This window comes from Crotalus tigris, unplaced genomic scaffold, assembly GCF_016545835.1.
Source record: "Crotalus tigris isolate CLP2741 ecotype Arizona unplaced genomic scaffold, ASM1654583v1 scf7180000018965.556698, whole genome shotgun sequence".
Classification (NCBI taxonomy): Eukaryota; Metazoa; Chordata; class Lepidosauria; order Squamata; family Viperidae; genus Crotalus; species Crotalus tigris.
In genome coordinates this window covers 324,317-446,212 of record NW_024097301.1, presented here as the reverse complement: position 1 = coordinate 446,212, position 121,896 = coordinate 324,317, and the positions used below count along the sequence as shown (strand labels likewise).

At 43.0% G+C, this 121,896-nt stretch overlaps 2 protein-coding genes across 6 annotated transcripts in view; both read right to left on the bottom strand.

The window, feature by feature from the left end:
* Positions 1-5,988: 5,988 nt before the first annotated feature.
* Positions 5,989-67,590, bottom strand: LOC120314633 (solute carrier family 2, facilitated glucose transporter member 11-like). Of its 5 annotated transcripts, none has more exons than XM_039357925.1 (12): positions 67,452-67,590; positions 50,941-51,039; positions 50,555-50,715; positions 48,837-48,961; positions 48,420-48,549; positions 47,243-47,391; positions 41,294-41,481; positions 40,866-40,976; positions 40,239-40,340; positions 39,900-39,975; positions 6,478-6,605; positions 5,989-6,261 (listed from the first exon to the last, which is right to left on the bottom strand). In XM_039357925.1, exons 1-12 carry the CDS (start codon positions 67,473-67,475, stop codon positions 6,055-6,057), a joined length of 1,500 nt encoding a protein of 499 aa, XP_039213859.1. In that variant the 5' UTR covers positions 67,476-67,590; the 3' UTR covers positions 5,989-6,054. The 5 variants fall into 5 exon arrangements, with proteins under 5 accessions (XP_039213859.1, XP_039213856.1, XP_039213860.1 ...); XM_039357922.1 differs by lacking the exon at positions 67,452-67,590 and adding an exon at positions 51,122-51,286; XM_039357926.1 differs by lacking the exon at positions 50,555-50,715 and having other exon boundaries at positions 50,783-51,039.
* Positions 67,591-110,876: 43,286 nt separating this feature from the next.
* The window catches only part of LOC120314625 (solute carrier family 2, facilitated glucose transporter member 11-like), a 21,962-nt gene continuing 10,942 nt past the window's right edge, over positions 110,877-121,896 (bottom strand). Inside the window, exons 11-12 of the mRNA XM_039357905.1 lie at positions 115,025-115,152; positions 110,877-111,080 (exon numbers count right to left, since the gene is read on the bottom strand). Coding sequence (XP_039213839.1) covers positions 110,877-111,080; positions 115,025-115,152 — 332 coding nt within the window. The remainder of the gene's footprint in view (positions 111,081-115,024; positions 115,153-121,896) is intronic.

Sequence of the window (121,896 nt, the reverse complement as noted above, 5' to 3'; positions counted from 1 at the left end):
GAATTTTACTGAACCTGTCCTAGCCATGGTGGAGTGTCTCCTTGATTTAGAAGAAGGGGTTCAACCAACCAGCCTAGATGAGACACCCCAACCAGCTGGCCAAGGAGAAATGCTGCAACCAGCTAACCTTGACCTGTACACAGAAGCTGATGTCCAAGCTCCAGTGAAGCCAAAGACATCCCAAGTGCACTATGATCTGAGGCAACAAAGAAAGCCTACAGAGGTCATGCAGTCAAGCCTCATGGAAAAATGGAATGAATTCTATAGATGTCATGAAAGATAGTGGGAGAAGGTACAGAAACTCTACCAAGCGCCTACAGAGGAGCTATCCCCAGAGCGCATGTTCTCATTAGAAGTGGATAGGGAAGACGCTTTCCTACAATGGACAGACTTCGAACGCCATCTCAAAAGGATCCAGTCACAACTAGGAGACCCAACAGTCGATAGCACGATGCAAAACCTCAAGCTAAAAAACAAGGAATGTAAAAAGTTTCTAGAGAGCTTCAAACACCTCCCAGAAACCGAGCCTTACATGAGAGACAGACCAGTCAACGAGAGGGCTGAGTCTGAAATTTCCCACCATTCACATGCACCATTCCAGTGATCACATGTGGCAACCTCTCACACCTCTGGAAAAGCTTCACCCTTTTGCCATATCTCATCATGATCCCAGACGTATTCCAGCATGTCACAACAATCTCTTACAGGCGCCCCCGCCATTTAAAAGCATCTTCTTGTCATAGCCAAGTGTCCCGAGTTTCAAGGGCAGAAAGCTCTGCCATTCAAGCAAACATCAAAGCTGAAGCTGCCAACACAGTCTTTCGTGTGCTAGAAGCAGAGCAGCGGAAAAAGAAAGAATTGGTGGTGATAGAGGCTGAAGCAGCTCAAATGGAGGCCAAATGAAAGGCGGAAGCAGCAAAATGGGAAGCTGAAGCAGCTCAAATGGAGGCCAAATGAAAGGCTACTCAAGATGAGCTTGAGCTTATACAAAGCCGATGAGAAGTGGCAGATAAAACAGCAAGAGCGAGAGCCCTTCAGAAAACACTCCAATGCGCCACCTTCTCGCCCAATGTGGAACGTCTGGAGATTGAAGACCAACATAGCCGTGTGCAGACCTACGTTGACAACCAGAGCGCCTTTCAACATGAGCAGGTAGGAGGCTACGGCTATCCACAAGCCCCCCAAGACCACATAGACAAGAAGAATTTCAACAACCAGATGTGACGATCAGCCAGAGAGTCGACATCGCAACATCTGGATCGCGAGATCCTCCCACCGGCACTACACTGTTGGCTCCAATGAACCAAACCACAGATGGTAACCAAATGGGTTCACCTGCAATGGTGACGGCCTACAGCAGGAAGAGCTGCCGCTAGGGGATGAGATTGCAAGAACTCGAGCCAGACTAGAGTCCCTGCTGTGTCAACAGGAAATAGCATCCCAAGGAACTGCTCCCAGACCTGACTACGGAGGAAAATCTCGACCACCAGTCATGCCAACTGACCTGGGAGCTGGCAATGCACCATCTGACTGACAAGACCCCCCCGACAAGTAAGCACACAAGAAGTCAGGCCCCCTCAGCTCAATGTAAGGGCAGAGGAATTCAGGCCAAACCCACAAGGTCCCTCGTATGCACCACGGCAAGATACCCTCAGCAGACAACACGCTGAAGAAAGTTACAGCCAGACCTGGCAAACGCCCACACTCTCTGAAGCAACATACCACCTCGGTTACAGCCCATACACAGGATCGATATATCCTCTAACATTTGGCAGAAAAAGGTTGGACATGGCATCCAGAGGCATGCAAAAATTCTCCGACAAACCAGGGAAGGTTTATTGTGGAAGCAATTTTTCAAACAAGCTCTCCACGATGAGAAGTTACACCCAGGGGAAGAGATCGGGCTTATGTCGGCATGGCTGGGACCAGAATCCTCAAAGGTAGTGGATGAGATCTTCGTATCACAATTAAATAACCCACCCGTCGCCCTTCAGAAAGCCTGGGAAACACTTGGCAAGCACTATGGGGCACCTTCTTTGACACAGTCCTAATTCCTAAAGGATCTCTACGATTTCCCTGTCATCAATATCAACGATTCTAGTCAGATTTGGAGATTCTCCAACTTACTAAAACAGCTCCTGGCAGCATAACAAAGTCTCACCATGTTGGGACTTGTCTGCCTTGACCAGTTCGACACGCAGCAGATTATCATCCAAAACTACCAAGGCAGTTGAAAGACAAATGGTTCGACAAATCCCAGTCCTACAGGAAAAAAGACCCCAGCAAACCCTTTGCTGTTCTTGCAGATTTTATTTCCAGTCAATCAGAACTGTACAATGACCCTAATTACCTTGATGTCGATGAAAAACATTTTACGATGCCTAAATGGACTACTTTGGCACTAACAAGGGTTCTTTTCAAGCCACAAAGGACAAAACTCTTAGTATACAAGACAGAGGTCACGACCCGGCCAAAGAAGACTTCAGACGCATAACTGCTGAGGAGTATTCATTCCAAACTTTGCCCATCCGATAAAAGCCTGACTTGTCCAATTCATAAATCTTCACACACTCTAAACAATTGCAGAGAATTTGGAAAGAAGTCCCTGGACGATCGAAAGGCCCTGCTCAAGGAGCACAGGATATGCTACAAGTGCTGTGATTCTATGGATCACATGGCCAAAGATTGCGCAGTTAGGGTGAAATGCCACCTGTGTAACAGTGACAAGCATCTGGCAGCCTTGCATCTGGACTCTCAGAAGCCCTCTTGAGGAGCCACAACAAGCATCCTCCACTCCTCCCACGGTGACGGAGCCTCAACATGGCTCCAAAGAGCACCCAGAAACATTCGGGGTATACTGCACAGAAATATGTGGCGACTCACCGCACCCTCCTTCATGCTCTCCCATCCATCTAGCTAAAGTTTACCCCGATGGGCCACCAGAAAAGGCTGTAAAGATGTACGTCATACTAGATGCACATAGCAAGGCCACAATAGCTAAGCCTGTGTTTTTCTATCTCTTCGATCTCCCAAGTGAACTAATGCAGTTCACAATAAACACGTGCACAGTACCAATGAGCACGGCAGAGAGGAAAATCTCTGGTCTACGCATAGAATCGATAGACAGGAGTTCACAGTTCCTGTTGCCATCACTGCTGGAATGGGAGACCTTACCAGATGTGCGCAGCGAAATTTCAACACCAGAGGTGGCAAGAAACATACCTCACCTAGCGCACATAGCCAATCTAATCCCTCCCCTAGATCCTGAAGTCGAAATCCTACTTATGGTGGGACGAGACACCCTGGAGTCCATTGGTTCCGATGAAAGTATCAAAGGTCCACCAGGCACCCAGTAGCCATTAAGATGGAATTCGGATGAGCCATTGGAGGGCCAGTCTGTATCGATAAAATGCAAACTCCAACCCAGGTGAATATCTCAAAAACCTCCATTCTCAGCAATGGAAGAGATTCCCACCTAAAACCACACCAAGAACACTTCACGCTTGTGACAACCAAACCTGTTTTGGAAGCAACAGTGTTCCAGATCAGTGAAAGTCAGAATGACTCAGCCTTGTCCATAGTGGACAAACAATCTCTGCAGCTACGTGCATCCTCCCAAAGCACTACACATTGGGACCAGCCGCATCTGCCAGAACAGAAACAAGACTGGGAGTCATGGAGTACACTCCTAAGTTGTCTCCAGAGCAGGCAAGTGCAGCACACGTATATCTCCAGCTCATCCGCCACCATACAAAAGAAAGAATTGTACGCTTTCTCAGATGTGTCAACGAAGGTGAATGCAGCCATAAGATACATCTCAGTCTATAGCGGGGAGAGCCACATTTACGTCATTTTCACCACTGGAAAAACAAAACTGACAATACAACAAGGCCACACCGTACCAAGGTTAGAATTCTGTGGTACCATATTGGCAGTAAAATTCACCAGCCTGACAATGAAGATGTTAGGCCTTGAGCTACAGTCCACCGCCTTCTACACAGACAGCAAGGTGATATCAAGCTACATCTGCAACCAAAGCAGATGCTTCTACGTCTATGTAGACAATAGAGCAGAAAAGATTGAAACATCTTTAAGCCCCAAACAATGGCAACATGTGCCAACAGATAAGAACCTTGTGTACCAAGCTAAGTGGCCCACCCTTGCCACACAATTGACAGAATTGATCTGGCTAAAAGGTCCTGAGTCCTTGGCTTGTCCAGACAGCCTGATGCCACACAGACCAAAATGCTATATGCTTCTAGCTCCAGATCAGCATGCCAACATTCAATCTCAGGCACCCAATAAATTTCTCAGACAGGATGAGAAAAAGACTGTCCAGACCATCTGCTTGTCCTCAATGGGCAAAGAGACAGAGAAACTGCTTCCTAGAACCAGTCAGCTTCAAACCCTCCTCTAAGTGGAGACACCTGAGATTGGGCATAGTATTGATCGTCCTGATCACTTGTCTTAGCATCCCAAGAACTAGCTTTGTAGGAGCCTGCAAGGACTTACAGACTATTGAAGATATTTGTGATTGACAAAAGTCTGAAGGGCAAAAATTACCCTCCCCATGGGCGAAGCGTCGGAGCGCATGATTGGCATACCCCACAAAATCATGGACCCTATGTTGACAAAGACACCCATGCCCACGCATGAGGTCCTCACTATCCTCATGACAACAGTAGCAGCCATCACCAACGCTCCACTCATGGTTCCAGCTCCTGCTGTTCCTGAGTTTCCTGTGGTTCCAGCTCCTGCTGTTCCTGAGTTTCCTGTGGTTCCAGCTCCTGCTGTTCCTGAATTTCCTGTGGATCCAGGTTTCTTTGTTCCTGTAAATTTTTGGGTTCCAGTTTTTCTGATCCAGAAATTCCTTTGGTTCCAGTTTCTCCTACAGGAAGAAGACCTTGTCTTGCTGAGAGACAAGGATGCATACCAGAACTCCTGGCTCATGGGACTCGTGCACTGGGCCCCACCCAGTTCTGATGGACTAATTCATCAAGTTGAGGTCCAGATCGTGAAGCCACATGAGTCAGATCGTGACTCAGACTCTTGCACCAGACTGATCACCGACCTGGTCCTGTTGCTGATAAAGACCGAACTGGAAGTTTGGTCTTCAAACTATGTATATTGTGTACCTCATGATTGCATTGTTTGATGTAACACCTTGTTTATTTTTGTTATAGTTGTGCATGTTTTGTATTTACCTTATAGTTATGCATGTTTGATACCATGTTTTACCTATTTTAGTTAATAGTCAGTTAGCAATGAGAATTGCATGCTTTAATGCTACGTTTTTTGCTTATTTTAGTTAGTTAGTAGTGGAAATTTATATTTCCAAGTGGGGAGTGTGCTGGACTAGGGTAACCCTGGCCAGAGCATATATTGGCTTGAGATCTGTATGTTAGAATGTTTGGCATTTAAAGGGTTAAGTGCTGTCTTCTTAAGAGATGGCTTATGGGTAATGTAGTTTTAGCTGTTCAGTGAATCCTATGTTAACAAGGCAGTGGGAGGGGCTACTAAGTTCATCACAGGATATCCTGGCTATGTGCCAGCTCATAAAGAAGTCTTTGTATCATCCAGCCACATGGCTTCTAGCCCGTTGGTTGGAAGCTCTATCTCCAACATGTGAGGTTACCCAGAAGAGGGCAAATCCATTGTCAATTTACCTGTGGAATGAGTAATAATGCTGAATATGTTTCTGGATGCATCACCACATAACCGTGAGTTATTGTTTTAAGGATTCCTGGAAATAAAGCGATATTCCTTTTACTTATTTCACCGAGTGAACTGCCTGTCTCAATGAAATTAAAGGAGCCTATTCTGTCTGGGACAGATCAGTTAATATGTTTATGTTCTCTGGACACTGGAATGGAGAAGACAGACTTTGCAGGGCAGGGTGCAATAGGACACATCAAATGTTTTTCAAATGTAAAGGAGTGGATTTTGCTCTTTGTGAAGCTATGCAAAATTTCAGAACAAATACTATAGTGTTGTGAATGGTAATTTTTATGTGCTGCATAGTTCTCAAAATACAGAGATTTTGCAGTTCAAGAGTTAAAGTTTGGTACAAAGCACAGTTTCCTTTGGAGAATTATTTTCTGTGAGAAAAACTTGTTTCTTTCCATAATTTAGCTTATTAAACTCCACTGTAATTTCAAGAATAGATTTTCCCTTTGTTTCTGGAAGATATAAGTAGATGATTATACTTGAAATGGCCAGGATCCCCATAAAAATCAGAAAGCAGAAGGGACCAAGATATTCCTGAAAGCAGAGAGAAAGAAAATTAAAACTTAAAAAAGGCACACAGTGTTGCATTCTTCTTTGAGGACAAGGCTGGATCTGGTTCATTAAATAAGCCCTGTCCTTTTCTATTTCATATTGTTATCAGTTAAGCCATGACAGAAATATGCTTAATGTGTATATAACACCTGGTCCTTTTGTGACTCAGGCACATTGGCTAAATCAAGTTACTCTTACCACAATGAATGGGAAGATCATCCCAAGCAGAAAGAGCCCCATCCAGTTGATAAATCCCACAATTACAAAGGCAGATGGACGGTATGTTTGATTGAAGATTTCCACCATAACTGATATTGTGGCACCAGCTAGCAAAGAGGGAGAGAAAGAAACTGTAATATGACAGAGTCAGTGCTCATGTGAGGCCCCCAGCTATGGGAAGAGCAAAGAGAAAGGTTTTCTTGTAGCCATGGATGGACTGGTCATCCTGAGCAAGGTTAGATGCGTTTCTGAGGGCAGCAAGAATAAGTCATCTTGGGCTCCTTCTCTTCATTCCTAAAATCAGGTGAGCAGCCTTATTACATTTTCTGAATAGGAACTCATCATTCCAGGAACCATTATTGTGTCTGGGGAGGATTAAGGGATGCACCTCAGCTCAGGTGTTGAGTGCCCAACAACAGAAAGGCAGATTGCTTAGAGCAGAGCTATAAGGTCCTTGATTATAAATTCCATTTATTTATTTGTCAAACTTGTATGCCAGCTAAGTTTCAGTAGTATGCAATACATGTTCCATGTATGTGCTTATGCCCAAGAACACCCAAATTATACATGCATTAGATGTAAACTATGTGAACTATTAGAGGAAAAAGTAATGCACTTAGAGGCAACTCTAGCCAAACCCCAATCTACGAAAAAAAGCTATACCCAAACCGAACCAAATAATGAACAAATAACTCCCAGAGGATTTGACCCTACTGATAAACCCTTGGAAGAAGACAAATGGAGGAATGTCACACATAGAGGGAAACACAATACTCAAAGAAAGAAGCAGCACAATGAGAGAAGGTGCAGAAAAAGCAAAGCGATAAGGAGACAGGCACAGCGGCAACTGAATTGGAATAGAGCGGAGAAAGGAACAATAGAGCAGAACCAGAGCAGCGTGAAGAAGCAGAGAGCTCACAGTAAAGTTTATAAAGCATGAAAGACTGGAATTTAAGAGCTGCAAGAAGTAGAGATTAAAACTAGAGAAAGGACTGGAGAAAGGACGGCTGGAGGCAACAAAGGGTGATCAAGAAGGACTTTGAAAAATTAACATAAGGATTAAAAGGTGAAGTGAGACAACGGAGAAATTTAATACTACTTAGTGGAACTTATTTCTAAAGAACAAATAGCATTGAAATTTGGACTTTAACTGACATATATCTGGGTAAAGTGATGAGTGGACGTTTTGGAAATATTGGATATATAGAAGAAGAAATAAGAGGTGACATTTGGTGGATCAGTGGATACATTAAATTGAGACAGAGAGAAAAAAGGCTGATGCAATATTGTAGCGCTCATATACAAGCAGTGACTAAGCTACAAGTAGAAAAGGGGTGTCAGGCAATGTATTAAAAGTAATGAAGTAAATGAATTGTATTAACGAATAGAAATAAGCATAATTGAGTAATTGAACTAAATAGAAGTGAGAAAGTAATTATAGTATAGTAAAGAAATATAGACAGGTGATTATTCAAATAAGAGCGATAGTGAATGAAATTAAGTGGTGATAATACTTAGAGAATAGTATATGTATATCTATTGTGTGTAGTATTATAGAAATATATATAAGAGGTGTTAAGAGTATTATACATTATACCAGATAATAGTGGGATAAGGAAAGGTACAACTCTATTTGTAATTTTATTTTTTAACGTTAACTCTAAGAATATAACTTCTATAAAGGTATTATAGTCATATATATTGATACATAATTAGAAATGCACTGCTTGTCCCAACACATATATCGGACAAACCAACAGAAGAATAAGTTCACGCATTGAAGAACATAAGAACTCAGTCAAAAAAGAGGAACCAACATCTTCCCTGGTCCAACACCTTAAAGCCACAGGACATGAAATTGACTTTAAAAATACCAGAACCATTGCTAAAAGTGAACATTTTAATAACAGAATAATCAGAGAAGCCATCGAGATAGAAAAACGCCCACACAGCATGAACAAGCGAGATGATACCTCCCGCCTACCAGCCATTTGGAAACCTGCCCTTATAGACAAACGACTCCCTAACACAAAAAATGATACCAGACCCACACTCACAAAAACCACACATCCACGCAAAAAGCAAACCCAAAGCCACACCGATGATGAGGCATGACCACAAACCAGAAGCCAGACCACGGCTGCATCATTAGCCACTTTAAACCCATCCAATCCATACATGAAGCAAACTGACACCCTCCATGAAGATGAGGCACGACCACGAACGCGAAGCCCAAAAATAGCAAGGCAGCCCAAAATCTTAAACCCGCCTGCAACTCAGACTAACCTGAGCACAACCAAACAGAACACTCCCCCAGCCAATCAGAGCACAGCCAACCCCCCAGCCAATCAGAGCACAGCCAACCCCCCCAGCCAATCAGAGCACAGCCAAGCCCCTAAACAATCAGAACACACCTCCACCCAATTAGAACACAGCCAAGCTCCCACCCAATCAGTTCATACCCCCACTGGCAGTTAAAAGGAAGAAACAGCTAAGACCACACATTCCTCCTCGAAGCACGAAGCTGAAAACACCAGCCTGAAGATGACGAATGGGACTTCGTCGAAACTTCGCCAAGACACTTCCAATTTTACGCGGGAGAAAACCCGAACAACCAAAGACCTACATACAAACACCCACGAAAACCTCATATATATATAAGTAAAACAAATAAAACACGATCACCGGGAGGGTTTGAAGTAAGAATACTTTACTGAAAATATACTTTACTTATGCTAAAAAGTTGCCAAGCTTTCGTTGGGGGAAACTCCCCAACATCGTCAGGGCTAAAAAGGCCGTTTCAACAAAGGTGGTTTAAGTAGGTTCAAGTAACGTCTGTGCACGGCTTTTAGAGCGTGTCACTGGCCCTAATTGATCAGCTAATGATCGCCCATAACGATGAGGACAGGGGAGAGAAAACATGGAATGACAACCCGCTCGATTAGTAAAAGAACAAGCAACAGGAGCGGAGAACATGCCCAAACATTAGCAACCCTCCACCGACAGGAATGGGACGGATCCGGTTTGAATATTAAACAACGAAAGGGCATGGACACAAAGAAGACTGGGGTGGGAGATAAAGACACGGACGTTGAAATACACTATACCCAGATAAGAACTGTTGATATGGCAAAAGAGGAGAGAAGTATGCAACAAGAAAGGGGCATTAACCTACAGTTGGTGGAGCCCCGATATGACAGGTATCAGCACCATCGGAAGAGGAGGAGATGCAAGGTTACTAACGCCTCCGGAAACCAACAGCAGAAGGATAGGGAAGGGAATCCGAAGAAAAGAACAAAACGTTACAGACACATCACCTTTGCTGAAATGGCCTTTTTAGCCCTGACGATGTTGGGGAGTTTCCCCCAACAAAAGCTTGGCAACTTTTTAGCATAAGTAAAGTATATTTTTAGTAAAGTATTCTTACTTCAAACCCTCCCGGTGATCGTGTTTTATTTGTTTTAGTTGTTCGGGTTTTCTCCCACGTAAAATTGGAAGTGTCTTGGCGACGTTTCGACGAAGTCCCATTCGTCATCTTCAGGCTGGTGCTTTCAGCTTCGTACTTTGAGGAGCAATGTGTGCTCTTAGCTGTTTATTCCTTTTAACTGCCAGTGGGGGTATGAACTGATTGGGTGGGAGCTTGGCGTGTTCTGATTGGGTGGAGGTGTGTTCTGAATGGTTAGGGGCTTGGCTGTGCTCTGATTGGCTGGGGGAGTGTTCTGTTTGGTTGTGCTCAGGTTAGTCTGAGTTGCAGAGGGGTTTAAGATTTTGGGCTGCCTTGCTATTTTCTGGCTTCACGTTCGTGGTCGTGCCTCCTCTTCATGGAGGGTGTCAGTTTGCTTCATGTATGGATTGGAGGGGTTTAAAGTGGCTAATGATGCAGCTGTGGTCTGGCTTCTGGTTTGTGGTCGTGCCTCATCATCGGTGTGGCTTTGGGTTTGCTTTTTGCGTGGATGTGTGGTGGTGACATCCTGTGTGGTTTTTGTGAGTGTGGGTCTGGTATCATTTTTTGTGTTAGGGAGTCATTTGTCAATAAGGGCGGGTTTCCAAATGGCTGGTAGGCGGGAGGTATCATCTCGCTTGTTCATGCTGTGTGGGCGTTTTTCTATCTCGATGGCTTCTCTGATTATTCTGTTATTAAAATGTTCACTTTTGGCAATGGTTCTGGTATTTTTAAAGTCAATTTCATGTCCTTCGTGCTCAAAGCACGAAGCTGAAAGCACCAGCCTGAAGATGACGAATGGGACTTCGTCGAAACGTCGCCAAGACACTTCCAATTTTACGTGGGAGAAAACCCGAACAACCAAAGACCTATATACAAATACCCATCACCGGGAGAGTTAAAATAAGAATACTTTACTAAAAATATACTAAAAAGTTGCCAAGCTTTCGCTCGGGGAACTCCCCAGCATCGTCAGGGCTAAAAGACCATTACAATAAAGGTGGTTTAAGTGGGTTCAAGTAACGTTTGCGCACGGCTCCTAGACCGTGTTACTGGCCCTGATTGGCCAGCTGATAACCAAGATGTGTCTATAATGTTCTTTTCTTCGGATGCCCTTCCCTATCCCTCCACTATTGGTCTTTGGAGGCGTTAGTAACCTTGCATCCCCTCCTCTTCCGATAATACCAACGCCTGCCGTATCGGGGGGAGGATTCAATCTGATGTTTTCTTGTATCTTATGATGGGGATAGGGTTCCACTAACTGTGGGTTAATATCCCTTCCCAATTGTATACCTCTCTCCTCCTTTGTTGTGTCAACAGCTCTTATCTGAGTATGGTATGCCTCAGCAATCATGTCTTTATTCCCCACCCCAGTCCTCCTTACATCCGTTCCCTCCCGTTGTTTGGCACTCAAACCGCTCTCATTACTCCTCCCCTTACTGATCGAGCGTGTTGTCATTCTATGCTTTCTCTCCCCTCTCCATGTGGGATGCTCCTCCTCGTTACTATGGGCAACCGCACACTCCAAGATTTTAACAAGTCTTTTAGGTGTTCCGGCTCCACTGGTATTGCTTCCTCCCTCCTGGGGGTGTGTGAGCCTCACATGGGGTTGTTGGGCGGTGCGTAGATCATCCATATCGGGTGCCCCCTCCCTTTCTTTTTCCATGCGCGGGGAGTCCGTAGCCTCTATTCCAGCGTCCACATGTTGGGGTGGGAGACTCTCTTGCTGCACGGTCCAGCGCCGGTAACCTGGCAAGCGGGTGTTGATGGTATAGTTATTTACGTCTGTATGCAGGCGTTCCCGGCGGTGGAGGGATGCAGCTTCCTGTCCATAACGCCGCAAGTGTTGGTATGATCGCTTGCGATGTAATGAGTGGTAATTTGAGTCCCATTTCTGCAGCGCTTGTTGCGCCGGATGCAAGTCAATGTGACAATTAATTGAGCTGTCATTTGAGAACCAGGCCTCTTTCAGTAGCCGGCCTCCGTGGCATCACTAGCTACGATACAGGTATTAGCAAAGTCAAATCGGTGGCCCTCTTGCGCCATATGCATCCAAAGTTGTGAATGCTGCTCGCCCCGTTTTATAGCCAATTGGTGTTCATGGAGACGAGTCTTCAGGCTGTTTCCCCCACATAGTTGCCTTGGCAATTCCTGCAATTGATCTTATAGACAACAGATGATTTCTCCATAGGAGGTAGGGGGTCTTTTGGGCGCATGACTTTAGACCGTAGAGTTTGGTTTGGCTTGTGAGCCACCTCTATTCCATGGGGGGCCAGCAATCTGGCCGTGGCCTCTGAGATATTGTTAATGTATGGGAGGGAGATGCGTGTTCTCTGAAAGGAGGGTTCTTCTCTACGTTGGTTGGCCCGAAGATGGGTTGTTACGCTATGCCGATGAATCTTAATGGGTAACCGTTATAATGACATATACGAAAGAGGTATCTCCTCTCTTCATTCCTATACTCATCCGTGCTGCAGTGGGAGTCAACGTGCTTAAATAACGTTTTAATGCAGCTGATTTTATGGGAAACTGGATGATTACTCTGGAACGGATGTAAGAAGGACTGGGGTGGGGAATAAAGACATGATTGCTGAGGCATACCATACTCAGATAAGAGCTGTTGACACGACAAAGGAGGAGAGAGGTATACAATTGGGAAGGGATATTAACCCACAGTTACGGCCAAAAAACTGCCGGCGTCATCAGAGTTAGAATAGCAGGAGATTGGGAAGGCAGCTCATATAGCCTCCTGCCTCTGCGCCTGGCTCCTTGAGCGCGTCATCGGCCCGTTGATTGTGTTAATCCTTATCACACCGAGTTGTTCTGCATCAGGCAAACTGTCTTTGACTCCACTGGTTGTTTTACGATCCTCAAGTGCTCTTTTTGAGCATGTGCAAGCACTTGAAGGGTGGCTGTCAATCTGTCCCTGTGCCCAGTCCCCCTCCCTCCCAGGTCCATTATCCTCCTCCACCCCCAAGGCCATTGTCGTAGTTCCTCCACCTCAGTCCTGCAACAAGCAGCTGTTCTGGCATTCCTGCTCTCTGTCTTCCCCCTCCCTCCCCCTACTTCCAGATCACCTCAGTGCTTCCATCCCTTGCTTAAGGCCATTTGGTCCATCATCTCGGTCCATGTGAGTCGTGGTCGTCCCATCTATAGAGCCATCATCCCAATTATATAAAACACTGTCATCTTCTTCCTTGGAGATCGTGCCTGTCTCATCCATCATTCTACCACCCCAATCCTGCCAAGAAAGAGTTAAATGTCTTCTCAGTAGGCTGTGGTGCTATTGTTCCTGTCTCCTAAGCGTCTGGTAGGCCGGCACAAGGTCTATATGCCGGTTGATGGAATTTTCATTAGAGAGCCAGGCTTTCTTAAGTTGGCAGCCACCCTTGGTAGTCTGAGGACCAGGGTTCATGAGCATGAACTGGCTATTAGAAGGCAGGAGCAATGCTCACAAGTGTGGGCCCATATGTTCAGCTCTGGCCACACTTTCGATCTAGCTAACGCAGAGGTTATAGCTCGCGAGACTACCAAGGGTGGCCACCTACTTAGTGTGATAAGGATTAACACAATCGGAGCTTCCGGTAGGCAGCGGCGATGATGGCGGCTACCTTGTAGCCGTCCTCCTGGGACGGCGTCAGATCCGCGGAGCGCAGTGTTCACCAGCTGGCCTGCGGTTCGCAATCCCCTTCCCGGGCAAAGGGAAGGGGTAGAGACTGCAGGAGTAGAGGTAGAACCTCCGAACCCCCTCTGGATTTTTTCTTTGAGGGGGGAGACGGAGCGCTCCCTCGGAGCTCCTGCCTATCTCCGCCTCCCAGCTGTTTTTGCTTCTTCGGAAGCAAAAGGAAACGTCGCTTCCACCTCTGCGGTTAAAGAGTTTCGGTGAGTTACTTTTGAAGCAGACAGGGTGGTTTAAAGGATGTTCTTTTAGAGTTTAGTATTTTACTTTTCCTTTTTAATTAATTTTGGTCTTTTTTCCCTTTGTTCCTTTTTGCTGGTACGGAGAGAGCAATTAAGATGGCGTTTTGAAAGTGCTCAGTTTTTTTCTTTTCTCTTTGTTCTTATTTCTCTGGAAGGAAATGGACTTAAATGATTGTTTTTGACTTTCTCTTTCTACTTTCCTTTTTCTTTCTTCTTGAGTGAGCTTTGGACTCCTTTTTTGATTTTTTTTTCTTTTTGGAACTTTAAGGATTACAGTATTTTTGTTTTTTTTAATTATTATTTCCCTTTTCTTTTTTTTTGGAAAGAAGGAAAGAGATAATTTTGTTTTGAAAAATGGCTTCAAAGAGACAACCTCCTTCTATACTATCCAAGGTGGTTTCCTCTCCCACAACTTTAACTGTGCAACAACAACTTAAACCTGTACCACCAGTGCAGCCCCCACCCTCCCCTCCTTTGCCAGGCCTGTCTGCACAAGAGATTAAAGACATAATGGGAAATGCTGTATCCCAAATTAGGGATGAAATGAAGCAGCTTTTTCTACAGATCAAATCTGAAAGCAAAGAGGAAATGAAGGAAATGAAGGAGTTATTAGAGGATAATAATACTATTTTGAGGCAAGATATAGTTACAGCCTTATCAGGCCTGGCTTCCGTGGTGGTGAAGTTGGACTCGAGGGTGGAGGAAGTCGCAGATAAAGTTGATTTTTTTGAGGATAAATTTCAAGATATGGAAAGGAAGATGGAGATTTCACAAGAGGATATTCTTATGTCCCAGTATAGAGAAATGGAATATGCTTTGAGAATCAGAGGTCTGAAGGAGGACATGAATCAAGATTTGACAGAGATGGTGCTTAATGACCTCGCTGTTGCTTTGAATATGGATAAAGATGAATTACACAGAGAAGTGGAAAAAGTTTATAGAGTTAATTCTTGGATTGCAAAGCAGAAGAATTTGCCCAGAGATGTGGTGATTTATTTTACAAAGAGATCCCTGTGTAATGAAGTCATACAAGCTTTTTATAACAAGAGATTCCAGATTGCTGCTCAAGATGTTATTATTTTAAAGGAAATTCCATCTAAAATTTTAAGAAACAGGAAAGACTTTGCTTTCTTAGCTAATGAGCTTAAAGCAAGATTGATGCCATTCAGATGGGAGATTCCGATGGGTATCGCTCTGAGCCATGCGGGGATGCGTTATAGGTTGAATATGGTTGCTAAAGCTAAAGAGTTTTATAATACGGTCCTGGGTGCAGGCTCAGCGTCATCTGCTCAGAAACCTTTGAGTGGTAAAGAGCTGGAACAGCAATCTGAAGCATTAGGTCTGATCTCTGCCGGGAAGTTACAACTGGAATGGCAACGTCAAACAGAGGTTAAAGAGCAGAGGATGACCCGTGCAGCACATAGACGTAAGGAAAAGGAGCAACAAAAGAAAGAAACTAAAGAATCTTCTTTGGAAAGTGCCTCATTGCCGGTGGGAGGAGCAAGACCCAAGAGTTCTGCAACACATAAAGCAATGGCAGATCTTCAGGCAGTCTTCTCCAGGCTCCTGGTTAAGGGAGATGGCAAAGTTTCTGACCTGGAATGTTAACGGTCTTAATTCCCCTCAGAAAAGAAAGAAAATCTTTCACTACTTAAAACAACATAACAACGATGTTATTTGCTTGCAGGAAACTCATATCCTACTTAAAGATCAAAAATATTTAGCTAATGCCCGTCTGGGATCTCATTTTGTATCTCCTGCTCCTGGGAAGAAAAGGGGAGTGGTTATTTATGTTAAGCAAAACTTACCAGTTTGTCTGGTAGAATCAGACCCCCAAGGAAGATATGTAATGATTGAACTTGGTTTATATAGTAAGAAAATACTCATAGTGGGACTTTACGCACCAAATCAACAACAGGAATAATTTTATAGACTGTTACATCAGAAAATAATCTCGCTGGATTATAGATCCGTGATATTAATGGGGGATTGGAATGGTGTCTTAGACACACAAAGGGACAAGAAAGGTTCTTCTCCTCTTTTTAAACAGGCTAAATTACCTAAAGCCTTTTTTGATGAAAGAAGACTGGGAATTGAGAGACTATTGGCGGGAACGTAATCAAGAGGAGAGAGACTTCACCTTTTTTTCAGATAGACATCAATCCTTTTCAAGGATTGATTTTTTTTTGATTACAACGGATTTATATAATAAGGTAAAGAATGTAAAGATTTTTCCTAGGTCGTTGACGGATCATAGTCCAGTTTGGATGGAGCTGATTCAAGAAACAGAGGAGAGAAGATCCTGGAGGGTGAATGAAAATTTATTTAGACAAGAAAAGAATGTTCAAAAGTTAAAGGAGTGTTTAAAGGACTATTTTGCTTTGAATATGTATAAGGGGACATCAATGTCAATGGTATGGGATGCAGGTAAAGCATTTATGCGTGGGATCTTGATAAAAATGAATAATTTTCATAGACAAAAGCAGATTCAGAAACGTAAAGAATTGGAAGATGAGATTAAATTAAAAGAAAAGGCTTTGATTTTAACTCCTTTAGATGAAAAGATTAAAGAATCTATAAAGTTGCTAAGAACACAATTTAATATGTTGATGGCGGATCAATCTGCAACTAACTTATTGTTTATGAAACAAAATACATTTTGCAATGCCAATAAACCAGGGAGATGGTTGGTTTACCAATTAAGAAAGAAACAGAGACAGAGAATAATAGATAAAATAAATTATAAGGGTAAATTAGTGTACCAGAAGGAATTGATTAAGAAATCTTTTTTAGATTACTATCAAAAACTATATAAATCTACTAATGTACAAACTCTAGAAACAAATATTTAAGTGAGGCTAATTTCCCTAAATTGACAGAAGATCAGAAACATGAAATTAATGGTTTAATTACTAATGAGGAAATTGCGATAGTAATTAAACAATTGAAATTAGGGAAAGCACCGGGTACGGATGGCTTGACATCTGTTTATTATAAAACTTTAATGGAAGAGATGATACAACCATTAGCTGACCTTTTTAATAGTATTTTACAGGGTTCAGAGATCCCTCCATCATGGCGCAGTGCTTTTATATCCTTGATTCCAAAAGAGGATCAAGACCTTACTTTACCAAAGAATTACAGACCTATATCTCTCTTAAATGTTGATTATAAGATTTTTGCAAAAATTTTAGCTAATAGGCTCATGAGGGTTGTGCACCACCTCATACAAAGGGACCAATCTGGTTTTATAACTGGTAGATATATGAAAAATAATGCCAGACAAATTATTAACTTACTAGAATATTTGGACAAGAATAACCAAATTCCTGCAGGGTTGATATTTTTAGACGCTGAAAAAGCTTTTGATCAACTGAATTGGTATTTTATGTTACGAGTAATTGAAGAGATGAATTTTGGTGAAAAAATATTACAAGCTTTTACTGCGATATATCAAAAACAAACGGCACAACTTATGTCCATTGTCGCCGTTATTGTTTGTTTTAACATTGGAAATTTTGTTGATCAAGATTCGAGGGTCGCAGGAAATAAAAGCAATAGAAGTTAACAAAAAAGAATATAAGTTGAGAGCCTTTGCAGATGATTTGGTGGTTACTTTGTCTCAACCTATTTATTCTGTAGTAATGTTATTGCAGATCAATATGGACTGGTTTCGGGTTTCAAGATCAATGTTAATAAGACTAAGATATTACCTAAAAATATGACTACTCGGGATAAACAAATTTTGGCTAATCTGACTGGTTTTGAAATTGTTAATAAGGTAAAATACCTGGGGGTTATTTTATCTGTTTCTAATGCAAAACTGTTTAAGAATAATTATGAAAAGTTGTGGGTTAGGATACAGAAAGACTTGAGGAATTGGGAGAAGTTGCAGCTATCTCTCATGGGAAGAATTGCAGTGATTAAAATGAATGTCCTACCCAAGTTTCTCTTTTTGTTTCAAATGTTACCGATTTTGAAGAATGAGGTTAATTTAAACGAATGGCAGAAAGGTATTAATAAATTTATTTGGGCAGGGAAAAAACCAAGGGTAAAGTTTAAAATCATGCAAGATTCCCGTGAGAGAGGTGGACTCAAGGTACCGAATTTGAAATTATACCACGATGCGGTGGCTTTAACATTAATTAGTGATTGGGTAAATTTAACAAATTTGGAGATACTCCATCTGGAGGGATGAGATTTACTTTTCGGTTGGCATGCCTATTTAATATTTAATAAGAAAGTGGATCGGGTTTTTAAATCTCATATTATAAGAACTTCTTTACTTAGGGTTTGGAGAAAATATTATAAAAGTGATTTTAAAATACCACTATGGGCTATACCTTGGCATGCAATAGAGGGCATAAGGAGAGGTGTTAAAATGGATACGGTGTCTTATACACAATTACTTAGATGGGATGGACATAACTGGCAGTTAAAATTATTGGAAGAGTTAGTACATGAAAATATTACTTATTCTTGGTTTCAATATAGACAATTAGCAGATAGATGGAAGTTGGATCGTAAGGTGGGTTTTCTTAGAGAAGATGAAAATCTTTTCAAGCAAGTAAAGGATCAAAGACAAACCCATATTAAGAGAATTTATGGGGTTCTAGTGGAACTGGATTCAGAATCAGAATTAATTAAAGATTGTAAATGGGCGCAGAATTTTGGAGAACCAGTTCCATTGGATATCTGGGAAATTATCTTGGTGAGGAATGTTAAATTTACACAAGCCCAGAATTTAAGGGAGAATTTTTATAAAATGTTTTATAGATGGCACCTTGATCCACAAAAAATGTCTCTCATGTATCCTGACCTACAGCCTAAATGTTGGAGATGTGGTTGTTTGGATGCCACCTATTATCATATTTGGTGGTCGTGTAAAAATATAAAAGCTTTTTGGATTAAGATATTGTGGAATATTCAGAGAATCTTTAGAAAGAGGGTAAAATTTACTCCACAATTATTTTTGTTAGGTATAGTTACTGATTGCGATGCAAAGGAGGTTATATTGATGTTGAATCTGATCACAGCCGCAAGGTTGTTAGTAGGACAATACTGGAAGAAGGAATCTTTGCCTACCTTGCAGGAGTGGTTTTTTAAAGTATCTTACCTGGCGGAAATGGCAAAGATTTCGGCTTTCTTAAAAGAACAATTGCAAGAGAAATTTTTTGCTATTTGGGACAAATGGATAAAGTTTATACAATTTAAATTGGATATAAAAAATATTATTTAGCTTTTTTATAATTTTTATTTTTATATATATATATATTCTATTGTTAATCTTTCTTTTTTCTTTTTTTTCTTTTTATATAATTTTTTTAACTTTTTAAATTAAGCCTATATTCTGCTCTGGGAAGCTCCGGGGGGGGGGTGTGTGGGTGGTTTGGGGAGGGTTGGGGGAGGTTTGTTTTGCTTTGTTTAATCCTGTTCTTTTTTGTTGTTGTATTGTTGTTTTCTGTTTTTTGTAAAAACTTTTAAAAAATTTTCAATAAAAAAAAAAAGGATTAACACAATCAATGGGCCTATGACGCGCTCAAGGAGCCAGGCGCAGAGGCAGGAGGCTATATGAGCTGCCTTCCCAATCTCCTGCTATTCTAACTCTGATTACGCTGGCAGTTTTTTGGTTGGACGAAAGTTTAGTAACTCTTTTTAACCACAGGCTTGTTTATATTAAACAGGCTGGTTTATTATATCCTGGTGTTCATTTTTTCTTTTATTTGTTAGCATTCTTTACTATCTATATTATATATATACTTGCATATTTAAGCTTAGACTATATAGATTGAAAACCAATGATCAACAAAAACAACTTGCCATAAATTGGTATACGCAAAAGTGCAGAAATATTATTCAAGTAATAAAAATGACAAGTACCGCAACAACAACTAAAGTAAGCAAAAAACGGTTACAAATCCCACACCTACAATGGCCTCTCCTACAGGTCAAAGAATGATAGTGACCATGTTGGGGAAAGAAAAAGAAAAAGCAGAATTGTCAATGAACCCACAGAGCATGCAGATAACACTACAAACTATTCAAGAAACAATGATGATGACCCAAGAGGCAATAGCAAACAATCATGAAGAAACGAAAATATATCACAAAGAAATTTTGGAGAAATGAGAGATGAAATTAAAAACATGAATGATAAGATAGGCAATATACAACAAACAATGATGGAAAATGAGCAAAGAATTCAAAAAGTTGAAACAAAAATGGAGTATGTTGATAGCAAAATAGAAAGGATGGTACAGAAATCTGAGCAGGTAAATAGGGAGTTGACTGAATCTATTGCTTTTTTGGAAATGGATAAAGCTTCGTTCTTTCTAAGATTCCAAAATATTGTAGAGGAAAAGGAAGAAGATTTGGGAGAGAAGATGGCGGAGATGTTGGCAGAGATAATAGACAAGGACAAACAGGAAATAAGAAGAGACATAGACAAAATATATAGAGTATACACAAATTATGCACAAAGGCAAGAGAGGTCCATATAAAGTTTACTAGAAGATCAATAAGGGATGAAATATATAAAAAAACAAGAGACGAACCAATAATATATAAGGGTAAAGAAATAATTGTATTAAAACAAATACCATGTAGAATACGAAAACAGAGACGAGAATATCAATTTCTAATGACCCAATTAACTAAATATAAAGTTATGTTTCAATGGTTAATACCTGAAGGCATATTTCTAACTTGGCAAGAAAAAAAAAAGATAGATACACTTGAGAAAGCGCAGGACTTTTATGAACGTTACTTTACGTAGGGAGAACAAGAAAATAGGGAAGAGCCAGAGAGTAAAAGTTAGGATGAAGATTTATTAGAGGAAGTCGAACGAGAAAGAGAAATACAAAAGATACAAGAAAAAGAAAGGTTAGAAAGAGAAGGAGCAAAGGGATGGGAAATAGAGACAAGAAGCATAAAAAAAATAAATCAAGTAAAAAAATGGGAGACGCAATTAAGCTCTTCTCTGTAAACATTAATGGATTAAATATACCAAGAAAAAGAGCACAAACGTTTAACAAATTAAGGAAATTGGATGCAGATATGATATGTCTTCAGGAAATTCATATAAAAAGGATTATAGAAAACTACTAGAGAATGTAAAATTAGGAACACTATACACAACATTAGCACAAAACAAGAAAGAAGGAATTACTATATATGTCAAAGAAAAAATAAAATCAAAATTAATATATTCGGATGAAGAGGGGAGAATTTTAATGTTGGAAATAGAATTAGAGCAAAAACAAATCTTATTAATGGCAGTATATGCACCAAATAATAATCAACATGAATTTTTTAATACCTTTGTACATAAGAAACTAGTGGATCTGGATTACGAAAGTATTTGTATGATTGGGGATTTAAATGCAATAGTTGATGTTAAGAAAGATTATAAGAGTAGTAAAAAGAATAAAAAGAAGAAAAATATATTACCAAAATTTTTCTTTGACATGGTAACAGAACTCAACCTTCAGGATATATATAGAGAGACACCCAGGTCAGATAAACAATATACGTTCTATTCATATCTGCATCAATCTTGGTCTAGGATCGATATGGCCTGGGCAACAACAGAAGTACAAAACAGGATAGAGGAAATTGAAATAGGGCTTAATGATTGGTTGGATCACAACCCAATAATAATAAAATGGAAAGGCCAGAAACAGAGAAAAAGATGGTCAATGAATCAAAGACTGTGTAAAGATAAACAATATATTCAGATGCTAGAAAAGGAGTTGACATTATTTTTTCAGGCAAATAAAAAGGAAGAGATATCAACACAAAATTTGTGAGATACTACAAAAGCTTACATTTGGGGATTGACAATTGCATACAACTCTAAGAAAAACAAAGATAGGAGACTTCAACAAGGAAAATTACAAGAAGAATTAAAAAAATAGAAGGTGATCTACAGAAGGACCCACAAAATAAAAAGATAAAAGAAAAATGGAATATTATAAAACACAAGATTAACCTGACAACACAAAAAGAAATGGCACAGAAAATTAGGATGACGAAACAAAATTACTTTGAAAATGCGAATAAAACTGGTCGATGGCTGGCCTATAAATTAAAAAAAGAAAAAGGCAAAAGAACAATACATCAACTACAAGACGAAAATGGAACAGTACTGTTGAGTCCCTCGCGGAAGGCAAGACACGAGAAGCAGTTGTAGTTCTCAGTTTTCTTTATTCTGTGTTCAGCTCACAAGTAGATGGCTTCAGCAGCTCCCAAAACCTCCCAGCTTCTTATATAGACATTTCCCGGGTAAATGCGATACTTTTCCCGCGCCAGCACCCGCGCATGTGCACGGCGCTGGCGACAGCCTGTCTGGTCCCGGGCAGCTTTGCACCTGCCCGGGACTGCCTGCAAACGCCCCGAGCTGTTTGCAAGGCTCGGGACATAACACCCCTTTCCCCCGGGCTAAAACTACTACCAACATATAATCATTTATTTTATGCAGTGTTCTGCTTCTCAGTGCTCCTATCGTTACCTGGCTTTTGTTTAGCCAGCAATGTTATGTAATCTTCTAAGTATTTAGGAGATTTCCTTGCTCTCTGTGACATTCTCAGCTCTGGGTTTCTGACAGGTGTTCCCTGACTGAGGGGTGACAAGAGCCTGTTCCCCTTATCATGCCTTGGTGCCTTCCAAGGACTTTGCCCCGATGCCTGGCCTGCTTGCTCGCCCACCGGGCTCGTCAGGCCAGGGCTTCTGTCACTTTGTGACCTGGTTGACCTGCCTAGCTGTAGGCCCTCGGGCCCCTTGAAGTGATAGCCACTGCTGGGCGTCTCTATAGAACCTCCTAGGTCCGTCCAAGACCTGTCAGGAGGCTGTCCAATCCCTAAGCCCCGTTCTGTGTCCGGGCTCGTGTGGGTCTCTGTACCTTCCCAAAACTCAGTTACTCCCTGATTTGGGCTAGAGGTGTTGCGGTGGGGACTTGGTTCCTCGACCACCTCCCTGTAAGTTTGACCCCCTGTAGGATTAGGGGTAAGGTCAGGCCAACTCTGGGGATTGTGTGCCAGCTCTCTTGCGGGGAATGATTTGTTGGGATGCTCCCGGGTATCCTCCGTGACTGGAGTGCTGTGTGATGTGTGTGGAAAGTGAGTATGCCCCCGGGGTGACTCCCTGGCTGGAGTAGGCGTGAGTGCCTGTTGTGTGGGTAAGCTCCATGAATTCCTTTTCGGAGCACTTGTGGAAGCTTGAAATGGGCCGTCAGTGGCTCCATCAGTGGAGATGGGCAGCAACTCGTGCCCTTCCCTTTGCTCCAAAGGGTCCCCCTCCCCCCCGGAAAAGACCCAGGAGTCTCAGCTGGAAGATGCCGCCTAGGGCGGAGTTGGTCGATGTGCCTGCACAGGACACGACCGTTGTCCAGGGCTACCTCGTAGGATAGAGGACCCGTGACCCTGGAAACAGAAGTGGGGACCCATGTATGACCAGGCCCGTAATTGCGAGTCCAGACCGGGGCACCCTCAAGTAGTTGTCTAGGTGCCCTAGGATGTGAGGTAGATGAAGGCAATCTGTCCGGATGCAACCGGTCAAGTTTAGTAGTAAGTTGACGCCCCCAACGAAGTTCAGCTGGACTTCTCCCTGTAGAAGTGGACGGTGTGGTGCGATAAGAAAGGAGAAAGTCAGCCAACCTGTGATGCCAGTCCCCGTAGGTGAGTCTCTTCAAGGCGTCCTTTGATGCGCACCATACGTTCAGCCATACCGTTGGTGGACGGGTGGAAGGGTGCAGATGTGGCATGACGAATCATGTTTGCCTGTAAGAAAGCTTGGAATTCGGAGGAGGTGAATTGAGGGCCGTTGTCGGACACAGTGACATCTGGCAGCCCGTGTGCAGCAAAAATCCCCCTCAGTACCTGAATAGTCTTTGCAGTGGTGGTGGATGAGACAGGTCCAACCTCAAGCCATTTCGAATGGCTGTCAACAAGGACCAAGAAGAACTGGCCCTGAAAGGGCCCAGCGTAGTCAATGTGCACCCTAGACCATGGGGACTGTGTTTCCTCCCATCTAGGCACGGGAGCTTGGGGCATCTCTGGGCGAGATCGTTGGCACAGGTGGCATGCATGCACCTTAGCCTCAATATCTTTATCTAAACCAGGCCACCACAAGTGGCTGCGCGCAAGAGCCTTCATACGAACAATGCCAGGATGACCCTCGTGGAGGATTCTAAGACCCTAGTCCTCATTGAGGTGGGAATGACAACTCTGTTTCCCCAAAGCAGACAACCCTGAGAAATGGACAGCTCGTTCCTTTTGGACCAGAAACTCTGAAACTCAGGACTAGGGCAGTGCTCAGGCCAACCAGACAAAACCCAGGAACGGACACGTGAAAGTGTGTGATCTGTACCTGTTTCAGCGGCAACATCCCTGGCACTAAGAGGAAGCTCGGGCAAGGCTTGGATTGATAGAATGTTGACAGCTGGCGCAGGGTCAGCTTCTACTACTGGCAGGGGCAATCTACTGAGGCCATCAGCATGGCCCATTTCTTTCCCAGGCTTGTGGAGTAGAGAAAAATCATATGCAGACAAAAAAATAGACCACCTAAGAATTCTAGGGGAAATGATTTGGGGAGTCTGCCTACGTGTGGTAAACAGTCCCAGCAGAGGCTTATGGTCAGTGAAGACCGTGAAATGCCTGCCATATAGAAAATCATGGAATTTTTTAATTCCAGCAACAACAGCCAGAGCCTCCCTGTCTATCTGAGTGTAGTTGCGCTCAGCAGAAGACAATGTTCTGGAGTAATATGCAAAGGAACCTGAGTTCCATCAGACCTGAGGTGGCTCAGGACAGCTCCTACCCCGTAAGGGGACGCATCATAAGCGATGCACACAGGAAGGGACTCGTTGAAATGTGCAAGTACACTGTTAGAAGTGAGCAAGGCCTTGACTTTGTTAAAACAAGCCTCATGTGTTTGTGACCAGTGCCACACTGCATGCTTGTCTAGTAGCCTGTGAAGAGGCTCAGCTACACTGGCTTTATGTGGAAGGAAGGAATTGTAGAAATTCAGGAGGCCCAGGAAGGCCTGAAGTTCGGCCTTAGACTTTGGCCTAGGTGCTTCTAAAATGGCAGTTAGTTTGGATTCAGCAGGGTGAATCCCAGCAGCATCAATTTTGAACCCCAGAAATTCAGTAGAAGGCACCCCTATTTTGCATTTGTCCTTTTGAGCTTGAGGCCTGTTTTCCTGAATCTTAACAGAACAGCCCTTAGCCTTTCAGCTAGAATGTGTGTGGAGTCTCCTGCAATCAAGACATCATCAAAGTAGGGGCAAACCCCCGGTATGCCCCGTAGTGTGTTTTCCATTACGCTTTGGAAAATCCCAGGAGCGACATTCACTCCAAACTGTAGCCTTTTTACCTTAAAGGCTCCCCTGTGGGTCACAATAATCTGAGCTATAGCAGCATCATCATCAACAGGCAGCTGTTGATACGCTTGAGCTAGGTCAAGCTTTGCAAAAACGTGCCCCCCCTTGAGGGAGGCCAGAATATGACTGACCACAGGAACAGGATAGGCATGTTGCTGCAATGCCTTATTAAGAGTGCATTTGTAGTCAGCACAAATGCGAATGTCCCCATTTGCCTTTAGAGGCGTGACAATGGGGGTCTCCCAAGGGCTGGAATCAACAGGTTCTAGGATTCCCTGTTGGATCAGTTTGTCTAACTCAGTGTCAATTTTACTCTTTAAAGCAAAAGGGACCCTTCTTGCTTTAATTCTAATGGGAGTAACAGTGGGGTCTAGCTTTAAGGACACAGGGGGTCCTTTGAATGTGCCCAGCTGGGGGCTGAAAACATCTGCAAATTCTTTGCAGACTTCCTGTAGGTCGAGTGTTTGTAAGCTGTTGAGTCCTGTGATGTGTATCCCCAGGGCCTCAAACCAATCGAGTCCTATGAGACTCGTTCGTTCACCCCTACTACTAATAAGTCTAGTGGACCTTCAAAATTCTTGTATTGCACGTTAAGGGTGGCCTCCCCCTTAACACACACTCTTGAATTTTGAAAATCTGTTAACACAATGTCAGAAGGCCTTAACTTGGCCTGAGTTCCACTACCGGAACAAATCTTCCTAAATGTATGCAAGGAGATAATTGAAAGGCAGACCCTGTGTCTAGTTCCATAGTTAATGGAACCCCTTGTAGCTTCACCTTGAGTGACAGCTTTTTCTTAATGGGCTTGTGTGTGCCTGTCCTGAGGATGCTCCTTCGCGAAGCGCAAAAACCTACCCTATTCTGGCTGGGGACCCTGGTACCTTTCAGGCGCAGTTCTTCCTGAGGTTGTACCTTTCGTCGGCCCAGACACACAGCTGCAATGTGTCCTTGTTTGCCGCATGCCCGGCAGGTAGTGGAGCGGAACTTGCAGTCGGTTCTCCTGTGGTGACCTCCACAACCGATGCACTTGAGTGGAGCTGAAGAGCTTCCCTTCTGATTTCCTTCCTTCGTGGGGTGGAGACGGTCGACTTCCTCGTCCGGATCCTCCTCGGAGCTTCCTTGGACGTCTTCCTGGTGCACGGATGCAACTTCTGGACTGTTTCTGATCAGCCGCATGTTTTTGATGGCGCCGCCTGCTGCTTCTTCTGCGGTGACCTCTCTTAAGGCATCTTGGAAGAACAGTTCTTCTTTGGCGAAAAGCCTCTGTTGTAGATCTCGATGCCTTAAGCCGCACACGAATCGGTCCCTCAGTCGTTCTTCGAGGTCCTTGAACTCGCAGTGCTTGGCGGCCTTCCTCAATGCGGCGATGTATTCTTTGGCCGACTCTCCGGATCGTTGATCCCTCTGCTCGAAGGTGTGGCGCCATGCGATGACGGACATCTTAGGCTGGAAGTGCTCCTTCAGTAGCTTCTTTAGATCTGCGTAGCTAACAGACTCTACTGGAACAGGTGCTACAAGGTTTTCTGCGATTTTGAAGGCGTCTTGACCGCAAACACAAAGCAGGGTGGCAGCCTTCAAGCTCTCTTCCCTCACTTGGTTTGCCTTGAAGTAGTTCTCCACCCTGGCTACGTAGGACTCCCACCGCTCTGGATGTGAGACGTCGAACTCCGAAAGCCTTCCAACCTTTGCCATCTTCAGGAGATGGGTCTATCAGCCAGCCTACCCCCGAATGCGCACTGGATTGGCGAGTAGCTGCCGAGTCAACGCCGTTCTGCCGCTCAGGACTCACTTGGGTAAGCTTACACTTCTTCCTTTCCAGGTGATGTAAGGCATCCCACCTTCGTCGCCAGTGTTGAGTCCTTCGCGGAAGGCAAGACACGAGAAGCAGTTGTAGTTCTCAGTTTTCTTTATTCTGTGTTCAGCTCACAAGTAGATGGCTTCAGCAGCTCCCAAAACCTCCCAGCTTCTTATATAGGCATTTCCCGGGTCAATGCAATACTTTTCCCGCACCAGCACCCGCGCATACACACGGCGCTGGCGACAGCCTGTCTGGTCCCGGGCAGCTTTGCACCTGCCCGGGACTGCCTGCAAACGCCCCGAGCCATTTGCAAGGCTCGGGACATAACAAGTACAATATAGACGGGAAGAAAAAAAGAAAATAATACAAAATTTCTTTTCAAAGCTATACCATCAGGAAGATATAGCAGATGATAAAGTCAAACAATATATAGAGGCAGCAAAAATGAGCAAAATTACTGAAGAACAAGAGGAAATGTTGAATAGACCAATAACCGCAATAGAATTAGAAACAGCATTGAAAAAACAAAAAAACAACAAATCACCAGGCCCAGATGGAATTCCGGTTGAGTTTTATAAAAATACACAAGAGTCACTACAATGGATAATGTTGGAGATTTACAATGAGGTGCTGGAGGAGGCGAAGATACCGACAACTTGGACTGAAGCAATCATCACCCTCATTCCTAAGGAAGACTCAGACCTATAACAAATTCAAAATTATAGGCCGATTTCTCTACTGAATACAGACTATAAGATATTTGCATCAATAATAGCAGAAAGGATTTAAAAAAATTTGAATAATTACATCCACCCAGATCAAAATGGATTTCTACCCGGATGACAGATAAAAAATAATATGAGGATAATAATGAATACTTTAGAATTTTACGAAGTCCATCCTGAAAGACAAGCTACACTGGTTTTTCTTGATGCCAGAAGGCATTTGATAATCTGAATTGGAATTTTATTATAACACAATTGTACTATATGGATTTTGGGACAAAATTTGGAAAGATGGTTGTGAAAATATATACTAAACAAACAGCTATAAATGAGGAAATGACAGAAAAAATTGATATAACCAAAGGAGTAAGACAAGGATGCCCACTTTCCCCTCTTTTATTTATTTTATGATTAGAAACACTCCTGAGAAAAATCAGAGAGGACCAAGAAATAAAGGGTTTAAAAATTAAGAAGGAAGAATATAAGGTCCAGGCCTTCGCTGATGATTTGGTATTTATTTTGGAAGATCCATTAGAAACTGGCTTTAAATTGATTCAAAAAATAGAAGAATTTGGTGAGGTAGCCAAACTTAAGATTAATAAGAATAAATCCAAATTAATAACCAAAAATCTTACAAAGGCATAGAAAAGTGAACTGGAAGATAAAACAAAGATAAGTATAATCAAGAAAATAAAATATTTAGGGATCTGGCTTACAGCGAAATGTTCCTCGATTAAGGAGGACAATTATGATAAAATATTACACCAGATAAAAAAAGATTTAGAAAAATTGGGAAAATTTGCAAATTGCATTTTTAGGGAGGACTGCTGTGGTCAAAATGAACATATTGCCAAAAATATTATTTCTGTTCCAAGTTATTCCAATAAAATTAGGGAAAACATTCTTTCAAGAATTAAATAAATTGGTAACTAAATTTATATGGCAAAGGAAAAAAACCAGGATTAAATTAAAACTCTTGCAAGATATGAAAGATAAAGGGGGATTGGCGTTACCAGAGTGGGAAATATACTACCAAGCATCGAGCTTAACTTGGCTAAAAGATTGGATGGATTTGAAAAATACTAGAGTTTTAACAATAGAAGGACATGACTTGCAAGCAGGGTGGCATGCATTCCTATGGGACAAAAAATATAAAATACACAGATACTTTCAAAGACACATAGTTAGGAATGCATTGCTACAGACTTGGGAAAAAATAAAACAAAAACATTATATAAGAATTCCAATGTGGTTATCCCCAACAGAAGCTCTGAAATACCCAGACCTACTGGATATAAACAAGATAATTAGATACAAGGAATTAGTAAATGAACAGGGAAATCTGAAAACAAAACAAGAATTGGAACAAGATATAGGCAGAGAGATTGACTGGTGGACATTTACACAAATTCAATCTAAATATACAGAGGACAAAAAATTATATGAAATAGTAGTAATAGTAGTAAAGTTGGAAGGGACCTTGGAGGTCATCTAGTCCAACCCCCTGCTCAGGCAGGAAACCCTACACCATTTCGGACAAATGGCTGTCCAGTCTCTTCTTAAAAACTTCCAGTTTCTAATACAAAAAGAGTCGCAAGAATTGGATAAAATTATACATGGAACAGAAATAAAATTAATTAGCAATTTATACAAATACCTACTGAGATATAAAATGGAAGACGAGGTTGTCAAAGACACAATGATTAGATGGGCAAATTTTTTTGGATATAATATAGAATTGGAGAAATGGGAAAAAATATGGGAAATAAACATAAAATTGACTATGTCAGCAGCAGTCAAGGAAAACTAGTTGAAGATGTTTTACAGATGGCATCTTCCACCAGCAAAGCTTGCCAAGATGTTCCAGAATAATTCATCAACATGTTGGAAATGTATAAAAGTACATGGAACATATTATCATTTATGGTGGACATGCCCAGTTGTGAAAAAATACTGGACTACAATAAGAAGATGGATCGAAGAAATAATAGACCAACCCATAGATTGGAAATCAGAGATCTTTTTGCTGGGTATTTTAAACAGAAAATATAGTAAAGAAATACGGTACTTAATTTTACATATAACAACGGCAGCAAGAATAGTATATGCACAGTTCTGGAAAAATGAGAATATACTATCAGAGGAAGAAGTGATAGAAAAATCCTGGACTGTACTGAGATGGACAAATTAACAAAAGAGATAAAAGAAAAGGAAGACACAGAGTACTATCTAATATGGAACAAGTGGTATGATTGGTTGGAGACTTGAAATAATAGAGGAGAATAAATGTGGAAAGGTCAAAAGTGGAAAATGTGTGTATAATAATGTATAGTAATAATAATATGTATTAATCTTATTATGAAGTATAGTATGAAGGAAGAAAAATGCAAATAAGAAACAACGGGGCAACAAGGACAAATATTCTAAAGAATAAGGGGGGGGGAATGTAAATAATAGAAGATTACCATTACGAAATCGCTGTTAAAAAAAGGGGAGGAGTATATACTGTGTGGGCACAGGCTGATAGAATTTTGTCAAGAGAATACGATGGTCATAACAAACACTCTTTTCCAACAACCCAAGAGACGGCTCTACACATGGACATCACCAGACGGTCAACATAGAAATCAGATTGACTATGTGCTGTGCAGCCAAAGATGCTCTATACAGTCAGTAAAAACAAGACCAGGAGCTGACTGTGGCTCAGATCATGAGCTTCTTGTTGCAAAATTTAGGCTTAAATTGAAAAAAGTAGGGAAAAGCACTAGGCCACTCAGGTATGAACTAAATCACATTCCTGATGAATATACAGTAGAGGTGACAAATAGATTTAAGGAATTAGATCTGACAGACAGAGTGCCTGAAGAACTATGGATGGAAGTTTGCAACATTGTACAAGAGGTAGCAACTAAAACCATCCCAAAGAAAAAGAAATGCAAGAAAGCAAAATGGCTGTCTGAGGAAGCTTTGCAAATAGCTGAGGAAAGAAGAGAAGCGAAAGGCAAAGGAGAAAGAGAAAGATACACCCAATTGAATGCAGAATTCCAGAGAGTAGCTAGAAGAGATAAGAATGCCTTCTTAAATGAACAGTGCAAAGAAATAGAAGAAAACAACAGAATAGGGAGGACCAGAGATCTCTTCAAGAAAATTGGAGATATGAAGGGAACGTTTCATGCAAAGATGGACATGATAAAGGACCAAAATGGCAGGGATCTAACAGAGGCAGAAGAGATTAAGAAGAGATGGCAAAACTACACAGAAGAACTATACAAGAATGAGCTTAACGTCCCAGATAACCACAATGAGATGGTCACTGACCTCGAACCAGACATCCTAGAATGTGAAGTGAAGTGGGCCTTAGGAAATCTGAGCAACAACAAAGCTAGTGGAGGTGACAGTATTCCAGCTGAGCTATTCAAAATCTTAAAAGATGATGCAGTAAAAGTGCTACACTCAAATTGCCAGCAAATTTGGAAAACTCAACAGTGGCCACAGGATTGGAAAAGGTCAGTTTACATTCCAATTCCAAAGAAAGGCAATGCCAAAGAATGTTCAAACTATCACACCATTGCACTCATTTCACATGCTAGTAAAGTTATGCTTAAAATCCTACAAGCTAGACTCCAGCAGTATGTGGATCGAGAACTACCAGAAGTACAGGCAGGATTTCGAAGAGGCAGAGGAACTAGAGATCAAATTGCCAACATACGCTGGATCATGGAGAAAGCTAGGGAGTTCCAGAAAAACATCTACTTCTGCTTCAATGACTATGCTAAAGCCTTTGATTGTGTGGATCACAACAAATTGTGAAAAGTTCTTAAAGAGATGGGAATACCAGACCATCTTATTTGTCTCTTGAGAAACCTAAATGTGGGTCAAGAAGCAACAGTGAGAACCGAACACGGAACCACTGATTGGTTCAAAATTGGAAAAGGAGTCCGGCAAGGCTGTATACTGTCTCCCTGCCTATTTAACTTATATGCAGAGCACATCATGAGAAAGGCAGGGCTAGATGAAACAAAAGTTGGAATTTAGATTGCCGGGAGAAATATCAACAACCTAAGATATGCAGATGATACCACTCTAATAGCAGAAAGTGAAGAGGAACTAAAGAGCCTCTTGATGCGGGTGAAGAAGGAGAGTGCAAAAGTAGGCTTGAAACTCAACATTAAGAAAACCAAAATCATGGCATCCGGCCCTCTCAATTCCTGGCAAATAGATGGGGAAGAAATGGAAGTAGTGACAGATTTTATTTTTCTGGGCTCCAAGATCACCTCAGATGGGGACTGCAGCCAAGAAATTAAAAGACGCTTGCTCCTGGGGAGGAAAGCTATGGCACATCTAGACAGCATTCTAAAAAGCAGAGACATCACCCTGCCAACAAAAGTACGCATAGTCCAGGCCATGGTTTTCCCAGTTGCAATGTATGGCTGTGAAAGTTGGACCATAAGAAAGGCTGAGCGCAAAAGAATTGAGGCCTTTGAACTGTGGTGCTGGAGAAGAATCCTGCGAGTCCCTTGGACTGCAAGGCGTTCAAACCGGTCGGTCCTAGAAGAGATCAACCCCGACTGCTCTTTAGAAGGCCAGATCCTGAAGTTGAAACTCAAGTACTTTGGCCACCTAATGAGAAGGAAGGACTCACTGGAGAAGGGCCTAATGCTGGGAAAGATTGAGGGCAATAGAAGAAGGGGACGACAGAGAATGAGATGGCTGGATGGAGTCACTGAAGCAGTAGGTGTGAACTTAAATGGACTCCAGAAAATGGTAGAGGACAGGAAGACCTGGAGGAATGTTGTCCATGGGGTCGCGATGGGTCGGACACGACTTCGCAATTAACAACAACAACATATACTGTGTGTGTATGTGTATTATGTTTTGTTTTGTTGGTTTAAAAATAAAAAATTAATAAAAAAAAGAAAGAAGCAGCACACAAGTAACAAACCCCTTCTGCCTAATACAACCCAATCAGAAGCAGCCCCATTAAAACTGAGCAATCGATTTCTCCCCTTATATGAAACATGCAGGCCCACAACCTCCTCCTCAAAGAAAACATGCAGACACCTAGCAAAGAAACAACTTCAAATATCCCTTAAAAAGTCACATCAACAAACACACCTGAGATAAACAGAAAAGCACTCCAGACTGCAGCCCCCCTCAAAGGAAGGCGAGTGTTGGTAATAGTAGATTCTATCCTCAAAGGAACAAGAATCATCCATCTGCAGACAGGATATATCAATGGTGGCGAACCTATGGCACGCGTGCCAGAGGCGGCATTCAGAGCCCTCTCTGGTGGCACACGCAGGTGCATCAGGCCGCCACTGCTGCCTGGAGCAGGAGCCCCGCCCAGCACAAAGGAGACGAAGCGGCCAACTAGCAAGCTCGAGTAGAAGAGGTAGAGCAGAGGTCACCAACCACTGTTGATTGGTGGCCTGGAAGAAAAGGAAGAGGGAAGCATTTTACATGCGTGCATGCATGCATGGGGCAGCGAGCACACATGTGCTGCAAATGGAGTGGGGCTAGTGCCTGCATGATACTCACTAGCTCTGCCCTGTTCTTGCATGGTGCAGTGCCTTGCATCTGCATCCACGGCACGGCCGCTTTTGTGCCTTGCAGCACGGTGGCCCATTTTTGCATCCCTGGGTTTTGCGTGCCAGAGGCAGCACTCAGAGGTGCCTCCCTGCCCCCCCATGAGGGCACCACAATGCTGATGCAGCCCTGGCACTTTGCGATAAATAAATGGGTTTTGGGTTGCAGTTTGGGCACTCGGTCTCTAAAAAGTTCGCCATCACTGGGATATACAAACCAGGGAGGTATGTTGTCTCCCTGGAGCAAAAATCAAAAATGTGGCTGAGAACCTAACCAAAATAATTAGGCTTACAGATTACTACTCTTTCCTACTCCTCCACATTGGGACAAATGACACAACTAAGAACCTCAGTACAAACAACTAGGGCTAGGCAACTGTTGGACAGACAATGACAGGTAGGGGCTCCACAGCTGTAGGGGGGCCTGCAACAGCTGGGAATGCCACCACCGCAGTCTGTATATGTGCTTAAGAAACATTTTAGTTAGTCTGTGGGCTGATGGAAATCCTTTGCAGGGTTGGTGTCGCTGCTAACATTGGATGTTCCAGCTCTGACAACTAGTGGAAATTGCAGCCATTTTCTCTGCTTTGCTTTTTACATGATCTTTCTTCTATTTAGAATCAGGTATAGAATGGGGTAGGGGGTTGGATGAATGCTTTTGCTCAGCTAGCTATAATAATAAACACTGCTTTGTGGGAACCCAAGGACGACTTGTTAACGTTTTGGCGGGCTGAGGAGCTGGAGGAAAGCCCGTTTCAGGCTAATTGGAGAATGTGATTTATGACTGCTTATTAGGGGTGGGAATTGCAACTTGTTACTTTGTATCCAGGGGGAAGGTAAACTAGTTTTGGGTTCAACTATGTAGTTCCGATACTTTATCTCCTGAATAAAATGTTCTTTAAGGAAGAATCCTTGCCTTGAAATTCTTTATTGGGTTTCATCTATCAGAACCATGATACAATTGGCTAAAGGGTTGGTGTCGCCAAGAAAACTTTGGTTTCCTGGATCATGGACTGCATTTTCTATGTGAAGGACTCTTGGCAAGGAATGGGCTGCACCTCACAAAAACAGGCAAAAATGTACTCAGAAAAACACTGGCACAACTCATCAGTAGAGCTTTAAACTAAAACTGAGGAGGAAGGGTGACCAATCTTTAGAATCTCTAGAACCCAATCATAAATCCCAAGAAAACAAATCAAACAATGAGGTAGGCAATGATGAGAAAAAAAGAAAAACTCCAACAACAACCAGGAGATGCAGGAAGCACACCCACGGACAGGCATAAAAGTCTCAAATGTTTATATACAAATGCTCAAAGCTTGGGGAATGAACAGGACAAACTAGAAGCAATAGAACATGAGGGGGGTATGACATAGTTGGCATTACAGAAACCTGGTGGGACGAAATCCATGAATGGAATGGACTGATGGATGGATACAAATTGTTCAAAAGAAACAGGTCTACAAAAAGAGGGGGAGTACATATCACTACATATCTACAGAAATGCACATGATCAAAGATAAAATCTCTCTGGAATGTATATGGGTCAATATGAAAGAGAAAAAAAGTGACATTGTCATAGGTGTATATTACAGGCCACCCAACCAATCAGAAGAAATAGATGACCTAGTTAACAAATGTATGTAGGAAGCATACCATAGTAATAATGGGAGACTTCAACTATCCAGCAACTGGGAGACAAACTCTACAGCAAGTGGAAGATCAAACAGATTCCTAACCAACCTAGCTGACAGCTTTGTCACCCAAAAGGTGAGGAGGGAGCTATACATAAAGCTATACTGAACTTAATTCTTACTTATAGAGAAGAAGTGATAGAAGGAGTTGAAGTTGCTGGAACCTTGGGTGAAAGTGACCATGTCATACTGGAATTTAATGCAAACACTAGCAATATAAAACAATCCAACCAGTGTCTTAAACTTCAAAAGAGCTGATTTTAACAAACTCAGAGAGAACCTAGGAAAGATCCCATGGATGAAAATCCTAAAGGGGAAAACAACCCAAGAAGCATGGGGAACTCTGAAAAATGCGATCATAAAAGCCCAGAACATCACAATACCACTGAAAAAGAAAAACAAAAATTCAAGAAGAACCCAGCATGGCTGCACAAAGATCTCTCTGACAAGCTGAAAGACAAGAAGGACAAATACAAAAAATGGAAAGTGGGGCACATAACTAAGGCCGATTATCAGCAGACAGCCAGAAGTCAGAAAAGCAAAGGCTCAGAACAAAGACTCACAACAGATATCAAGGATAATAAAAAAAGTTTCTTCCAACATATTAACAAGAAAAAAGTCACGGAAACTGTAGGTCCACTAAAGAGAGAAGATGGCAAGGAAATAAGAGGCAATAGGGAGAAAGCAGAGCTGTTTAACTCATACTTTGCATCAGTCTTCACACAAAAAGAAACTATAGCCCAACATACCAAAAAAAAAAAAACCACTGCAAAAGATAAACTAGAAACAAAAATTAAAATAAGCAAGAAAATGGTAAGAGAACATCTATCTGACCTTGATGAATATAAATCACCGGGGCCTGACAGATTACACCCCAGAGTTCTGAAGGAGCTGGCAGATGTTATCTCAGAACCATTGCACCACATCCTTCATAAATCCTGGAGCACTGGGGATTGGAAAAGGGCTGGTATGGTTCCCATCTTCAAGAAAGGGAAAAATCGGACCCAGGAAACTACAGACCAATCAGCTTAACATCAATACTTGGGAAGATCCTAGAAAAGATAATCAAAAAACAGATCTGCGAACAACTAGAAGCAAACAAAGTTATAACTAGTAGTCAGCACGGGTTTGTTAAAAACAGATCATGCCAAACCAATCTTATTTAATTCTTTGATAAAGTGATTAAACTATAGACCAGCGAAATGCTGTGGACATAGTATACTTAAATTTCAATAAGGCATTTGATAAAGTAGACCACAACTTACTCCTTGGTAAGCTAGAAAAAGGTGGAATAGACAACTTTACCAACAGATGGATCTGTAGCTGGCTGGCAAACCGTACTCAATAAGTAGTCCTCAATGACTCTGCATCCACATGGAGAGAAGTAAGCAGTGGGGTACCACAAGGTTTGGTTTTAGGCCCAGTACTCTTCAATCAATGACTTAGATGAGGGAATTGAAAGGGAACTCATCAAATTGGCAGATGACACCAAATTGGCAGGAGTAGCCAACACCGCAGAAAACAAACTCAGGATCCAAAAAGATCTTGACAAACTTGAACAATGGGCCCTATCCAACAAAATGAATTTCAGTGTGGAGAAAAGCAAAATTTTACATTTAGGCAGGAAAAATCAAAGGCACAAGTACAGACTGGGTGAACCCTGGCTTAAAAACAGCAACTGTGAGAGGGACCTTGGAGTCCTAGTGGATGATCACTTGACCATGAACCAGCAGAGTGCAGCAGCAGCCAAAAAAGCGAATACAATCCTGGTGTCAACGCTGCTAACCTCAGATGTTCTTCATTGACAACAGATGGAAATGCAGCCATTTTCTCTATTGCTTTTAGAATTAGTTGATGCTGGGAGGGGGGAATAAGGATGAGAATCCAGCTAGTCATAACAATAATAACTTAGCCACGGGAACCCAAGGACATTGGGCCCAGAGCTTATAGTGTTTTGGCGGGCTGGAGAGTTGGTGAAAAGCTCGCGCATCAAGCTAATTGGGGAATGTGATTTATGACTGTTTATTGGAGGAGTTTATTGGAGTGTCTGACTAATGAAATACTTCAAAGAACTTTCAGGCATTGTTTAACCTAAAAAGCCTTTATTAGCGTAAAGGAGTGTCAGCACGGCATGGAGAATACCAAGATCTGAATTTCCCTTCCTTCGCACATAACATTCCAGGCATTTCCCCTCCCTTATTTTGGGGTCATGATTCACATCTTCCAATTAGCCTGGAGGGCAAAGATTCACTTCCATTCCCTTCCGCATGCTTTTCTCTCCTCTCTCATTCTCATCTGAATTAACTCTAAAAGTGCCAGACAGTTCTTCATATTTTGTCAAAGCAAGAATATTCAATATTAGCAGTGTTGACATGTACTTTGTTACTTTGTATCCAGGGGAGGGGAATTTAGTTTCTGGTTTCAACTATGTAGTGCCGATACTTTGTTTCTCGAATAAAAGATTCTTTAAGGTAAACAATGCCTCGAAGTTCTTTTGAAGAGTTTCATCTGTCGGAACCATGACACCTGGTTTGTATAAACCAGTGGTTCTCAACCTTTTTAATGCTGCAACCCCCCAATCGGTCGTAAGTCGAGGACTACTCAACCGGTCGTAAGTCGAGGACTACTCATCTGGTGCAGCATCGTTTGCAGGATGGGACTTTTGGTGGGGTCAGCAGGGCAGAGACAGCCTGGACAATTCCTATTGGCTTTTGAAAGCCAATAGAATTAGACTCTATTCAAGAGAGTCTATTCTATTGGCTTTCAAAAGCCAATAGAATAAAAGGGAGTACCACAGCTAAGGAAAAGGGGTAAAAAAATGGTGGACTGTGTTGTTTGGCAACCCCAGTGAAATGGTCGTTCGACTCCAAATGGGGTCCCGACCCACAGGTTGAGAACCACTGGTATAAACAGAGGCATAGAATCAAGATCATGCAAAGTATTAGTACCGCTTTATAAAACCCTAGTACCACACCTGGAATACTGCAGCCAATTTTGGTCACCATATCACAAAAAAGATGTTGAGAGTTTGGAAAAAATTCAGAGATGAGCAACTAAGACGATTAAAGGCCTGGAGACTGAAACTTATGAAGAACAGCTGCAGGACTTGGGTTTGGCTAATCTAAAGAAAAGAAGAAACAGGGGCAAATGATAGAAGTATTCTGGTACTTGAGGGGCTCTCACAAAGAAGAGAGGGGTCACGTTATTCATCAAAGCACCAGAGGGCAGGACAAGAAACAATGGTTGGAAACTGATCAAAGAGAGAAGCAACCTGGAATTAAGGAGAAACTTCCTGACAGTGAGGACAATTAACCTCCAGAAATCATGGGCACTCCATCACTGGAGATTTTTAAGAGGAGGCTGGACAGTCATTTGTCTGAGATGGTATGGGCGCTCCTGCTTGGGCTGGACTAGAAGACCTCCAAGGTCCCTTCCAGCTGTATTCTATTCTATTAAGCGGCTCAAAACATTCAAAGGAAAGAAATTACAATAAAATCAAAGGAGGAAAAAAAGAAAGAAATAAAAGATGGCAAGAATGATAGACTGGAAATGAAGCAAAGGACCCCACTTTTCCTTGCCAAAGACCTCATTCTAGAGGGCCAGGATTGAATAGAATAGAACAAGAGTTGGAAAGGATTTTGTAGGTCATCTAGACCAGGGGTGTCAAACTGCCGGCCCGTGGGCTGGATGCGTCACATGGAAGCCATGCCCACTCCATTGCTGTCAATGGCAAAACAGTCCCGATATGTCACGCAACATCATGTGATGTCACGAGTTTGACATGTCTGATGTAGTCCAACCCCCTGCCTAAGCAGGAGTCCCTACACCATATCTGACAGATGGCAGTCCAGTCTCTTCTTGAAAGCCTCCAGTGATGAAGTATCAACAACATCTGAAGGCAGTCTGTTCCGTTGGTTGATTGTTCTCACTGTCAGAACATTTCTCCTTATTTCCTGGTTGAATCGCTCCTTGATCAGTTTCCATCCGTTATTCCTTGCCTGCCCTTCAGGTGCTTTGGAAAATAGGTTGACCCCCTCCTCTCTGTGACAGCCCCTCAAATATTAGAAGACTGCTAACATGTCTCCCCTGGTCCTTCTCTTCCCTAGACTAGCCATGCCCAGTTGCTGCAACTGTTCCTTACATGGTTTAGCCTCCAGTCCCCTAATCATTTTTGTTGCTCTTCTATGCACTTTTTCTAGAGTCTCAACATCTTTTTTTTATAGATTGCTACAAAGAAGGTATGATTCTATGGTCCTAATAAATGATGTTGTTTAATCAAAGGAACCCGGAGTGTGCCAACCCTGCCAGATCAAAATAGCTGTACAAATACTGTGGGAGATAGACGGTCCCTCAAGTAACCAAGCCCTAAGCTGTGAAGTAGTGAATTGCACTGGGAAGCAAGCTGGCCCTCAGTAAAGCTCACGAGGCAGAGATGTTACATGGGTGTATTGAAGCATGCTTGTCACTCTCTGTGCCATTGTATTCTGGACCAGTTGGAACTTCCAGGTGGCCTTCAAGGGCAGCCCATGCAGACTGCATTGCAATAATCAAGCTGAAAGGTGACCAAGGCATGAATGACTATCTGAAGCACCCCAGGCACAACTGGCACATTAGATGAAACTGTAAAGGTCTTTCTGGCTACAGTTGCCACCTTTCTTTGAGCTGGAACTGCGAGTCCAGGAAGATCCCCAGATTGTGTACCATCCCTGAAAGGGGAGTGCAATCCCATCCAAGATCAAAGATGGAATATCCTCAGATCTGGGTGGCCCAAACCCCAAAGCCATTTGGCCTTGGGCTGGAGATGGTTCTTCCCCATCCAAGCCCGTACAACAATCTGTCCAGGGTGGAGATACTCACAAGGTCCAATTCCATAGAAGATAACAAAGAGGAAGATGAAAATGACACTCAAGTAGTGCATCCAGAAGAAGCGATGCTAGAATGAAAAAAGGCTCCTTTAAACATAACAGCAACCACACACTGATTCCTAAGGCAATTGGAGATTTGAGGTGTCAAATTGAGTTAAAGGGACATTTGGCCCTCCTGATCTAGAACGGGGCTCCAGAAATATGCCCACAAAATATATCTGAATGGTCTTCATTTTGCCATCCATCCCATTTTCATTTTGCTTTACCTCACCATTGCCAGAAGCAGATACTTCTGCTTTTGTCAGAAAAAACACTAAAATATCTCTCTTACTTGGAATGAAAGGGTTACTGTGAGTGCAGCCAGCACCAGCACCATCGCAGCATATCCTCCCCATAGTAGAAGTTTCCGCCCAAAACGCTCAATCAGAGAACTCTGAAATGCAGGAAAAGGAAATACAGAGAAAATATATTTTGATGGGCTAATTGTGAGAATGCTAACAATTATTCTCCAAAATCTATTAACAGAATAACAGAGTTGGAAGGGACCTTGGAGGTCTTCTAGTCCACCCCCCTGCTCAAACAGGAGACCCTAGACCAGGGTTGTCAAACTTGCCACATCATGTGATGTGTCGCAACGTATTGCAAGTTTTATCCCATTGCCGGAGCTGGGGTGGGTAAAGCTTCTGCATGATGTATCCAGCCCACAGGCCGGCAGTTTGACACCCCTGCCCTAGACCATTTCAGACAAATGGCTGTCCAATCTCTTTAAAAAGTGCATAATTGCACCCACACAGATGATGCAAATCACATATCTGTCTCACAGAAAACCAGCTGTCAGCAAAGACTAATGGGGCCAGCACCACCTACCATCTTCAACCTGACTCTTGAGAAAAAGGAACACATGGTTCTCCCCATCTTTAATAAGGTCCCCCCTTCTTGCCTGTCTTCTTAAACTTACACACAGGATGGATGAGAGGCACTCGCAGATGCCAACACCCAGTGCAATGTATGGAATGAGGGATTCTTCAAACTGGGCTGTGCGAAAAACTTCAAATGAGTAGAAGTAGATCTAGAAAACAATAAAAAAATGAGAAGATAGACAGTTTTTTTAGAAGAGAAGGAAAAGAAAAGAAGAGAAAGGTTATTATTTTTTTTTAGGAAAAAGGCCTTGGATCCAGTTAATAACACATTTTAAGTAGGGGAGACTAATGTTCAAATCAGCCTGCAGCAAATAAAAAGGCCCAGAAACATATTTTTTTCTTAAATGGTTCTATGATCTTGTAAACCTGGGTTTTGTGATGGGCTGAGCCACAGGTTGCGTTACTCTCTGCCAATAGTGACAGAGGATTGCAGCCATTGTGGGATTTCTTTGAGCAAAGACTCAACTGCATTGATGCCACACAGCTGCAGAGTGCTCATGACAGTGATCATCACATACAGTTGCCAGCGCAGTGATTGGGCCTTTAGCACTTCCAGGACTCGGAGACTTTTCGTGCAAGACATGGCTGCCTTTTCCCTCTTGATGTCATCAATCTCAGCTTGATGGTCACCCTCACCCCAGAGCTGTTTGATGGCTGTGGAAAGAAAGACACACATGATGGCACCCTTGTGTCCCTTTGCCCACTTGGGTGATCCTAGGTCAATGTACACTTTAGGAGATTGATTTATGGATAATAAATCCATGAATCTTGTTGTGCATTAACCCAATTTCATAGGGCTGTTAAAACGGCTAACTAAAGATGTTCAATTCAAATCCTTAACTAACTGTATGTATGTATGTATGTATGTATGTATGTATGTATGTATGTAGAGAGAGAGAGAGAGAGAGAGAGAGAGAGAGAGAGAGAGAGAGAGAGAGAGCGCCTGTGTTTTAGGCAGGAATGTATGCTTTAAACTCATTGGCTGCCACCTAGTGGCGGTCCATATAAATAAGAGTCAAGCGGCTGTTAGAGCCACTTCTGTGTGGATTGAATAAACGAGCTGTTACTTTCACTATGGTCTCTTCAATGCCTCACTGGTCACAGTATATAACAGTGGCGATGAGGATGGGATATGCTGCTAAGGAAGAAAGAGCTGGAGGTCTAAGAGCTAAGAGTCCCTAAGGGATAAGACCAGGCATCAGCGCCCTGGTAGGAACAGTGTTCCCCCCTTCTGCCTGCTAGCAAGCCACGCTAGAGGCACCACTATCCTAAGGGATCCATCCCTAAGATTCGCACAGAAGGCATTGAGAGACTGTAAGGACCCACTTCAATCCACATTTTAAGAAAGCAGAACTCTTGGAAATGGTCTTTTTCAACAGGAACTTTTATTAAAAGAAACTGATAGCGGGCATGATAGACAGGATCTGAGGGATTCCCTTACAATTCAATGTTTTAAAGCAGCCCCACCTCACAGTTCTTCTGGGCGATTCAAATCGGCAGATTTCTAGGTATTAACTCCAGGAGAGATAACATCCATCCACTCCGTTGGCACGATCATTCAACATCTCCTCACACAGATCCCAGATGTTGCATCTTCCACCCCCCCTTTCTCTCACTGGCCAGTAAGGGTGGAGAAGTTCAGAGGAGCATAGGATGAAAGGCAAATGGCTACATTGTTATGGTTAGCATCTGCTAACCATAACAATGGTTATGGTTAGATCCAAAGCGAATAAACAAAAGGTTACTTTGTAGTGAATAGAGGAAGTGAAAGTCATAAAACCCCCATGCATACCCCCCTCTCCCTTAGTAGTATGACAGGATCCAGGAGAGAGTAAAATTGGGTTTATATCAGAGAAGATAGATAGAAATGAAATATAACTGGATTCTGACAGAGACTCAGTAACAGACAGCTATGGCCAAGGTAGGCAAGCTATCTGAATTTGACCTATCGCATCCAGAGCAATGGAGCTCTTATGTTTCCCGGGTCGAAAATTACCTGAGAGCAAACCAGGTCAGGGAAGATGGACTAAAGGCTGCAACATTACTATGTGTATGCGGTCAGGCAACTTTTGACATAGCCAAAAATCTAATTGCCCCAGCCAGCTTGGAGTCAGTTACCTATGTTGACTTGAAAAGAAGACTCAAAGAACACTTTGAACCAAGACTGTCTATCATTGCATGGAGACACACGTTTGAGCAGAGAGAACAGCAGCCAGAAGAGTCAGCTGCTGAATTCCTGGCTGCCCTGAGACAGGTGTCCAGATTCTGTGAATTTCCAGATTTAGAAGATCGGCTCAGGGATCGACTGGTTTGTGGCCTAAGAAACAGAGACTTACAGCAGAGGCTGTTTGCAAAGGAGACCTTGTTGTTCCAGGATGCCTTGAAAGAAGCAATGGCAGAAGAGGTCACCAGAGGAGCAGTCAAGACTTTACGACCCTCAAAGAATTCCCCCAGCCAGATTGCTGTTCATCATGAAGATTCAGAGAGAGTAGACGACCCGGACAAGGACACTGAGATCGACCAGGTACAGAAGCCTCCAGGAAGAAGGCAGCGGCCACTTGACAAGGCAGCCTTCTTCCCTAGCTGTGCTGGCTGTGGAGGACGGCATCAGCACTCAGAGTGCAGGTTTCGTACGGCTGTGTGCTGAGCATGTGGCAAACAGGGCCACATTGCTATCGTCTGTAAAAGTCGCCAGAGGGAATCTCCACCCGAAGACTTCCCCAGGAGAGGTAAAGAGGCCCCAGGGCTTTTTCAGAGTGTGATGGAGCGCACGCTCAAAAATATTTCAGGTGTGTGTCCTTATTTTGACGACGTGCTAATTGCTGGAGAGTCAGCAGAAATATTACCAGAGCTGTTCTTCAGTGCTTCCACAAAGCAGGGTTGAAGCTCAAGAGAGACAAATGTCAAATACAGTAGATGTGAACTCCACAGAGTTCCTGGGATTCCAGACAGACGCTGCCTGAATCCACCCCGCTGACTCAAAGTTTAAGGCTTTTCAGCAGGCTCCCAGACCTAAGTTAAAGGGGGAGCTGAAAACACGAAGCTGAAAACACCAGCCTGAAGATGACGAATGGGACTTCGTCGAAATGTCGCCAAGACACTTCCAATTTTACGCGGGAGAAAACCCACGTAACCAAAACCCGAATAACCAAAGACTGAAGAACAGCTCGCGAAAACCTCAGAATATATATATATATATATATATATATATATATATATATATATATATATATATATATATATATATATATATATATATATATATTGAAGCCTGTGTTTTAGGCAGGAATATATGCTTTAAACTCATTGGCTGCCACTTAGTGGCGGTCCATATAAATAAGAGTCAAGCGGCTGTTAGAGCCGCTGCTATATGGATTGAATAAATGAGCTGTTACTTTCACTACGGTCTCTTCAATGCCTCACTGGTCCCAGTATATAAAAATCTATTATGAAGATGGGGCAAAGTTATGAGTTAATATTTATGTATTATTGATAAGCTATTGCCAGCTGTTCTAAGTGTATACAAAATCAGAATACAATACTGTAATAAATTCTTACAATACTGTAAAAACAGTAAAACAGTAAAGAGTATGAAACATAGCTCTTTCTTAACTGATTAATTAATCAAAGTCCTGCCAGAAAAGTATTTCTTGAGGTAGGGACCCTTTTTTCTCTTGCCTGATCCTAATCTGACCTTGAATCTGACCAAATGGTGCAAAAATTGTTTGAAGCTATATAATTCTTTTGCCTCTGAACTGAACCTTTGCCACTAGGATCCTTTGAGAAGTTTCCTATAGAGACAGGATGCTATTGTTGGAGCTGTTCTTCAGGCTTACTGTTCTCTTGTGCCTGTTTCTCAAGAAAAGCCCAGCTAAACATAACTATTGTATACTACTTAGGGTAAGGAGCTTTAGCTATCAAAGTAGCTTTCAAAAGACAGTATTATCATATTGAGGGAGCCTGGCATATGTAGAATTGCAAACTCACCATCAGAATTTGGAGTACCTGCAGTCCACTCATAAACCTAACAAATGAAGCTTAGATGATCCCTGTTTTTCTCTCCATTTGATTCCAAGTGTTTTACGTTCTAAGTAACCATAATAAGCAAGCTGACACTTGTCCTGGAAACCTGAATATAATTAAGTAAATCATGTTGCTTCCCTTCAAAGGGCCATTCTATTGGAAATGTTTGCAGCCATCAAAATATCTGATGACTGGTTGAAGGATTTACAAGAACAGTGATCCTTATGCTTAAGTCTGCATAACATCTGAATGGTATTTTAGAACAACATCTACCTTGTTTTCTAAATTTCCAGCAAGATAATTGGGTGGAACATTTGCCAGTTGCAGAATATGCATATGTGCATATCAGAAAACAATTCATGCTGTATGTCTCTTTTCCCTACTAAGTATGGTGCCTTGATTCTCATTTGTACAAGACCCTTCTTTAAATTCAGCAGTGGAGAATTTTTGAGAATTAGTAAAATTAGTTAAAATCAGATCATGCCAAACCAATCTTATTTCACTCTTCGACAAAGTGACTAAACCAGTAGACCAGAGAAACTCAGTGGACGTAGTATACTTAGATTTCAGTAAGGCATTTGACTAAGTAGATTACAACCTACTAATTGACAAGCTAGAAAAAGCTGGAATAGACAACATCACCACCAGATGGATCTGTAGCTGGCTGACAAACCACACTCAATGAGTAGTCCTCAACGGCACTACATCCACATGGAGAGAAGTAAGCACTGGGGCAACACAAGGATCCATCTTAGACCCAGTACTCTTCAATATCTTCATAAAGGACTTAGATGAGGGAATTGAAGGGGAACTCATCAAATTTGCAGATGACACCAAACTGTCAGGAATAGCCAACATGCCAGAAGACAAATTCAGGATCCAAAAAGATCTTGACAAACTCAAACAATGGGCCCTATCCAACAAAATGAGTTTCAATATGGAGAAAAGCAAAGCCCTACACTTAGGCGGGAAAAAACCAAAAGCACAAATACAGATTGGGCAAGACCCAGCTTAAAAACAGTAACTGTGAGAGTGACCTTGGAGTCTTAGTGGACGATCACTTGACTATGAGCCAGCAGTGTGCAGCAGCAACCAAAAAAGCTAATACAATCCTGGGTTGTATAAACAGAGGCATAGAATCAAGATCACACGAAGTACTACCCTTCTGCTTCCCTTCTTGCTTGGGCAAGTTCCTTTCATTCTTCCATTTCACTTCTGCCTCCCATTTCAGTTAATGACAAACCTGAATATGAAGTTGCTTCCTTCCTGGACTCTCAGTTGAATTGCACTCAAGAAGAAACTGGTAAGCAGTGCAGCCTTTGTAGCCATGGTATTGTTAAATATGTGCAAGTGCTGGATTTGTCATAGCTGCTTGGTCTTACTTACTTTCTTGGTTTCATTACTTTTTAATGCTTCTTCCTTTATTAGGTCATTCCATATATTTTTGGCTATCCTTAGTGTATTTAGCCAGAGTATTTTGCCTTCACAGTGGGAAACAATAAAGAGGAAGTCAATCTATTTTTCCAAAGCCTTGAGAGGTAGGACATCAAGTAATGAATGGAAATTATCAAGGAGAGATCCAGCCTAGAACTTTCCTGACAGTGAGAACTATTAACCAGTGAATGGCTTCCCTCCAGAAGTTGTGGATGCGCTCTCACTGGAGGTTTTAAAGAAGAGACTGGACAGCCATTTGTTCAGAACAGTATACGGTCTCCTGCTTGTGCAGAGGATTGGACTAGAAGATCTCCAAAGTCTCTTCCAACTCTGTTATTATGTATTCTGTATCTATCAAGGTCACTACATGACTCTAGTGCCTGGTTGATGGTTGATTTGCCAAGCATTTGATCTAGTGCTTCTAGTTCACTTTGTATCTGGTATATGATTACTGCAAAGGATTGAAGAAGTGGCTAATCCAAGTGTTGATGGTTTTAATAGTATTTCCACCATTAAGCATGGATTTCAAGACTTTCCTTATGCTTTCTGTATATTCTTTGGTTATACCGTATTGACCTCCAACTGTCTAATGCTATCTGATTGTTGGAGTCCCAGATGTTTATAAATATCCTCTGTGGCGAGACTTAGTTTGTTTTCAACTGGCATTTTAATTCCATCACTTTTTACCCAATTTTCAGTTCAGGAGATGGCATGGCGATGGAAAAACATAAATCTCTCAGGTTTCCTTGGTGGCAGCTCTCTCTCTCAGGCAGGACAGGTTGATATTCTCTTCCCACTTCCTCTCTTTGTAAGAGCAGATCCCCAGCCCCTCTCTCCACAGCTGCATTATTGGTCCTGCTTGCCTCCAAGGCAGAGGACTGCTTGACCTGACAAGCTTCCGAGTGTCAGAGTATATCCCTGCCCTGTTCTCCTTTGGGCTGGAGAAGAAGGATCCTACCTTTCAGGAAAGCCTCTTCATTGTCTTTCTGTATCAGAAGGTATGGTGGGGAGTCAGGAAAGCATGGGAGCATCACCAACTGTATTGTGGCTGTGAGCCCACTAAAAGCCAGCAGCAGGGGCCACAAGGACTCGGAGCCCAAAATTTCCCTGCAGAAAAAGGAAGAACATAAGGGAAGGCTTTGGTTTTTCTCCACCAGACCTTATTTGCTCACTACATTATTCACCATACTCTGTAAATCTCTGCAGCGTCAAGGACTCTTGGCCTGAATACTGGACTCCACCTGCGGATTTTACTTTGCTAGTCTGAAGACTGCAGGGACCGGAGCTCATCTCCATTTCAAGGCCATTGAGCCAGCGCTGTCTGAAGACATTTCACGGTTATGTTGCCAACAGGACGTCACAGAGCACTGCTATCTCCCCACCAAAGTGGAACCTATTTATTTATCCTATCACATGGAGCTTGGGTCTTGAATCTGGGCTGCCGGCTTTCCAGCCAATCAGCTCGGTGTCTTAACCACTGAGCCAATGCACCACCCAGCATGGGGGGGGGGGGGAAATTATGCAATCTTCTTCCCTACCCTTGGAAGAAAATTCCTCCTCCAAGACTCTTGGGACTGAATGGCATTTAAAATTTAAATTAAAATAGATAATACAGATTTGTTTAAACAGCGAATAATCTGTCTAATTATCAGCCAATGTGAAGGTAATATTTTTATTATGCTATTTTAAAAAGTGGGAATAGGATTTGAGGTTTTCCACTGGAAAGTCACTCTTATTGTAAGCAATGCAAGACCACACTGTTTGGCCTATTTGAAATTCTGTAGAATGAAATTGCATCCCAAAAGGTGGGAAACTTGAGATTCTACAGTTTATGTTTACCATAACATTTTATGTGAGTTTACCATAACATTTTCAAAATATTTTTGCCTCATCTGTATCTGGATCATTTATTTTTAGAGGAAAAAAGAGATGGCTGATCCAATTTCAATTGTACAACAATTATTAAGATAATGAATAATCCAGTTCATGTCATAATATTTTCACATCTTCAGGTTTAATGCTCCAGTTTCAACTGAAATGAAAAATTGTGAAATTGAAGCTTAAATTAAATGTTTACTTCAGACATCTGGTGATTTAAATGGCTTTCACTGAGTGTGTTTTGGAAAGGGACTTACCCAAGACCAATGATTTGTCCTGCAACTTTGCCGAGTGTCAGAAAAACGGCGACTGTGGCATTTGTAAATCCCCGCAACTTCTTTGGTGAAATCTCTCCCACATATTGAGGATGTATATTGAAAGAAAACCCTTCAGAAAGGAAAAGGATGGCAAAGAAGAGTATTGAAAATTGGCTAGCATGTCATCTAAGAGGTCATGTCATTAAAACCATCTTACATTGCAGAGAGGCATTACTGAGTTATGGGCAATTGAGCAAGAAGGATTACAATGACACCAAATGAATCAGAAGGGAAGAAAGAGAGAGGGAGCGGCCTGTGTCAAGAAGGACGCTGAGTTAACCACTCTTGAATCAGTCTCTCCTCTAAAATATTGTATCACAGCAGAATTTTGCCCATATACCAATCCCATATAGCTACCAATGCCAATCCCATATAGAAGGCGTCCAAGGAGGATCATCTCAAAAGATTTGGCCATCTTGCTGAACCCCATGAATAGGGCAGCGGTCAGCATGATCAGGTTGGTGAGCATCTGGCACTTCTTTCTGCAACAGAAGGGGGGGATGTGAGAGACAGGCATTTTCAGAGTTTTCCCAGCAAAGCACAACATTGAATTGTTTTCGGTTTCTATTGAAATATGAACTTTTATAATTTTCAGAGCAATTCGTCAGGGCAGCACACTGTATCCATGCAAGGGAATGTGCTTGCCTTAAGTACAGCTGACTCCTGCACTCCCAAATGAAGGAGGAGAATGCTGACCACCAGCAAAGGAAAAACAGTGCTATTCAAGTTCTGTTTCGATTTAATCAAAACCAAGTCTTTCCCTAGGAAGCTGTTGAAGAGCAGGATGGAGGGGCAAGATGGAAGAATAATCGATGTCACCATATACAGGTAGTCTTGGGTTAATGACCGTAACTGGGACTCGATTTTCTATCACTGAGCAATGTAGTCATAAAATGCAATGGCAATCCCAGCACCCCCCCTTACCATTATTAAGTGAGGATCGAGTGGTTAAGTGAGGATCTCCTGACAACTTCCTGCTGGCTTGCAATGAGCAAGGTCAGTGGGGAAGCTGGCAGGAAGAGGCAGATCCCAGGTAGCTCAGAAGCAGATGGGGGGAAGGCTGCTGCCAGGTGCAAGAGAGGGTATGAGGGCTGGCAAGGTGTCATCTGAGTGGTTTGAGGCTTGGGGTGGCTGCTGCAGGGTACAGGAGGGAGCTTGAGGAGGGGCCAGTGAGGAGAGGCAGCCTGAGTGCTGCTGGGGCGGTGGGAGGCTGCTGCAGAGGGAGGGGGAAATTGAGTGACTTGTGAAATGTGAGTGCTGGGGGCTGTAACTGTTCTAAGTACGAGCCAGTTGCCAAGCACCCTGTGTGGCTGCTGGGGAGGCCAGAATTTTGAGGACCCCTTGTAAGTACCACTCATGCAGCAGTATCGTAACTTTGGTGGCTGAATAAATGGTTGTTAATCAAGGAGGGTTCAGATGCACAGAGTCCTGACTGAAAATAACAAATGAGCCCCAAATCTCCATTACTAAGCAAGATACTCACTAAGTGAGTTGCACCTCATTTTACAACCTTGTTCTGCCATAGCTGTTTAGTGAATCACCATAGTTGTTCAATAAATCATGCAGTCATTAAGCAAATCTGGCTTCCCCCATTGACTTTCCTTGTTGGAAGCCAGCTGGGAAGGTTACAAACGGTGGTCACGTGACCCCGGGACATGCAGCCAACATAAATACCTGCCAGTTGCCAAAGTTTTGATCCTGCGACCATGGGAATACTGCAACAGTTGTAAGTGTGAAAACCAGTTATAAGTCACTTTTTTCAGGGTAACTTGGAATGGTCACTAAAATGTCTGTAAGCCGAGGACTATCTGTAATCTCAGGTTTACAGAAGGACAAGAAGGAAAATCAAGAGAGATTGAAGGCCCTGGAAATATTTAACATCAAGGAAGGAGTATTGCAGGGCAGCACTGTGACCACCATCTTGACTTTTAGTTTTACCGTACCATGTGAACACCCTGAATAGGGCGCCAAATGGCTACAACCAAGGTACAGTTTCAAACATTTTGAATATTTGGTACTTGGAGATAAGAAGTAAGGGCTACACTGTACACAGATCTAACTAGAGAAGAAGTTACTTTCTATATTTTGTGGTGAGGTATCCACAACAGATACTCCCTACGAGTCCTCCAATCCCGTAACTGGATACTATGAAGGACCACAACAAGATAACATTCTCTTGAGGCAGTGGTGAGCCATGTCGTTCCAGCCAGGTCTCATTAATGAATTTTTTAATATGCTGTGGATAAAGAAAATGCATTCATTTTATAGTTAATAAGTTTCTTCACTTTTTCACATGAGTTTACCTCTCAGCCACCCCAGCACAAAGCCCCAGCCATGCCACCACTCTGGGCATCCCAGGTCCTGGAACTCCCGGATGAGCGGCCTTCTCTGCCCCTGGCTGAAGCGCCAATGTTTGGACTGAAGAAAAAGCCCATAGAAAGGAAGGGGCACTATCACTTACCTTGGAAGGATAGTTTATTACAGAAATGTGAAACCCATAAGGGAAGCTGCCCCCTATTCCCAGCACGAGGATCATTTGGAATAGTCCCCGGTATTGAATCTGGAAAGAGAAAACACATTAAGGGAACACCAGTTTCCTACCAAAGCTGCATCCTCAAAGTCACCTCCTCCCTTTCTCACACCTGTGCACACAACTCAAGAGAGGGGAAGGACATCCATAAGGCTGGATTGCAGCATAGAATAATGTGCAGCTTCTCTGAGCAACTCTTCCTTTAGGGGGTCCCCAGGGGAAGGTGCCAAGTCAGCTGCCTCCCCCCCAATCAGACTGAATCTCCTTACAACCTCTGTCCAGCTGGAGAGTTCTCAGGCCTTCCACCAATGAAATCTCCCCTCTGGAACAAAAAGAAAAGTGTTCTGGGATCTTCCCACTGAGAGCTCAGAAATACAGAACTGAACCATCACAAGCCAATGTCAAAGTTCCGGCTGAAAAGCCCAACAAAGCAAAACACCAGAGACATGGCGGTCTCTAATGTAAACTATATTAGGCATATCACACCGGCAAGTTAAAAGGAATACCAGCACTGGCAATATGGCGGGAAACAGATAATTAAAAGTGTAAAACTTTCCCTCCCCTCTGTGACAGTTCAGGTCACATTGTCCAATTAATCTTCCAGCAATTGTTATGGGAAGAAATTTCGGTTCGGAAAACATCTCCTCAGTGGCTTCAGCTCTCATGCTGATAAGAAACACCTGTGAATCCCAAGCTCTTCCCTCTCCCCCCCTTAACTGTAGGCAAGCTAGAAGCACAACAGCAGTCCTAAAGACAGTAAATTTTGTAGCTTGACAGGCTGGCCCCCTAGAAAGGAGGGGGAACCTGGAAAACAAAAGGAATACACATCATTGCTTATTAATCCTTCCTTTGTACTGGTCCCGGCTTCTGGGGGTACTTAGCATGGGATCATTTTATCAAACAATCTGCTCTTACATGCTGGACTTTTACCCATCTAGCTTCTGACATCAGATAACCCTCCCACTGGATTAAGTACTGAAATTTCTCTTTGTGGATTCTAGAATCGAGGATTTGCTTAACCTCATAATGCGTTTCCCCTTCTACCATTATTGAAACTGGGGCTGCCTCCCCCACTGGTCTCATTGTGGATCCCCTGTATGGCTTCAGCAAACTGCAATGGAATACTGGGTGCACTTTTCTCAACAATCTTAGTTGTTTTAGCTCTACTGTCACTGGGTTAATGATTTTATGAAGGAGAATTTTGGCCCTAACTTCTTGCAATTTTGTCTCAACTTAAGATACTTAGTAGACAGATACACTTTATCTCCTACATAGAATGTTTCCTGGGGAGCCCATTTTTTATCTGCTTTCCCCCCCTGGTTTTCGGCTGCCTTAAAACTGTCTTAGCATCGCTCCAGACCCATTGGAACGAACCCACCCAGTCACTTAGGGTGCTCAAGGAGGGGGGCTTCTGTGGGCACTCTACTATTGGCACAAATTCCACCCTGGTGGCTAACTTAAATGGGGTGAAACTGACGCTGCTGTGTACTGCATTGTTATATATTACCTCTGCAAAAGGCAAAAGCTCTACCCAGTTTGTTTGCTGGTAGTTGACATAGCAACACAAGTACTGCTCTTCTATTGCATTAGCACATTCTGCAGATCCATTCGTACTCAGATGGAAAGCAGAACTGAGCCCCTGGGAGGACCCAACCATCCTTACAAACTCCCTCCAGAAGTTAGCAGTGAACTGGACCCCACAATCTGAAATGATGTGCTTAGGTGTTCCATGTAGCTGGTAGATGTGTTGCAAAAACATCTTCACTAGCTTCTGGGCTGAGGGGAGTCCAGCACATGTGATGAAGGGGGCTTGCTTGGAAAACAAATCTACCATAGTCCAGATCATGGTGCTTCCCCAACTCTCCGGTAGCTCCACTACAAAGTCCATAGCTATTTCCTCCCAGGGTCTGGTCAGATCAACCTCAACGATCTGGGCTGCTGCTCACAATTTCTCCTTCCCCTTCTTTGGAGGCTTCTTTGGCTTTGAGGGTGCAATGGGAGCCATCCGGGATTGGTACTGGGCACATCACTGCCCTGTTGCCTTCCTGGCCACAGTGAAAGCACATGAGGGAGATGCAACCAGATGACACTGCCACTGGCTGCTTTCTTCCCAAGGCATGCTTCTCTTGTCTTTTCTTTGGTCATGGTCCGAAACCCCCATGGCCCTTGTACACCAGGAAGTCTAGCTCCACAATAGTGACCAACTGGTACCAATCACTGAGCTGGTTTGGGATCTCTCAGGCCAGGTACCAATGAAACAGGTCATGGCTCAGTCTCTCTCAGAAGTATTGAGTCAAGAGCTGCTCTGGCTAGTGCCTCAACTTCCTAGCAAACTTCCTGAAGTCTCTGATGTACTCAACCATGGGTCTATTCCCTGTCTGACATTGTGGACCTCTGCCTCCACTCATCGGGTTTGTGTGTGGTCCCCAAATTGGGCTCTGAGACTACAGAGAAACATGTTCAGGTCTGCCAGCTCAGGGGCACCTTCACTGTGGAGATCTGTCATCCATTCCACTGCCTCTCCTTTAAGGTTGGCCGCCACAACATCCATTCAGACCTCGTTGTCAGGGTAATCCTCTCCATGCTGGTCAAAATGGGTCCAGACTTGGTTGAGGAAGAAGGCCAACTTCTAGGGCAGTGGTGGCAAACCTATGGTATGCATGCCAGAGGCGGCACTCAGAGCCCTGTGGGCATGCGCACCATCGCCCCAGCCCCACCTCCCCCCATAGCCCCATCAGCAGTCCCCCGTGAGGAGTCACCCCCCCGAGCACACCCCACATGGAGCAGCATAGCCAAGGACATGGCAGCTGGGCAGCAGGGACAAGACTCCGCCCTCGCACCCTATTATGCACAGTTGATGCTGCAGGGTGCAGGCAGAAGGCATGGCTACCATGGTGCTGCTGGGCCACCTGGGCAATCTGCGGCAGGCTGTGAAGGTAGTAGGTGGCCCTGCAGGCAGGGGGCGGGTGGGCTGGGACAGGGGTGGGCAGAGCAGGGGTGGAGCTGGGACAGGATGGCAGCAGGGCCAGTTTTTGGGCACTCAGTCTCTAAAAGGTTCACCATCACTGTTCTAGGGGTTCCTGTCAATAGTAGCCCTCAGTTGCAGAGTTGGAGGTGGCCTTGGCGCGGGCCAGGGTCTTGACATCCAAACCCCGTGTCAATGCTGCTAACATCTGAAGTTCTTGCTTGACAATATATGAAGATACAGACATTTTCTATTTAACCTGTGTATTACTTTTAGAGTTAAAATTAGATAGTGCTGGAAGGGAGAGGGGAAGAATGTACTTGGGGACTAGTTAGCCATAACAATATTTCAGTAGGGTATTTTTCAAGGTTAGTTGTAATAAGAGGAGATAATGGGAAGGAAAGTTCACACTTCAAACTAATTGGAGAATGTGATTAATGACTGTTAAATGAAGGAGTGAGTTATGCTTTGTTACGGTGTGTTGGGGGAGGAGAATTCAGATTTTGGCTTCTCTATGTAAGTGCCAAAACTATGTTGCAATTAAAAGATTCTTTAAGGTAAACAATGCTTCAAAGTTCTTTGAAGAGCTTCTTCTTTCGGAACCATGACATCAAACCAAAATCCACAAACTTTTCAAACCATTAGGGGTCCCGGGCCCCAGTCGCTGTTCCTAAACTAAAGGAATAGACTGACAAAGATTCAGGGAAGATCTCATCATGGAAGAAGAAAAATTGCCTGAGGCCAGCACCCCGGCAGCCGCAGCTTTCCCATGGGGAGGGAGCGACAGCAGCAGCAGCTTCCCCGTGGGGGGGGGGGAGCGACAGCCAGCAAGCCGGTGGAGAAGGGATTCTTGCAGATCTCCCAGCTGGGAGCAAGACCAAAGCAATTAGGAGAGCTGATTTGGTCGTCAGACTGGGATAAGCCCAGCAAATGCTCCAGACGCTTCAAAACAGCCCTGTTGCCCTCCAAAACTTCGAAAGCAGATGAGCTGGAGCCACAACAAAGGGATTCTTACATATTGCATCCCCCACACCCATGGAGAGCTGCCAGGCTGTCTGAAGACTCTGGTGAGTGGAAATACCCATCTGTAACTCGTAGTGGGTCAATAGAATATTTGGCAGAAAGATTTGAAGAACTAGAAGTGAGAGGTGGAGAGCAGCTCCTGTTGAGAGAGGCCTCCAACCCCTCCCTCGCAGATCAAACAGCCTTCCAGACCCTGGGGTCCTCTGTCAGGGCCTCCAGCCCCACACACAGAGAGAGAACTCTAGCCTGGGCCCCTGAAAGCAATGGGGAATTTGGCAGCCTCCACAGATGGGCGGTCAGCCACCTCTGAGCTTACATCAACTAATAGAGGCCTTGCAACAGCTTGGGGTGCTGCAGAAGCCAGGAGAGCAACAGCTGGTGGGCCTGCAAATGAGGGAGGGCCAGCAACAACCCCCACTCATCCAGCAACCATTGAGGGGCCTGCAGCAGCAGAGGGTGCCACCAGCCCCTGCAGTCCAACAGCAGAGAAGTCCACTGCAACCCCCACTTGCACAGCCACCATTGAGAAGCCTACAGCAGCAGGGGGCACCACCAGCCCCCACTGGCCAACAACAGAGAAGACAGCAGCAGCCCCTGCCCAGGCAGCAACCTTTGGAAAACCTCCAGCAAATTGAGAGGCCAGTATTACCGGTATTGCAACCACAGCAGGGTGGATGGTCGCAGCCCCCGAATGTGCAACCCCTGGGCATGCAGCAACAGCCAGGGTGGGGCCGGCTGCAACTGGGGGTGCCACATCGACAGTGGAGGGCTCAGCAGCTGTTGGATCAGCAGCCAGGATGGGGCCAACAGCAACTGGAGGGGGCATGAGCTCAGTGGGGAGCCCAGCAGCTGTTGCACCAGCAGCCAGGGTGGGGCCAGCAGCAACAGCCAAAGTGGGGGCCGCAACAGCCTGTAATTGCACCACCCTTCAGAGCAAACTTTGATGGGGACCCAGAAAGCTGATTTTTTTTTCTCAACCAAGTACGCTCTCATTTGAACAGCTGGGCCTATCTCTACCCAGACCCGGGGGCCATGGTCAATGTGATTGCATCCAGCCTAGAGGGAGAAGCATCCGAATGACTGAACAATTTATATAATGAGCAAGCCCCCAAACTAGAGGACCCTCACCTCTTCCTCCTAGGGCTGAGAAAAAGATTTGAGGATCTATCCATTGGCCTCAAAGCAGGAGAACAAATCTAAAAATAAAACAAGCCAGCAGACCTGCCCTGAAGTATGTGCAAGAGTTCCACAAGATAGCAGGTTGAATAGAGGGGTGGCCTGAGCAATCCCTAATCCACCACTTCATTGAGGGGTTAGACCACCTCTCTCAGGCCTGCATCTATCGAGCAGTACCTGATCAGCTGCAAGAGTGGTACCAGACAGCGGTGAAACTAGACGTTCAGCTCACTCGCTATAAGAAGCCTCACCCACCTGAAACCGAGCCAAAACCAGAGCGACCCAGACGACAACCACCTCCCTGGAAACCTCCAATGGCTACGACTGCTGAAAGACCCAGGCCACCTGCAGGCCCGCCCATCATATGCTTCCAATGCGGACAGCAGGGACATCGAGCAGTGAACTGCCCAGTTCCCTATCCCAACAGCAGAGCAGACCTGCAGCAAGGAAGAAACCTGATCAGCAGCCAACGAGAGAAAAATCCAAGTGGATCACAGAGGAACTGATTGCCCAAGTCACATCCCCCACACAGGAGGACGCCGGGACTAAGGCTGGATCCACTCCCACTCTATGCTCTTTTGACAGTGACAACGAAGGAGAGAATGACCCGATGGTAAGTCGACACATCCCACCTTTTTCACTGCCTGCAAAAGTAATAAAGCACAGGCAGATTTAAAAGTGCTAGTTGATTCTGGATGCTCCTGATGTATTATTAGCTTGCCCTTTGCCATAAACGTGGGTATACGAGCAAAATTGCTCTCCAAGCCCATGAGGTTTGAGCAAGCCAATGGCTCCCTCATGGGAGGGACTCTTGTCATGGAATTAACTGAGCCCCTATGCCTAGAAATAGGTGAGCACTGGGAGTTTATTCGCTTCCTGGTGGCTCCAAAAATGACTGAGGCGGTGATCCTAGGGCTAGCCTGGTTAGACAAATGGAAGCCATTTATCTGGTGGGAGAAAGGAATGAGAACTGTACCTATAGGGCCTAATCCTTCTGCTGATTCAACCGACGTTGCGGGACACCTTAGGCCACCCAATGAATGAGCGCACATGGCTGCCTCACCGCCACCAGGCGAACCACTCATCCCCAGTGAATACCGGGACCTGGCGGAGGCATTTAGTGAAAAAGAATGTGATGCCCTGCCCCCTCATAGACCAAATGACTGCTCTATCAAATTGGTGCCAGAAGCCAAACTCCCATGACCAAGAATGTATGCTATGTTTCCCCTCAAAATGGAGGAGATACAGTGATACGTGAACAAAAACCTAGCGAGGGGGTTCATTGAACAGGCCAAATCTACTGTGGGAGACCCTGTGTTGTTCAAAGAGAAAAAAGATGGGTCTCTTCGTCTCTGCGTAGATTATAAGGGTCTCAACGCTGTGAATGTAGAAAACAAATACTCCCTCCCCCCTCCTAAAGGACTTATTAACCCATCTGCTAAGGGGAGTGTCTTCATTAAATTAGACCTGAGAGAGGCATATTACTGGGTGAGAATAAATTGCATTCAACTGTCCTATGGGGAGCTAACAATTCGGACTTCCTGTGGTGTTGCTGCATCGATGAGGCTTTTTTCTTAGCCTCCTGTCTTGGAAATGTGTAAAAGCTGGCAAGACAACGACGACCAGCTGTTTTGTGGCTTGGAACCTTCCTCCCGGGCAAAGGGAGGAAGGTAAGTATTTCCAGATAGAAATTGAACTCCTCTATTCTCCCAAAGCTTTTTTTGGGGGGGAGATGAAGGGTGAAGTTATTTCGGACTCTGGATAGTCTCTGCATTGCAGGAAGCCTTTGTTCTCCGGGAACAAAGCCAGACGCAGCCTCCACATCTGCTGCTTAAAGAGAATTGTGAGTAACTTTTAAAGCAGACAGAGTTGTCCAGGATTGATTTGTGATTCTGAATTTCTACTTTAACTCAAGAAAGAATTAATATCTTCTCTAGTTAATTATGTTAACAAAGGGAGTGAAAGGAAAAAATGGCCGAGGAATCGCTGCGGAGGAATTTTGCTTCTTTGTCTAAGAACTTTCACTTTTACTTGGCAACAAAGTTGCTAAAATAATTGACTCTGCTTTTTTTTAATGGGGGAATTGTTTTTATTATTCCTCTAATTCGTCTTGTTATAAGAATTGGCTTTTTTCTTTTCTTTATTCTTCATTTCTTTTTTTTTTCTTTTTTTTCTTTTTCTTTTTTTTTTAAAAATGGCTTCAAAACATCCTGCAATTTCTTCTTTGCCTAAAGTTTCAATTTCCTCTCCAGTAACACAGATTACACAGCAATCTAAGCCACCACCACTACCACCTTCCCCACTTCCAGCATTTACACTTAAAGATATACAGAATGTGGTTCAGGACTCTTTGGAAAAAGCTGTAGAAAAGATCTGAGACAGAAGAGCTTTTGGAGGAGAAAAATCATGAGATGAGGGAAGATATTCTGTTGGCTCTTAAGGGGCTTGCTGCCCATGTAGAAAGGCTGGATGGTAGAGTGGATGAGGTGGTTGGAAATGTTGAAAGATTGGAAGGAAGAATTGAAAGAGTTGAAAATAATGTGGATGCAGCACAGAATGAAATTGTAATGTCACAATATAGAGACATGGAGTTTGCTTTGAGAATAAGAGGGTTGAAGGAGAATGTGGAAAAGAATTTGAAAGAAGAGATTGCTGCAGAACTGGCATCCATTTTAGGATGTGGAATTGAAGAAATGTTGAGAGATATTGAAAAAATCTTTAGAGTTAATTCGTGGATTGTGAAGCAGAGAAATTTACCAAGAGATGTGGTTATCTATTTTTCTAGAAGATCACTTTGTAATGAAATTATACAAGCCTTTTATAACCAAAGATTTCAAATTGCAGCTCAAGATGTCATAATTTTAAAAGAAATACCTCCCAAAATTCTTAGAAGAAGAAAGGATTTTGCTTTTTTTGGCTGAGGAGCTCAAGAAGCGGCAAATTCAATTCAGATGGGATGTACCTATTGGCATAGTGGTGAACTATGTTGGAACACGTTATAGATTAAATACAATTTTAAAAGCAAGAGATTTTTTTTTGTTTCTGTGCTGAAAGCAGGTGCACCACCGTCTCCAAGATCTAGAAGAAATGAAAGTAAGTTTGAAGGACAGTTAGCTGCAGGAGCTAGGTCACCAACAGGAGAAGAGTTGTTGGTTGAATCTATGCAACAGTGTTTGGAGATAAGAGAAGACCCAAGAGAACAGAAAATGACTCGTGCAGCTCATAAACATAGAGAAAAAGAACAACAAAAGGTAGATTCTGGTGTTACAACACAGATGGCTACCTCTGAGCCAGTGGGAGGAACAAGACTGAAGAAGTCTTCAACTGCAGATTTAGATGCAGTGTTCCAAAGGCTTCAAGCCATGAGACATGGCAAAGTTTCTGACATGGAATGTTAACGGCTTGAATTCACCACAGAAAAAAAAGAAAGTATTTTACTATTTGAAACAACATAAGAATGATGTTATATGTTTGCAAGAGACTCATATTAACTTAACAAATAAGAATATCCTATCTCTTGAGGGATGGGATTTATTATATGGATGGCACGCATATTTAATTTATGATAAAAAAGTGGATCAGGTTTTTAAATCCCATATTTTGAGAAGTGCCTTGCTGCGTGTCTGGAAAAAGTATTACTATAGGTTAAATTATAAAATCCCAATTTGGGGGGTTCCAGGACACGTGATAGAGGGAGTATCTAGGGGAGTAAATTTGGATAAGATTTCTTATAAGGAATTACTTAGTTTGGTTGGGCAGCATTGGCAATTAAAGCCTTTAACTGAGTTGAAGCAAGAAAATATTGTATATTCTTGGTTTCATTATAATCAATTGTTATTGAGGTGGAACATAGATAAAAAGGTTGGTATTATTTTAGAGGATGTGAATTTGGTAAAACAGATTAAAGATCAAAGTCGATTTCATATAAAAAGAATTTATAATGCTTTAATAGAATTGGACTCTGAAATGGAGTTAGTTAAAGATTGTATGATTAAATGGGTGCAAAATATCCAAGAGCCAATTTTATTGGATACATGGGAGACATCTAATTTGGGTTAGAAATGTAAAATTTACTCAAGCACAAAATTTAAGAGAAAATTTTTATAAAATGTTTTATAGATGGCATTTGGATCCCCAAAAGTTGTCCCGCATGAATCTGAAATTACAGCCCAAATGTTGGAGACGTGGAAATTTAGATGCAACTTATTTTCATATTTGGTGGACTTGTAAAGATATTAAAGCTTTTTGGATTAAGATTTGGTGGAATATTCAAAAGATTTTTAGGAAAAAGATAAAGTTTACTCTGCAATTATTTTTGTTGGGTATTATTGTAGATTTGGATGTTAAAGAAACTAATTTGATGTTGAACTTCATAACTGCTGCAAGATTATTGGTGGGGAAATATTGGAAGAAAAACTTATTGCCTACTTTGGAAGAATGTATACTTAAAGTGTCTAATTTAGCAGAAATGGTGAAAATCTCCGCTTATTTGAAGGATCATTCACAAGAAAGATATATTATGGTTTGGAGAAGATGGATTGATTATATTCAGAAGAAGTATGAAACTGAAAAGTATTATCTTGCTTTTGAATAGATTTTAGATAATTATTAATAGTATTAATGGTATTATTTTTGTCTTAATTTGTTAATATTTGTTTTGAGAAGGAGTTAAAGTGTATTATGGTTTTGATTGATAGTTTAGTTGGTTTATGTTAGCTAGAGTATGTTTGTTTATTTGTTACCCTGTAATCAGCTCTGGAAAGTGGGGGAGGGGGGGAGGTGATGGGTGGGTTTATATTGTAATTTGTAAAACTTTTAATTAAAAAAAAACAATTCAAAGTCATGCCATTTGGACTACAGGGGGCCCCAGCCGTATTCATGCAGTTGATTAATGAGGTCCTACATGATCACTTGTACAAAGGGGTTTTGGTGTATCTTGATGATATCCTGATGTACAGCACAAATATGACTGATCACATAAAGCTGGTGAGAGGTGTTAAAGAAACTATTGAATGCCAAGCTTTATGCCAAATTGTCGAAATGTGAATTTCACCAGACCCGATTAGATTATCTTGGCTACAGAATTTCCAACGAGGGCATTGAAATGGATCCAGCCAAGGTGAAAGCTATAATCGAATGGCAGCCCCCCAAAACTCTCAAACAGCTCCAGAGCTTTCTAGGTTTTGCCAACTTCTATCGTCAATTCATTCCCTCTTTTGCCGAGATTGCCCTACCCCTTATGGAACTACTCAAAACAGGTAAAAGACGAGGGAAGCCGTGACCTGGCCAACCACTAGCATGGACAATGAGCTGTCAAACAGCTTTTGAGAATTTAAAGAGACTATTTGCTGCTGAACTGGTCCTAAAGCACCCCTGCCCAGGGAAGCCCTTTGTAATTCCAGCCAATGCCAGCGATGTGGCAGTTGGAGCTGTGTTACTACAAAAGAACAAAAGTGGGGTCCTGCAACCCTGCGCTTACACCTCTAAGAAATTTACTGAAAGCGAGCGGAGATGGGCAATCTGGGAGAAAGAGGCCTTCGCGATCAGGTGGGCGCTATTAAACTGGCAACACAGTCTAGAAGGGAGCAAGGTGCCTTTTGAAGTATGGACAGATCACAAAAACCTAGAGGCACTGAAAACTCCCCGCAAATTGTCCCCAAAGCAAGTGCAATGGGCACAGTACTTTAACCGCTTCAACTTCACTCTAAAGTACATACCAGGAGGAAAAAAACTTCCTAGCTGATGCGCTATCGAGATTGCCCCAGTACAAAAGTGAACGCAAAGAGGTTAATGAGGCAATTATCTCCAGTCCACAAACTGCCACTCAACTCATGTCTCACAGAATCCCTAATCCTGATGACCCTGGGGTAAAGAAAATAAAACAAGAGCTCCTCACCAATCAATGGTTCAAAGATAATCAAACCTCCCTAACGTTGCAGAGATGGCTTGGCCTACAAAGGGGGAAAACCATATTTGCCTGAAGCCCCCCAACTTAATGCTTTCAAACACAGCCATGATGTAAAACAGGCTGGACACTTTGGATGTGGTAAACTATGTAAAAAGTTGTACTGTATGTGCCACAATGAAAAGAATCCCAGGGAGAACCCAGGCAGACCTTTCTCAACCATGGGAAGAAATAGCTATGGACTTTATAGTAGACCTACCTGAAAGTAGAGGAAATACTGTCATCTGGACTGTGATAGACCTGTTCTCGAAGGAGGCTCATTTCATTGCCTGCAAAGGACTCCCATCTGCCCAACGACTGACCAAATTGTTCCTGAACCATATCTACCAGCTGCATGGCACCCCTAAGTGAATAGTTTCAGACAGGGGGGTGCTCCATCTTAAGGCCTCCCCCTAAGAAGGCACCCGGGCCCCTTGTAGTAGTGGGACAGACCCACTATGAAGTGAAACGTATTCTTGACTCTAGAATTTTTAAAGGGAAATTGCAGTACCTAGTACAATGGAAGAGGTACTTGCTTTCTGAAGCTACTTGGGTGAAATCTAGCAATGTGAAGGCTGACCGACTCATCAAAAAGTTTCATGAAAAAAACCCCAACAAACCAAGAAATAATCCCTGACATATGCTTTTGTTCATATACAGGACCTTTCCTTTTTGTAAGAGGGGCCAGATGTCAACACTGCTAATATTGAATATTCTTGCTTTGACAAAATATGTAGAACTGTCTGGTACTTTTAGAGTTAACTCAGATGAGAATGGGAGGGGGAGAAAGAATGTGTAGAGAGAGAGTAATTGCGTGAACTTCAGAAGGAAGTGAACCTTTGCTCCCCAGGCTGGTTGGAGAATGTGACTCATGACAGCAAAAGAGGGAGGGAAAATGCTAGCAAAATAACTTATCTGGAGTGGAGATTTCAGATCTTGGCATCAATCCATGATGGGCTGACAATCTGTTACACTGTAATAAAGGCTTTTTAGGATAAACAATGCCTGGAAGTTCTTTGAAGTGTTTCATTAGTCGAAACTCTGACATCATGCCAAGATCCACAAACTTTCCAAACCATTTAGGGGTCCCGTGCCCCAGTCACTGTTTCTAAACTAAAGGAATTTGCTGACAAAGATTTGGGGAATATCTCATAATGGAAGAAGAAAGATTGCTTGAGGCCAGCACCCCGGTGGCAGCAGCTTTTTTTGGGGGGGGGGAGCGACAGCCGGCAAGCTGGGGGAGAAAGAATTCTGGCAGATCTCCCAGCTGGGAGTAAAGACTTCAGAAGCAGAATGGTGGAGAGCTAATGAATTGCCTGCCACTCACATTTTGGGTGAGTCACTGGAAAGATTTCAAAACCCAGAGGTGAAAAGCAGAAATCAATTCCTGCAGAGAGGAGCCTACAGCCCGTCCATTGCAGATCAGAAAGCCTTTCAGATCCTGTCTTCCCCTGCTAGGGACTCCAACCCTGAAGAGAGAGGGAATCCCAATCTGAGGCCTCTGCAGCAATGGGGAGATTGGGTTCCCCAGCAGGTAGATGATTAGCAATCTCTGAGTTTGCCACAGCTAATAGAGGCCTTGCATATTTTGTCAAAGCAAGAATATTCAATATTAGCAGCATTGACAGGTATTTTTCAAGGTTAGTTGTAATAAGGAGATAACGGGAGGGAAAGTTCACACTTCAAACTAATTGGAGAATGTGATTAATGACTGTTAAATGAAGGAGTGAGTTATGCTTTGTTAAGGTATGTTGGGGGAGGAGAATTCAGATTTTGAGTTCTCTATGTAGGTGCTGAAGCTATGTTGTAATTAAGAGACACCCCGCTGTATGGGTACATCCATGGATAAGCCCAGACCTAGGGGCCAGCGGTGGTTGCCAGTTGTTCCCACAGGTTGAGGAGCAGGTTTTGGTGGTGGGTTGCAGGCTCCCAGTCCCAGACTGGGACTGGGCTGTGGGGACACTCCCAGTTGCAGGCTAGCTGCTCCTCCAGCCACTGTGGCTCCTGCTACTGCTCAGTGCTGGGATGGCCGGTGTCGGTGCTGAGATCTGAGCCCCCTTGGGATATAGGATCCAGTCATGGGACTGGCTCCCTTCTTCGGACCTCCAAGTTGCTGAACCTCTGCCTCAGTTGCTCCACTGATTGGCTGCCACACAACGGCAAATAGTGCTCTCTTGATGCTGGCCATTACAAGGCTCTTCACTCCCACCATTCCAGTTCTCTGCCCCATTCAGGCCAAGGGTAGCACAGCAGGAATTTGGCTTCAGCAGCTTTTTGCAGCCCCTCTCATCACTTCTCCAGTTTGGGTGGGTTGAACACTACTGCTCCACCCGTCCACTCTGGGACTGGGGTTGGCTTCCTTTCATTCAACTCACTCCTTGGGGTGTGTTGAGGCTGGTGGGGCTATTGGCTCCAGTTGGGGTCCTGCTGATCAATCCAACCCGCCTCCAGTCAGCTGCTCTATTTCAGGCATCTTCTCCTGAGTCTTCACTACTCCTCTGGAGGCTACCAGAAGGGCGTAGGGGCTCAGGACCCCTTAATGGAATTGAAGTTGAAAAGAGAGCTAACTTAATGTCAAAGTTTGGCTGAAAAGCCCAACAAAGCAAAACACCAGAGACACTGCGGTCTCTAATGTAAACTTTATTAGGCATATCACACCCGCAAGTTAAAAGGAATGCCAGCACTGGCAATATGGTGGGAAACAGATAATTCAAAGAGTAAACTTTCCCTCCATCTCTGACAGTTCAGGTCACATTGTCCAATTAATTTTCCATCAATTGTTATGGGAAGAAACTTCGGTTGGCCAAAACATCTCCTCAGTGCTTCAGCTCTCATGCTGGTAGGGAGCACCTGTGGATCCCAAGCTCTTCCTTCTTCCCTCCATTAACTGTAGGCAAGTTAGAAGCACTCAGGCGGTCCTAAACACAGTAAATTTTGTAGCTTGACACCTGAAATATAACGGGCAACTGCAGACATGGTAGGAGAACAGTTGTGTTACTCTAGGGCAGGATTTTTCAACCTTTTCACAGATTGTACCGCTTTTAGGATATGACAATATTCGACTATCAACAGTGCTTAGCAAGGTGTCAAAAACTTGATGACTAAAAAAGGGGGGTTGGGCTTTACTGGTTAGATTCATTTGTTGTTATAGAAATGGCTAATTTATAATATTATAGAAAAGTAAAAAGTTGAGGGTCAATGTTAATGTTTCCTTCTTTTTCTTTTTCTTTTCTTTTCTTTTTCCCTTCTCCCCCTCAGTTTTTCCTTTTTCTCTCACCCTTCGCTCGCAACCCCCCACTTTTTGCTTGAGAAAGCCTCCCCCCTCTCTCATTCACTCACACTTTGCTCACGAAAGCTTCTCTCTCGCTCTCATTCACACATATTTTGCTTGCAAAAGCTTCTCTCTCACTCTCTCATTCACACACACTTTACTTGCAAAAGCTACTCTCTCACTCTCATTCACATACACTTTGCTCACAAAAGCTTCTCTCTCACTAATTCACACACACTTTGCTCGCAAAAGCTTCTCTCTCGCACTTTCCTCACCACTTTGCTAACAAAAGCTTCTTCTCTTCTCTCTCTTTCTCTGTGTGTTTTTTTCCTCTCTCCCTGTCCGGCCAAAACCTGCTCCTTTTATAGCTCTCTCTGCCCTCCTCCGTTTCTCTTCTAATCCACTGGAAACTCCAATCAGCATGTAGCTGCGCATGCAGATCCTGGGGCTTCTGTTGAGCCCCGCAGCTCCAGCTGATCTCTCCAGGCCTGTGCGGCACCACTTTAGTTCATTCCTCTCCCCTGCTACACTTGTCTAGGAGGGTCGCGTACCACCTGCCAGGTGCTAAAGCCCTGCTCTAGGGGTATGCAGATAGATAGGGTATGAAGGAAATAGAAAACATCTTTGCAGTACAACCTATTTGATTAAAAGGCATAGCCTTTTGTGAGCTACAGAGCTCATAAAGCTTATGCCTTTTTAAAGCAAGATGGTTGATATCTTTTTGACAATGTAGTTGCTCTTCTGATGTAGAATGTAGGACAGCACATTGTAAGGCTAGGAATTTGGCAAGGAAAACCAATGAAGTGACTCCTCATGGGTTATCACAGAAGTCCTTAGGAAGAAAGGGGAGTATAAACTTCTCCTAAAGCACAAGAAAAGAACTGTCATTTGCTCCTACTGCCATCTAGTCTAAGGATACAACCTTATTCTGGAAAGTGGTAAACATCAACTGGTGTGACGACAAGAGCTTTCTAAACGCTAGAGTGTCCAAAGAAGAATCCCACTTCTGCTAATTCTCCAATTAATGTACATCTTAGGGATGTAATACCCTGGTCCTTGCAACACAGGCATAGTGTTCTCAATATGCAAAAAATTATAAACCAATTATAATGTCAGGGGCAATATTTATGAAAAACATCTAGACAATAAACTAGAGGACCGGCTCATTGATAATCATGTGCTTGCAGAGTCCCAGGCAGGGTTACTCCACAGTTAACCCTGATTTTATATTGCATCATTTCATAAATAACATGACAATGGAAAACTATTTTCTTTGTGACTAATTCATGCAGCTTTTGATGCTATTAATAGGAACAAGCTGTAGATTAAGTTAGATGGTTGAATTTGAAAAAAAAGTAATTGATTTTAATCATGACATTATATACAAATAATCACATTCAGATTAAATTTATACCTGACAGAGGACTTCAAGATTTGTAATGGGGTAAAAAAGGAGGTGTGCTTATCCTTCTCCTATTAATGATATTGCGTTGCTTGCCTTTTAATCAAACATGTTAGGATGCTACAAGACTCCTCCTGATTAATAAGTAGCTAGGTAACTGTAATTGTGCACATAAGGGATGTTTTAATAGAAACTCTGTATTAAACTAATAAACTAATTTACCTCTTGACAGACATGTTGTAGAATTGGATACTCAGAACACAAAGCCATAATGTTTCAGCACAGTAAGGAGCCCCATGGCTGAATCCCACTTCCTGTCTTTTAAAGTACCCTCCCTGACATCCCAAGCCTTCTCCCCAACTCCAGCTGGCAATCAGCAGCATCCTCTCCCTGTGCTGCTTTCATAGCACCCCCCCCCCTTTCTGGGAAATTGGGGCTGAGCTTCCAAAAAGTGGTAGGCATTTGGAGAGAGAATGCCTCCCTCAGGTAGCCGAGTATTTCTGGTAATTCCCTTCACAAGTCCTAAGAAAGGTGGGCTATAAACTGAACAAACAAGCAAGGAGGACTCCCAGTGAGGTTTGCCATCCGGAGTTTTCCTCTCTCCATGTGTGGGGTGTGGAGTTTGGGGTGTGGGGGTAAATGCAGATAGCCCAGTACTCACCAGATCCGAGAGGAAGCTAGCCATCTCTTAGCTAAGGAGTGAACAGGAACTAATTTCCTGTAACTGGAAGGCACGTGGGCTGCTTTTCAAAGAGATCTCTTACTGCAGAAATTAGCAGTTGGCCCCATTTAATTGTTAAACTTTGTCATGCAAGTTTCCAATTAATCTATTAATTTTGCTTTCTCTGCAAAGTTGGAGCTTTTGGGTTAAATAAATAACCCAGCAGTAGATACAATGACCAATTAAAGGATCAGAAACTGCCTAACACCCACAGACCTGGGAAATATTTACCCTTTGCTGTCATTAGGTTATATAAATTTTCCCTCGCTTCACTGAGTCCTGAAAATCATGTGAGATGGTTATAAATATGAAACTTTCTGCTAGCAGTTGATTAGAGTTGACCAGATGAATTCACTTTCTTGGACCAAAATAATGTAATGTTAGTGACGTTTACTTGAATCCATATTTCTTTATCGAGGAGCTCTTTTTAATGAATCACTGATCACAGCAGGCAACATTTAAGCAATTGCTTAAAAAGGCTGGAGCATGTGATCCAACCCCATCCTGACACAGAGACATTCTGCAACCACTCTTCCCTACTCCTCTTCTTTGAACAAATGTCTGGCTTGCATCAGCACAACTTCTGTGATCTGGATGGCATCTGCACTTCTCTTGATCATTGTATGGAGCTGTTGGCATCTCTCTAACTCCCTCAGATCGGGGGTCATTTCTAGGAGGTCAGCATCCAAGAAGAGATCCATGCCCACATAAAGCTGAACCTCGCTGTGCTTGGTGAGCATCACAGGGATTTGTTCATATCTCCGATACACGATGCTCTAGTACAGATTCATTAGTTTCTATGCTCATAAATGAGTGTCCCAACAGTTCAGTTAAACAATATCTGGTTCAAGAGAATTGGTGAATCACTGTGATAAAACATAGCAACTATACACATATTTTTAATTTAATTTTTTTTTTTAAAAAATGTTTTACTGATTTTTTGCAATAACAATCCTTAGTGCCTGGTGTATAGTGCGTTGTCTTGGTTCATATTTTTTTTAGAAAAAACACACAAGCAATAGTTAATTAACAGTCAATAATAATTAATTTGTATACTTCCATAATTAGTATATTGATTAATAGTATATTTCTTTGATCTTCTCTTCTCCCAATAGTATTCTCCTTCAATCTTAAGCAAATATAATTTTTAATATTTTCAATGCATAAATGATTAAATATAAACATTTTCTTCCATGTTTATACCAACAATAATAACGTCCATATGTGACTTTTTTTTCCTTATCTGTAAGACACTAAGAAAAAGACACAGGCATGTCTTGAGCAGAGGTTTGAAGCTGCAGGACACAGCTTGATAAACTCTGAGTTTATTGCTTCTTATATACTTGTTACATACATAGGCTTTACCATTAAATGCTGACATTTTACATTCATAAGTTTAACCATTAGATGCTGACATAAGGTTTCTTCATTGGAAAGTTCCTTCATATAAGCAACTATTTTCTAGTAACACACTAGAAGACCAGGTAAAGAACAAATACAGTAGATCAAAAGGAGAAAGAACTGACAAAGGCAGGAAGAGATAGGAAGTAACTTAAGCATATTATCTATTTAGGTAGGTGAGGCATTAAGTCAAAAGAGGATGACCTTCTGGCTGCTTCATTGGGACAAAGGGTATCAAAAGGTTATGAGGTTTGTGTGTGTGTGGGGGAAAGCACGGCAGTTTGCTGCGTGTGCATTTTTCCCCACACTTATCAATGTGTTATTTTTATAAAAATCATCATTGGTTCACCATATATCCTATTTTCATAAATCTTGTTTAAGCTTAATTTCTCCTTAATATTCGAACAATTCTTATCAGTTATAATTTTCTCAGTATTTAACATCTAAATATGCAAATTTTCCATTTAAATACATCATCCCAATGTTTTCATATTTCATATGTTATAAAAATAGTATACTGCTTAAATGTTTTATAGATGGCACCTTGATCCACAAAAAATGTCTCTTATGTATCCTGACTTACAGCCTAAATGTTGGAGATGTGGTTGCCTGGACGCCACTTATTATCATATTTCGTGGTTGTGTAAAAATATAAAAGCTTTTTGGATTAAGATATGGTGGAATATTCAAAGAATTTTTAGAAAGAGGGTAAAATTTACTCCACAATTGTTTTTGTTAGGTATTGTTACTGATTGTGATGCTAAGGAGGTTATATTGATGTTGAACTTGATTACAGCCGCAAGGCTGTTAGTAGGGCAATATTGGAAGAAGGAATCTTTGCCTACCTTGCAAGAGTGGCTTTTTAAAGTTTCCTGTCTGGCGGAAATGGCAAAGATTTCGGCTTTCTTAAAGGAGCAATCGCAAGAGAAATTTTTTGCCGTATGGGAAAAATGGATAAATTTCACACAATACAAATTGGATATAAAAAAATACCATTTAGCCTTTTTATAACTTGTATATAAACTTTGATATTTTATAGATTGTATTTTTTCTCTTTTTTCTTTTTTTATCTCTTTTCTTCTTTCTTTTTTCTTCTTTTTAAGCACTTTTACAAATATGTGAAATATAAACCGATTAGAAAAGATGTTATAGGTAAATGTCATGATAGATAAGCAGTATACTATTTTTTTTATTGAAAATTTTTAGAAGTTTTTACAAAAAACAAAAAAGACAACAACAACAAAAAAACAACCCTCACCCAACCCCTCCCAAACCACCCCCTCCATCCCCCCGAGCTTCCCAGAGCTGAATATAGGCTTAATTAAAATTTTAAAAATCCTAAAAAAAAGTTAAACAACTTATAAAATAATTAACAATAAGATATATATAACAAAAAAACATAGGCACTTTTTAATGCCTTGTTTAAAGAGATTTTCATCTTCTCTGAGCAGACCCACATTACGAACTATCTTCCATCTATCAGCTATTTGTCTATACTGAAACCATGAATATATAATATTTTCATGTGCTAAATCTTCCAAAGATTTTAACTGCCAATTTTTACCATCCCCACAGAGTACAGAGTTCATTTCCTCAAGAAATGAATTGGAAATGAAATGAAATGAACCCCCTTCTGCACTGGAAGCTAATCTAATACTCTTCCTATTCCTATTCCTATTCCTATTCCTATTCCTATTCCTATTCCTATTCTATTCTATTCTATTCTATTCTATTCTATTCTATTCTATTCTATTCTATTCTATTCTATTCTATTCTATTCTATTCTATTCCAGTTCTAGGATTTCCTTAAAAGTGGGATTAAATACACCTGTGGCAAGAAGATTATAAACCACTCTATCCAGATGATGGTGATGATGGAGGTGCCCTCTGGTGCTGTACTAGAGGGGAAATTCCAGGACCTTCTCAGTTTCAGATGATGTGTGTAGAAGTGAAGGTCAACATGGCATCCTGTGCCAGGGATTCTGAATGACTTCTCTTCCTTCTTCTTAAAAGACATGCTACAATGCTGCCAGAGCCATCTAGGCCCTTGTGTGGTGTATAAAATGGTGCAATATTGTCAAGAATACAAAGATATTTATTTTTTTAAGGATCCTGTCATCACAAAAGAACCATAATGTGATGACTTCTTAGGGATGGAGAGGCCATTGTGATTCCTGCTTCTGGAGGGTCATCTAAAGGGACCTTCAAAAGCTGCAGGTTGGACCATGCGACTCTGAGATTTGAGAGTCCAACTTTGTCATAGTTTGGTACACAATTCATGGTCTTTGGTCAGCTTGGCTTCTAAGATAGGAATTTGGTTTTTCTTAAAATTAAGTTTATCAAACTCTTCTCGGATTTCTAAGATGGATTTTTTCTTTGTCTCAGGCAGGAAGAAGTAAATAATAAATCCTGAAGTGTAAAGGCTCCCCATGAAGATGAGAAAGGAGAAATGACGGAAGTTTTCCTGGGGGTGGAAAAAAAATGCCCAACTATTTAGGATAACAAAGCAAGCACTTCTTAGTGGAACAGAGGCTGTCTCTTGTGCAAATTCCCAATGCATATTCCTAACTGGTTTTTAAATATCAAGCCCTGGGTTAGCTGTATTGCCAGCTTTGCATCATTCGGTAAGCCCGCTTCAGCCAGCCACAAGATGTTGGCAGTTGATTCCCCCAACTTTCCTGCAGATAATGCAGATTGGAGGGGGAGGGAATAAATCCACATGGACCAAAATCACCTACCACCATCAATGAAAACATCATTTCGATCACAAAGATTCTAACCCAGCTCAGGGTCCCACTAATTGCACAGGCAGATGCTCTGGAATCTGGACGACTAATCAAAGATTTCCATCCTGACAGAGACTGTGGCACCAGCTATGGTGAAAGCAGAGGAGAGTTTGTTACCATCACCACAACTCTGTGGATGCTCCATCACTGGAGGTTTTCAAGAAGAGATTGGACACCCATTTGTCTGGAATGGTGTAAAGTCTCCTGCTTGAGCAGCAGGTTGGACTAGAAGACCTCCAAGGTCCCTTCCAATTCTGTTATTCTGTATTCTGTATAATCTATCATGCTTGGAGTACAATGGGCCCATTTCGTCCTGGAACCAGGTGGAAAACATCCACTAATTTGATGATTCTCAGAACCAGGTCTGCCTTGGAGTCCATTCTAAGACTGCTTGGACCTTCTCAGGGTCCATTTCTAGGCCCTCAGGTGATATGCGGTACCCCAAATAGTCTATTCTCTCTTTATGGAATTCACATTTTGATAGTTTGCCATAGAGGTGAGCTGCCCAAAATTTTTTGAGTACTGCTCTGACCAATTTAACATGCTTGTCTATGGTCTCTGTGAAGATAAGGATGTCATCTAGGTAAACAAGAACCCCTTTGTATAGGTCCTCCCTCAGCACATCATTTATTAACTGCATGAAGACTGCAGTTGCTCCCTGTAGCCTGAAAGGTAGGACTTAAAATTGGTAGCACCCCAAGGGGCATGTCAGAAACTAATTATATGTCATCTCTACTTATCAATTATAGAAAACCCCCATTTCTGCCTTCTATGGATTCTGTCATACAATGAAGGGAAGGGGGTGAACAAAGGGGCTTTATGGCCCTCACTTCCTTCGGTACACTTCAAAGGAACTGGATGTGTGTATCACCAAAAGGACTAACCATAACAATGGGGCTATTACCTTTCATGTAGTTTTCTCTGAAGTCTCCATCCAGCCAGCAGTAAGGAAAAGGGGGTGGGAGTGTAATGCCTGAGACTGTCGCTGGAAGAAGGGGTGATTGGGTGGGGCTACTGGGGAACCCCTTAAAACCTTGAATGGGAGAGCTTGGACCCCAAGTCCTGTCTAGAGCGCCTGCAACCATTTTCTCTTAATAAAGGATGCCTGTTGGAAGAATTATTCCAAGAGTTCTGTCTTCTTAAGATGCAAAGTGGGGTGGGTCCTTACAGGGCAGTTGAAAGCAGTTTTCCATTCATCCCTTTCCTTTATTCTGATTCGGTAATAGGCTTCCCTCATGTCTAATTTTCTGAGGATTTTCCCCTTTGATAGGTGGAAAGTATGTCTTTCTTTTTTTTTTTAATTGAAAATTTTTAGATATTTTTACAAAAAGCAAAAAAAACAACAAAAAAACAACCCTAACCCACCCACCCCAACCCTCCCTCTCCATCCCCCCCGACCTTCCCAGAGCTGAATATAGGCTTAATTAAAATTTTTAAGAATCTTAAAAAAATTGAAAAAGTATAAATCATAAATATATCTAAATACCTTACATAAATAATTTATAAAATAATTAACAATAAAATATATGTTAAAAAAGCATACGTATTAAAAAGAAAAAGTACTTGAAAGAAAAAGAGATAATAAAAAAAAGAAAAGAGAAAGAAGAAAAGAGATATAAAAAGTACAATCTATAAAATATTAAAGTTTATATACAAGTTATTAGAAAGCTAAATGATATTTTTTTATATCCAATTTATGTTGTATAAAATTTATCCATTTTTCCCATACTGCAAAGAATTTCTCTTGCGATTGCTCCTTTAAGAAAGTCGAAATCTTTGGCATTTCCGCCAAATAAGAAACTTTAATAAACCACTCTTGCAAGGTAGGCAAAGATTCCTTCTTCCAATATTGCCCTACTAACAGCCTAGCGGCCGTAATCAAATTTAACATCAATATAACTTCCTTAGCATCACAATCAGTAACAATACCTAACAAAAACAATTGTGGGGTAAATTTTACCCTCTTTCTAAAAATTCTTTGAATATTCCACCATATCTTAATCCAAAAGACTTTTATATTTTTACACGACCACCAAATATGATAATAAGTAGCATCCAAACAACCACATCTCCAACATTTAGGCTGTAAGTCAGGATACATACGAGACATTTTTTGTGGATCAAGGTGCCATCTGTAAAACATTTTGTAAAAATTCTCCCTTAAGTTCTGGGCTTGTGTAAATTTAACATTCCTCACCCAGATGGTTTCCCAGGTATCTAGTAGAACTGGTTCACCAAAATTTTGTGCCCATTTAATCATACATTCTTTAATTAGTTCTGATTCTGAGTCCAGTTCTACTAGCACCCCATAAATTCTCTTAATGTGAGTTCGCCTTTGATCTTTTACTTGTTTAAAGAGATTTTCATCTTCTCTGAGCAGACCCACATTACGAACTATCTTCCATCTATCAGCTATTTGTCTATACTGAAACCATGAATATATAATATTTTCATGTGCTAAATCTTCCAAAGATTTTAACTGCCAATTTTTACCATCCCACCTAAGTAATTGCGCATAAGAAACACTATCCATCTTAACTCCTCTTCTTATCCCCTCTATCGCATGCCAAGGTATAGCCCATAATGGTATTTTAAACTCACTTTTATAATATTTCCTCCAAACCTCCAAAGAAATCCTTATAATATGAGATTTAAAAACCCGATCCACTTTTTTATTAAAAATTAGATAGGCATGCCATCCAAAAAGTAAATCCCAACCCTCCAAATGGAGTATTTCTACATTTGTTAAATCAACCCAATCACTAATTAGTGTTAAAGCCACAGCATCATAATATAATTTCACCTCTTGAGTCCACCTCTTTCACGGAAGTCTTGCATAATTTTAAGCTTTACCCTTGGTTTTTTCCCTGCCCAAATAAATTTGTTGATACCTTTCTGCCATTCATTTAAATTAACCTCATTCTTTAAAATAGGTAACATTTGAAATAAAAAGAGAAATTTTGGCAGGACATTCATTTTAATCACTGCAATTCTTCCCATAAGAGATAACTGTAACTTCTCCCAATTTTTCAAATCTTTTTGTACCCTGACCCACAGCCTTTCATAATTGTTTTTATACAATTTTACATTAGAAACAGATAGGGTAACCCCCAGATATTTTATCTTATCAACAACTTCAAAGTCTGTCAGATTAACCAAAATCTGCTTATCCAAATTAGTCATGTTTTTAGATAATATTTTAGTCTTATTGTTATTAATTTTAAAACCCGAAACCCGTCCATATTGGTAAATCAGTTGTAATAAATTTACTACAGAATAGGTAGGTTGAGACAAAGTAACCACCAAGTCATCTGCAAAAGCTCTTAATTTATATTCTTTTTTGTTAACTTCTATTCCTTTTATTTCCTGCGACTCTCGAATTTTGATCAGCAAAATTTCCAGAGTTAAAACAAACAGTAACGGTGACAATGGACATCCCTGTCTTGTACCTTTTTCTATTGTAAAAACCTCTGACAAACCCCCATTAACAATAAGTTGTGCCGTTTGTTTTTGATATATAGCACCAAAAGCTTGTGATATTTTTTCTCCAAAATTCATTTCCTCAATTAATCTTAACATAAACTGCCAATTCAATTGATCAAAAGCTTTTTCAGCATCTAAAAATATCAGCCCTGCGGAGATTTGGTTATTCTTATTTAAATATTCTAATAAATTAATAATTTGTCTAACATTATTCTTCATATACCTACCAGTTATAAAACCCGATTGGTCCTTATGTATAAGCTGATGTAAAACCCTCATAAGCCTATTAGCTAAAATTTTTGCAAAAATCTTATAATCTACATTTAAAAGAGATATGGGCCTATAATTCTTCGGTAAAGTGAGATCTTGATCCTCTTTTGGAATCAAAGATATAAAAGCTCTACGCCATGATGGAGGAATCTCTGAGCCCTGTAATATATTATTAAAAAGCTCACATAAAGGTTGAATCATCTCTTCTACCAAGGTTTTATAATAAATGGATGTCAAACCATCCGTACCCGGTGCTTTACCTAATTTTAATTGCTTAATAACTGTCTGTCAGAATCCAATCATATTTCATCTTTAATTATCAAATATAGAAACTCCCAATTCTGCCTTCTTTGGATTCTGCCATAAGAGGGAGAGAAGGGGGAGAACAAAGGGGCTTTATGGCCCTCACTTCCTTCAGTAGACTTCAAAGAGCTGAATGCTGAATGTGTGTTTATTGTAACCTATTGTAACCTCAAAGCGTTAACACCAGAGAACATTAGCATTAACAAAGAAGAGTATTTGCCTTTCATGTAGTTATCTGAAGTCTCCATCCAGACGGAAGAAAGAAGAAACGGGGTGGAATGTGATACTTGAAACTATCACTGGGAAGGGGGGTTGATTGGGTGGGACTACTGGGGAACCCCTTAAAACCTTGAATGGGAGAGCTTGAACCCCAAGTCCTGTCTAGCATGCCTGCAACCATTTTCTTTAATAAAGGATTCCTGTTGAAAGAATTATTCCAAGAGTTCTGTCTTCTTAAGATGCAAAGTGGGGTGGGTCCTTACATTAGACAGGACTTGCAAAATTAATCCACCTGGAAGGTAGACCCTGCCGGGGGATTTTGCAAAAATTTACCATGTCAGACAACGAAGCAAGAGAGGGAGAAAACTCCCTGGAAAGAGAGCCGCTGACCCAGTTGGAACCTTGCCAGATGTTGGGATCCGAGAGGCCAGATTTCTCAGAAGAAGAAGTGGTGGAGACACAGGACCACAAGCCTCACTGGTCGATGGGCGTTGGAAAGAAAAGCGAGTGGGGAAAGGAATCAAGAAAAGTGACCCTGAGACGGGGGACCAAGCAACCAGAATGGAAGCAGGAGATGGAGAAATCCCTGCACGCAAGTGAAGAGGGAGGAAGCTGTATGCCGTACTCAGACTGGATCCTAGAGAGAGCTATTGACCTGATGAAGAGAACTCTCAGCTCCCTAGGAGAGGAGATTCCTGAGCCCTACGCCCGCCCCAGTTCCTGGAGCCACAAAGGGAGAGACACCGAGGGGGACGTGGAACCTGCAACCCCAGGGACATTTACTGATCCAGGAGCTCCCACCCCCTACCGGACCCAAGATGGAAATCTGGACGGAAGACACTACCACCCACAATGGAGGCACCGATCCATTCCAAGACGTCCACCGTTGGAGGTGAAATTCAAAGGGGAGCCAACACGCTTGGGGTTTTTCCTAACCCAAGTCCTCAGCTACATGGAGGAATATGGGCAGGACATCCCCAGCGACAAAGCCCGCATCCGGATCGTGCAATCTGCCCTGGATGGACCAGCTGCAGATTGGGTGGTGAACCTGCATGACTCCAATGCCCCAGAACTCAGTAACTTCAACCGTTTCATGTCCTCGTTGAGAAGACGATTTGAAGACCCCCTGGCTGATCGCAAAGCCCGTGAAAGAATAACAACGATGAGGCAGGGCAAACGCCCAGTGGCTGAGTATACACAAGAATTCCGAGCCATTGCCAGCAAACTGAATTGGCCAGAAGACATCCTCCTTGGCCGTTTCAAAGACGGACTAAACTATGATCTATATGATGCTTGCCTGCCCCGAGGAGACCCACATCGACTTGAGGAATGGTACGTCTTGGCAGAGGAAGCAGAGATCGACATATTGAAGAGGCATCGCCGAGGAAAACAATGGAGCCGCCCCCCGCCTGAGCTGACACACCAACCGGTGAAATCATCGGATACAGCCAAGAAGCAGATGGGGTGTTTCAAGTGCGGAAGAGAAGGGCATCGAGCTGTAGAATGCCGCTCAAAGGCCCCCCAGCACAACCCAGACAGATCCCCAATCAACAAACCCAGAGGGTATTCAGCTAAGCCAAAAGAAACAGCCATGAAAATGATGGAAATTGCAGAAAACCCCACCTCTGCTCACCAAGGGGAAAGAACTCCAGCCTACACCACAGGGACGGTGGATGCCTCAGATGACAGCTCGGAAGGCGAACCCCTGGTAAGTGGACGCATCACACCCATCTTCAAAACAGTGACTATATTAATCCCCCCCATGCCCGAAGCTGTGAAGGTGAAAGCCTTAATAGACTCTGGCTGCACCCGCTGCCTCATTAGCCCAACACTAGTGGGGAATCTGGGCATCCCATCCAGGAGACTGGAACAACCAATCTCATTTGGCCAGCTAGATGGATCCATAGCAGGGGGGGTGCCAGCTACCCTAGCCACTCTGCCAATACACCTCTCCCTGGGCAACCATGAAGAGGACTTAACGTTTGTGGTGACCCCAGGTATGGAATGCCCAATGATTCTAGGGATGGAATGGTTGAAAAAATGGAACCCCTGGGTAAATTGGAGGACGACAGAAATTAAATTCCCGAAGGGGGACCCTATGGACTTAAAACCCCAAGAGAGGCTACCAGAATCAAGAATAGAAAAAGCATCCATAGGAGAGGAAAAAAGATTAACAGAAATACCAGAGGAATATAGGGACCTTGCTGAAGTCTTCAGTGAGGAGAGGGCGAATGAGCTTCCCCCCCACCGACCCACAGACTGTACCATTGAATTCAAGCCTGGGGCAAAACTCCCGAAACCCAGATTATACTCCATGAGCCCAAAGGAGAAGGAGGAAATGGAAAGATTTATAAAAAAAAACCTGGAGAGAGGTTTCATTGAACCAGCTAAGCCTAAAGTGGCTGCCCCGGTCCTTTTTAGAGAGAAGAAGGATGGCTCTTTACGTTTATGCGTGGATTATAGGGCCCTGAACACAATCAGTGAAAGCAACCTATACCCGCTGCCCCTCATGAAAGACATGCTGTCACACCTATCGAAAGGGAAAATTTTTTCTAAACTAGACTTAAGGGAAGCTTACTATCGAGTGAGAATCAAGGAAGGGGACGAATGGAAGACTGCATTTTAACTGCCCCATGGGGTGCTATCAATTCAAAGTCTTGCCATTTGGATTACAAGGGGGCCCTGCAGTCTTTATGCAATTAATCAATGACGTTCTAAGGGAGCACCTGTTTAAGGGGGTCCTTGTTTACTTGGACGACATTCTTATCTTTACCGAAACAAAAGAAGAACACGTCAAACTTGTCAGAGCGGTTTTAAAGAAGCTGCGAGCCGCTCACCTATATGCCAAACTCTCAAAATGCGAATTCCACCAGGAAAGGATAGACTACCTAGGCTATCGCATATCCCCACAGGGCATTGAAATGGACCCGGAGAAGGTCAAAGCAGTACTAAATTGGGCACCACCCCGCACAAGAAAGCAACTACAAAGTTTCCTGGGCTTTGCAAATTTTTACCGCCAATTCATCCCCTCATTTGCACAGATAGCCTTGCCCCTCACCAACTTACTAAAAACGAAGGGAACATCCTCAGTAAAACCTAGCCAGCCACTAACATGGACAATGGAGTGCCAAGCAGCGGTTGAGAGACTAAAGAGACTTTTTTCTGCCGAACCAGTACTAAGGCACCCAGACATGGACAAGCCCTTCATATACAGGCAGATGCAAGTGATGTGGCAGTGGGGGCTGTGCTATTACAAGAAAATGATGATGCAGTATTGCAACCCTGTGCATATACATCCAAGAAACTCACGGAAACAGAACAGCGCTGGCCCGTATGGGAGAAGGAGGCTTATGGGATACGTTGGGCATACTCACATGGCGACAGTTCCTGGAAGGCAACAAAATCCCCTTCCAGGTGTGGACTGATCACAAAAATTTGGAAGCCCTGAAAACTTCCAGGAAACTCAATCCCAAACAAGCCCGTTGGTCCAGCATTTTCACCAATTCCAATTTAAGCTCAAACATTTACCAGGAAGAAAGAACTTCCTGGCAGATGCACTATCTCGCATGCCCCAATATAAACAGCGCACGAACCACAGACTCTAGACCAATAATGGCAGAGTCACAACTGGCAGCACCAGTAACCACAAGAACCCAAGCCAAGTTAAAACCACAACTGGACAGCCAAACTGGAATTGAATTCAGAAAAAGTTTGGAAACAGATGATTGGTTCCAGAAAAACAAAAATGTGTGCACAATGAGAGACGGGTTGCCTTGGATAGGGGAAAAGTTATATATACCAACAACTCAAAGAGTAATTTTCATGCACCTTTGCCATGACACAAAATCAGCAGGGCATTTTGGATTTGTAAAAACTTTACATTTAATTAAACGGCAATTTTGGTGGCCATCCATGAAAAAGGACATTGAAAGTTATATAGCCAGTTGTCCAAAATGTGCCACGGCAAAGAGGTTGCAAGGGAAAGTGCCAGGACTATTGCAAACAGTGGCAAGTCCCTCAGCCCCCTGGAGAGAAATAGCCATGGATTTTATAGTGGAATTGCCAGAAAGCAATGGGAATACTGTGGTCTGGACGGTCACGGACTTGTTTTCCAAACAGGTGCACTTTATCCCTTGCCAAAAGATTCCCACTGCAAAAGCCTTAGCAAAACTTTTCATCCAACACATTTACAGATTGCATGGGGCACCCCAACGCATCATCTCTGACAGGGGGGTGCAATTTACGTCTGCATTTTGGAAGGAATTTTTATCCCTCTTAGGAACCACTCAGGGACTGACATCTAGCCACCACCCTCAAGGAAATGGGGGGGCTGAAAAAATGAACTCAGTACTTAAGCAATATTTAAGATGTTTTCTTAGTTTCCAGCAGACCGAGTGGGCGGACTTACTCCCTTTTGCAGAAGTTGCCTACAATAATGCAGTCCACTCCAGCACAGGTTACACTCCTTTTCAAATAGCCACCGGTCAAAGTTTCAACCCCATGCCAGAATTAACCCCAAACGAACCAACGATCCCCTCGCTGAAAGAATGGATGGAAAAATTACAAAACACCTGGCCAATAGTCAGAAAAGCACTAGATGAAGCTAGGCAGGCTTACAAAACACAAGCCGATAAAAAAAGGGTTGAGCCTACACCATTCATTATAGGAGAAATGGTGTACTTATCTACAAAATACCTAAAGTCCCTACAGCCCTGTAAAAAACTTGGACCAAAATACATAGGACCTTTTCCAATTAAAAGAATCATAAATCCAGTAACAGTAGAATTAGAATTACCCAAAAATCTCAGGCAAATACACCCAATTTTTCATTGCAGCTTGCTGAAAAGAGAGCATCAGTCACCTCTACGGCCAAAAATCCCCCCACCACCACCTCCAATCATGGTGGAGGGTGAACAACACTTCGAAATAAAGGAAGTCCTTGACTCTAGGAGATATCATGGAGCAACTCAGTACCTAGTTGCCTGGAAACACCTCCCTCCCTCACAAAATGAGTGGGTCCATAAACGTCATGTCAGAGCCCCGAAGCTATTGAAGAAGTTTCACACAGAGTATCCTAACAAGCCTGACTAAATTTTATACTTGTGTTTTCTTTCAGGTGGATCTCTCTTATTTTTAAGAGGGGCCGGATGTCAGAATCCAATCATATTTCATCTTTAATTATCAAATATAGAAACTCCCAATTCTGCCTTCTTTGGATTCTGCCATAAGAGGGAGAGAAGGGGGAGAACAAAAGGGCTTTATGGCCCTCACTTCCTTCAGTAGACTTCAAAGAGCTGAATGCTGAATGTGTGTTTATTGTAACCTATTGTAACCTCAAAGCGTTAACACCAGAGAACATTAGCATTAACAAAGAAGAGTATTTGCCTTTCATGTAGTTATCTGAAGTCTCCATCCAGACGGAAGAAAGAAGAAACGGGGTGGAATTGTGATACTTGAAACTATCACTGGAAGGGGGGTTGATTGGGTGGGACTACTGGGGAACCCCTTAAAACCTTGAATGGGAGAGCTTGGACCCCAAGTCCTGTCTAGCATGCCTGCAACCATTTTCTCTTAATAAAGGATTCCTGTTGGAAGAACTATTCCAAGAGTTCTGTCTTCTTAAGATGCAAAGTGGGGTGGGTCCTTACACTGTCACAATTTCCTCATTGGTGATTAAACCATTAATTTCTTGTTTCTGATCTTCTGTTAATTTAGGGAAGTTGGCCTCACTTAAATAATTATTTATATCTAAGGTTTGTACATTAGTACTCTTATATAATTTTTGATAGTAATCTAAAAAAGATTTCTTGATCAAATCCTTCTGATAGACTAATTTACCATTATAATTTATTTTGTCTATAATTCTCTGTCTCTGTTTCTTTCTTAATTGGTAAGCCAACCATCTCCCTGGTTTATTAGCATTGCAAAATGTATTTTGTTTCATAAACAATAAATTAGTTGCGGTTTGATCCGCCATCAACATATTAAATTGTGTTTTTAACAACTTTATAGATTCTTTAACCTTTTCATCTGTAGGATTTAAAATCAAAGACTTTTCTTTTAATTTAATCTCATCTTCCAGTTCCTTACGTTTCTGAATCTGCTTTTGTCTATAGACATTATTCATTTTTATCAAAATCCCACGCATGAAAGCTTTACCTGCATCCCATACCATTGATATTGAAGTTCCCTTATGCATATTTAAAGCAAAATAATCCTTTAAATGCTCCTTTAATTTTTGAACATTCTTTTCTTGTTTAAATAAGTTCTCATTCACCCTCCACGATCTCCTCTCCTCTTTTTCATCAGCCAACTCCATCCAAACTGGACTATGATCCGTCAACGACCTAGGAAAAATTTTTACATTCTTTACCCTGAAATATAAGTCAGTTGTAATCAAGAAAAAGTCAATTCTTGAGAAGGATTGATGTCTATCTGAAAAGAAGGTGAAGTCTCTCTCCTCTTGGTTACGTTCACGCCAATAATCTCTCAGCTCCCAGTCCTCTTTCAAATCAAAAAAAGCTTTGGGTAATTTAGCCTGTTTGAAAAAAGTAGAAAATCCTTTTTTATCCCTTTGTGTATCTAAAACACCATTCCAATCTTCCATTAATATCACAGATCTATAGTCCAACGAACTTAGTTTCTGATGTAGCAGTCTATAAAATTGTTCCTGTTGTTGGTTTGGTGTGTACAATCCCACTATAAGTATTTTCTTACCATATAAACCAAGTTCAATCATAACATATCTTCCTTGAGGATCTGATTCTACCAAACAGACTGGTAAGTTTTGCTTAACGTAGATAACTACACCCCCTTTTTTCCCAGGAGCAGAAGATACAAAATGAGATCCCAAACGAGCATTGACTAAGTATTTTTGATCTTTAGGTAAAATATGTGTTTCCTGCAAACAAATAATATCATTGTTATGTTGCTTTAAGTAATGAAAGATTTTCTTTCTCTTCTGAGGGGAGTTGAGGCCGTTAACATTCCAGGTCAGGAACTTTACCATCTCCCTTAACCAGAAGCCTGGAGAAGACTACCTGAAGGTCTGCCATTGAAGAATGTGTTGCAGAACTCTTGGGTCTTGCTCCTCCCACCGGCAACGAGACACTTTCTTGAGAAGATTCTTTGACTTCTTTCTTTTGTTGTTCCTTTTCCTTGCGTCTATGTGCAGCATGAGTCATTCTTTGCTCTTTGATCTCTGTTTGTCGAGACCATTCAACCTGTGACTTTCCAGCAACCATCAAACCTAATCCTTCAGACTGCTGTTCCACCTCTTTGCCATCCAAAACTTTCTGAATGATGAATGAAGATGAGCCTGCTCCCAGGACCGAGTTATAAAACTCTTTTGCTTTAGTAACAGTGTTAAGTCTATAGCGTGTCCCCGCATGGCTCAAAACAATACCCATAGGAATCTCCCATCTGAATGGCATCAATCTTGTTTTAAGTTCATTAGCTAAAAAAGCAAAATCTTTTCTATTTCTTAAAATTTTAGATGGGATTTCCTTTAGAATGATGACATCTTGGGCAGCAATCTGGAACCTCTTATTATAAAAAGCTTGTATGATTTCATTACGCAGAGATCTCTTGGCAAAATAAATCACCACATCTCTTGGTAAATTCTTTTGCTTCGCAACCCAAAAGTTAACTCTGTAAATTTTTTCCACTTCTCTACATAATCCATCTTTATCCCTATTCAAAACAACAGCAAGGTCCTTAACCACCATCTCTATCAAATCTTGATTCATATCTTCTTTCAGACCCCTGATTCTCAGGGCATATTCCATTTCCCTGTACTGAGACATAAGGATATCATCTTGTGAAATTTCCATCTTTTTTTCCATATCTTCAAATTTATCTTCCAAGAGTTCTACTTTATCTGCAACCTCTTCCACTCTGGAGTCAAGCTTCTTGACCACAGAAGCCAATCCTGATAAAGCTGTTACTATATCTTGCCTCAAAATAGTATTATTCTCCTCTAAGAGCTCCTTCATTTCCTTTCTGCTTTCAGATTTATTCTGTTCAAGAAGGTCCTTCATTTCCTCTCTGATTTGGGATACAGCATTTCCCATTATATCTTTCATGTCTTGTACAGATAATACTGGCAAAGGAGGAGAAGGTGGAGGTGTAGCTTTAGGTTGCTGTACTGATGGTGTAGCTTTAGGTTGTTGTACTGGTAAAATTGCAGGGGAAGAAGCCACCTTAGAAACTGTAGAAGCTGATTGCCTCTTTGAAGCCATTTTTTAAAAAAATCTTATTCTCTCTTTCTTCCTTCTTAAAAAGAAAAATAAAGTACTAAAATCCTCAAAGTTTGAAAGAAAAAAAAAAAGCAAAGGAGAGTGCAAAAAAAGCTTCAAAGCCACCAGAGCACTTTCAAAAAAAAAAAGAAAAGCTTAAAAGAAAAGAACTATATAGTCCATTACATTCCGTTTAAATCAATGCTTTCTTTCCGGAAAAAAACAAAAAAAAACAAAGGCACTTTCAAATCGCCATCTTACTTTCACTCTCCGCACCAGCAAAAGACAAAAGAAAAAGAAATCAACATAGACTAAAAGAGAAATGAGACACTACAAGTAAAATCCTTTAAACAGCTCTGTCCGCTTTAAAAGTCACTCACCAGAACACTTTAAGCGTGGAGATGGTAGCGGCATTTCACTTTGTTTCCGAGGAAACAAAAACAGCTGGGAAGCGGAGAAAACACGAACTCCGAGGGACCGCTCTTTCTACCCCCCCAAAAAAAACTCCATGGGGGGTTAAGAGGTTCTACCTCTATTCGTGTAGTTCTCTACCCCTTCCCTTCGCCCGGGAAGGGGATTTTGAGCCGCGGGCCAGCTGATGTCCGCTGTGCTCTGCAGATCTAACGCCATCCCAGGAGGACGGCTACAATGTAGCCGCCATCATCGTCGCTAACCACCGGAAGTTTTTTTGAAAGCATGTCTTTCATGAGGGGAAGCAGGTATAGATTGTTTTCACTCACTGCATTCAGAGCTCTATAGTCTATGCAGAGATGAAGCATCCCATCTTTCTTTTCTTGGAAAAATACAGGGGCTGCAGTTTTCTGCTTTTCCGGCTGAATAAAACCTCTCTCTAAATTTTTATCTATGAACTTTTGCATTTCCTCTAGCTCTTGTGGGCTCATGGAATACAAATTCAGTTTGAGGAGTTTTGTCCCCAGCCGGATTTCTATTGTGGGCCAATGAGAGGGCAGTTCATCCAATCTTTCCTCATTGAATACTTCCGCCAGATCTCTATACTCCTCCGGTATCTTGGGTAATTCTTTCTCTTCCCCTATCGCCACTCTTTCATCTGGGGTTGTGCTGGCTGGGGATTGAGTTGATGCTTTAGCTGGATTCTCCTTTGGGAATCTGAGCTCAGCTGTTCTCCAATCCACCCCTGGATTCCATTTTTTTAGCCATGCCATGCCCAAGATTAGGGGGCATTCCATGCCAAGAGTTACCATGAACGTTATAGTCTACATGGTCTCCTAGGGTCAGTTGAAGTGGCAATGTTCCCAGCATGGCAGGCATCCCCCCTGCTATGGACCCATCTAATTGACTGAATGAGATCAGTTTTTCAGCCTCCTCACCGGTATTCCTAAAGTCCCCACTTGGGTTGGGGTGATTAGGTAACAGGTGCAACCAGAATCAATTAGTGCCCTGACTTCCACCTCCTTGACATGCCTGGGGCTAGCAGTCCTACTGTCCGGGTGAGGGGCATGATGGGTCCACTTACCAAGGGTTTGTCCTCCGAGTTGTTGGATGAGTTGGATATCCCTCCTGGGTTGGTCCCTCTTCCCTCGTTTGGCTGAGGCTGGGAACTCAACAATTTCAGCTCCTTTCTTGGCTGTCTCCTTCAGCTTTGCTGGTGTTGTCCCAGATTTTCCAGTTGGAACTTGATCAGGCTTTCGGGTTGGGGTGCGTGAATGACACTTGGCTGCACGATGCCTCTCTTTACTGCATTTGAAACATCCTGAGGTTTTCCTGCTCACAAGTGATGGCTTTGCCATTGCACAAGTCGATTCTGAGGGTGATTTCCCCCACAATCTCCCCCCTTGGCATTGCCTCTTTCGCAGGTCAATTTCGGCTTCCTCCGCTAAGACGTACCAATCTCGCAGCCAGTGGGGGTCTCCTCAGGGAAGGCAGGCATCGTACAGATTGTAATTCAACCCATCCTTGAAGTGGCTGGGCAGGATGTTCTCTGGACAATTCAACTTGCTGGCCAGGGCCTGGAATTCTTGGGTGTATTCTGCTACTGGCCGCTTGCTCTTTATCTACTCCCATGCCTTCCAATCAGCTAAAGGGTCTTCAAACCAGCACCAGAGGGAGGCCATAAACTGGTTAAAGTTTAATAGCTCAGGCGCATCCAAGTCATGGAGGTCTACCACCCAGTCTGCTGTTACTCTGTCCAGGGTTGCTTGCATGATGTGAATCCTGGCCCAGTTGTTTGGGATGTCACGGCCATATTCCTCCATGTAATTCAGCACTTGGGTTAGGAAAAATCCGAAGCATCTTGGCTCTCCCAGGTACTTGACATCCAGTAGTGGGAATTTCTGGATGGACCCATGTCTCTTTTTCTGCTTGTGCCACCTCCTCCCCCAATCTGTGCTTGCTGTTCAGCGAGGGGTAGAGGTGGCTGCGCAGGTGGCTGTTTCAACAACCTCCCCACAGGGGTCTGGGATCTCTGATTCAGTTTCTCCCTTGGCCAGTAACTTGGAGCTGCCTAGGCAAATGGTGTGCTTGCACGGCTCATCTCTCTCTTCTTTCATAGATTCAAACACTATCTTCATCATGCCAATCATCTGCTCTAGCAGTTGGCTGGAAGGCACTGGTCGGTCTTCTTCATCTTCCCTGAACAAAAGGGATCTCTCCATCTCCACCTTCCAGCCTGGTTGATGATTGCCTTGTCTAAGCATCACCTTCCTGGCCTTCTTCTCCCAATCATCCTTCTTTCCGACTCCAATTGACTACCTGGGTTTTTGGTGGTGTTCGGCCACCACCTCCTCTCCAGAGGAGCTTGAGGAGTCAGAACTAGAGTACTACCCAGGGGGAGGCTTCCCCCCCCCATCGCTGACTCCACTCTCTCGATTCCAGTATCTATACTTTGCTAGTCCCCTGGTAAGAGTCTTCCTTCTGGGCTGACCAGTACTGCAGATCCTGTCTAATATCAGGGCCCACTTCAATACCTCATCCTAAGAAAGCAGAACTTGTGGAAGCCATTTCTTCCAAAAGGAACTTTTATTAGGAGAAGTTGAAAGCAGGCATGATAGACAGGATCTGAGGGTGTCCTGCCCAGATCAATAGGTAAAAAGAGTCCCCAGCAATAGTCCCACCCTAATAGTTCATCCAGTCAGTTATGGGCCAATCCCCAGGTGTTAAGTCCATTGTGGGAAAACTCTGATAGCACCAATCTGTCTCAGGCTCATAGCAATGTTTGTTGGGTCTTTCGCACCTTCCCATCAGGCGTAGGAGATAAGTAAGGTAGCCAGAGGCATATTCCTTTCTCTCTCCCCCCCCATTCAAGCGGACATCAAGGGGGAGACAGTTCAAAGAGCAAGCATGTAGAACAGTGAAGATTACATTGTAACAATAAGAGAAACAAAGTGACAGCCTGCAGCATTTCCTCCCCCCTCCCCTCCAGGAGTATGGCAGAACCCAGAAGCATAGAGAAGATAGAAATATACTGTAGGTGAAAAGATCCCCCTCCCAAAATATATGGGTTTTGACATTCTCTTTTTAGTGCAGAGTTCCCCAACATTTCTGGTTTTGCGGACTGGCAGGGAGGGAGAAAGGGGGTGGTTCCACATGTGCAGCTGGCAAGGATATGTGTATGCAGCTACTTTTGCTTGCCGCTCACACAAATGGAGCTCATGTGCACACGCTAGCCCACTGCTCATACAAGTGAGGATGCACATTTGCACTTGCATGTTCGCTGATTGTTTCTGTGGTTCAGTTGCAACCCCCTCATGGCCCACAGGTTGGGAGCCCTATTTTAGTAGACCAACTGTTTCCTTGACTTTTTTCCTATTATTTATATGTTGAAAGAAACTTTTTTATTATTATTATCTTTTACTTTTGTTGCAAGTCTTTGTTCATTCTGAGCCTTTGCTTTCCTGACTTCATTTTTGCAGATTTGAGCTATTTACTGATACTCTGCCTTAGTTATGTGTCCCTCTTTCTATTTTTTGTATTTGTCCTTTTTGTCTTTCATTTTATCAGAGAGATTTTTGTGCAACCATGCTGGTTTCTTCTTGGATTTCTTGTTTTTCTTTTTTAGCAGTATTGTGTTGGATTGGGCTTTTATGATTGTATTTTTCAGTGTTTCTCTCAGGGCCCACTTCAAAATCTCATCCTAAGAAAGTAGAACTCATGGAAGCAGTTTCTTCCAAAAGGAGCTTTTATTAGGAGAAGCTGATAGCAGGCATAATAGACAGAATCTTAGGGTTTCCTGCTCAGATCGATAGGTTAAAAGTGTTCCAAGCAAACCCCATCCCATAGTTCATCCGGTCAGTTCAAACAGGCCAATCCCCAGGTCTTAAGTTTGTTGTGGTAAAAAGGAGATAACATCATTCCATCTCGGTGCAGCAGGGATGTTTTGTCGGCTTTTCATACCTTCCCTTGTGAACATGGAGATAGACCAGTTGCCAGAGGTGCATTCCTTTCTTCTCCCCCCCCCCTTTCTAGCTGACAACAAGGAGAGAGATAGTTCACAGAAGAAATATGCAGAAATAGCAAAGTGTTACATTGTAGCGATAGAGGAAGTCAAGGCAATAACCTGCAAGCATTTCCTCCCTCCCTTCCAGGAGTATGGCAAAACCCAGGAAAGGAAGAGAATAAGGTTTGGGATAGCAATAAAAAAGGGGCCCATTAAGATATGGGTTCTGACAGTTTCCCATGCATAATGAGTTGTTTTCTACTTTAGGATTTTTATCCATGGAATTTTTTAAAGCTCTTTGACTATGTTAAAATCAACTCTTCTGAAGTTTAAGAGACTGGTTCGATTATATTCTACTGCTTGTGTTTACATTATACTGAATTCCAAGATGACGTGTTCTGGCAACTTCAACTCCCTCTATCACTTCTTCTCTATTAGTAAGAATTAGGTCCAATATAGCTTTTCTTCTAGCTTTCTCCTCTAACTTTTGGATGACAAAGTTGTCAACTAAGTTAGTTAGGAATCTGTTTGCTCTCCCACTCACTGCAGTTTGTCTCCCAGTTGATATCTGGATAGTTGAAGTCTCCCATAACTACTGTGGTATGTTTCCTATATACATTTGTTAATTGATTAGCAAAGGGTTCATCTATTTCTTCTGCTTGGTTGGGTGGCCTACGGTATACGCCTATAGCATTCTTTTTTCCTTATACTGATCCGTATGGATTCTAGGAGGTTTTCATCCTTAGTTTTGTTTATTTCTATAGAGACGTAGTGATCTTTTATGTATAATGCAACTCCTGTTTTGTTAGGTCTGTTTCTTTTGAATAATTTGTATCCTTCCATCAGTACATTCCAGTCACGAGTTTTGTTGTGTCCTGAGCCTGCAAGAGCTGAAAGCAGGCTCAGAATTGTTGCAAACAGTCCTGGGCATTCCAAAAGCTGCCCAGGACCAGACAGAGTGGCGCCAGCCTTGGGCACATGCGCAAAGCGCGAAAAAAGGTCAATTCCTATTGGTTCACACTGTCTGGGTTTCAGGCACTATAAAAGGCCTGCGTGCCTTTTGTTGCTTGCTTGGTTGTAGGAGAGAGAAATAAAGAGGTTGTTTTCACCATGTGTCTTCGTCAATTGCCAACGAACTGTAAACATAATACTGGCGATGAAGGTGGGATCCCTGCAAGCAAGGAAAAGGATTAGGACTCACCAAGGAAGTCCTGATGAGTGGGAAGACGGCATCCTGCATTCGTAACTAGGCCTGCCAATACAGTGTCACTGGAGGTGAGCTTGGCAAAAGGACCCTTTCCCAAATCTTACTTGCAGAGGAGGCAATTAGCGAAGACCGTCAAGCTTACGATGTCGAAGATTGGTCGATTAACTGATTTTGATGTCTCCCACCCAGAGAGATGGAATTCATACGTAGCACAGGTGGAGAACTACTTTAGAGTAAATCAAATAAGAAAAGACCGCCTGAAGGCAGCAACCCTTCTGTGTGCCTGTGTGCTTTTGACATTGCGGAAAATCTGGTGGCCCCTGCACTTCTGGAGTCAGTAACATACACTGACTTGAAGAAGATGCTGAAGGAACACTTCCAGCCTAAATTATCTGTCATCGCTTGGAGGTACGCGTTCGAGCACAGAGACCAGAGGCCGGATGAATCTGCTGTGGACTTTATTGCTGCCTTAAGGCAAGCGGCCAGGCCTTGTGAGTTCAAGGATCTGGAAGAGAGACTGCGCGATCGCTTTGTGTGTGGCTTAAGAAGTAGAGACCTACAACAAAAGATCTTTGCAAAAGAAGATGTCTCCTTCCAAGACGCATTATGAGAGGTGGCAGCTGAAGAAGCAGCAGGCAGCACTGTGAAGGCTTTGCGGCTTGCCAGGAACCCTCCAGCCACCGCTACCGTCCATCAAGAGGACGCTTGAGAAGAAGCAGAAGCAGATCCTGAAAAGGAGGTGGACAGACTTCACCAGCCAGCTGCAAGGAGGCCAAAGGGCCATCCGGACAAGGCCCCAGCATCTCTTCAGTGCTTCGGGTGCAGAGGACACCACAAGCGAGCTGACTGCAGGTTTCGCTCCACCATTTGCAGGGCATGTGGCAGGCAAGGCCACATTGCCTCCGTCTGTTTGGGTCGCCAGAAGGTCCAACCTCGGGAAGAATTGCTTCAGAAAGGTACCAGGGTCCCCAGCCAACACAGGGTGGGTTTCTGCGCATCGCACAGGAGTATTCTAAGGACAGGGACACACAAGCCCCTTAAGAAAAAACTTCGCATTAATGTGAAGTTGCAAGGGGTTCCCTTATTGATGGAGCTGAACACAGGGTCCACTCTATCAATCATTTCACTGGGCACCTTTAAAAGGATTTGCAGCAGTAGTGGCCTTCGAGTTAAACTCAGGCCATCGAACCTAATACACTGATTTTCAGAATTCTAAAGTCAGTGTAAAGGGAGAGGCCACACTCAAGGTACAGCAAAAGGACTTTGAGGGGTTCCTGGATGTGGTGGTAGTTGGGGGTGAATGTACAGGTCTTATTGGACTCGATTGGTTCGAGGCTCTGGGAATCCAAGTAACTGGGCTGCACAACTTGCAAACGTTGGGCCTTGCAGAGGTTTGCAAGGAGTTTGTGTTTAGTTCAGAGCTAGGATCCTACAAGGGGCCTCCCATTGCACTGTACTTAGACCCAACTATCACGCCCATCAGGGTTAAGCCTAGAAGGGTGCCTTTTGCCCTCAAAAGTAGATGGACAAATTGCTCCAGCAGGGCTTTTTAGAACCTGTAGATTCTAGTCCATGGGAAACCCCCATAGTAACGCCTCTAAAAGCTAATGGGGAAATCTGTATATGTGCAGACTATAAGTGCACACTAAATAAAGAGTTGCAACAGCACGCATATACAGGGCCTGTTGTAAACCACATTCTGGCCTACCTCGAGGGGCGGTGTATTTTTGCGAAACTTGACCTGGCACAGGCCTATCAACAGCTACCTGTTGATGAGACATCTGCAGAGGCCCAGACTAATGTGGAATAATAATATTAATGATAATAATGAAAAATCACTAAAATAATGGTGTGTCTGCATAATTACTGGAGTCATGCTGTGTTAGCAATATGTGACTAACCAAATGCACATTGCACTTGGAAACAATGTATGTAGCAAATTCTCCATTGTATGCCTGTGAGAAACGAACCTAATGTATTACAATGTAGATTTCTATGTGTGTTCCTTTGTTCCTGAGAAAAGAAATATATAAAACTGAAATCTGAACCCACCCTCAGAGTTCAGAATTGCTTGTCTCTGTTGCTTCTGAACCTGCACAATAAATCTCTCTGCTAAACCCTCTGGAATTCGTAAAAGTCCCTTTCGTTTTCCACAAGATTTATGGCGACTCCTCCGGGACGTTTAGGAAGAGGCCGTTGACCTTCCAGACAGACTGCCCTTGTGGGTAGCCCCTCTCCTAACAATGACTCCTCCAAGCCAGCTCCATGGCCTTTGTCTACGGGGAGACCTTGACGGGAAGGGAGGGGAACTCACCCGCTAGCGAAGCACTCCAGTCAAGGATCCACCAAGGGTAGCAGATGGGTCTTTAATCCGCAGAAGGTTCTGGAACGCCTGCAGGCAAGTATTGGGATACCTGATCCCATTTGGATCGGAAGAGGAGATTGATCACCCCCTAGAAGACAAGGCAGCGTCCTTAGGTCTTCAAAAGGTAGGATTGGGTGGGTGGTTAAACCATCGCATTTCCTGAAGAGTGACTGTTGGAACGTCCGGCACCTCAGGTCGGTGGTAGTGTGTTAGGGACAAATGGGGGGGAACCAGACTAAGAAGGGCGTTGGTTAGATGCCGTTTCAGTGCATGTTAGGAAATTTCAAAAAGGGGTTTTCTAGGGATTATGGGGACCCAAGACCAAATCCAGCCATGTTAAAAAGATTCTATGAATCTGAATGGACCACCTTTGGCATAGGGTGGCCCAAAGAGGGATCGGAGAATCCCGAACTTGTGGCACAGGTTCATCAAATTGTGACTGTAAGTGGTCATTGGGACCAATATCCCTATATAGACAAATGGCAGATCAATATTGAGGAAAAGCCTCAATGGTTAGCAAAGTGTCAGATAGAATGTGCTAAAATATATTTGGCAAACCAAAAAGCCAAACCTCAGACAAAAGCTAAGATTTTGAGCCAGGAAGACAGGGAGGAAGTTGCCAGGCCCTCGCCCTATGTTCCTAGAAGAAAAGGGGGGGGATACATCAGCAAATTCCACTCCCTCCGGTTGAAAGAAATGAAGTCCATCTTCAACCAGAAGCTGGTGTGGAAAGAAAGATAAAAAAAGATAAAACTGTTCAGAAGAAAGACCAGGACTTGGATAGTGATGACAGCAAAACATCAGTTTCTAGTCGAACTAGAAGTAAAACAGGGGTCAAAACAGAAGAAATGATAGCCCCTCTAAGAAAAGTCTTGGTCCCTGGACCAAACAACACCAATATTCTGATGCTTCAGTATATTCCCTTTACAACCACTGATCTACTTAATTGGCGTCGGCAATATGGACCATTCTCAGAAAAACCTCAAGAAGTAATAGACCTATTCTCCACCATTATTCAGACGCATAACCCCATGTAGGATGATATGCAACAGCTTATTTCTACTTTACTGGATATGGAAGGGAGAGAGAAATATAGGTTAGGAAAATTAAAAGTACTTGCCTGCCAATACCCCAAGGAGGGAGCGAATTATCAGGCAAGCAGAAATACTAAAGCAGTAGAAGAAAGGCCAGACTGGAATGATAATGATGCACAGCACCAAACTTTGTTGCAGAATTATCGGCTTTTGTGTTTAGAAGCTCTGAGAGAAGCCGCAATTCGTCCAGTTAATTATGCTGCAGTATTTTGGCAAGATAAAAATGAGTCACCAACTGCTTTTCTCAGCCGACTGATAAAAGCTTATAAAGTAAACACAGGTCTTGATATGGAAGTGGCTCAAAATCGCCCACTCCTAATTGAAAGATTTATTACCCAAAGTGCCCCAGACATAAAGAAAAAGTTACAACGCACAGAAGGGGCATTAGGCAAGAATATAGCAGAGACCATGGAAATAGCCCAGAAAGTGTTCTGTAACAAAGGAAGAAGAGCGTAAGTCAGATCAGAAAGAGAAAAAGAAGATTGAAATGTTAGCAGTGGCATTGGGGGGGATGCGTATTGGACCCAACCAATGTGCCATCTGTAGACAGGAAGGACACTGGCAAAGGTAGTGCCCCCAGTGGAATGGCCAACCTAGGGGACAATCTCACCAGCATGGAAGAGGGTGAGGAAGAGGATTTAGAGGGACTTTCCAAGGAAGTTACAGGGGAAGCTACAGGGGAAGAAGGCGTCCAGCCTATCCCAGTCAGGTGGAAGAAAGAGAAGAAAACATGATCAGCTTAGCCGACATGGAATGGGGAGACTGAAGAGGACAGGGTTCTATGGTCCCACCCCCGGAACCCATTGTTAAAATATGGGTGGGAGGACAGATTGTCCCAATGTTAGTTGACACGGGAGCCACCAGATCAGTCCTAAATAAATCTATTGGCAAGACATCAAACCAGACCATCCAAATTCAGGGAGTATCCAAAGAAACTCAATCCCGACCACTCCTGGAACCCCTAACATGCCAAGTGGGACAAGGAATCATTAAACATCAATTTTTATATGTCCCAGACTGTCCAGTCCCATTATTGGGAAAGGACTTGCTTATTAAGTTAAAAGCAACAATTTCCTTTGACAATGGGAAACAATTAATTCAAGTGTGCCACCCAGTGAAAGAAATATGGCATTTGATGATAGTGACAGAAGAAGAAATAGGAGGTAACAAGTGGCAGCAGTTTAATGTCCCACTCCTGTGGGCAGAGGATAACCCCCCTGGATTTGCAAAATATGCCACACCCATTATGATGGAACTAAAACCACAGGCATATCCTGTTAGGGTGCCCCAATGATATTGTACTTCAGAGGCTGCAATTGCCATTCAAGAATTAATCCAAAAATACTTGATAGCAAAAATCATTAGAAAAATTCAGTCACCCTAGAATATTGCAATTCTACCTGTTCGTAAGCCCAACGGACAGTGGAGACCGGCACAAGATCTCCGCCCTGTTAATAAATTGACCTTAACCCTACAAGCAACTGTTCCTAATCCATATATTCTTTTGAGTACAATACCTGCATCCGCTAAATGGTTTTCAGTTGTAGACTTAAAGGATGCGTTTTTCACCATACCTTTAGCTGAGAATTGTCAGCCGATCTTTGCATTTGAATGGGCTAATCCAAAGACACAAGTTAAGACTCAATATACCTGGACTAGACTACCACAAGGTTTTAAAAATTCACCTACATGTTTTGGTCAAGCTTTAGCCCAAGATCTTGCATATTTGAAGTTAGTCAGATAAGAGGACTGTTGCCTTCAATATGTGGATGATATTCTGATAACTGGATAAAACAGGGAGGATTGCTTTGAAAACACATCCAGACTGCTTCAAATGTTACAAGACTGTGGCTACAGAGTGTCCAAAAAGAAAGCACAATTAGTTCAAATGACTGTAATGTATTTAGGCTATGAACTATCACAAGGACAAAGAACTCTGAGCCCCCAGAGAAAGCAAGCTGTGTTACAGATTCCCGTCCCCCAAACAAAACAGGAAGTTAGAGCCTTTTGGGGAATTACAGGCTTCTGTAGAATTTGGATTCCTAACTTCACTCTCACAGCTAAACCATTGTACCAAGTTTTAAGGGGACCAGAAAAGGAACCTCTTTTGTGGCGACAAGGGCAGACTCAAGCAATGACACATCTTCAAAAGGCTCTTTTGACACATCTTCAAAAGGCTCACCAGCTCTAGGACTACCTGATATATCTAGGCCGTTTTCACTGTATGTCGATGTGAGACAGAATGTGGCTTTAGGAGTCCTTACCCAAAAGCAGGGAAATTGGAATCGCCCAGTCGCTTATCTGTAAAAACAGCTGGATATGGCTGTGCAAGGTAGGCCACAATGTTTAGAAATTCTAGCAGCAGTTATGCTGTTACTACAGGAGATAAATAAGTTAACCTTTTCAGCTCCGGTGGCTGTTTGTACTAGTCATGCCCTGCAGAAGTATTGACAATAAGGGACATTTATGGATTAGCAACCAAAGGATGCATAAGATACAGGTCCTTTTATTAGAAAATCCACAAGTTACACTGCAACAATGCTCTACTCTCAATCCGGCTACTCTCATGCCAATACCAGATTCAACTATGCCCGTGCATAACTGCATGCAAACAATAGAACTACAATATTCTTGCAGACCTGACCTTACGGACCAACCATTGCATAATCCAGACTTTCAGTGGTTTACCGATGGATCTAGCTTTATGGATCAAGGAATTAGATACTCTGGTTATGCAATTGTTTCTCAAACTGCAACTGTAGAATCAGCACAATTACCTAGCCAAGCAACTGCACAATTTGCAGAATTATATGCCTTAACCTGAGCATTAAAAATAGCTGCAGGGGACTTCCGGTGGCGATGGCCGCGCCGGTGGCGGCTTTTTTCAGCCGTCCGCCCTGGGATGTGTCAAAGCCAGCTGAGACAGCGAGCAACAGCTGTCCTGCATCTTGGAACCTTTCTCCCCAGGTGAAGGGGAGGAGGTGAGCTTTCCTCAGATAGTGGTAGAGCTCCCCGAGACCCCAAAGCTTTTTTTTGGTGGTCAGAGGGTGAGAGCTCCCACGGAGTCTGAGGTGTTCTCCACATTCCAGGATGCCTTTGCCCTGATTTCTCCAGGGCAAAGCTAGATGCTGCTTCCACATCTGCGCTTAAAATGAATTTGTGAGTAAAATTTAAAGCAGACAGAGCTGACCAGGAGAGATTAACTCTGGAAAAGAATTTATCTTCTCCTTCCTTCAATTAAGAGTGGTGAAAAATGGTGCTGAGATGTTGATTTTTCGAGTAAAGGACCGGAACTTCTATTTAGAACAATGTAACAGATTTTGAATTTATATATTGCAAGAATCTTTTTTTACTTTTAAGGGGGCTTTTGTCTTTTTTCCTCCCTTCTTTTTTTCTTTTTTTGGGGGACGGGTATTTGTTGATTTTATAAGATTTTAGCAGACTTTTCAACAAGTGGTCTTAAAAATAAAATGGCTTCAAAGCGTCTCGGAGCTTCTGTTGTTTCTAAAGCCTCGATCTTCCCGGTAATGCAGACAGCTCAGCAAGCTAAGTTTAAGTTACCACCACCTTCTCCATCGTCATCAGCATGTATTGTCAGAATCCAATTATATTTCATCTTTAATTATCAAATATAGAAACTCCCAATTCTGCCATCTCTGGATTCTGCCATAAGAGGGAGAGAAGGGGGAGAACAAAGGGGCTTTATGGCCCTCACTTCCTTCAGTACACTTCAAAGGGCTGAATGTTGAATGTGTGTTTATTGTAACCTCGAAGTGTTAGCATACCAAAGGAGAGTATTTGCCTTTCATGTAGTTATCTGAAGTCTCCATCCAGACGGAAGAAAGAAGAAAAGGGGTGGAATTGTGATACTTGAAACTATCACTGGAAGGGGGGTTGATTGGGTGGGACTACTGGGGAACCCCTTAAAACCTTGAATGGAAGAGCTTGAACCCCAAGTCCTGTCTAGCATGCCTGCAACCACTTCTCTTAATAAAGGATTCCTGTTGGAAGAATTATTCCAAGAGTTCTGTCTTCTTAAGATGCAAAGTGGGGTGGGTCCTTACATGTATACTTAAAGACTTACAGGATGCCTTGGGAAAAAAGGCATGACAGATTAAAGAAGAGATGGAGGATTTTTTTGAAAATAAAATCAGGAAACTGAGAGAGGACATAGTGTTTGTGTTTCAAAAGTTTGTTGGTCATATAAATCGTCTGGATGATCATATTGATGATGTTGTGGAAAATTTTGAAAAACTGGAAGATCAAATTGACAAAGTAGAAAATAAGGTGGAAACAATACAGGATGAAATTACTATGTTACAACATAGAAACATGGAATTTGCTTTAAGAATAAGGGGAATGAAGGAAAACATGGAAGAGGATTTGAGACAAGTGGTGGTAAAAGATATAGCTTTCATTTTGGGGGCTGAGCCTGAAGAAATACTGAAAGAGACGGAAAAAGTTTTTAGGGTTAACTCAAGGGTTGTGAGGCAGAGGAATTTGCCACGAGACGTGGTTATTTATTTTTCCAGGAGATCACTTCGTAATGAAATTTTACAGGCTTTTCATAAGCGGAGATTTCAAATTGCAGCTCAAGATGTTATAATTTTAAAAGAAATACCTTCAAAAATTCTTAGAAAAAGAAAGGATTTTGCTTTTTTGGTTGATGAGCTCAAAAAACAACAGGTCCGGTTCAGATGGGAGATACCGGCCGGAATAGTGGTGAATTATGCGGGGATATATTATAGACTTAATACAATTTCAAAGGCAAAAGATTTTTACATTTCTGTTTTGAAGGCGGGCTCTTCATCATCTTTATGACCTGAGATAATAGAAGAAAAGTTGGAAGAGCAGCTGGTTGAAGGTGCTATGTTATTGGATGTAGGAGACATAAAGGCTGAACCTCTGCAGCAGTCTCTTGAGACAGAAGATTTTTTAAAGGAACCGAGAATGACTCGTGCAGCCTATAGACGTAAAGTAAAAGAACAGCAGAAGGCAGATGTTGGAATAAAGAAAAGGAAATGATGAACTTTTGTAGTAGTTTTTTGAGATAGAAGACGTTTTAAAGGAATAGTGAATGATTTGTGTAGTATGTAGATGTAAAGAAAAAGAATAATAGAAGGTGTTGATTTAGTGGAAAAGTTTAAATATTTGGGAGTATATATATTATAAATTTTTAATTTAAAGTGAAAAATAATTATGAGATATTATGGGTAAATGTGTAAAAGAATTTAAATTTTAATGATCTCTGTTGGTGAGAATTTTAGTGATTAAGATGAATGGTTTGCTGAAACTTCTTAGGTAGGAGGGTATTAATAGATTTTCTTAGGGGTAAAAAGCAAAGAGCCAAGTTTATTGAATGTAAGTTTGTTGGTTGGGTTATATTGGAGGGGAAATTTTGTGTTTATTATGTATGAAAGGTTGTTTAAAAGAAATATACACCTCAGCGAGAAGAAGATGGATAAATTACATGTAGAGTAAATATGGGTTAGAGTTGATATGGGTTTAAAAAGTATTATGTAGATTATGAATAATTTTTAATTTTCAATCTGAAAATGCTTATATTGTTTTTTTTCTGTATTCGAATTAAAGTACATTATTGATTTTATTATTTGTATTGTTGGATAAGTTTATTTAGAATTTGCTTGTCTATTTGTAATCCTGTAACCAGCTCTGGGAAGTGAGGGGGGAGGGAGGGAGGGGGTTATTCTAGGGGGGGATATTGTTAAAAACTTGTATAAAGCTTTTCAATAAAAAAAAAAGAAATAGCTGCAGGAATGATTTTAAATGTATATACGGACAGTAAATATGCATTTTTGACAATTCATGTACATGCAGCAATCTACAAAGAGGATATTTGGACTCCACAGGCAAGATCATCCAATATGCAACTTTGATTAAAAGACTTATTAAGGCAGCTCAATTGCCGTCCAAAGTTGTAATTATCCATTGTCCTGGACATCAAAAAGAGTCAAGCCTTATTACCCAGAGCAATAGGAAGGCAGACAAAGAAGCCAAGAGAGCTGCGTTAGAAGGCCCCCCTTCAGTCGGATGTCACCAGGTTCATGTATTTAGACACTTATTTAGAACAACTTGATCCTACATATACGAAAGAGGAAAGCCAAAAGTTGAAGCAGGATGTACAAGCCGAACTGGTTAAAGGCTGGTACACCCTTCCCGATGGACGCATTGCTGCTCCTCTTGCGCTTGCCCGCCCCCTTATTTTTCAGACCCATAAGCAACATCATTTGGGAAAAACTGCATTATTACAACAGCTTGAATGATTTTTCTATCTTCCCTTTGCTTCTTCACTAACAGCCCAAGTATGTTCTCAATGTTCCATTTGTGCCCAAACCAATGCACGCCAAGGACCGATAGTACCGCCTGGTCAACAACCAATCGCTTATTTTCCAATGGACTATGTCGTTATTGATTTTACTGATATGCCTAGGAGTAAGAAATATGTAGCCCTGTTAGTTATAATCAATACCTATTCAGAGTGGATTGAGGCCTTTCCAACTGTAAATAAGAAAGCTATACAGGTTGCCAGAATCTTTCTAAAAGAAATTATTCCTAGATTTGGTTGCCCTTCTAGGATTTCATCAGATAATGGCCCTGAGTTTGTACACCAAATTAACAAGGCTTTAGCCCAGGCATTAGGAATTAAGTGGAGATTTCACTGTGCCTTTCACCCCCAATCAGCTGGAAGGGTGGAACGTGCTAATCACATGATTAAAACCCTTATTATCAAATTTTGTTTGGAAATTCATCTCCATTGGCCAGACGTTTTGCCTATGGTTTTATATTCAATCAGACTGGGCCCCCACACTAAATTACAACTTAACCCTTATGAGCTCATGTTTGGCCGTCCCCCCCTTAAACCTGACAGCCAGAGCTGGCCGGACTTGGCTCATAAGGGGGGAATAGACCAACAGAAATTGTTACATCAGTTACAGCTTCATAATTTAGCTGTTTCAAATCTGTGCCATTATATGATGGAACAACTACCCCCTCCAGTGGTCACGGCAACACATGGGTTCAAACCAGGAGATAGAGTATGGGTAAAACACTGGAAATCAGATCCCTTGAGTCCAAGATGGAAAGGACCATATACTGCTGTCATGTGTTCTCCTTTGGCAGTGAAAACCTTGGAGTCCTGGGTCCACTGGAGTAGATTGAAAGCAGCTGCACCTGCTGATCCAGTAACTTATAAGGTGGATAAAACTGACAAACCTTTTGTGTTGAAATTTACAAGAAATACACCCTGTCGAACCCTACCGGCAATGGGTTCTCAACACACGGTGTGAACAACAAACCTTATTGAGACACTCTGGAAGCTGTCTCTCTACGCACGGTGGAAGATATGAGGATTCTACAGCTCATAATATCTGTTAGTTATTTAATATGGGGAATATGCACACACAAAGAAAGAACAAAAACACAGGGAATCCAGGGTTGTCAAAACTGCATCAAGATTACAAAACAAGGAAGCCAGATAACTAAGACTTTGATTTATTATACAATGAAACCAGAAGGGTGCCAAGATAGCTCCCCTAGCTCCTGTACATACAATAGAACTACATATAAAGTTTGTAGAAAAGGGGTTCAAGATCAGTGTTATAACCCAAAGTCTGATCCTCACCATTGGGCCTTACAAATCTGAACACATAGAACAAGAGGGGGCTCTAGGGACCAGGCACTATTAGGGATCTCCCAATGGAAATCCAACCCACACTCCAGTTTTAGCATCACCTTTGATGTTTGTATGGCAGCTAATTATTGGGCTGCAATAGATGGTTGCAGAGGGATCAGTTATATCCACAGCTATATCCCAAACCATAAGTACTTGTGCCCACCAGACGGGTGTACAATCTCCTCAGCCAGATGTAAGTGGTGGTCATGTATTAAGTGGCATACCCAAGACCCAAAGGAGATGGAGCACATCTTGTTTCAAAAGAATAATACAAAAGCAGACTCCTGTGGAATGGATAACTGTAATTTGGTGACTCTCACAGTCAAGAATGGCAGTTAGTTCCTGGAACAAAATAGATGGGAAAGACAAAATTGGATGTTTGGGATAGGAATAGATGCCAATGGCTACGACCCAATATCAGAGGTGGAAATCAAAATTATAACTGCAACCAAAAGATCAGAACAAAAATCATTATTTTGGTCATATTATGAGGAAATGGAGAAAATAAATATTCCTGAAATACTTAGACATGTAACCAATATCTTTGTTAAGTTAGCTGAAGATATTGGCCATACTTTAGACGTGTCTAACTGTTTTGTGTGTGGTGGAACAAATATGGGAGAAACATGGCCATGGGAGGCACAAGAGTTAAATTATACCAAGGTACTAGAAATGTCTGAGAATAATAGTTTAAAGTATACAAGTGGGAAAGATGTTGATTGGACTCTCACTTCCAACTTGGTAGGACATGTATGTTATTCAAGGAACAAAACAGAATCTTGTGTAGCAGTAGGTGACTTCCTATGCACAGGGACTTGGGAAAATGGGAAATGGTGGTCTGGAACCAACGAAACCACTACTATGGATCGTTATGCCTTACTAATGTATCTGGGATGCCATATCTAAAAAACCCCACAAATACCAGGCTCCTTTGGCTAGCCCCAGATGGAATGTACTGGATTTGCGGAAAAATGGCATATGGACAACTACCTAAGAACTGGTTGGATCTTGTGTATTGGGAATAATTTGACCAGGATTTTTCCTGTTACCATTAAAAACTAAGCAAATTCTTGGAGTTCCCATCTATGATGAAGTTGGCAATATAAGACAAAGAAGGGAACCAAGTGCATACACCCAATGTGCAGGAGTCACTTGGCAAGAACATGAATGGCCACCTTGCCGCATCATCCTAGTTTATGGTCTGGCTACTTGGGCTGAAGATGGAATGTATGGATACCGTACCCCTATTTATATGCTCAACAGGCTCATTAGGTTACAAGCGGTCGTAGAGTTAATCACTAATGAGACTGTGAAGGGACTAACTGAATTGGCCAAAGAAAATGTGAAATCCAGGACATATATTATGCAAAATAGGTTAGCTTTGGACTATCTGTTGGCCAAAGAAGGAGGGGTATGTGGAAAATTCAACCTAACAAACTGTTGCATCGAAATAGATGAAAGTGGAAAAGTGTTGAAGGATATAACGGACAAAACTAGCTCATGTTCTGGTGCAAACCTGGAAAGGATTTAATTTGGAAGACATATTTTCAGGAAAACTTCCAAAGGGGGGAATAATGTGGAATAATAATAATAATGAAAAATCACTAAAATAATGATGTCTCTGCATAATTACTGGAGTCATGCTGTGTTAGCAATATGTGACTAACCAAATGCGCATTGCACTTGGAAACAATGTATGTAGCAAATTCTCCATTGTATGCCTGTGAGAAACGAACCTAATGTATTACAATGTAGATTTCTATGTGTGTTCCTTTGTTCCTGAGAAAAGAAATGTATAAAACTGAAGTCTGAACCCGCCCTCGGGATTCAGAATTGCTTGTCTCTATTGCTTCTAAACCTGTGCAATAAATCTCTCTGCTAAACCCTCTGGAATTTGTAAAAGTCCCTTTTGTTTTCCACAAGAAGACGATTGTAACTCACAGGGGGGGCTTCAAGGTCAAAAGACTGCAATTTGGGGTAAATGTAGCCTCTGGCATATTCCAAAGTGTCATGGAGAGCACACTTCGCGGTATTCCTGGGGTCTGTCCCTACTTCGATGACCATCTCCTCGCAGCTCACTTCCAATCCCAATGTGGTGAATCCTGCTTGGGATTTGGGACTGAGAGGGGGAAGATCCTGGCTCCTAAGCTGCAGCGACTTCCAACCACAGAGCTTGCTTGGCTCTGTTCCCAGCCAGCACCGTGCGTGCGCAAAACAACAGCAACAAAATGCTGCAGTCGAGACCTGCCCACCTGCCTGGCTCCCGGGCCTCAATAGCCAATCATTTGAAGCAAGCAGCCTCGTCCGCAGAGAGAGGAGAGGAGAGGGTGAGGGCGGATGAGCTGAGTCGAGTCTGTAGCAGGGATAACAATGGTTCGGGAGATGCTAGCACGAAAGTTCCGCGTCTTTTAACTTAGCTCACCTTGCCCCCCACTGGTTCTTCACCCGAACAAGTCACCCTCTCTCTCTCTCTTTCCTCTGCCCCCCTCTCTCCAGATGAGGAGAGAGAGAGAATGAAAGGCAGACGGCGCCGAAGGAGCAGGGAGGGGAGGGAGCAGGAGGCAATAGAAGGCGCTGAAAGGCGCCCGGGACACCACGGACCGGCCCGGGGAGATGCGTGGTGAGCTCGGCTGCCTAGGGAATGGCCTGGGGACGGCCCATGAAGCGATGCCCCCCTGCTGCAGCGTGCCCAGCCCAGGGAGACATATGGCCGGGTTGGCAGACCAGGGACAGCGCAGGAAGCGATGTCCCCCTGCCACCCAGCCCGGCCTGGGGAGACATGTAGCTGACTCAGCGGCCCGGAGATGGCCCAGGGAGCGATGCCCCTGCCACCGCCGCCCCAGCCAGGACTGCCGCCCAGCCCAGGCAGTCACGTGGTCGGCTCGGTGTCCTGGGGATGGCCCAGGAAGTGATGCCGCCGCTGCCCCAGCCAGGACTGCTGCCCAGCCCGGCCCACGGAGACGCGTGGCCATCAGCTGCCTGGGGACGGCCCAGGAAGCAATGTCCCCAGCCCGGCCCGGGGAGATGCGTAGCCAGCTTGGCGATCTGGGGACGGCCCAGGAAGCAATGGCGCCGCCACCGCCCCAGCCGAGACTGCTGCTCAGTCCGGCCCACGGAGATGCGTGGCCGGCTCAGCTGCCTGGGGACAGCCCAGGAAGCATTGCCCTCCTGCCGCCGGGACTGCCGCCTGGCCCGGCCTTGGGAGACACATAGCTGGCTCGGCAGCCCAGGAACGGCCCAGGGAGCAATGCCCCCACTGCTGCCCCCCCCAGCTGGGACTGCTGCTCAGCCTGGCCTGCGGAGATGCATGGCCAACTCAGCTGCCCGGGGACGGCCCAGGAAACGATGCCCTCCTGCTGCCGCCCCAGCCTGGACTGCCGCCCGGCCCAGCCTGGAAAGACACATAGCTGGCTCGGTGGCCCAGGGCGGCTCAGGGAGCGATGCTGCCACCGCCCCAGCCGGGACTGCAGCCCAGCCCGGGAAGACACGTGGCCGGCTCGACGGCCCAGGAAGCGATGCCCCCGCCACCACCACCACCCCAGCTGGGACTGAAGCGTGGGAGGGGGGGCAGCAGGAGGAAGAAGGGGGGAGGGGGAGGAGGAGGAGGAGGAGGAGATGACTGAAAGAGCCGCATGCGGCTCCTGTCTCCTCCACTACTACTGCCAGGACCATCCAGGTGTTGAGAGGAATTTTTGCATCACACGGACTTCCAGATGTCCTGGTTTCAGATAATGGCCCTCAATTTGACCCTTTTGAGTTCCAGGCTTTTCTTCAGGCCAACTTGATCTGGCATGTGACTTCTGCTCCCTTCCACCCATCCTCCAACGGACAGGCAGAGAGAATGGTGCGCACTACCAAAGATGCTCTCAAGAAACTGACTTATGATAACTGGCATCACAGGTTAGCAGATGTCCTTCTTGCACACCGCACCACACTGTAAGGACCCACCCCACTTTGCATCTTAAGAAGACAGAACTCTTGGAATAATTCTTCCAACAGGAATCCTTTATTAAGAGAAAATGTTTGCAGGCGTTCTGGATGGACTTAGGGTTCAAGCTCTCCCATTCACGGTTTTAAGGGGTTCCCCAGTAGTCCCACCCAATCACCCCCCTCTTCCAGTGACATTTTCAGGCATCACAATCCCACCCCTTTTTTCCTTTCTGCCGGCTGGATGGAGACTTCAGATAAACTACATGAAAGGTAAATAGCCTCCTTTGTTATGATAAGGCCTGTTGGTGCTAACCACATTCAATCCCTTTGATGTTGTACCGAAGGAAGTGAGGGCCATAAAGCCCCTTTGTTCACCCCCTTCTTTTTCTTTATGACAGAATCCAGAGAGGGCAGAAATGGGGTTTTCTATAATTGATAACTGGAGATGAAATATAATTGGATTCTGACATCCGCCCCCCCTTAAAAATAAGAGAGATCCACCTGAAAGAAAACAAAACAGGTATAAAAGTTAGTCAGGCTTGTTAGGATACTCTGTGTGAAACTTCTTCAATAGCTTCGGGGCTCTGACATGACGTTTATGGACCCACTCGTTTTGTGAGGCAGGGAGGTGTTTCCAGGCAACTAGGTACTGAGTTCCTCCATGATATCTCCTAGAGCCAAGGATTTCCTTTATTTCAAAGTGTTGTTCGCCCTCCACCATGATTGGAGGTGGTGGGGGGGGGGAATTTTTGGCCGTAGAGGTGACTGATGCTCTCTTTTCAGCAAGCGGCAATGAAAAATTGGGTGTATTTGCCTGAGATTTTTGGGTAATTTTAATTCTACTGTTACTGGATTTATGTTTCTTTTAATTGGAAAAGGTCCTATATATTTTGGTCCAAGTTTTTTACAGGGCTGTAGGGACTTTAGGTATTTTGTAGATAAGTACACCATTTCTCCTATAATGAATGGTGTAGGCTCAACCCTTTTTTTTATCGGCTTGTGCTTTGTATGCCTGCCTAGCTTCATCTAGTGCTTTTCTAACTACTGGCCAGGTGTTTTGTAGTTTTTCCATCCATTCTTTCAGTGAAGGGATCGTTGGTTCATTTGGGGTTAACTCTGGCATAGGGTTGAAACTTTGACCGGTGGCTATTTGAAAAGGAGTGTAACCTGTGCTGGAGTGAACTGCATTATTGTAGGCAACTTCTGCAAAAGGAGTAAGTCCGCCCACTCGGTCTGCTGGAAACTAAGAAAACATCTTAAATATTGCTTAAGTACGGAGTTCATTTTTTCAGCGGCCCCATTTCCTTGTGGGTGGTGGCTAGATATCAGTCCCTGAGTGGTTCCTAAGAGGAATAAAAATTTCTTCCAAAATGCAGATGTAAATTGCACCCCCCTTCAGAGATGATGTGTTGGGGTGCCCCATGTAATCTGTAAATGTGCTGGATGAAAAGTTTTGCTAAGGCTTTTGCAGTGGGAATCTTTTGGCAAGGGATAAAGTGCACCTGTTTGGAAAACAAGTCCGTGACCATCCAGATCACAGTATTCTCATTGCTTTCTGGCAATTCCACTATAAAATCCATGGCTATTCCTCTCCAGGGGTCTGAGGGACTTGCCACTGTTTGCAATAGTCCTGGCGATTTCCCTTGCAACATTTTGGACAACTGGCTACATAACTTTCTATGTCCTTTTTCATGGATGGCCACCAAAATTGCCATTTAATTAAATATAAAGTTTTTACAAATCCAAAATGCCCTGCTGATTTTGTGTCATGGCAAAGCTGCATGAAAGTGACTCTTTGGGTTGTTGGTATATATAACTTTTCCCCTACCCAAGGCAACCCGTCTCTCATTGTGCACACATTTTTGTTTTTCTGGAACCATTGAGGCATGCATCTGCCAGGAAGTTCTTTCTCTCTGGTAAATGTTTGAGCTTAAATTGGAACTGGTGAAAATGCTGGGACCAGCGGGCTTGTTTGGGATTCAGATTCCTGGACGTTTTCAGGGCTTCCAAATTTTTGTGATCAGTCCACACCTGGAAGGGGATTTTGTTGCCTTCCAGGAACTGTCGCCACGTGAGTAATGCCCAACGTATCCCATGAGCCTCCTCCCATACGGGCCAGTGCTGTTCTGTTTCCGTGAGTTTCTTGGATGTATATGCACAGGGTTGCAATACTCCATCATCATTTTCTTGGAATAGAATAGCCCCCACTGCCACATCACTTGCATCTGCCTGTATTACGAAGGGCTTGTCCATGTCTGGGTGCCTTAGTACTGGTTCGGCAGAAAAAAGTCTCTTTAGTCTCTCAAATGCTGCTTGGCACTCCATTGTCCATGTTAGTGGCTGGCTAGGTTTTACTGAGGATGCTCCCTTCATTTTTAGTAAGTTAGTGAGGGGCAAGGCTATCTGGGCAAATGAGGGGATGAATTGGCGGTAAAAGTTTGCAAAGCCCAGGAAACTTTGCAGTTGCTTTCTTGTGTGCCCAATCTAATACTGCTTTGACCTTCTCTGGGTCCATTTCAATGCCCGGGGGGGGGATATGCGATAACCTAGGTAGTCTATCCTTTCCTGGTGGAATTCGCATTTTGAGAGTTTGGCATATAGGTGGGTGGCTCGCAGCTTCTTTAAAACTGCTCTGACAAGGTTGACATGTTCCTCTTTTGTTTCGGTGAAGATAAGAATGTCGTCCAAGTAAACAAGGACCCCCTTAAACAGGTGCTCCCTTAAAACGTCATTGATTAATTGTAATCCAAATGGCAAGACTTTGAATTGATAGCACCCCATGGGGCAGTTAAATGCAGTCTTCCATTCGTCCCCTTCCTTAATTCTCACGCGATAGTAAGCTTCCCTTAGGTCTAGTTTAGAAAATTTTTTCCCGTTCGATAGGTGTGACAGCATGTCTTTCATGAGGGGTAGAGGGTATAGGTTGCTTTCACTGATTGTATTCAGGGCCCTATAATCCATGCATAAACGTAAAGAGCCATCCTTCTTCTCTCTAAAAAGGACCGGGGCAGCCACTTTAGGCTTGGCTGGCTCAATGAAACCTCTCTCTAGGTTTTTTTTAATGAATCTTTCCATTTCCTCCTTCTCCTTTGGGCTCATGGAGTATAATCTGGGCTTCAGGAGTTTTGCCCCAAGCTTGAATTCAACAGTTTGTGGGTCAGTGGGGGGGGGAGCTCATTCACCCTCTCCTCACTGAAAACTTCAGCAAGATCTCTATATCCTCTGGTATTTCTGTTAATCTTTTTTCCTCTCCTATGGATGCTTTTTCTATTCTTGATTCTGGTAGCCTCCCTTGGGGTTTTAAGTCCTCCGCTGGGGTCGCCGCCTCATCACCAGACTGGACAGGTTGCACCCAGACTGGGTGGCTTCATAGGTGTCACAACCGCGGGCACCTAGGAGACTTCAGGTTGGCGATCCGGTTTGGGCAAGGAACTATGGGCCTGGACATCTCTCGGTCACAGCTCTGGTCTGCAAGGTCTCTGGGCCGTTGTCATATGAAGTTGTCTTGGATCAGTGGTTCTCAACCTTTTTAATGCCGCAACCCCCAACCGGTCGTAAGTCGAGGACTAATCAACCGGTCGTAAGTCGAGGGCGACTCAACTGGTGCAGGACCGTTTGCAGAATGGGACTTTTGGCGGGCTCAGCAGGGCAGAGACAACCTGGACAATTCCTATTGGTTTTTGAAAGCCAATAGAATTAGACTCTATTCAAGAGAGTCTATTCTATTGGCTTTCAAAAGCCAATAGAATAAAAGGGAGTAGCACAGCTAAGGAAAAGGGAAAAAAATGGCAGACTGCGTTGTTTGGCGACCCCCGTGAAATGGTCATTCGAGCCCAAATGGGGTCCTGACCCACAGGTTGAGAACCACTGCCTTGGATGATGGCCATGTTCTTCGCAGACACATAGACCAACTGCGTTGGAGACTGGACAGCCAAGTTTCTGTTCCTGGCTCTGCTCTGCGGGAGGAGGACCATAATATGCATTCTGGGTCACAGGTTCTCAGGCCTAACAGGGCCTCACAAGCTGCTGAGGCTGTTTGGGGGTCATCCCAAGATTCCGCAAGTGCTCCAAGCAGGAATTCCCAGGATAGGGGGTCATCCCGCACATCTGTTATTGCTCCAGACAGGGAGTCACACCGGGGGTATCCACATTATTCAAACATGTCAGATAGTGCTCCAGACAGGGAGACAGATCGGGGGTATCTACATAAATCACACACAGCCATAGAAAAGGAATTCCAACAGGGACACTTTCATAATTCAGCAATTGCTCCAAAAAGGAAGTCAGTAGCAAGGGGGTTTGCCATGGAGGTGGCTCCTGACTCTGGCACCTCTGGCACATGCTCGGGGGCTACAGAGTACTGGGGTACTTCCACCACTCAGGCCTCTCCAACTGCTGCCTTGGGCTCAAGAGACAGTGTTCCCAAGAGGAGTTCATTGTGGACTCGGGGACTTCCACCCCTCCAAGGTATACTGGCTTGGACTCAGAGGGTCCAGCCAGTCAGCAGCTAGGTGGGTCACCTGGGTATTGGGGCATCAAAGTTCTGGCTTGCCTAGCCTGGTAGGCGAGCAGGTAGGCCAGGCACCCTCATCAGGGTCACCTGGGTATTTAGAGCACCAAAGTCTTGGCCTGCCTAGCCTGGTAGGCGAGTAGGCAGGCCAGGCACCCTCACTGGCCCTTAGAAGGTCGCAGCGGGCCAAGTGCCCTCTGAAACATCTAGGAGATTATGTGAAGTTCCTGTCAGCATATGAGGAACCTTGCTATGAGGTCGCTGAATGAGGGGGGTAACACTCAGAGAGAGTCTCATATATTATTTTGATTTTGGATATATTTTATCTGAGTTAAATAATTATTTTGAAAGGGGTCTGCCTGCGTGCAAACCCGAGCATTTCCACCCTCCTTGCATTTGAATAATGTATCTGTGTTCCACTCTCCCTGCATTGCAGAATGCACCTGTGCGTAAGCTAGGTGTATTTCATCTAGGGGGGAGGGGTGTTGTGTCCTGAACCTGCAAGAGCTGAAAGCAGGCTCAGAATTGTTGCAAACGGTCCCAGGTATTCCAAAAGCTGCCCGGGACCAGACAGAGTGGCACGAAAAAGGGTCAATTCCTATTGGTTCACACTGTCCGAGTTTCAGGCACTAAAAAAGGCCTGCGTGCCTTTTGTTGCTTGCTTGGTTGTAGGAGAGAGAAATAAAGAGCTTGTTGTTTTCACCATGTGTCTTCGTCAATTGCCAACAAACTGTAAACATAACAGTTTCATCCCACCAAGTTCCAGTAATGGCAACCATATCATATCAGCCTTCATGTGCTAATATTTCTCTCAGATGAGCCACCAGGCCACCTCTCAGTTGGGCCACCTCTCTGCTGGGTTGCCTCTCACCTCATTAAAAGGATTCCTCCCCCCCCCAAATTTTAAAAATTCTATGAGTTTATTTTCAAAGTTCCCAAAATTTAGAATATTTTTTTAAATAAATTTTAAAGTGAAATTTCAATTCTTAAATGTTAGTCTTCCAGAATAATAGAGTAACAATGGTGAAGGGACTTATATCATTCTGGACAAATGGCTGTCCAATCTCCTCTCAGAAACATCCAGTGATAGGCACCCACTTCCTCTGAAGTCTAGCTGTTGCACTAGTCAAATGTCTACACTGTCAGGAAATTTTACCTTTGTTTTAGGAGTTCAACCTCTTATTGTTCCCTTCTGTAGCTAATCTTGATGTTGCTCTTGATCAACCAAATCTAGCTAGTTAATGTGTAAAAGTGGTTGCTTAAGAGTTGTGGTCTGGAATTCTTTCTTTCCATCCATTCTATCTTTCCTTCTGTTTTATGACAAAGGATTTAGCCTGAAACAAATAACACACACAAGGGTTTTACTAACATTTTATTTATGAGCAACTTGGAATATGCCAACAGCAGAATAAAAATGTATAAAAAGGACAATAAACTCAGTTCCAGATGCAACTCAGAAACTGGAGTAGACCGAATGGTCCTCACTGAAATTTTTCCTGAGAACAGTAAGTTTCTTTCCCAAAGACGATCTACTGAATTCCTCTGTGATCTCTACTGTAGATTTGCCTTTTGTCTCTGGGAGGAATAAGTAGAAGAATATCCCAGAGCCAGAGAGCACAGTGGCAAAGAGAAGGAAACAAAAGGGGCCCAGACTTTCCTGTAATGGACACAATAAACAGTAACAGTCTCAGTGTCTGAAGCCATTGAACAAGTTATCTCCATCATCCCCAAAGTTCAAGCTGGAATTGCAGTCTAATGGTGAAGAATCAGAAACTGTATCTAGAAAAAGCTACAAGCATCTCTGGGAGAGGATAGGGAAAAGAGTGCATCTGATGAGATTGACTTTGATTTCTTGACTTTAACAGCATGTGATGCTGTCAACTTTACGGCTTAATGTGAATGCTGAAAATGAGTAAATCCAGTAATCAGGTTAAGGACCGTGTATGGATGCCATCCCTTCTACATTGCTCCAGGTGGTGCTTAGACAGGTTCAAGTCTATCCATTATCTGTATGTTGCGTTTTTGCTTTAACTTCTCCGCTATCTTTGGTTTATCAAGTGCATTTTATTTCTGAGCACAACTGAAGTCCCTACAGCTAGGAAGAATTTATCAGAAAAATTTCATTCTCCTCTATAAATCTTCACAATGTCAAGGAATTGTTTTGTGCCACCAACCACAGAAGCTAATTGGGGAGAAATTCAAGAGAACCATGTCTAGATGCTCCCACTGAACTTCTTGCTATTTCATCTGCTGTATGCAGAATCATTTTAAAGACAGAACTTCATAGGGCAACACTTTTGGAGCCAAGATACCTTAGATAGGCTAACATACACAATATGTCCAAAATCTGGGACCCATGACTCCCAGGGAAATGAAATTTGGGGAAGTTGTGGCTGCTTCAGTGACACTTTGTCAGCCAGTCTCCCCCATCCAGCAGCAGCCCCTTACTGGTCTGCTGGAAAGGGAAGACGGGGTGGGGGAAGGAAGGAAGGAAGGAAGGAAGGAAGGAAGGAAGGAAGGAAGGAAGGAAGGAAGGAAGGAAGGAAATTTTCCTGGCCCATGCAATTATCCCACACATTCCCCCAATTCTTTCATCTTCCCTGAACCATGTAACACCTCTTGTGCATTCACATGCATCCTTCCTGACCCCCCCTATACACACAACATCTGCATGGCATCTCTTACATATAATTCCATGCAGTGTTCTTTCCCTGCACCCCACATGCCCTCCCTGATCCACGTGGCACATCACACACAGCTCTGTGACCCCCACACACACCCTTATGCTACCTCTTCATGCATCCTATTCAACTCATGCAGCACCTTTCACACCTCTCTGTTACCCTCTATGCATCTTTCTTAACCTACACTGCCCACCTGCATGCTCTGTGTGACCCACATGGGATACCTTGCATGCCCCCATGCACCCTTCCTGCCCTGCACAGCCCCTCTCATGCATCTTCACTCCTCATCTGCACTCCACTATGCTCCAGTGAATCCCCTCGTCCCTTGCCTGTCTGCTGACCTTGGACCTGCAACCTCCTGCAGGCTTCCTCAGTGGCTTTCCCCTTGCAAGCTTACTACAGCAAAGCCAATGGGGAAACCAGCATGAATGGGAGGGCAGGAAGGATGAAGGATGATTTCTGATGCTCCCAGCCAGCTTCCCATAAAGAAAGTCAATGAGGAAGCTGGCAGGAAGCTGGAAGTTGTTCCTGCTTCCCCTGCTTTTTTGCCCTCCCACAGTTGTGCTGTTTCTCTCCTTAGATAGGAAATATCTCTGAAATGATGACCCAATGGGGCATGGGTTGTCTAGTTGACATTTTAAAATGTACAGAAAATGGAATAAAATAGTTGGAAGGGACCTTGGAGGTCTTCTAGTCCAACCCCTAGTTTGAGCAGGAGACCATATACATTCTGAATAAATGGCTGTCCAATCTTTTCTTGAAAACCCCAGGGTTGGAGCACCCACATCTTCTGGAGGCAAGTCATTCCATTGGTGAATTGTTCTCACTGTCAAGAAATTTCATTAGTTCCAGGTTAGAATAAAATAGAATAGAACTGGAAGGGACCTTGGAGGTCTTCTAGTCCAGCCCCCTGCTCGAGCAGGAGAACCTATACCATTTCAGATAAGTGACTGTCTAGTCTCTTCTTTAAAATCTCCAGTGATGAAGCACCCACGATTTCTGAAGGCAAGCTGTTCCACTGGTTGATTGTCCTCATTGTCAGGAAGTTTCTCCTTAATTCCAGGGTGCTTCTCTCTTTGATCAGTTTCCAACCATTGTTTCTTGTCCTGCCCTCTGGTGCTTTAGAGAATAATTTGACTCCCTCTTCTTTGTGGCAGCCCTCAAATACTGGAAGACTGCTATCATGTCACCCGTTTCTTCTTTTGTTTAGTCAAGCCAAACCCAAGTCCTGCAGCTGTTCTTCATATGTTTTAGTCTCCAGGCCTTTGATCGTTTTAGTTGTTCTTCTCTGAATTTTTTCCAAACTCTCAACATCTTTTTTGTAGTATGGTGACCAAAATTGGCTGCAGTATTCCAGGTGTGGTCTCACTAAGGGTTTATAAAGCGGTATTAATACTTCACGTGGTCTTGATTCTATGCCTCTGTTTATACAACCCAGGATTGTATTAGCTTTTTTGGCTGCTGCTGCTGCACACTGCTGACTCATGGTCAAATGATCGTCCACTAGGACTCCAAGGTCCCTCTCACAGTTGTTTTTAAGCCAGGTCCCACCTAATCTGTACTTAAACCTTTGGTTTTTCCTGCCTAAATGTAAATCTTTGCTTTTCTCCACATTAAAACTCATTTTGTTAGATAGGGCCCATTGTTCAAGTTTGTCAAGATCTTTTTGGATCCTGAGCTTGTCTTCTGGGGTATTGGCTATTCTTACCAGTTTGGTATCATCTGCAAATTTGATGAGCTGCCCTTCTACTCCTTCATCTAAGTCATTGATGAAGATATTGAAGAGTACTGGGCCTAAGACGGAACCTTGTGGTACCCCCTGCTTACATCTCTCCATGTGGATGTAGTGCCATATTCATTGAGTATGGTTTGTCAACCAGCTACAGATCCATCTGGTGATGATGTCTATTCCACCTTTTTCTAGCTTACTAAGCAGCAGATTGTGGTCTACTTTGTCAAATGCCTTACTGAAGTCTAAGTATACTATGTCCACAGTGTTTTGCTGGTCTACTAATTTTGTCACTATCAAAGAATGAGATGATATTGGTTTGGCATGATCTGTTTTTGACAAACCTGTGCTGGCTACTGGTTATAACTTTGTTTGCTTCTAGTTATTCGCAGATCTGTTTTTTGATTATCTTTTCTAGGATTTTCCCAGGTATTGATGTTAGACTATCTGTAGTTTCCTGGGTCTGCTTTTTTTCCTTTCTTGAAGATGGGAACCACATCAGCTCTTTTCCAATCCTCAGGTATTTCCCCAGTGCTCCAGGATTTTTGAAAGATATGGTGCAATGGTTCTGCCAGCTCCTTCAGAATTCTGATATATAATCTGTTGGGTCTCGGTGATTTATATTTGTCAAGGTCGGATAGGTGTTCTCTTACTATTTTCTTGCTTATTTTAATGTTTGTTTTTAGTTTGTCTTTTCAAGTAGTTTTTTGGGTATGTTGGACTGTAATTTCTTTTTATGTGAAGAAACAAATTCAACAAAGGTTGAATCTTTCTTTCATGATCTTCCACCTTTTGGTTTTGCAGTCAGATTCTTTGGAGAATAGATTGACCCCCTGCTCTCTGTAAGAGCCCCTCAAGAACTGGGAGATGGCTATCGTATGATCCCTAGTCCTTCTCTTCATTAGACTAGACATACCTAGTTCCTTCAGTCATCTGTCATATGGTTTCACCTCCAGCTAAATAACCATCTTTATTACTGTTCTGTATTGTTGATATTATTGCTATTTCTAGCAGCTTTGGGCACATTTAGTGACTGTCCTGGGCTGGCTGAAGGGCTCATTCCCAACCAAGATGGGTCTCTACACGGTGCATCTCCTCACCTGCAGCCCAACCCAGTGCCTGAAGCAAGTGTGGCTGCCATGTGAAGGCCACTCAGGGGACAGAAATGGAGGGCTGGGAAAAACTGACCTCAGCAAAGGGGAAGGCGATGCCGACAACAAAGAGGCCTGCCCAGTTTAGACAACCACCGACCGTGAATGCTGCTGGCCTGGAGGATTGGCTGAAAATTTCCATCATAATAGAGAATGTGGCTCCATCTAAGAGGGACAATATAGAGAAATATGTTCAAACCCAGAGAGACCCTTTTTAGCCCAGGATGAGCAAGAATTCATTTATCCGGAGAACCATTAGCAGTGGCATGGCAATCCATAGTCTTCTCTGGGTCTATAAACAAAAACACCAACAGTACCATCCAGAAATGGGAAAAAAAGAAAAGCAATAAATCCCCAATAACTCTATCAGATGCTAATTTTTATTTAGTTCAGTTCAATTTAATGGAGTATTAGGGGCAAGGAGAGTCCATTATAGTCCAATGGCAGTCAAATCTTAATTGGGGTAATCTGCATAATTAACTTTTATATCATTTGTATCTACTTAGGTCACTTCCATAATTGATATTCTTACCTTATTTGCATCCATTTATGTCATTTTCTGCAACTGATGCAGATAACATTAAAAGTCTCTCTCAGTCCAACCCACCTCACATGGTTGTTATGGGGAAAATAGGAAGAGGAAGGAGTATTGGCTATGTTCACCACCTTGAATTATTCATCAAAATAATAAAGGCACAATATAAATAAATAAAAATATGATTGTCCAAATGATGTAAATTATGTCAGTTGTCTGCGCTGCTTCAGAAGAAAATGTCTCCATCCCTCTTTGCCTTATCATTCTTCTGGAAAGGCTGAGGATATGTTTGTGCATGTCTATTTCTGTGAGACGTTTATGTGTGAGAGGACCGGCTGTTGTTGGTGAGCCTGACTGCACAGAGGAAGAAACTCCAACTGCCATCTTTGCTCCTGGGTGGGGTTGCACAGACCAGGGGCATAATCTGGGTTTTTTTTCCTGGACTCATGGATCCTGTGGGAGGAACAGATGGCAGTTGTGGCCAGAAGGGCCTTTGCACAACTGCGTGTGGTATACCAGTTACATCCATTCCTGGCCAGTATGCCCTTCTCACAGTCACCCATGCTCCAATCAATTCTTGTTTGGACTATTGGAATAAGTTGTAGAGATCAAGCCAAGTATAATCTTTCAAAATATAATCTTTTATGTATAATCAATCTCTCATGTATAACAGCTATTCTCCATTTATTTTTGCTTGCTTTCTGTATGTGCTCCATTGTATTCTAAATTGTGCTGACCAAAGAAAATGTTTCTGTTACTTTATATGTGTCAGAATCCAATCATATTTCATTTTTAATTATCAAATATAGAAACTCCCAATTCTGCCTTCTTTGGATTCTGCCATAAGAGGGAGAGAAGGGGGAGAACAAAGGGGCTTTATGGCCCTCACTTCCTTCAGTAGACTTCAAAGAGCTGAATGCTGAATGTGTGTTTATTGTAACCTATTGTAACCTCAAAGCGTTAACACCAGAGAACATTAGCATTAACAAAGAAGAGTATTTGCCTTTCATGTAGTTATCTGAAGTCTCCATCCAGACGGAAGAAAGAAGAAACGGGGTGGAATTGTGATACTTGAAACTATCACTGGAAGGGGGGTTGATTGGGTGGGACTACTGGGGAACCCCTTAAAACCTTGAATGGGAGAGCTTGGACCCCAAGTCCTGTCTAGCATGCCTGCAACCATTTTCTCTTAATAAAGGATTCCTGTTGGAAGAACTATTCCAAGAGTTCTGTCTTCTTAAGATGCAAAGTGGGGTGGGTCCTTACATTAGCCGAGGAAAACAATGGAGCCGCCCCCCGCCTGAGCTGACACACCAACCGGTGAAATCATCGGATACAGCCAAGAAGCAGATGGGGTGTTTCAAGTGCGGAAGAGAAGGGCATCGAGCTGTAGAATGCCGCTCAAAGGCCCCCCAGCACAACCCAGACAGATCCCCAATCAACAAACCCAGAGGGTATTCAGCTAAGCCAAAAGAAACAGCCATGAAAATGATGGAAATTGCAGAAACCCCCACCTCTGCTCACCAAGGGGAAAGAACTCCAGCCTACACCACAGGGACGGTGGATGCCTCAGATGACAGCTCGGAAGGCGAACCCCTGGTAAGTGGACGCATCACACCCATCTTCAAAACAGTGACTATATTAATCCCCCCCATGCCCGAAGCTGTGAAGGTGAAAGCCTTAATAGACTCTGGCTGCACCCGCTGCCTCATTAGCCCAACACTAGTGGGGAATCTGGGCATCCCATCCAGGAGACTGGAACAACCAATCTCATTTGGCCAGCTAGATGGATCCATAGCAGGGGGGGTGCCAGCTACCCTAGCCACTCTGCCAATACACCTCTCCCTGGGCAACCATGAAGAGGACTTAACGTTTGTGGTGACCCCAGGTATGGAATGCCCAATGATTCTAGGGATGGAATGGTTGAAAAAATGGAACCCCTGGGTAAATTGGAGGACGACAGAAATCAAATTCCCGAAGGGGGACCCTATGGACTTAAAACCCCAAGAGAGGCTACCAGAATCAAGAATAGAAAAAGCATCCATAGGAGAGGAAAAAAGATTAACAGAAATACCAGAGGAATATAGGGACCTTGCTGAAGTCTTCAGTGAGGAGAGGGCGAATGAGCTTCCCCCCCACCGACCCACAGACTGTACCATTGAATTCAAGCCTGGGGCAAAACTCCCGAAACCCAGATTATACTCCATGAGCCCAAAGGAGAAGGAGGAAATGGAAAGATTTATAAAAAAAAACCTGGAGAGAGGTTTCATTGAACCAGCTAAGCCTAAAGTGGCTGCCCCGGTCCTTTTTAGAGAGAAGAAGGATGGCTCTTTACGTTTATGCGTGGATTATAGGGCCCTGAACACAATCAGTGAAAGCAACCTATACCCGCTGCCCCTCATGAAAGACATGCTGTCACACCTATCGAAAGGGAAAATTTTTTCTAAACTAGACTTAAGGGAAGCTTACTATCGCGTGAGAATCAAGGAAGGGGACGAATGGAAGACTGCATTTAACTGCCCCATGGGGTGCTATCAATTCAAAGTCTTGCCATTTGGATTACAAGGGGGCCCTGCAGTCTTTATGCAATTAATCAATGACGTTCTAAGGGAGCACCTGTTTAAGGGGGTCCTTGTTTACTTGGACGACATTCTTATCTTTACTGAAACAAAAGAAGAACACGTCAAACTTGTCAGAGCGGTTTTAAAGAAGCTGCGAGCCGCTCACCTATATGCCAAACTCTCAAAATGCGAATTCCACCAGGAAAGGATAGACTACCTAGGCTATCGCATATCCCCACAGGGCATTGAAATGGACCCAGAGAAGGTCAGAGCAGTAGTAGAATGGGCACCACCCCGCACAAGAAAGCAACTACAAAGTTTCCTGGGCTTTGCAAATTTTTACCGCCAATTCATCCCCTCATTTGCACAGATAGCCTTGCCCCTCACCAACTTACTAAAAACGAAGGGAACATCCTCAGTAAAACCTAGCCAGCCACTAACATGGACAATGGAGTGCCAAGCAGCGTTTGAGAGACTAAAGAGACTTTTTTCTGCCGAACCAGTACTAAGGCACCCAGACATGGACAAGCCCTTCATAATACAGGCAGATGCAAGTGATGTGGCAGTGGGGGCTGTGCTATTACAAGAAAATGATGATGCAGTATTGCAACCCTGTGCATATACATCCAAGAAACTCACGGAAACAGAACAGCGCTGGCCCGTATGGGAGAAGGAGGCTTATGGGATACGTTGGGCATTACTCACATGGCGACAGTTCCTGGAAGGCAACAAAATCCCCTTCCAGGTGTGGACTGATCACAAAAATTTGGAAGCCCTGAAAACTTCCAGGAAACTCAATCCCAAACAAGCCCGCTGGTCCCAGCATTTTCACCAATTCCAATTTAAGCTCAAACATTTACCAGGAAGAAAGAACTTCCTGGCAGATGCACTATCTCGCATGCCCCAATATAACAGCGCACGAACCACAGACTCTAGACCAATAATGGCAGAGTCACAACTGGCAGCACCAGTAACCACAAGAACCCAAGCCAAATTAAAACCACAACTGGACAGCCAAACTGGAATTGAATTCAGAAAAAGTTTGGAAACAGATGATTGGTTCCAGAAAAACAAACATGTGTGCACAATGAGAGACGGATTGCCTTGGGTAGGGGAAAAGTTATATATACCAACAACTCAAAGACTAACTTTCATGCAACTTTGCCATGACACAAAATCAGCAGGGCATTTTGGATTTGTAAAAACTTTACACTTAATTAAACGGCAATTTTGGTGGCCATCAATAAAAAAGGACATAGAAAGTTATGTTGCCAGCTGCCCAACCTGTGCATCAGCAAAGAGGTTGCAAGGGAAATCGCCAGGGCTGTTACAACCAGTGGCAAGTCCCTCAGCCCCCTGGAGGGAAATAGCCATGGATTTTATAGTGGAATTGCCTGAAAGCAATGGGAATACTGTTATCTGGACAGTCACGGACCTATTTTCCAAACAGGTGCACTTTATCCCTTGCCAAAAAATTCCCACTGCAAAGGCCTTAGCAAAACTTTTCATCCAGCACATTTACAGATTGCACGGGGCACCCCAACGCATCATCTCTGATAGGGGAGTGCAATTTACGTCTGCATTTTGGAAGGAATTTTTATCCCTCTTAGGGACCACTCAGGGATTGACATCTAGCCACCACCCTCAAGGAGATGGACAAGCGGAACGGTGCCAGTCGGTACTTGAGCAATATTTGAGATGTTTTTTAAATTTCCAACAGAGTGATTGGACGGACTTACTTCCTTTTGCAGAAGTTGCCTACAATAATGCAGTCCACTCCAGCACAGGCTACACTCCTTTTCAAATAGCCAACGGCCAAAGTTTCAACCCTATGCCAGAGTTAACCCCAAAAGAACCAACGATCCCTTCACTGAAAGAATGGATGGAAAACCTACAAAACACCTGGCCAATAGTCAGAAAATCACTAGATGAAGCTAGGCGGGCATACAAAGCACAAGCCGATAAAAAAAGGGTTGAGCCTACACCATTCATTATAGGAGAAATGGTGTACTTATCTACAAAATACCTAAAGTCCCTACAGCCCTGTAAAAAACTTGGACCAAAATATATAGGACCTTTTCCAATTAAAAGGATCATAAATCCAGTAACAGTAGAATTAGAATTACCCAAAAACCTCAGGCAAATACACCCAGTTTTTCATTGCAGCCTGCTGAAAAGAGAGCATCAGTCACCTCTACGGCCAAAAATCCCCCCCCCACCACCTCCAATCATGGTGGAGGGGGAACAACACTTCGAAATAAAAGAGATCCTTGACTCTAGGAGATATCATGGAACAACTCAGTACCTAGTTGCCTGGAAACACCTCCCTGCCTCACAAAATGAGTGGGTCCATAAACGTCACGTCAGAGCCCCAAAGCTATTGAAGAAGTTTCACACAGAGTATCCTAACAAGCCTAACTAAATTTTATACTTGTGTTTTCTTTCAGGTGGATCTCTCTTATTTTTAAGAGGGGCCGGATGTCAGAATCCAATCATATTTCATTTTTAATTATCAAATATAGAAACTCCCAATTCTGCCTTCTTTGGATTCTGCCATAAGAGGGAGAGAAGGGGGAGAACAAAGGGGCTTTATGGCCCTCACTTCCTTCAGTAGACTTCAAAGAGCTGAATGCTGAATGTGTGTTTATTGTAACCTATTGTAACCTCAAAGCGTTAACACCAGAGAACATTAGCATTAACAAAGAAGAGTATTTGCCTTTCATGTAGTTATCTGAAGTCTCCATCCAGACGGAAGAAAGAAGAAACGGGGTGGAATTGTGATACTTGAAACTATCACTGGGAAGGGGGGTTGATTGGGTGGGACTACTGGGGAACCCCTTAAAACCTTGAATGGGAGAGCTTGGACCCCAAGTCCTGTCTAGCATGCCTGCAACCATTTTCTCTTAATAAAGGATTCCTGTTGGAAGAACTATTCCAAGAGTTCTGTCTTCTTAAGATGCAAAGTGGGGTGGGTCCTTACAATATGTGTTGTTTCAAGGTAAAGCCTAGCTAAGAAATTGCAACACTTCGCTAGTGTCAGAGCCCATTTCTATTTCATTTCTATCTATCCCCTCTGATCTAAAAACAAATCTCACCTTTCCCGGGGTTCTGGCATACTCCCAATGGGGAGGGGGGGATGTGCCTGCGGGGTTATTGCTTTCGCTTCCTCTATTTGCTACAATGTAACCTTTTGCTTCATTTACTGCTTCTGTGTCCGCTGGCCGCTACTATGTAACAAATTGCTTTCTGCACTGTATCTCTCTCTGAACTTTCTTCTCCCTAACCTGTCGGCTAGGAAAAGGCGGAGAAAGAAATACAACCTCCAGACCCTGGCTTATCTCTCCATTTCTCAAAAGAAGGTGCAAAGAGCCACTTGAACATCTCGCTGCGACCAGAGCCGGATCAATGTTATCTCCCCCTTTTTCTACAATGGACTTAACACCTGGGGATTGGCCTGTTTTGAATCGTCTGGATGAACTGTATGGTGGGGTTTGCTTGGGGATACTTTAAAGTATCAATCTGTAAGGAATCCCTCAGATCCTGTCTATTATGCCTGTTATCAATAACTCTTAATAAAAGTTCCTGTTGGAAGAAATTGTTTCCAAGATTCTGCTTTCTTAAGATGTGGGGTTGAAATGGGTCCTTACAGCTAGCCTCCCACCCCCTCTCTCTCCTTGGATTGTAAATCTTTCCCTTCTCGATTCTCTGCTGTGACTTTAAAATGTAACAGCTCTCTATTGGCCTACAAAGTAACAAAGTTAATGGGCTAATTGCCAGCTATTGTGCTATTGTGTGTTCAGGCTCAGAGATGCA

Coding starts and splice junctions, on each gene's coding strand:
- LOC120314633 (XM_039357922.1), bottom strand. CDS start 51,154: ATGTCCTTCCCCTCTCTTGAGTTGTGTGCACAG. Junction 40,977..41,293: donor AGCTGTGTGGCATCAATGCA/GTTGAGTCTTTG, acceptor ATTGTTTTCTAG/ATCTACTTCTACTCATTTGA. Junction 39,976..40,238: donor CAGTAACCCTTTCATTCCAA/GTAAGAGAGATA, acceptor TTTTCATTCTAG/CATCGCTTCTTCTGGATGCA.